Here is a 144,179-nt window from a genome sequence, read left to right on the forward strand (position 1 = left end):
ATTTGGCTCCATTCACATCATAACATTTGATCTTTTTGAATCAATACATCTCATTTTAAGATCGATGCCTGAAATTTTTAATATTTCAATATGATGAGCAAGCCTTTGGCTTTTGGGGCATCATACACTTTCATAAAAGTTGCTTTCGCTTTTTCCTAGTCAAATACTAGTATGTGCGATGGCTTTTGCAGCTCATTATCTCTTTTCATTTGGAGATTTACATTTGTTGAGCTCTTTAAGCAAAAACAATAAAATAAAAGTGTGGGAAGATATATAGGCACTAGTCTATGCATGTCTCAAGATCAACAAAACCATTGACTAATCATTCATGACAAGTTTGAAGATCTATTTACAACAATCACATAGATGTTAAGATTTCTCCCACAATGATATGAGTGCATAGGAAACAAGCTATGCTCGTAAATGCACAAGGCCATTTGTACAAAGGTACAAGGCAAAATATGCTTGTGACAAAACACAATAATGTCGATCAAACTTTTTGGATTTTCTATTTTTTTATGTGTTTTTTGGATTTTTGACACAAAAGCAAGAAAAGATTGATTAAAAACAAAAATGTGAAAACATTTAAAACAAATGCAAACAAACAAACACAAATTTCCAAATCAAGCTAGCATCACAACAAAAAGCACACAACCAAGCAAAGTCACAAAACATAGGAAGTATTAATGCATGGACATGTTGTAATGCTTATGCATGAGTACCCTTCTTCACCCACATGTCACGTGCGTTTGAGGTGATATCCCTATAGGATTGGGTACGAGTGTTATAGCTTTCAAACCTTCTGCTGAAGCTTGCCAAACAGGTGGTGAATTCATCAATCATCTTCATCACATCCATCACTCCGAAATCACCATCTCAACCTCTTGATTGCTCAACAGCCCAATTCATTTTGTCATTTCTTGGTCCTCTTGACCTCTGATCACTTGCATTCTTCAATGCTCTAAGCTTATGACAATTTCATCTGGTGTGTCCTTGAAGTCCACAATGATGGCAGAAATGTTTTGTTCTCAGATCTCTTTATGATTTTGGAAGTGATTTCCCTTTGGCTTTAGACCTGACCACTAATTGGTTACGAGGCTTATTCAACACCTCTCTCCAGTATATTCCAATTTGGTTCTGTCGGAGAAAGGATTTTGATGTGAAATTACTTCATCAAACTTCTTGGAGGAAACTTGCTCTACTTTAGCATTGGCTTGAACCACCTCAACCTTAAGAAATTTTATCTTTGAGTAGGCTTCAGTCAATTCTCCATTCAACGTCTCTATTTCACATTTGGCCTCCTTATATCGCATGAGAAAACTTCTATAATCCTCATCTACCCTCTTCGTCTTTTTAATGGTTGCCTTAGCCACTTTTGCATATTCACCGGTCTTCTCAAGGAGGTAATTGTAGGTCTCTTGTAGTCCCTCTGTTCCTTCATCTTCCTCATCATTAGATTCCTCAACTGTCCCAATTGACTCCAATTCAGTGTGCTCACCAAGCTGTTCCACTAGCACACCCAAATCATCCGAAGATTACATAAGAGCAATGGTCATGAATGCAGAGAAGTTTCCCTCTCCATCACAGCTTTCATCTGAATCTGAATTTGAGGAGTCGGTGTCACTAAGAATGGTGGCATACACTTTGCCCTTCGCTCTCAAATAATTGGGACACTCTTTCTTGAGATGTCCTTGTCCATTGCACTTAAAGCACGTTACTCCTTGATAGGATTGAGAGTCCTTCCCATCTTTCCTCTTAAAATCCTTTTTCTCCTTTCTGAAATTTGGGAATTTTCCCTTCTCAGCAAACTTTCCATTTTTAAGAACTTCAAGAACTTTAGGAAATTCTTCACAAGATATGCCACATCTTTATCGACAACATCCTCATCCGATGAGTTGTGAGCATCTATCCTCTCATTAATTGTCTTAAGAGCAAGGGATTTGTTCTTCCTTTGTGACGGCAAAGACAACTCATAAGTTTGAAGTGAGCCAATTAGTTCTTGAACTTTGATATCATCAAGGTCCTTGCTCTCTTCAATTGCTTTGACCTTTGCACGGAAGCTCTCTGGCAATGATTGAAGGATTTTCCTCACTATCTTTGAGTCCTCCGTCTTCTCACCCAAGTTAAACTTTCCAATAACCACTTCATTCAGCTTGCTATAGAATGATTCGAATGACTCATCTTCACTCATTTTCAACTCTTCAAACCGAGTGGTTAGCATCTACAACTTAGTGTCTTTCACCTTCTTTGTTCCTTCATACGTGGTCTCCAATATTTGTCATGCCTCCTTGGCAATTGTGACGTGAGATATCCTATAAAACTCATCTGGAAAAACACCACAAAAAAATTGCATTCAAAGCTTTACAATTAGCGTTAGACCCTCCAAGCCCAATCTACCCAGTGTACCTAAACCCTCCAAGCTTCTTGATCCAACGAGGTTACGCCGAACCTTTGTCTTCTCTAGCTTACCAGATTTCGCTATAGCCCATAGTATCAACCAATATCAATTGGTCCCTTCCTAACTGCTTCCCAAGCACCAAATAATCTTCTTACAGATATGGGTATGCTGAGAAAATGATTGGGCTAAATGTACCTCTCAAGGATGTAACAATGGAGAGGGTGAGAGTAGAGGAATTGGGAGAATCAAAGGATGAAAATTGTGGATAAGTCAATCTTGTTTTTCTCTAAGGTTTTTCTATCAAAATTCTCTCTAGAAGCTCTCTACAATACGTGGGTATAAGGGGTATTTATACTGGTGTGTGTTTGGAATGCGAAAGGTTAGTTTTTTCCCAAACAAAGTGGTCTGGTGACTTGACTTCGTGACTTGACTAAGTCATGAGTCTGAGTTGCAACGTAACTACCTAGCTAGACTGGAATTTTTGTCCTGTAGTGCTCCAGCTGGCGTGACTTTTCAGCTCCTCTGCATGCTTCACACGTGTGCCTCCTTTGGCGACTTGCCAGCCGTGAGCCAGTCGTGAGGCCCTGCTGAGTGCACATTCTTGAGCTTTTTTTCACACTTTCTCACACACTACCCTTACATGATTCTCACCTAAATATGGGGTTTCTAAATGCTAAATTACAAGTAAATTTGGCACAGAATAATGCCAACAAAAATGGTTGATTAAATTCAACCTTACACAACTCATTAATCAAAACATGATGAGACACAACAAATTGAACCCAAACAAATCAAATCATATTTCTAAGAATATATAACACATAAATAAAATTAAGAACGACAAGAACACAAAAATAATCCAAATCAAAGAAAAGCTATGAAGAGAGACTTACCTTGCTTATGGAATACAACTTGATTGATATTTTAACTGACTCCTTAGTGCCTACACAACAAGATCAAGTAATAATCATAGGAATCAAATTATTCAATAGTTCATAGGTAATCACAACTCAAAAGGTTTTTGCCTTAGTTTTGTGCTTAGAAAAAGGTTTTGAATCTTCTGAAAAAATGTGGTGACTACTGCCCTAGGGTTTTTAAGTAAGAAAAAATGATTTTGAAAGCAAAGAGGCACTTTCTCTAGTTAGGGTTTGAGTTTGGAGGCATAAGGTTGTATTTATATGTTTAAAATAGGGTTTTCATTATTCATTTAAAGGGTTTTGGATGCTCCAAAGGGACTAGGCGCCAGGGCCCATCAAAGGGGAGGCTTTGGGCCTTAAAAAATAAAATTTTGGGCCTCTGGAAATTGGCCTATGTACGCAAGTACGTGTATGCGTACATATGCATGCTTCATGCGTACGCATATGTCCCAGAAATTCTAATTATGACAGCTTTGATGACCCAACTTTAAACAGTCATAACTCGCTAAATTTAAGTGTTGATAGGCAAACATTGTATTCAAATTGAAGCCCAGGATGTCTACTTTCCAATGAAATAAACCACACTCAAAATTGCTTTATGGATCAAAAGTTATGGTCAAAACAGTGAGCAAAGATCATTTTTCAACATTGTTTTCAAAGTGATTTGAGCACTTTTAAGTTATGATTACTTCTAAACTATCAAAATAACTTCAATTACCTTCTGTAGACATATCAGATTCATCATTGGAACTGGGGACTAAATTTTATTAACCGAGTACAAAATGAGGTGCCTACATGAGTACCTTTAATATATTCATTACCAAAATCAAAAACACTTAAAATAGCTTGCCATCTGGCAAAAATATGTTTTGAAGCAATGTTTTCAACATCTTTTTCTATAACATACTTAGTACTTTTACAATAAATATGTAGTAAATACTTTTGGGTTAGTAAATCACATTGAAATTTAGAAATGCATAGTACCATAGGTAAAATTTCCTTTTTAATAGTACTGTAATTAATTTGTGCAGAATTCTAGACTCCAGAATGGAAGTGAACATTTTATTCGGATGAGTATGGGGAAACAAGTTGTTTCAGAATACCTCTCTAACTAATGTCAGATGCATCAGTTTCAACAATTTTAAAGGCGCTAATAGTAGGAATACCAAGACAAGGTAAAGTTTTAACATGAGACTTGATTTGTTTAACAAGAGACGTGTGGATATTAGACCAAGGAGGAGAATAGTTCTGCAACCGATCAAAGAGTGGTTTACATTATTTCCTCAAATCCTTATAAAACTTAGCAATGTGGTTCAAAGACCCAAGGAATCTTTGCAATTGTGTTTTGTCAATAATGACATCAGTGAATTTGTCAGCAAATTAGATAGCTCTATCGATGGGACGAATGTCTCTTAGAAATATCATAGCCAAGGAAACGAATCTTTGTTTGAAATAGTTTGATTTTCTTAACAGAGACAACAAGACCACTATGTTTGATGACATCAAGAACATTATGTTTGGAGTAAACAAGGACATCATCAATGTAAACAACAGTGAAATGGCTAAAGAAATTAAAGATATCCAAAGGGAGTGGTGAAACATTCACTAGGGGCATTCTTAAGGCCAAAAGGCATAACATGCTACTCATAATATCCAAAGGGAGTGGTGAAAGCAATTTTATACTTATCAGTTTCACTAATTTGGACTTGCCAAAACCCAGATTTCATGTCGAATTTAGAAAATACGACAGCATCACTTAACCTATGTATTAGGTCATTCTTATTAGGGATACACTACAACAAAATGTATTTTTAGTGACGAAAATTAGTGAGGAAATATTTTTCGTCACTAAAAATACAGCTTTAGTGACGAAATATGAATTTCGTCACTAATAATGAAAAAAATTATAACATTTAGTGACGAAAAATAAATTTCGTCACTATTGTGATCTGAAAAATGGGCGCTAGTAGAGGCAAAATTTTGGTGCGAATTTACTTAATCTATAGTGACGAAATATTTCGTCACTAAAAGTTGAAATTTTTAGTGACGAAATATTTCGTCACTGTAGGTATTACTATGGATAGTATTAGTGACAAAAATCCTTTCGTCACTATAACAAAGAATTAGTGACAAAAAATATTTGTCACTAAAAATAATAATAGTTGTGCACTTATATGTTTTTAGTGACGAAATCATAATTCGTCACTAAAAGTATAATTTAGTGACGAAATATGAATTTCGTCACTAAAAATCTTAACAAAGCCCAGTCTTTAGTGACGAAACTGGAATTCGTCACTAAAGACTTCAAAGCCCAATTTCAATACCCAGCCCATACACCAAAATTTTTTAGAGTTTTTTTTTTTCAACAGAGCCACAAACATTTCTAACTAGAGTTTTTAGAGTTTTTTTTTTCAACAGAGCCATATTTCGATCAAAAAAAAAAAAAACAAAGAGCTCCCACCATTGCTGTTGAGCTCCTACCGTCGCCGATGAAGCTCCGTTAAGAGCCAACCGTCACCGATTAAGCTCAACGGCGACCCTTTGCATTCGATTAAATGTCGCCGTTGGCAATCGACACCGATCGCAACACTTAAGCGTCGCCGTTGGCGACCGTCGATCGTCGATCGCGACGCTTGCATCGATCGCCAACGCTTTAGCGTCGCGATCGGCGTCGATCACCAACGACGACGCTCAAGCGTCGCGACCGGCATCGAGCACCGATTGTGACGCTTAAGCGTCGCCGTTGGCGCCGATCGCGACGATTAAGCGTCGCCGTTGGCTCCAATCGCGACGCTTAAGCATCGCCTTTGGCATCGATGGTGACGCTTCAATAAGCGTCACCGTTGGCACTGATGGCGACGCTTTAGTTCGCACCACCGGCGATGCTTCAGTTCGTACCATCTGGCGACGCTTCGGCGACCCTTCGTCTCAAGTTCTCTCCTTAAAGCTTCTTCCAAAATGGTCAGTCACTTCAACCCGTCTTCTTCATCATCTTCAACACTTTCATTTGTTTTTATTTCTTGCTTTCTATAATTTTCAGATCCAAAAACTTTTTTCTCTGTTTACTTTGATATTGTTTTTATTATGTTCTAGATGATAGGAATAGCTTGGATTCTCGTTTTAGTGAAATGGGTTTTTGCTTTTGTTATTAAAAACATGAAAATTTTGTGGGAGATCAGGTTCTTCAGAACGATATTGATTTGCTGAACCCTCCGGCAGACCTCAAGAAAAGGAAGCACAAGCTTAAGCGTCTTGTTCACTCTCCCTACTCATTTTTCATGGTACTAATTCCGACTCTTATAGTTTTTTTTATTTATGTGTGGTAGTATTATTGAACTAGTTACTTTAGGCTCTGATTCTGTCTCTCTTTTTCTTTTGTTTTTTTTGCTTTTGTTTTAGGATGTGAAATGCCAAGGCTGTTTCAACATGTAAGTAGTTTTGTTATTTTTCCTATTTTTGATTAATAGTTTGTTTACATTAATGTTATGCCTGGATTCCCTGTATTGGTTTGATTAGGAATCTGTTAAGATTCCCAGAAATGTGACGTACCCATGTTTGGTTTATTCTTATGAATCTTTTAGGAACGGCTTTTCCAACATGTGAATTAGCTTTTAGGAGTCCTGGGAATCCTAAAAGATTGCCATGAACTTAGGAATTTGTTATTTTGGTGTGGATTTGTATGTTAAATTGTGCAATGTTGGTTTTGTTGGATTGCAGCACAACTGTTTTTAGCCACTCCCAAACTGTGGTGGTTTGCGGTAACTGCCAGACTGTGTTATGCTAGCCAACTGGTGGACGTGCTCGCCTCACCGAGGGCTGCTCTTTCAGGAAAAAGGGTGACTTTGGTGTTGAATTGGGTGAATCTTCACAATTAGGTGAATAGTTGGTGTTGTTTCTCTAAAGAGTTGTTCAGCTGAATAGTTGATTTTTGAATCTAATTTTTCCATTATAGTACAAGTAGTGTTGTTCCTGGATTGTGGCTTTTGTTTGCTAGTTTTCATGTGGGGTAGTGATTTTGAAGAATTAGATATTTGTGCTGACATTTGGTTGTTTACAAGCTTTTCATTCCCCTGTAAATATCTTTCTTCATTGGCGGTTCTAATTATTGTCTTATCTGCTTGTTTAACTTTTCTTTAACTTTTGTACTTATAAATTTAACTTTTCTTTTGCAGACTTAATACACATTGTTTGCAGTAACTTTGGATTTTTTCTGAAAGTTGTAAACTTAGCTTGAGTAAAGTAAGTAAATTCTAGTTAAAAACTTATAAAACTCTATACTTGTGATGTTGGAAATTGGATTTGTGGTGGTATGTTATGTTGGAGCAAGCGGGTGGCTTGCATGATGTTATAAGGTGGTTTAAATTTATATTGTGAGTGTTTTTAATTTCTTGCAAATGTGAATGGACCTTGTTGAATAGATGTGATGAATATTACTTTAATTGATTTCAATACTTGTAAACGCTCTATATTTGTGATGTTTGTGATTTGTTTTGTGGTGGGTTATTGTGTTGGAGCAAGCGGGTGGCTTGCATGGTGTTATAAGGTGGGTTGTGTTGGATTTTTGGGATTGGTGAAAATTGTAAGAACCTTTTAAGGAGGGTTAAAGTGTGATGAGTAGATTAGGTACTACTTCCATTCATTTCAATTAGTTTGTATATATATGATATGGGAAGTGGATTTTTGAGATTGGTGAAAATTGTATGAACTTTTTGAGGAGGGTTAAAGTGTGATGAGTAGATTTTCACAAATGGGGTATTGGGTTTTACTTAGACTTTGATGTTTTGGCATTTGGGTGTTTGTTTCAAAGTGTGGTTCAATATTTACTTATAATTGTTTGGTTGTTGCTTTCAGGAATTAAGGTTCAAAGATTAATTAGTTGTTTTTGGGGGATTCTTTGGTTTCACATTATTTCAAGGTGATCTAATGTAAGGGCTATATACATAAAACTTGGATAGAAAATGGTAAAATGAGTAGGTAAAGAGGCGTGTTCTTGTTAAGTAATTCTTTTTCCAGGAAAAGGGTTCTCTTCATTTGTCTTTGAAATGGAAAATGTCCATTTAATGGTGTGCATGGTGTCTTGTCCTCTAAAATAAGTATTCATTCCTTGGTATAGTAAGAATAGAATATTAAATGATGTGCCACCATGTACACCTTTACATCCGAACACTGAAATGGAAAGTATAAGGGAGTCCTATAATTTGACTGTATATGTCACCAAGAGCCTTGTACTTTTAGCAGCATTGGCACATTGTCCAGTTCTCTATAGAGGCAGGAGAACTTGAGTTTGAATCTCCCTCCCCCACTTAATGTTGGCCAAAAAAAAAAAAAAACTTGAACGTGTATGTCAGAAATGTTAAACAATGTTAGTTTTGAGAATCTAGTTTCATATTTGATGGTAGATGCTAAGATTTTGTTTGTGGTAATATGTAGGTTTTTGGTCTCTCAGCTCAACAAAGAGATTTTTATGACCAAGCAGTGATTCCAATTGTACATGAAGTTTTAGAAGGCTTCAATTGTACCAAGAGGAGCGAACTAAGGACCAAGAGGCACGAGCTAAGCAAGAGGCATGAGGACATCTTCTGTTAGTTCTAATTATATTATGCTATACTTTTTGTATTGTTATAAAACAGCTTGAGTTATTGTATGTGTTGCAAAGAATTATTGTATACTTGTATGGAAGGAGTTTGAATTGGATACTTGTTTTATTTTTTACTTATGGAATATATGGATCTTTTTTTATAAATGTGTTGTTGAAATAAATGTGTTATTCAAATGTGAGGTTTTAATAATGTAATGACAGGCTACAAGTTAATATCAAAGCCATGAAAAAAATAAAAACAGAAAATAAGTTTTAGTGATGAGTTTTTTCGTCACAAATATAGCAACAAAAAATTGTTTGATGAAAATTTCGTCACTAAATATAGCAAAATTTTGTAAGAAATGGTTTTAGTGACGAAAATTTTCGTCACTATATGTGCCTGGATTTTCTTAAAAATAGTTTTAGTGACGAATTTTTTCGTCACTATATGTACCCGAACATAGTTTTAGTGACAAAATTATTCGTCACTAAATATGATTTAGTAAACTAAAGTGTTTTCAGTGACGAAATATTTTCGTCACTGAATAGTGTTTTTAGTGAGGAAAACATTTAGTGACGAAATTTTTCATCACCAGGACTTTTAGTGACGGGGCTACAGTGACGAAATGAGTTTCGTCACTAAAAGTCCAATTTCGTCACTAAAGGTCCTTAGTGACGAAAAACTGGACTTTTAGTGACGAATTTTTTCATCACTGAATATACATTTTGTTGTAGTGATAGGATACCTAATCCATTCTAATACTTCTTTTTAAAGGTCTGTAATTAATAACAAAACGAGGAGTCCCTCTTTCAATTTCAACATTTTTTTTTTTGAACATAGAAAGTAGCACATGAATAGGGAGATTTACTTTCTTGATTAGCTTCTCATCAAGCAAATCATGAATTTCTTTTTTGCAGAACTCAACAGTTTTAATATTCATTTGAATAGGATGAGCCTTAGTAGGAATGTTCCTTTCATTAAAATCCTTAACATGTGGTAACCCAACAATATGTTTTTTCCTATGCCAAAAGGCATTGGAAAGATCAGAACAAACTTCATCAATTAATTTTTTATAAAAGTTATCAATTTTTTATTGTAATAGTTTATCAAAAAGATGTTCTACAATTCTTTTATATTTGACTTCTTGTTTTAAATAATTTAAATGATTAGTTTTAGCATGGATCAAATTTAAATAGTCATCAGTGTCAATTTCAAATCTAGAAGCAAACTTAAATTTTGCTTTCTACCCAAAGGGGTCAGTAGTGATACCATCATGTTCAGAAATGAAAGGATACAAAGAATTAATGAAAGGGATTCCAAGAATTACTTTATCAATCATGGTTTTAACAAGAATAGAAGGGATCTTTAAATAGACATTCAATTCATATTTAATTTTCATTTGAATTCCATAAGTAGAAAACAGTTTCTTGGTAGATTTTTCATAGTATATACTAGGAATTATGCCTTCTTGAATGCAACTCATATTATCTCCTGAATCAATCATGGCAATAACATTGAATTCACACTCATGGCAAACAACAATTTTACCTTTGAAAACAATTTTGGAGGAATAAGCCTGTTAATCAGTCCGAGTCTATTAGTATCAATAAGAATAGTATTAGAAAGAGTAGCTTGTTGACTAGGATTGTCTTCATTATTGTACTCATCATCATACCCACTATCAGAATGTTCATTATCAAGATGTTTATCAATTTTTTATTTTTAATTCAATAATTTCCCTCTTAATATTAGTAATTTCATGTTGTAAATCATTAACAGTTATGTCTTTGGATTTCTTTTTATTAAACCTTTACAAGTTTTCATCAAGTTGCTTTGCTCTTTTATCATTTTCTTCTTTAATCATAGTTTTCTTGAACTTCTTAAGATATTCTTCTTTTAGCACAAGGTTATCAATTTGGCTTATTAAATTTACTATCAGGTTTTCTTGTTCTTCTCCTTTGGTTTAAACATTTATTGTTTTACGACCTTTGGTTAAAACATTTATTGTATTACAACAGGAATCTCGACAACGAATTTTAATATCAGGGGGATCAGAAGATTCACTTGCTAATTGATACTTAGATTCACTTGAGGTTAAAATATCAGTATCAAATGAATCAAAAGATCATGACTCAAGGATCCGAATCAAATCTTCTTTATCACTATTATCAATATTCAAAATATTAGGTTTGTTTTTTAATTTACCAAGTTTTTGCTTGCACTTTTTACTATAGTGATAATTTTTTCCACAATTAAAGCATTTTCCTTTACTAGATTTCTATTTATCATGTTTTTTGTTAACATTTTTCTTTTTAGCATAGAAATCATCAGGTTTAGTGCATCTTTGTTTTTTTTTTATATCTTTTATGTTTATAATCTCTATAGATTTTATCATGTTTCTTTTCCCCTTTTTTCCAGTAAGGGGCAATAAGGGGTAAACCAAATTGTTCACAACAATTACCCATTTCATATTTAGCTTTTTTACTGTTTTTTAATTGTTGTTTTAGCATTTTTTGATCATTACACATGTTAATACCAAGTTTTTTAACAGTGCTAAAAATATCACCATAGGTTAAGTCATCATAATTAATTGTATCAATTTTATCAGTTAATTCTTCCTTTACCTTATGAGCAAAAAGATGAGGCAGACCAGCAATAAACTTCTCTTTCCAATAGGGTTTCAAATAGTCTTCACAAAGCATTACCCTAGAAGCAAAAACATCTTTATACCATCTATAACCAAACATAGTAGGGCATCATAAGTTATTCAGATAGTCACTAATATGAGAAGTAATATTGGAAGTACCAATAAAGTGTTTAATAATAGTATAGATCAAAGTATTAACTCCATTAGGAATACCTTGACCAATTCTTTCATAAAAAATAGGTATACCATCATTATCTCTTTAACATAATTTTTGATAAATTCCCTAGAATCTTCAGTTAGGTATTTATCCCACCAATGACAAAGAGTTCCAGAAAAACCAATAGTGAGAAGATCAACAATTTCACCATGATCAAGATTATGATTGGTAACATAAGCATTAGCAACCATAGACATATGATTCATTTTGTTAAGAACTTCTTGTTCAAGTAAACCATCAATATTCCATTCATAGAGTTTGTCAATAGAAACAGAAAATTGGGTTTGAAACAACCTTCAAATTGCATATCAAGAGGAGTAGATTTTGAATACCAATTTTTTGGAAAAGTCATGGGATTGGGTTTACCAACAAACCTTTTTATTTTAGGTATGTCAAGAAAAAGTTTATCAAAACTTTCAAGTTTCTCAAAATCAGGGGGGGGGGGGGGTTGGGGTTTACACATTTGTCATTGAGATTTATGCATTTTCCAATCATTGAAAATCTAGGAGTGTCATGAGATTTATGCGTTTGTGAGTGTATTAAATTTTTTGGGTACATCTCATCACAAGTCTAGGTTTTTCAATGATTGAAAATGCATAAACCTTGAATTTAGTGTATGGAAAGTAATATTAAAAATAAATAAATAAAAAGCCTCCAAGCATACAAAATGCACATTCGAAGAAGAGAGAGAGAGAGAGAGAGAGAGAGGCAATATGTTTTGCAAAATAGCCAAATACTAGCAAATTTGGAGTAAATTGATATTTGATTCCAATTATATTGAAAATAGTGAAATCAATGATGTTAGGAATTTACTACAGTATTAGAGGGGAAAATTTTAAATTCCAAATTTTCTCTCTCTAATATTGATAACTAGACATATCTAAATAATTTATAACTAAAAAAAAAAGGAAACAAAGAAAAAATATATATTGTTTGAGACCGAAAACCCAATGAAACCAATATTCTAATTCAGAAGTCAAAAACTTAAAATCACATCAAAATACAAATTTTCACTCCCTAATATCCAAATCACAAAAAATGTATCTTTAACATTTACAAATCGAATAGAAAAAAGGATACAAAGCTTTTTAGCATCCAAGACCCTAGAAACCCACATTTCGAAATGTTTAAAAACAAAAAGAAAGAAAAAAAAAAATCAAATTCATGAATTTTATCTCTAGGAATTGTCAATTAAAGAAAAGGCAAATATGAGAATAAAAAACAAAGAAAACACAACAATTTGAAAACAAAAATAAAATAAGAACGAGAAAACTTATGGGAGATGGAATGTAATAGAAACATAGAAAAAAATAATCAAATAAACTAGTCGCTAACAGGATAGTTAAATAAAAAACAAAAGTATTTATTTTGCTTAAAGTTCTATGACTTTACTTAAAAAACGGAAAAAAAAAAAAAAAAGCATAACTTGAAAATGAATGAAAATAAGTAATTTTTTGTTCAATATAATGGTTTAGAAAAATTCATTTTCTTTCATATTATAGGTTCCACATAATACATCCCAGCGTGGGGACTTTACATAATACTCAACTGCAATCAAATCTAATATCTATTACTAATCTAATATATGTTATTTTGATAGTAGATCTACAAATTGCATTCTCATATTCTTAAAGCTTGCCACATCATTATTATTATCTATATATAATATAAAAATGAAGTTTTTGACTTTTTGCGAGACTTACCTTAGAATTAAGACTATTATTATTATTTTTTTAATTAGACCTTGTAAGGTTGAATTTTATCAACCATCTTGTTGGTTTTATTCCGTGCCAAATTTGCTTGTATTTTAACAATAAGTAACCTTGTATTTAGGTGGGAATTATGTAAGGGTAGTGAGTGAGAAAGTGTGAAGAAATGCTCAAGATTGTGCAAGGATGTAGAGACTTACGGCTGGACTCGCGACTGGCAAGCTGCCAAAGTTGGCACACGTGCAGAGCATGCAGGGGAGCTGAAGAGTCATGCCAGCTGTTGCACTACAGGACAAAAGTCCCAGGCTGGCCAGGTCGTTAGCTCGCGGCTTGAACTTGCAACTCAGCCCAGTCGAGAGGTCAAGTCGCCAAACCACCCTGTTTGGGAAAAATAGATTTTTTACATTCCTTCTCACCCTACTATATATATATACCCTTATACCCACGATATTCAGAGAGCTTCCAGAGAGAATTTTGAGAGAGAAACCCTAGAGAAAAACAAGATTGATTCATCCACAATCTTCACATAGAGACTTTTCAAATTCCTCTACTCTCTTCCTCTCCATTGTCAAATCCTTGAGAGGTACATTACCAAAACCTTTTCTCACCATACCCATATCTGTGAGAAGGCCATTTGGTGTTTGGGATACAGTTAAGAAGGGACTAATTTCATATTGGTAGATGCTATGGTCAACTAGTGGAATCCGGTAAGCTAAAGAAGAAATAGGTTCGGCGTAACCTCGTTGGAGTAGGAGCTTTGAGGGCTTAGGTACATTGGGTAGATTAGGCTTGGAGGGTCTTCTACTGTTCATGTATCCCAACTACATTCTTTAGTGGATTTTTTACCGCTTGGAGGGTGGCGGAGAGGTTTTACGCCGAGGGTTTCGGTTTCCTCTTCGATAACACATCGTGTGCTGTCCTTGTGTTTGCATCTCTCTTCCCTTAATCTTTTCCATTTAATTTCTGTTGTAGATGTGATTTTATTTGGTTTAAATTGTTTATCAATTCTGTTTTAAGCTTATGTTCATATTTCGCACATTAATTGTTTGACATTAAGCTTGAATTGTTAATTTGTAAATTGGGGTCTAAACGTTCATAGTGTTTTATACACTATTTGAACTTTCAATTGGTATCAGAACGGGTACATTTTTATTGGTTTCATTACCATATTGTGATCCTTGACCCCATATTGAGATGGACCGGTCTCAATCTTTAAATGCTCCACCATATTTTGATGGTAGCAACTATGCCTTTTGGAAGGTAAGGATGAGAGCATTTTTGTGCTCTATAGAAGAGGCTGTTTGGGATGCGGTTGAAATAGGTTAAACAAAGCCAGAGGCAGCCAAATCCACTTGGGATAAGGCAGCCTTCGCGGCGTCAAATGCTAATAGTAAAGCACTTAACGCAATTTTTTGTTGTGTGTCCCTAGATGAATTCCATCAGATTTCTTATATCACCGTTGCCCAGGAAGCATGGTAGATTTTGGAAACCACTTACGAGGGTACAAAGAAAGTTAAGGACACAAAGCTACAGATGCTAACTACCCGATTTGAGGAGCTCAGGATAAGCGAGGATGAGTCCTTTGACTCTTTCTATAGTAAGCTAAATGAAGTGGTCATTGGCAAGTTTAACTTGGGAGAGAAAATGGAGGACTCGAGAGTTGTAAGAAAAATTCTTCGTTCGTTGCCAGAGAGCTTCCGTGCAAAGGTGACTGCAATTGAGGAGAGCAAAGACCTTGATGAAATCAAAGTCCAAGAGTTGATTGGTTCTCTCCAAACATATGAAATTTCATTATCAAATCAAAGAAAGAGCAAATCACTGGCTCTTAAGACAATAAATGAAAGGGTAGAAGGTCATGGTTCATCGGATGAGGATGCAGTAGAAAAGGATGTTGCCTACCTTGCAAAAAATTTCCGAAAATTTCTAAAGTTCAAGAATAGTGAGAAATTTGGTGATAAAGGAAAATTCATGAGTTCCGGAAAGGAGAAGAAGGACTTCAAAAAGAGAGAAGGGAAGGAGTCCCAATCCACACAAGGAGTCACTTGTTTTGAGTGTAATAGATAGGGTCATTTCAAAAATGAATGTCCTAATTATCTGAGATCGAAGGGCAAGGTGTATGCCACCACTCTCAGTGACTCAGATTCCTCCACCTCTGATTCGGAGGATAGCTGTGATGAAGAAGGGAATTTCTCAGCATTCATGACTGTTGCTCATGTTGAGTCTTTGGAGGACTTGAATTTGCTTGTGGAAAAGCTTGGAGAGCATAGTGATGAGGAATTCATGGGAATTGTAGAAGAATCAGATACTAAAGAAGATGAAGATATAGCTGGTCTTAAAGAGAACTATAATTCTCTACTTGAGAAGTTAGGAGAATATGCAAGGGTGGCCAAGGCAGTTGTGAAAAAGATGAAGAAAGCTGAGAAGGACTATAAAAGTCTTCTAGTGAGATATAAGGAGGCCAAGTGTGAGATAGAGACTCTAAATGGCGAGCTAACCGAAGCTTACACCAAGGTAAAATTCCTTGAGCTTGAGGTGGTTCAAGCAAATGCCAAGGTAGAGCAAGTCCCTATAAAGAAGCTTGATGATGTCCTTTCCTCTCAAAAGATTTTTTTCGACAAAACCGAATTATGATACACCGGAGAAAGTAGTTCAGCTGTGAGCATCTCCAAAGAAGTGAAGTTTGTGAAGGCCAAAGAGCCAGTTGTAGTTGCCCCTACTGTTGAAAAGGCAAATGTTGATAAGAAGAAGAATGTAATTGACCAGCGGGTGTTGAACAAGCCCCATAATCAATCTGAGGTCAGGTTTGAAGCCAGAGTAAAATCTCTTCCACGACCGCAAAGAGGTCCTAGAACAAATCATGTGTGTCATCACTGTGGACTTCAAGGGCACACCCGACCCAATTGTCATAAGCTGAGAGCATTAAGGAATGATAGTGATCAAAGGTTAAGAAGGCCAAGAAATGACAAGAGGACTTGGGTTTTGGAGCCATCAAGAGATCGAAATGTTGATCTCGGAATGATGGACGTGATCAAGATGATTGGTGCATTCACCAACTGCTTGGAAAGCTTCACTAGAAGGTTTGAAAGTCTTAAATCTCATACCCAATCCTATAAGGATATCACTCCAAATACACGTGACGTGTGGGTGATGAAGGGTACTCATGCATAAGCATTACCACATGTTCATGCATTAATACTTCCTATCTTGTGTGACTGTTGGTTTGATTATTGATTATGAGAATTGAAAATTGTTTGCTTGTTTCATTTTTTGTTTTTACATTGTTGCTTCTAATCAATCTTTTCCTTCCTGTGTGTCAAAAATCCAAAAACCACATAAAAAGTAGAAAATCCAAAAAGATTGATCGACATTGTTGAGTTGTCTCAAAATATGTTTTACCTTGTACCTTTGTGCAAATGGCTTTGTGCATCTTCAAGCATAACTTGTTTCCTATGCACTCATATTATTGTGGAAGAAATCTTGAAATCTATGTGACTGTTGTAAATAGATCTTCAACATTGTCATGAATGATTAGTGAATGATTTTGTTGATCTTGAGACATGCATAGACTTATGTCTATATATCTTCCCACTTTTTATTTTATTGTTTTTGCTAAAAGAGCTCACCAAATGTAAATCTCAAAATGAAAAGAGATATTGAGCTGTAAAAGCCTATCGCACATACTAGTATTTGACTAGGAAAAAGGGAAAGCGACCAAAAATTAAAAATTGTATGATGCCCAAAAAGCCAAAAGCTAACTCATCAATGTGAAATATCAAAAATTTCAGGCATCAATCTCACAATGAGATATGTTGATTCAAAAAGATCAAATGTTATGTCAAACATGGAGCCAAATGAAAAGCTTCAAAGATATTGTACTCAAGCCTTTGTGGGAGGTCATATATACATATTTCTATAATTGAGATGGATCACATTATCTAGTGTTAGTTGTGTATGCCTTGATTGAATTGATCATTGAAACTTCACATTAGACTAAGGACTATCTCATTTTTGATATTCACACATAACACACATGTCTATGTTCAATGAATGCCATATTCATTCGTGTGATTGTACTTGACTAAATGTGTTTTCACATGCTCAATCTTTGTTGATCAATCACAAAAATATTTTTGAGTGTTTTAGTTGTTTTTGGAAAATATTTTGTTTTTGCAAAAATTTCAAAAATTGTATTGCCCTGTTTTGGCGACTCAGTCGTGGGTAGAACCAGTCGAATGCCCCAGTCGTGAGTCCATCACAGAGATTTTTTGCGACTCACTGGTGACTCATTGGCGGATAAATGCTTCAGTCGCGAAAAAGACTTAGAATATTTTTCAAAAATTTGGAATTTCATGTTTTTCGCAGCTCAGGTTGGCGACTTGTTCGCGGGTGGAAGGTCCAGTCACAAGAGGTACACAGAGATTTTCGCGGCTCAGTTCGCGACTCTCTTGCGAGTGGAACTTCCAGTTGCAAAAAACACTTAGAAAACTTTTTCAAAAGTTTTCTTTCAAGTGTTCTGGCAGCTGGCCCTGGCAACTTGCACCCGACTTGTTTCAGTAGCGAAAATCGCGTGTTTTGCACAAAATGGGTCAGTTTTTAAACTTTTTCAGTTTTCCCTCGAAAATTTCTAACTGTTCATCTCCTTCCTTACCTGAACACTCTCAAACTCACCGTATCACTCTCAAACAAACTTCCATTTTGAATCATTTCAGTCTCAAATCTTCAAGAAAAAGGTATGGGTTTTCTCTCTCACACTACATATTTCATGTTTTGAGCTTTGTTTTCTTGGATTTGTGATTCGTTACTGAGTTTTGTGATATCTGTGGTTTCGGCTATGGGATGGGTTCATGTTTCTTTTCACTATTAGAGTTTATTAACTGTTCTATGATGTTTGGTAAATCTCATACCCATTTTTTTTGGTCACTTTGTCATATGATATTGTTTTTGTGGTTTACTCTGTTTGTGAGTATTTCTGGTTTAATATGGTTGAGTTCTGTTTGTTGGGTTATTATGTCTTGACTTTTAGTTGCTCTAGTTCATTGCTATCATGAATGCTGCTCTTGCCTTGAGTATACTGTCTGCTCTGTGTTGGTTTGATCATATCATAATCATTTGGATTTGTCCCATAGACATTTTTTTTGGATAAATGTGGTATTCACTGCTACAATACAGCTGAGTATTGGTTGTTGAAATTTGTCCTTGGGAATATGACCTAGAATTTTTTTGTTGTTGTGTTGTTAAGTTATTCAACACCTGTCTTTAAACTGTGTCTAGATGGAGTGTTTTGGTGCAATTTCTTTGACAATAACATGTTACTAATGTTCTGAGTGTCCATCTATTGTGCTCTATATTGTGGCCTTTTCTACTTGTTCACAGATGGCCCCTTCTCCTACAAAGAAGAAGACTCCTACTAGAAAGCTGACAAAAGGTTGAAAATGGACCATAACTTATTTAGGTCGGTTCAACACTTTGATAGATATAGGGATTCTTTCTTAAGGGGAACCATCATTCAGGAAAGATATGTTGACTTAGGGGATTTGAAGGACACCTTTATTCCAAGTTGTTTTGAGGGCAGAGGATGGGATAAATTATTGAGTGACCTACCTGCTGTTTGTGAGCCTTTAATTAGAGAATTCTATGCAAATGCGGTGATAAGGGAGGATGAGTTGAGTTGTTGGGTTAGAAGAAAGGAATTCACCATAGATGCCCATGACATTGATAAGGTGCTAAGGCTTGAAGGATTAGAGGACTCTGACTTCACCAACTACAAGGATAGGATGCTCTCTATAGAAACTATCCAAACTCACATTGGTGGACAAAGAGAAGGGAGATGCCTCAACACTACAGCATTTCCAACTAACATGAGGTGCCTAACCACCATCATGATGTTCAATTTGTACCCTGTGAGGAAGTTGACTACAATCAACAATGCCAGAGCTATCTTCCTCATGGAACTTAAGGAGAAGACCTTCATTGACATCAACTCTCACATCTTTTACACTATTGTGGATGAGACTAAAACCACCTCTAGGCCCAAGCTGATCTTTCCTAGCCTTCTTATGAGGCTTTTCAGAGCAAAAGGTGTTGAAATCTCTCAAGATATTAGCCTCATGCCTACACCTTCAGCCACCAACAAGCTAACCATAATCAGGATACAAGTTCGTCTTCCAGGTGATGAAGAGGTAGGTGATCAAGCAAAAGGTGACCAAATTGAGACTGAGACTGTGACTATGACTGTGACTGCAAGACAAACTTCAGCACCCAGAAGCCGAGGCAAGAGGAGCAGAACTTCAACCTCATCAGAGGTACCTTCTGATGCATTTCAGAACATCCTGGAAAGGATTGATGGACTCAGAGAGGTCCAAAATAAGCATACTAACAGGATAACAGCACTTCAGGATCAACTTAACATACTTTCAGCCAAGTTTGACAGCTTCAGCACCCAGCAGTGACCCTTTGGCCCTTCCGATCAAAAAGGGGGAGAACTTTTGATGGACAGCTCTTGAGGGGGAGTGCCATTTTAAGGGGGAGCTTGTCACAAATAGTGTTTTTCAGTTTATGTCTTAGATTAACTTTATGTTTATTATAGTTTATGGGTTTGATATGTCAAAACACTTGGGTTATTGTTTTTGGTTTAAAACTCATGGATCTGTTTTAAAACACTTAGGATACATTGGTTTGTTTATATTTTAAAGTTGTTATTCAGTATGTTTATGGTAGTTTGTGCCCATGTTGCTTTTGTAAGCTTTTAGGGTTTGTTTCCATGTGTTTGTAGGCTTTTGTGGTTTGTACCATGCTATGTAGCCTTTATGTTTTGTTGTCTAATACTTCTAGCTAAATGTTATGCATATTCTTTAAGTATTCTCACTCCTGTGCCCTTGTAGGATTTTGTTCCTAGATGCATATACTTTATGTATTATGAATTGGTTGAGTGTTGGGCATGTAAGTGATTTGCATTGAGCTTATGTGCTTATATGTCCGTATGTTCATTCCAAGTGTGAATGAGCATTGTGGTCACTATTTATAGTGATTGCCTGTAACACCCGCCTCACTTAAATTTAATTTTATTGCTTCTAAAGTGAAATTGATGAATTATTTAATTTATTGTGAAGGTGATATTATTTTATTTTATGATATCTAAAAAGAAAATAAATAAAAGATGTAACGTGAGAGTTATTTTGTGGATTATTCATATTAAACTTTTAGTCTCCTTATCAGTTAAGGACAAGGATAAGAGACTAAAACCTAATTGGATTAGGAGTTTAAGTGCTATTGGAATTCTTTAGAGTTCTGGCCCATCTAAACAACCTTAATATGAGTTTAGTGGGAATTGAAGTCTTGGGAGGCTTATTTAAGCTTTTAGTGGGTTTTATATTTGAGCCCAAGTGAAAATAATTTTAACGTGTTAGTAGGTTAGGGTTTCCTGCTGAAAGATAGAGAGAGAGAGAGAGACGGCAAAGTTACAAGAAACAAATCCTACATCCGTATGGTCGTGTGGTCAGGTATACCTCTCTCTCAAACCCTCATGGAAATAACCTAGTTGCTAGAGCTTACGCATGGTAGTGGGGCTGGACTTTTGAATCTTGTAATCTATATTGTGGTCAAGTTCTAAACTTTTATCAATGCATGCTTCAGGTCACTAAGTCCTACGGGTAGGAATTAATTGGTGAATCTATTGTGTTCTTGCCATGGCTTACGGGTAGGATAGATCTTTGAATATTATATATATATATATATTAGATAAACTTTCTAACACTCAGTACATACTATAGTTTCTATGTCCTACGGGTAGAATTTTCTATGGATGATATATATTATTTTGGGTTAATATGATCTACAAGCATGTGATCATTTGGAAGCCAACTTGTACTGGGAGAATTTAATAATATAGAGATTTACATATTCGGCTCATTAGAATTGTTTACTAGGTATTGATTTTGGAGTACTTGATAAAGCAATTGAGTACTAGATTAGCTATAGTTTCAGAATAAGTAGTGAGATACGAATTTTAAGAGTGAAATTTATATTTTTGTTGCTGCCTTAGTGTATCCATTCTTATTGAGTCATCTTGTGTTTATTTAGGTTCTAATTGATATTGTTTCAGACCGTTGAGGTGAAGCTTGGTTTAACAACTAGAAGTAAGTGGACTACAGAACATGACGTCTCTCAGGACGTTTGTATCTATATATATTTATGGTAAAAATATATTTATATATACATAATTGCAAAAGTGAAGTTTCCAAAAACTTATACTATTATCAATGCTTTGTACACATACCTAAATTTTATTATTTCTTAAGTATTACCTTGAAACTGTATATGTTATGAATGACTCAAAACTATATTTTTTGAGAAAGTATTTGTTATATGATATATGATTGGTATTGACAATATTGTAATAAAATAAGAATGTTTTCAAATAGTTAGCTAGACAGTCTGCAACCTTTGCCAACACAGGGTTAAGTGTTGGTCTTCGGCCGATGTATTGTTATTGTGGTGTGGTGTAGTGTTATCGTTTGCTCTTTGGAGCCAGTGTTGCCTCTTTGAGGGTAGTGTTATTGTTCCCCATGGGAATCACCCACCGAGTGTTTAGCAGCTTATGTCTTTGTCTGGCTAATGTTTAATGTTTTCCACATCAAACTATTGTTTTATTGTTATTGGCTGTTACAAGTGGAAAAATTGTTTATTACTATATTAAATTGTTTCTACCTATCTAGTGTATTAAGGCCAATTAAAGTGGTTACTATTTTATTTACTGATTACAATATTATGGTAAATGTTTTGTAAAGACTATATTTTGTTAATGATACTAATGTTTTGTTTTGAAAGACATCCTCATGTTATGTAGTCTCTTATTGGGCTTCTAGCTCACCCCCCTTTCTCCACCCTTTCAGATTAGAGCAGTGGAATATCTTTTGGTGGTAGATCATTGGAGACATAGATTGAAGACTTCTTTTGGAGCTATGTTAGTTGAGGGATTGTTTTAGTATATTTTCTTAGGATAGTAATTTTGGCATTTGTGGAACTCTTTGAGATTGTATTTGGAGACTTTATTGTTAAAGTTTTTGTTTTATGGATTTCATAGGAAAGATTTTGATTATTTGAAGTTTATTTGTGGATATTTAATTACGCTCTGTTCCATTATATTATTGTTGAGTATTTCTAAGACAGGTTGTGCATCTAAATCCTTGGTATGGGTTTGGGGTGTTACATTGCCTGTTTGGTCAAGCCATGGTTTATTTCTCATTCCATTTTGCTTGATCACATTGTACTTGTCTCATATGCTATTACAAGTTTTTCTGCATACAATGATGATACTGTGTTGTTATGTTTCAGGACATTCTTATTCATTTGATTCAAGAGCTTATTAGATTCTAGAGTTAGGTGTGAGTGAGTTTTGTTCAACTGTTCCCAACTCATATGTTAAGTCTAGAGTTTGTTTTAGGGTTTTGTCACGAAATAGTCAAAGGGGGAGATTGTAAGATTGAATTTTACTAACCATCTTATTGGCTTTATTCCGTGCCAAATTTTCTTGTATTTTAGCAATTAGTAACCCTGTATTTAGGTGAGAATCATGTAAAGGTAGTGAGTGAGAAAGTGTAAAGAAATGCTCAAGATTGTGCAAGAATGCAGAGACTCGCGGCTGGACTTGCGGGTGACTTGCGACTGGCAAGCCGCCAAAGTTGGCACACGTACGGAGCATGCAGGGGAGCTAAAGAGTCATGCCAGCTGTTGCACTACAGGACAAAAGTCCCAGGCTGACCAGGCCATTAGCTCGCGGCTTAAACTCGCAACTCAGCCCAATTGCGAGGTCAAGTCGCCAGACCACCTTGTTTGGGAAAAACTGACTTTTCACATTCCTTCTCACCCTATTATATATATACCCTTATACCCACGATATTCAGAGAGCTTCCAGAGAGAATTTTGAGAGAGAAACCCTAGAGAAAAATAAGATTAATTCATCTACAATCTTCACATAGAGACTTCAAATTCCTCTAGTCTCTTCCTCTCCATTGTCAAATCCTTGAGAGGTACATTACTAAAACTTTTTCTCACCATACCCATATTTGTGAGAAGACCATTTGGTGTTTGGGAAGCAGTTAAGAAATGACCAATTTCATATTGGTAGATGTTATGGTCAAGTAGCGGAATTCGGTAAGCTAAAGAAAAAATAAGTTCGGCGTAACCTCGTTGGAGTAGGAGCTTGAAGGGCTTAGATACATTGGGTAGATTAGGCTTGGAGGGTCTTTTGCTGTTCATGTATCCCAACTACATTCTTTAGTTGATTGTTTACCGCTTGGAGGACAGTGGTAAGGTTTTACGCTGAGGGCTTCGGTTTCCTCTTCGATAATACATCGTGTGTTGTCCTTGTGTTTGCATCTCTCTTTCCTTAATCTTTTCCATTTAATTTTTGCTGTGGATGTGATTTTATTTGGTTTAAATTGTTTATCAATTCTATTTTAAGCTTATGTTCATATTCCGCATATTAATTGTTTGACATTAAGCTTGAATTTTTAATTTGTAAATTGGGGGTCTAAACGTTCATAGTGTTTTATACACTATTTGAACTTTCAGACCTCAAGTTAGAATTAAAAAAAAAAAAAAAAAAAGACTTTAGGATTAAAGAAAAAAGAGAGACTCCTGTTAGGACTCTCTCTTCCTCCTCAAATTTTCTGCAATTTGGCACTATAAAATCAAAAGAATTAAATCAAATTAAAAAATATAAATAAAAAATGCTGATGTGGAAAAATTGTGGAAAAGTCAATCAAAAGCCAAAGATTTCGATTTTATATATATATATATATATATAATACTAACCCGTGCAATGCACGGTATAATTTAATAAAAAAAATATATTTTGCTTGAAGAGATAGTGGCTTAAAAATGAATGATAATAAGTAATTCAATTTATATATTAAAGTTCATAAAAAAATATATACAAACTTCACCTCACAATACTAGTTGAGAATACACTTTGATCATCAAATATAATTATATAAGAATTACATTTAGAGAGAGATTATGATGACTACACTAAGGACAACATTTTTATAAAGGAATTAATATGCTTGGAAGAACATAATATTTACTTCAATGATGCATTCATTCTTTTGAAAATATGTAAGAGGCTCACCAAAATAGAAAGTGGCACACAAAAATAAACAACAATTTCATATCAAAAGATGCAATATAAGCACACAACAATAACTGCAAGAAATTGATCATGCAAGAATACATATATTACACTGAACTTCCACTTAAAGTTGAACTTACGACAAATCCTAGTATCAAGATTTTTAGATTCTTGTAAAGTAAGACCAATATCAATTAACCAAAAAAATATTGTAGGGAATCAAATCATAAATTTAAGGGACATAAGTTATCCTACAATTGTATTATGACTATTTGATAATTTGGTAAGAGCTAAAACAATAATATAGAAAAATTAAATAACCAAAATTTTCATCAATCAAATATTGTCAAAAGCATAAAGGGATAACAATCCAAATCTAGGTCCACCACTTCATAAGATGGGAACTAATACACACCAGCTTTTCCAACTTCAACACAAAACTATCAAAAGCATAGATTATTTTGTATGAGCAATACACACATAAGTAGTAGTTATTATTCTATAATGTAAATGCAACAAACTAACTAAATAAATTATGAGATATGTAAAAGCAGACCAAAATTTTTTGTTTAGTAGGTTGCTTTATCTCTTGAGATAAAGAATATACTTATATATATAACAATTAGAGTTAACTTGCACAATTGCTGATTTTTTTTTTTTTTAGGGAGAACAATGGTTGAACTTATGCCCCAGATATTACTCAAACTTCATAAATTCGTATAAAATATAAAAATAATAGTTCTTCATATATTAATTCTTTCTTATTGTAAGGACAAGATTTGAGTTCCTAGCCCAAAGGATAAATGAACTTAGGCCCAAAAAACCCAATACAATGAATTTGTAGAAAATGGGTTGGAAAACTAGGCTTTAATGAATCAGACAACAGGCAAAGTGGATTCAGATGACAAGAAAATGAAGATTGACTAGTTTAATCTGACGAAAACTGTCCTCGGCACAGTCCGAGGAGATTAGTTCTTATATATTGATTCTCAAATTAGATTACAGGTTCAATTCTTGATTGCTACAGTGTTTCTTTTTCTATCTCTTGATCCCCCTTTCCTCAGGGGTCTTTTACATTATCCCCTTTTGAATGATCTTGGCCCTCCACTTGTCGATCGTCCATGCCACTACTTGAGTGCTTGTCCCATCGGATACCCTTACAGGCCCTCTATGAGTTGGGGCAACCAAGACAGCACTGTTCAGGGGTCTTCCGCACATAAATGCGGCCAAAGAATTAGTTGCAAAGCATTCAATGCTGTGGTAGCAACTTTTTCTTAGATATTTCTTGGTTCCCATTTGTCCTGTACGTTCACAATGCATATCTTTATCAATAGAACTTCTTGGAACGTCATTCTGGACGACAGAACGCACTTTCTGACCCCTTCTTCGTTTAGCTGAAGAGATACTCCTCTCCGGCCTACCTATCCCAGTCTTTACAATCATAGCTTGCTCGTGAAGTTCAAAGTCTTACTTCTTCCTCACTATTGATCTATTTTCAGACCATTGTGCCTCTTCAGACAATGCCCAAGGCCCAATATATATTTGGGCCTACGTCCCCACAATAGCCCCTCAAAACTCTAGTTTTCCCTTCCTATTCGAGGAGAAAAGTGGGGTTTTGATGTTTTGAAAAATAAATCCCACATGTTCCTTTGATTTCCACACATGAGAATGTCGTTTCACGTGTCCCATAAGTGATCCTGACGCTTTAGAGCCCACGAAGTCTCATTAAATGCTCTCGACGGCGCTCTGTTCCCCGTATCCTATGGTGAGATGTAGATCTTATTGCTAGCATTTCTCCTTGAAATTTGTGCGGGATAACTCCCACTCAATTCCACCTTCTATATAAAGCACCTGGGGGAATCATTCTTCCACATTTTACAAATCTTCGAGCTCTCAAGAAATTCTAAACTCTCAAACCTTCAAGGCTTCCCAAGTTTCTAAAGTCTCCATGTCTTTTTCTTCAAAAAATTTAAACCTTTAAGAAGTACTAGAAGCAATACACATGCTCATTCTCGTAAGTTTCTTCTTTTTTAGGTTTTTTTCTCCTCAGCCGGTCTCCTCGACCTTCCGTTCTCTATTTCCTTTCCCTAAAAACTTCGTCTATTTCCCTTTAGTTTAACTAGATGGGTAGATTTAAGCACCTCGTAGACTCTCCCGCTGATATGGAGGGCTTCAGGGCTAAGTACCACATTCCGTAGGGAGTAGCCCTACGGTATTGTGCTCCAGACTGGATAGTCACAGATAGGAGAGAAGGCGAGGTCGTCATTCCTATGATTGCTTTCATAGAAGAAGGAATGATGCTTCCTATGGGTAGGGTAACCCGAGATTACCTACTTAACCATAGGTTGTGTCCTCATCAGTGCGAGCCCAACCTATTTAGAGTCTTGGGTAACATCGATGCTCTCAATAAGTAGATGGGTTTGGGACTCACCTGGCACGATGTCGTCCATATGTACGAGTGTCATTCTCTTACCGGCTCAAGGTATTACCTCAAGTCTAGGCCATCCATTGTTAGGCTTACATCGTGTCTTCCCAAGTCCAACAAAGGCCTAAAGGACGACTACCTAATTGCCTCTAGGGAATGGGATGATGGTCTTCACTGGCCAACTTGAAAGGGAGAGCCAGGTGGGGTACCCTAGGGTTAGGTCCCATGAAACGGGATTTAGCTCTTTCAGTTTTGCTATTCTTCCTTCTTGCATTTTATTTTCCTTTAATGATAAATTTTATTGGTTTGACCATGCTTTTGCTCCTCGGCCATTTTTGCAGATAAATAGCACGTAGCACCTCGTCTCAGTTTGGTCAACTTCGCGAGCCTCAACAAAATCCTAAGGTCCAAGGTGTTTATAAGTAAGGATAGGTAGTTGAGAGCGGTCCACCTTATCCTCGATTTTGAGCTGCTATCAGACGCTTTTTAGGACATTGGCAACGCCATCAGGGCAGGTGACCCTCAGCTACATAGGATAGACGTCTCGATTCTCGACTTTCTGGCCCAAGTAGATCTTCCACCAGTCGAATTTCCCCTCCACCGTGCTCTTCCTGAAGCAGCAGCCCTGAAGGAAGAGACTGCTTCCTCATGTCTATCTCTTAAGGAGGAGATAGACCAATTCCGACTTGAGGAAGAAGAAGAGGTGCGAGCAGATCTCGTTGTGATCCCCAATTCTGAGGATGAGTTTGACAGATCCTCAGTAGCTCGCACCCCCTAGTTGATAATCGCCGAGATTGATAGCAGTTCCGAGGAGGAAGACCCAATGTCTTCAAATCTGAGGAAAGGCTTAAGAGACCTCATGGCTAGGTGGAATAAGGGGTCATCATCCAAGGAGGCCTCTAAGTCACAGCTTCCCCTTACTTTCCCCCATCCCCCTCCTCCTCCAACAACCACAGTTGGCCTGCTCCCCAACCCCAACATGAAAAGAAAAAAGGAAGGAGCAAGTATTGAAGGAGAGTGAGGTGGCCCATCAGAAGGAGGCCAAGTAGCAGAAAACGGCCAAGGACAAATGGGCCTCCTCCGTGGATAGTAAGGAGGAACCAAGTGCGCCAACAGCAATGCACGTGTGCACCTCAGCTAGAGCTAGATGGCACTCCCATCCCATGGAACTCCTCCGTCAAGGAGTTCTAGAGATGACACTCCGCCTACATTGTTGAAGCCCTAAAGCAGCCCCTCCTCCTACTCAAAGACATGGAGGCTTTAAGGCGTATGAGGCAACCAGACCTCTTTATGTCCCTGAAAAGGGATCTTGTCATGGTAAGTTAACCATCATTTTTTTTTTTTTTTAACATAGGATTCCTTTGTCTTTTTTATGTAGGTTGCCCAGAAATTTTTTGTAGCTGAGGAATGGGTCAAGGATGCCCGAAATTAGGCCAGGACTGAGGCCAACCTCCGCGCCGAGGTTACCAAGTCCTTGGGAGCCATGAAGCAAGAAAACCAGGAACTGGCCGCTTAACTTACTGCTGAGGAAAGGGCAAGGAGGAGCACTAAGGCTGGGCTGAAGAATGCCTAGGACCAAGTTAAAGATTAGCGCAAAAAGCTCTACCTCACTAAAATAGAGCTAGTCATATAGAAGCAGCTGGTCCTAGACCTTAAAGCCAAGCTAGAGAAGGCCAAAGCATCCGCTCGGATGGCCGAGGAAGCCGCGGAGGCCTCAAGGCTATTATCCTACGAGTAGGGGGTGTAGGAAACTAAGGTCCGACTAGCAGATAAACTGGCTGAGGTCTGTAGGGACTATTGTAAGGAAGTGTGGTTAGAAGCCCTCAACCTTGCAAAGGTTCCTGCTACTTCAGAGTGAAGGGAGGCTAGGAACATTTACTACCCTCTTGACATTCGTGAGGTTCCAACCGACCTCCCTTCTTCCCCTGCTCTTGCACCACTCTCAATAAAGCAGCCCCTTACCACCGAGGCCTTTCTTCCCCCTCCCGAGGTCCCAAAGGAGCCTAGCCAAGTTGGTGACCAAGGGTAGGGGGCAAAGAAGGCCAAGGACAAAGGGAAGGTGAAGGAAGTCTAGGCTCCACTCGAGGCCAAGGATGCTGCTAAGGCAAAAGACACCGTCAAGGCCGAAGATGTTGCCAAGGCCAAGGATGTTGCTGCCAAAGCAAAAGAAGCTGAGGACAAGTCCAAGGATGTTGCCATGGTCAAAGATGCTCTTGTTTTCAAGCCCGGCAACAAAGAAGACCCTTCTCCCAGTTCCAAGGCTTAGCTCTAGGATTTCATTTCTTATTTCATTTCTTTTTTGTAGTCTTTGTTTTGTATTGTCTTTTTTGTAATGGCAATTTGTTGTTGTCTATAATGTACTTTCCCTCTCTTTTTTTTCTTTTTTCTTTTTTTAATGAAAAGACTTCAGTTTTTACTTCATGAATCTTTCTTTTTTTTCTTTTTTCTTTTTTTAATGAAAAGACTTCAGTTTTTACTTCATGAATCTTTCTTTTTCCCGTAAAATTTATTCTATGATTGGTGTAGTTGTTGTGTTGCCTTTTGATGAGACTTAGGGTTGGTGATGTTGCTAATAGTAGTTGATTGTTGCTAATTCAGATAAATTAAACACATATAACTAGTAAAGAAAATGATCATAAATTTGTACTGAGAACCAGGCCCCCAACAGGGAAGACTAAATTCATGGAGATGGACAAAACCGTTAGTGGGAAAAAGATCTAAGGGAATAGACATAGTCCTGGTTCTGCCTAATACTTATGTAAATAATCAAGGATATTAATCTACCCAAAGCAGAAGGTCTGAGAAACCAGGCATAGCTAAGGTTCTGTTTAACACTTAGTGAAATTTACTGAAGTATTAATTTACCTAAAGTATGCGGTCCGAGAGACCAAGCATGACCAATGTTCTGTTTAATACTTAGAAAAATAAACTAAAATACTAATTTACCCAAAGTATATGGTTTAAGAGACCAGGCATGACCAATATTCTATTTAAAACTTAGACAAATAAATTAAAGTATTAATTTACCCAAACTATATGGTCCGAGAAACCAAGCATGACTAAGATTTTGTTTAATACTTAGAAAAATGAACTGAAGTATTAATTTACTCAAAGTATGTGGTCCGAGAGACCAGGCATGACCAAGGTTCTATTTAATACTTAGAAAAATGAACAGAAGTATTAATTTACCCAAAGTATGTGGTCCGAGAGATCAGGCATGGTCAAGGTTCTATTTAATACTTAGAAAAATGAACTGAAGTATTAATTTACCTAAAGTATGTGGTCTGAGAGACCAAGCATAACTAATATTTTGTTTAATACTTAGAAAAATGAACTAAAATATTAATTTACCCAAAGTATATGGTTTGAGAGACCAGACATGACTAAGGTTCTGTTTAACACTTAGAAAAATGAACTGAAGTATTAATTTATTCAAAGTATGTGGTCTGAGAGACCAAACATGACTAAGATTTTATTTAATACTTAAAAAAATTAACTAAAGTATTAATTGACCCAAAGTATGTGATTTGAGAGACTAGGCATGACTAAGGTTCTGTTTAATACTTTAAAAAATGAACTAGAATATCAATTTACCCTAGGTTTATGGTCTGAGGAGTCAAGCATGACCAATGTTCTGTTTGATATTCGAACAAGTAGTGGAACGTGTGACGCATAATGTAATAAACCAAAATATGGTAAAGGAAGCTTTCATTAATAGTAATACCTTCTCAGGTTACTTACATTTCACGGGTGTGGTACAATATTTTCATCTAGATCCTCAAGATAATATGCACCTATTCCAGCCACTGAAGTGATGCGATATGGCCCTTCCTAGTTAGGCTCTAACTTTCCCCAGGCTAGATTCTTTGTAGTGCCTAAAACCTTTCGTAACACCAAGTCCCCAAGTGCTAAAGACCTTAGCTTCAGATTGGCATCATACTCTTGCTTTAACTTATGTTGATAGTATGCCAGCTGAACCATAGCATTTTCTCTTCGCTCTTCAATTAAATCTAAACTTTTCTCCAATAGCACGTCATTGCTGCTCGGAGTAAAAGAGCTTGTTCTTAGCGTTGGAAATCCCGTCTCCAGAGGAATCACAGCCTCGACTCCATAAGTTATTGAAAAGGGCGTTTCCCCAGTAGACCTACGAGGTGTAGTTCGATATGTCCAAAGGATGTGTAGCAACTCCTCCACCCACTTTCCCTTTACGTCATCCAGCCTCTTTTTGAGCCCACCCACTATGACCTTATTGATAGCCTCGGCCTGTCCATTTCGCTGTGGATATGCCGAGGTAGAATATCTATTTATAATTCCCAAGTCATAACAATACCTCCTGAAAGCTTTGCTATCAAACTGAAGTCCCTTGTCCGAGATGAGTGTATAAGGGATCCCAAACCGAGTGACAATGTTTTTCCAAACAAATCTCTTGGCATCTACGTTTCTGATATTTGCCAATGGTTCAGCTTTAACCAACTTGGTGAAGTTATTCGTGCCGACTAGTAAATATCTCTTATTCCTTGCTGCCTTAAGAAAATGTCCAACAATATCCAAGCCCCATTGAGTAAAGGGCCAAGGGCTGGACAGAGGATTAAGGACCCCTCTTGGTTGATGGATATTTAGGGCAAATCTTTGGCACCAGTCACATTTCTTCACATATTCTTGTGCTTCCTTCTGCATATTCAGCCACCAGTATCCCTGAGTGAGGGCTCTGTAGGACAAAGATTTGCCTCCTATGTGGCTTCCACAAATCCCTTCATGTAACTCCTCTAAGAGCAACTCTGATGCTTCAGGGTGTATACATAGCAAGTATGGCCCAAAAGAAGAGCGCTTGTACAATTTTTGGTCCTCGGACAATCAAAACCGAGGAGCCTTTCTCTGTGTCTTGCCAGCTTCTAATTTCTCCTCAGGCAAAATATCTTCCTTAAAGAATAGCACTATAGGGTCCATCCAGCTAGGCCTCACCCTAATTTGATAGATGTGGACCATCTCACTCTTCACCTCAGTAGGCTTACACAAATCTTCAATAAGAATGACCTGAGGTAAACCCTGTACCGAGGAGTTTGCAAGAGTGGCCAAAGAGTCAGCATGCATGTTTCCACTCCTAGGGATATGCAGCAAGCTAAAAGACTCAAATCTTGACTGCAGGTGCCTAACCTGATTCAAATATTCTTGCATCCTCACATCCCTGGCCTCTAACTCCCCTCCCATTTGGCCTACGACCAATCTAGAATTCGAGAATATCTCCACTGCCTTTCCGCCCATTTTTTTGAACTATTGTCATCCCCACCAATAAAGCTTCATATTCAGCCTCGTTATTGGTGGCCGAGAAGCCCAATCTTAAGGATTTCTCAATAGCAATCTTCTCAGGAGATAATAGAACTAGCCCTACTCCGGATCTCCTTTGATTTGTTGCACCCTCAACGTATACCCTCAAAGATAAAGGCTCTTGCAGTGAGACCATGCCAACTAATTTTCCACCCATGTTCTGTCTCTCACCTTTTTTCTTCAAATGGGGTTTCAGCAAACTCAGCTACCAGATCAGCGAGGACTTGACCCTTAACAGAGGTGTGAGGTATATACTTAATACCAAAAGCCCCTAGGATCGTACCCTACTTAGCAATCCTCCCTGTGTAATCAACACTCCGAATGAGAGATCTAAGCAGAAGTTGGGTGAAGACAACCACTGTGTGTGATTGGAAGTAGTGGAGGAGTTTACGCGTAGCATGCACCACTACCAAAATGGCATTCTCCAGTGGTAGGTAACGAACCTCGACCTCATATAATGACTTGCTCACATAATAGACTAGCTTCTGTACGCCGCTATCAACCTGTACAAGCACTAGGCTCATTGCATGGGAAGCCATAGCAATGTAAGCAAATAAAACCTCATCTACCTCGAGCTTAGACATGATGGGTGGCCGGGAAAGGTATTCCTTTAACTGCTGGAAGGCCAGGACGCACTCCTCGGTCCATTCAAATCCCTTCTACTTAATTAACAACTAAAAGAAAGGCCTACACATATCTGCTAACTGAGAGATGAATCGGTTTAGGGTAATCATTCCTATCAATTTCTAGACCTCTTTGGGATTCTGACGTAGCTATAAGTTGTTGATTGCCCTAATTTGGTCAGGACTGACTTCAATTCTGCGGTGGATAACCATGTATCTCAAGAAGTTCCCTGATCCGACACCAAAAAAGCACTTAGAAGCATTAAGTCGCAGCTTATGCCTCCTCAGGATCTCAAAGATATTTCCAAGATCGTTAATATGCTCGAATTCCAGTTTACTCTTAACAACCATGTTATTTATATAAATCTCAATGTTCTTTCCTAACTGTGGCTCAAACATCCTGGTCATCATCCTCTGATAAGTAGACCCAATGTTTTTTAGACCAAAGGGCATTAGTTTGTAGTAGCAATTACCAACAGGGTGACAAAAACTGTCTTCTCTTGATCATCTAAAACTAAAGGTATCTGGTGGTATCCTTGAAAGGCATCTAGGAAGCTCATCCAAGGATGGTCCGCAATGGCATCCACTAACTAGTCTATTCGAGGTATGGGAAAAGGGTCTTTGGGGCAAGCTTTATTCAGATCTGTGAAGTCCACACATACCCGCCACTTCCCGTTCTTCTTTTTCACTATCACCGTATTGGCCAACTACTCAGGGTAGAAAACTTCATTAATAGCTCCAGTTTGTTTAAGCTTATTCACCTCCTCCTTGACAGCATCAGAATGCTCTTTAGATGAACGCCGAGGTGGTTGCTTCCCAAGGAGGACAGTTGGGTTGACATTCAAGTGATGGCAAATAAAGTTTGGATCCACTCTAGGAGCTTCATAAGCACACCATGCAAATACGTCAATGTTCCTCTTGAGAAACTCTATCAGCTTTTCCTTCTCTTGAGGAAGTAGCTGAGCTCCAACCTGAAAAAACTTCTCCGGATCATCACCTACAACGATTTTCTCTAAGTCCTCACATTTCACCCCCTCAACAGTCTCCTCTATGGGTAACACCGGAATCATTGATTGCTATAAGCTCTTTTCAGCAGAGGCCGAGGGCTCCGCTCGCGGCTGATGCGTTATCGCAGCGATCAAGCACTGCCTTACCACGGATTGGCTCCCAACCAGCTCCTAAAGGGGGCCGATTCTCCCTGGGGCCGCGAAGATGACATTGATGATGCCTAAGAAGGCCTTGAAGAAGCATTCCTCTAAGCCTCTGACTCTTCTTGGTCTCCTTGTCCATTGGGCCGAAACAAGACCCTGTTGCATGTAATGAAACGAGACCCAAAGGCCTGAGTGAGTTCCTTAAAGAAATCAATAGAACTTGCTCCTAAGCTATCAAACCATCGCATTGTCATAGACTAAAAACTGGATGGGAATACTTTGCACATCAGAGCTTCGTTCTTAGAATGTACTGTCATTCTCTAGTTGAAATGGCTTACGTATTCCACAAGATTTGTTCAACCATTGTACGTGGTGAACGTGGGTTGGGTGAACCGCCGAGGAAGTCTCCCTCCCTCAATTTTATGCGTGAAGGGTAATCTGAAAATTTGGTTGAGCGCTCTGCTCATCGCATCATTTCCCAAGCCTTTGGAAGATAAATTCCTGTTTTTGTGCTTATGGTAGTAGTCCTCTTCATATGAGAAAGACTTATTGGAAGGAGTTCTTAATATGCGCCTATAACTACCATCCTCTTCATCGTTAGAAGAGAAGTCAGAATTAGAGGGAGTTCGCCTTCGCCGTTCACGACGTAGCTTTCTCTTCAAATGATCAATCTCTAGTTGCAGAGCTCTAGTATCCTCCTCATAAGAAAGGTGGTTCTTATTTCGAGACTAACTTTTGCTAGTGTGGGTAGTATGCACACTCTCTTCTTCGTTCAGGGTTGACAAAATGGTCTTCACGTTGGGACCCCATAGATTCTACTTAGTTTGAACCTGAACCTACCATGGTTGGACGTTAGACTCACTACAACACCAGAATTTCTCATAGACAGCGCCAATTATAAGGACCAGATTTGAGTTCCTAACCCAAAGGATAAATGAAATCAGACCTAAAAAGGCCAATACAATGAATTTGTAGAGTAGGTTGGAAAATTGGGCTTTAATGAATCAGACAATAGGCAAAGTGGATTCAGATGACAAGAAAATGAAGATTGACAAGTTTAATATAAAGAAAACTACCCTCAGCACAGTCCAAGGAGATCAGTTCTTATATATTGATTCTCAAATTGGATTACAGGTTCAGTTCTTGATTGCTACAGTGTTTATTTTTCTATCTCTCGATCCCTCTTTCCTCAAGGGTCTCTTACATTATATATTCCCTTTTGAATGATCTTGGCCCTCCACTTGTTGATCGTCCAAGTCACTGCTAGAGTGCTTGTCCTATCGGACACCCTTACAGGCCCTCTGTGAGTTGAGGCGACTAAGACAGCACTGTTCATGAGTCTTTTCCACATAAATGCGGTCAGAGGGTTAGTAGTAGAGCATTCAATGCAGTGGTAACAACTTTTTCTTAGATATTTCTTGGCTCTCATTTGTCCTATACGTTCGCAGTGCATATCGTTATCAATATAACTTCTTGGAATGTCATTCTGGACGACAAAACGCACTTTCTGACCCTTTCTTCGTTTAGCTGGGGAGATACTCCTTCTCAGCCTACCTCTCCTAGTCTTTACAGTCATAGCTTGCTCGTAAAGTTCAAAGTCTTACTTCTTTCTCACTATTGATCTATTCTCAGACCACTATGCCTCATCGGACAAGGCTCAAGGCTCAATATATATTTAGACCTGCGTCCCCACACTTATAATACCTTTATAACCCCTGCACTATTAGTGCTCTTCATAAGGATGAGCCCTCAAAAAAAAAAAAAAAAAAAAGAAAGCTTACCTCGAAGAACACTATCAAAATCATTACATTGGAAAGCAAAGGTCGACAATGGTGGAAGCTACAGCCAGTCAGGGTTTCTTGGTCGTTGAGATAGAGACTAGAGTAGAGGAAATCACGCACTAAAAACCAAAGATTTATACATGTGGGTATTCTAAGTTTTGAGGTTTTTTTTTTTTTTAAGAATCAAGACCGTGATATTATTGAATCAAAACTTTGTCACATATTACAAAAAGATATATGTCCTCAGGATTAATACCATTGCGTCTAACACTAGAAAAAGAGATAAAATTAATATCTTTAATTTACTTCAACCTAAGTCTTTAATCACATGAACACAGCCCGCAAGGCAGCAACCTTCAGAGTTAAGGAAATTGATAACAACTGCAGAATCTCCTTCAACCTCAATCACATTGGTATCAATCTTCAAAGCAAAGACAATGGCTCCCTTTAGGGTTTTGAGTTTAGGGTTATAAAAGAGAGTCGAGAGTTTCACCGTTTTAGTATGAATTATTTTTTTTATTTAAATAATAAATTTATAAGATATAAATTCTAAAATAAAAGAAAAAGAAAAATAATGATGACGTGGAAAATTGTGGGATCTCCAAAGGTTTAGGTTGTATATATATATATATATATATATATATGAAAATACAAAACACAAATCTATTTTAAACCCAAAAGTAAGAAAATTAGGACTGAAAACCAAAACTGGAAAAAAAAAATAAAAAAAATAACAAATTTTTTGAAGAACCGAATTCCCCCGCCCCCCTCCCCCTCCTAAAATGAAAAGATTCCTCCCTAATATTCAAATTTCAAAGCACATAATATGTATTTGAAATTGTAATTAAATTAATGAAAGAGATAAAATGAACAGAAGCTTTTAGGACCCAAAACGTATGAAAGTCATCTTCCAAAAGCATAAACGAAGAGATTTAAATTGTTACAAATTTTGCCTGCCAAAATACAAGCATGCAAAGAAATGGAGTTGGTCATTAAGATCATCAATCCTCTTGTCCTTGTGGAAATATTAAATTACTTTTAACATGTGAAATGCGTTCAACTAACTTGGAGATGTACAAATTAGTAAACCGACTATGGCAGAATTAAGCTTTCAAAATTGAAATAGAGCACTTCTCCAATAAATAAATTTTAAAAAGTGATGTTATGATAAATATGATTATGGAATTCATTACTTTTGATTTAATTATTCCAAATTACAATAAATCACTTTTGTGAAACCAACCTAAAATTAAATATTCTTATAAACTAAACTAATATACCAAATGACATAATAATTATATATCATGTTTAATGCGTGGGTCTACGACTAGTTTATACTAAAATTCTAAAAACACAAAATATGATTGAAATAATGTTTCATTAAACATTTAGCAACTGTAGCCAAAATATTGGCAGCTGAGGAAACGTTGCAAAGTGATTATGTGAAACTAGTTCATTTTCCTATTGAGAATTTCTGGCCTGAATGTGGAATTGAAAATTTCAGCAAAGAGTGGAAGGTGTAATGGTACAAATATAATGACTGGAATGCTAGAAAACACGATAGCCACAGTCACTATGTGCAACTCTCCTTGTACCACAATAGAAAGGGCAGCACAAAAGGAAATCATCATCGTCACAACAGAGAAGAAAAGGGTGGAAAGACCTATAAGCAGCTTAGTGGGCAAGACATTGAGAAAATCTTCTTCAGCATAGCGTGATGTGAGAATTCCTAGAAACATCAACACTGAAGTTGACGAAGCACAAAGAGACATTGCATCAGATATTATGAAAACGGTAAATATCATGTGATTTAAGTAGAATGGGGTGCCCGTATTCTGATCACTACCACCAGGAACTGTGAAAGCTGCAGAGAACATAATGGTAATTATGAGAGTTCCCACAATTGTAAAAGAACTTGCTGTCTCCTTTGCCCATTTCTCCCCCTCCTTCCTTAAGTCCTCATGGTTTTGACTGAACAATTCACGAGGCTTTTTGCCATCTATGTTTAAAGCTTCCTTACACTTACGAGGCACAATGCTCTCCACTGCCTGCAATGGTTTTTTTAATAGCTAATAAGAATGCTACTAAAACTACATTGTGAAGACTAGGTTCAACCTACGTTCTTCTTCAAGAATAATTTAATGTACAGGGAAACAATAAATCGACAGGCAAAAATATTTTTTTAAGTTGTGGCCAATGTTATCCAAAAAAAAAAAACTGTGGCCAAATGTACACTTCAAATTTGGTTTATAATCTAGCCTTTCTCATCATGTTAGTTTTGGTAATATGAATGTGGTATAAATGCTGTGTACAAAAATAAAAATGAAAAATATAACTTTTGGGACAAAACTACATGCATTAGGACAAAGGGAAAACTGTATGCATTACATTCTCCATTTTGTAATTTCACGTTTGAGGGTTGTGTCAATTCATGGATTTTTTACAAGATTATTGATTTCTTTTTTTCTTTTTTCATTCTTCTACTTCTTTTTTGCTTACATCTGGGGGAAGAGGGATTTGAATCTAGGTTCTCCCACTGGGCAAGACCAGACTATGCCACTGAATCACATGCTCCTGGCAGGACAATAAATTGGTGCTTCCTTCATCCCCAAATAATTGGAACTTTTTGAAATGACAAGATAATTGATGAAAAGTACAATTATAGTGATCTTCCTCAGATATCATTTACTTTGTATTAACAGTAGCACAATTCTTTATTTTTTATTTCTTATTTTTTGAAAAGAAAAAGTAGAGGCTAAAAAGGAGGAGGCTATTCACTAAAAAGTTTCATATATTTTGGAAAACCTTAAAGGGAGAGGCTATTAACTATTGTGGGACGGAGGGGGCATTATTTAGGAGATCTTGAGAATGGCTTTGATGCTTGAGTCGATGGGGAACAATGAGTGTAAGGCAAGATGATGGGTCTTAACTATTGTATCCCCAAGTTGCAAGTGTTCTTGTAAATTACAAAAATCATTTTGCCTGTATGGGTTGTGCAGAAAAACTGTTTAGTCATCTCACCTTTGGAGTTAGGCTAATTAATTTAGCAAACTGCAACTTAAGCTCTTTTTTAGCTAATATAATTGACTTGTAAGAGGGGAAAAAAAAATAAAACAATAATCTTGAAAGAAAAAACACCCAAGTGAGTATTCAAATTGATAACTTGTCCCTAAAAAGAAAGCTCCCCAATTGATTGACGCTTTTAAGCTGCCAATTTCCATCCACACATTTTAGAAGTCATTGAGTTTCTAAGCAACTAAAATGTTTTGGAAGTAATCTGTGCACTGATGTTGTATAGAAGTGTTTATTTATATGATATTCAGACCATGATTCTGGAAACAGCATGAGAACTAGTAATATATCACTAATTAACCAAAATAGTTTAGATAAAGTGAGCAAGAGGAATGAAGACCTTAAACCATTGAAGTTCCCTTTGCATCTGAAGAGCTGCACCAGGTCTGAGATCAAGCTCAGAGGAAGGCGCTAACATTCCTGCCAAATGCAACATGTTATTATCAAACGCATCTATGTGAGATGTAACTAACTGCCTGCTTCCTTTAAGTTGAAATATGTAGTTGAAAATTTTTTCTCGGCGACATAGAATTGCATGAGAAAATATGCCTCTTAAATCCTCATCAACAACCCATAGAAGATCAGGACAAACTCGAGTCATCTCAATTATAAACTCAACAATTCCATGCTTGGCAGCTTCCAACATAGCTTCGTAAGCAGAAGCCTTCTGGAGTTGTGATTCATCAAAACCAGATATTTTTCTACAAAAGCAAAGAAGTATTTCAAGGGCTTGGGCATGGGTCTGCTTTTGACTATATATTTTCTTGATTCCTGGGACAAAATTAACACACAAATAAGATAAGATGGTATCAGCAGAAGGAAAAGAACATTACCTTAAACATGACTGAAAATATTAAAAAATATCGAGTAAACCACTCAGTGTGAGAGAGCAGCGCGTATACACACACTAAGAGCATTCGCATAAATTCGTGCAAAAATTCATGTCTATTTTAGCATAAGAACCTACTTTTTTTTTTTTAGAAAAACTCCTAAACACCCACATTAGATTCTTTAATTTTCTCTACATTTCATTTAAATATTATTTCTTTATCAATTTTTATTGCTCTCTCTCTCTCTCTCTCTCTCTCTCTCTCTCTCTCTCTCTCTCTGAGTAAAGAGAATATTTTTTTTAAAAATTGCATATGAATAGTAACCATGTATTTGCACAATTACTGTAGCTAGAATCATATTTTGCACAAATTTGCATGAGCTGATGTGGGTGTTTTTTGGGGTTGGTTATAAGATATATCCACTGGGGAGTGGAGCAATTTGAATCTATCAGTTCATTACAAGGTTAGACAAACATTTTTCACAAAATTTTGGATACAGTCCGTGGCAAAATACAAAAAATTGATTCTTTATGGGATATGGCCAAGGGCAGAGTTAGGACTGTAGGATTGTTGGGGCCAAATAAGTGCTAGCAATGACAAGTTTATTAAGAGAAAGTGAAAATATGTTTATTTTTATTTACCCTTTCGTGTTTTTCTAGATAATGTCAAAATTATAAGTAACTAATTTTATTGGGTTCAAGAAAACTCAACCTGAAGTCTCCAGACACTTGGTGTGCATCCAGACACTTGGTGTACCATGGGGTCTTTGTTTGCATCTTATCAATTGAAAATCCATTGAAGATACAAAAATGAGCAAACCTGACCACCAGGCCCTCCCCATCCTGTCCTCTACCAGGAACCTTGCCTACAGCACTCTTGCCCCTACAAAAAGCATTGCCTCCACCACTAACCCTGTCCCCCCAAGCAACTGACCCATGCCTTGCCACAAATGTTGCCCCCACAACGCAACACACAATTACATCCTCAGGCAGTCTCTGGAGATGTTTGGTATCACCCAAAGGGCCCCAACTCCCTCCGCCCGCAGCCAAGAATTTTACTTTGGGGGGCTGAGGCAAAACTATTGTATTAGCTTTTATTAGTTCTCTTTAAAGCCCATGCCCACTACTTAGACCACTTTTTTTTTTTTTTTTTTAATACCTAAAATTAACTTTTTTTGATAAATAATACCTAAAAGTAACTATTAGCCACATGCACTAGTTTTCAAAAAAAGAAAAAGAAAAGTGTTTCAATTAACTTGAAGTACATATAATAGTGCAAAAATTTTGTTAGAAATTTTTAATCAATGTAATTCTTATTAGTACCCAAAATACTAATAAAACTAAATGACCAATTGATCATTTTAAGGTCTTTTTTTTTCCCTTGAGCTTCTCCTATGCCTTAAACAATTATAGGCCCATAACATTCATAGAAATAAAATACAAGTATATAATAAAGCTAGACTAAATGTCAAGAGCAAATAATATTAATAGAAATCAAATATAACAAAATAACGGTTAGCAAGCATAAAATAAATTGAATCTAAATTCAACCGAATTAGATTATTATAGTGAAAACAATAAATTCAAGATTACTTTTGTACCTCTCAAATATATAGAAATTTTACTTAATTAGAACACCATAAACCATAATCATAAGATCAGTAATTAAAGATTGAACTATAATAGAAATGAAAAGGCAAAACAAGAATTGTGTACCTCTCAAAATTCACATAGCTTGGTATTATTGTTAGAAGATATATTTTTTTCTTAGGATATGCTTTGTTAAGGAAGAGTTTTAATGAAGTGAAATTGAAGAGAATGTGAGAGTACTGAGGGATTAAAATTTTTTGGGGGGCACACACAGCTCCGCCCCTGCCTCTGCCACCAATCCACAAGAAAGATTTTCTCCTCTCAACCAACATAGCATACACGTATACAGCTCCAGGTTACCCATCCATGCCAAACACACCCACAACCAATCCACAACCTAGCCGTCTTCCCCAACACAAAACAACCAACCATTGCCCAATTTTTGTGTCAACAAGCGAAAATTACTAATAACCAAAAACAATTTGAATGCTATTTTGAAGGAAACCAGAGCAATCAGCAAAATTTGCTGAATAGCCCTTTTTTTTTAAAAAAAAAAATGCTGAATAGCATGCAGCTGAACTTATTTAGTTAAGTGGACTATTTCTAGAACTCGAGTTTGTCAAACTCAAGTTCCAACCCAAAATCGAGTTTAGCAAACTCGAATTCCAATTGGTATAGTCGCTTGAGGTGGATTTTAAAAAAAATAAAAAAAAGTAAAAAAAAGCATAGGGAACTCAAGTTTAGCAAACTCGAATTCCAGGCAATTAAAAAACTTCCATTTCAAACTCTCATGTTTTCTCCAGTTTTAATATAGATGAAAGACACTTGGCAGACCAACAATCCAAAGGCTAAAAAAACCCACGTCATTCTCTCTCAATTTTGTCTCTCTTTCTCTCACTCTTTCTCAATTACTCAAAATCTTCACCACCCAAGCAAAACCACTATCATACATACACCCAAAACCATTGGCAAAGGATGGCAAGGAGTTGTCGAAAATAATGCCAAAGACGCCATCTGAGACGCATGGCCAGCACATCAAGATCGCTGCCACAAACACTTAGAAGCTCAAAAAAATATTTCTTTGATTTTATATTCCTAATTTCCAACGTCTATGTCTCTCCTTCTTGCTACTGATTTCATCACTGCTGCATGGTTACTCTTCTCTCTTTTCGTTTCTAGCACTTCATTTTGTGACATATTTGATGGATGGCTGATTGATTATGGGTACTGGTATGTGGCTTAAATTTCTTTGGTTTTATTGTTATGGGTTTTGGAAGGTTATTCTTGGGGTTTCTTTTTGAGGAAGACAGAGAGACAAATTTTGTTAGGGGAGGCACTGATTGATAAAACAACAGAGTAACCACCAAGAAAGAAGAAAGCCACTGCACCAGGGCTAGGGGACAACCTGCTGCACTAAATCATTGGTCTCAAATGCTGATCCCAATAAGGAACTAAGGAAGCTTCTAGGAAGAGAGAAGTTGACCCAAGAATGACAGAATCAAAAAAGCAGTTCTAGGATCACACCATTTGCTAGGACTTGCTGAAGTGGTTCTTCTAGGACCATGCCATTTGCCACAACTTGCTGAAGTGGTTGACGGTGAGTGGTGGACAATCATTTTCACATGAACCCATCTCTTTTTCTTCACCACTCATAGTCGACCATATCAAAGTTGTGGTAAAAGTTGTGCCTGTAGACTTTCTCAAAAAAAATTCTTCTAGGACCACACCATTTGACACAACTTTCGTCACAGCTTGCTGAAGTGGCTGACTATAAGTGTTGGATAATTACTTTCATTTTCACATGAACCCATCATTTTTTCTCCACCACTCATAGTTGATTATATCAGAATTATAGCAAAAGTTGTGACGCACAAAAGTCCCCAATTCCCACATTTTGTGCCATATTTAAGGACTTCACAATATCTAGATGTCTAGATGTTTAAAATGTGAATGTTATGAATAGAGGCCAATTAGATGGGGTTGTGTTGGGCCTATTGGGCCAGCCCATTAGAGAAATGAAATGAAGTGGTAAAGGTAGGTGGGCTGAGCAACAAGGCCAAAATCTCCATCGACTGAAGCTCAAGGCCTCAAGTCTTTTAAAAGACGAAGCCCATCACTTTGGTTCAGTAGGCTTGTGTGGACTCAACAAGTTGGTGGATGGCCTACATCAGCCCACAAAGGATAAGCCCACTTGGGAGGAGCTTTAGGCATGCAACCTATCAAAAGAAAAGGGGCCAGAGCATAGTTTTAGTGACTTTTTCAAGAAGACAGGGGCTTTGAAGGGGAGGACACAACTGTTGAAAAGGAGGCCACTGATGAGGAGATTGATGGCTTTCTGATATTGGTGTACCACAGGGACATAAGGGAGGACTGATTGAAGCACACTCCAACATCAGTTTCTGGGCTTGTGGTTGGACCATGAGCCCTCCCTGGTTATAGTGGTATCGTGTGGGCTTCCTACAAACACAGCTATGGGGTAGGACAATGAAGAAGACAAGCCTGGCTTGGCAGATGGTGTCTCAAGAGCTAGGAAAGGGATGGAGGAAACTTAGGGGCAGACTCTGCTAGGATGAAATGGCAACTAAGTGGGAATGAAATGTTCTATGTAAAGTCTTATTATGGTCTGTTGCATACCCATACAGTGAGTAATTTCCCTTGGAGGGGTATTTGGTGTGCTGCAGCATCAAGGAGGGCTGCTTTCTTTGTGTAGGACGGCCTGTTGGGGAGAGATCTTGACCAATGAAAATCTTCAAAAAAGAGGTATCATATTGGTAGATTGGGGCTGTTTATGTAGAAAAGGGGCAAAAACAGTGGATCATATGCTACTTCATTGTAGGTTTGCTTCTAAGATGGGGGAAGCTATATGGACTTCAATGGATAATGCAAAAAACTTTGTGGGAACTCCTAGTTGGCTGGCGGAAGCAGCAGAACTGGTTTGGTAAATGTTTATTGGTGGTGTAAAATTTAGCTCCATTTTGTTTGATGTGGATAAATGGAGGAAACAGAACAATCATACTTGTGAGAATGTGGAAGTTTCAAAATTCTAGCTGAGAACCTCCTTTCTTAGATAGCAAAGAGTGGTCAAATGTCTTGGGTTAAGTGATAGTAGTACTGTCACAGAATTTAGTGCTTCATTTTTGTTTTATTGTAATTCTTGACATTCTTTTAGATTACCTTGTCCTTTTTCACACATGAAGTAGCTTTTATGCAATAAAATACATTACTTATAAAAATGAGAGAGAGAGAGAGAGAGAGAAGGGTGGGGAGGGGGGGAGGGAATAGAAGTCCAATGGAAGTGGCACATAACTATTTTTTTGAAAGATGTCCTTTAAAATTAATATAAAAATGCTTCCCCTAACCTCCTCACCTCCACACACACATCCCCCCCCCCCACCCCAAAAAAAAAAAAAAAAAAAAAAAAAAAAAAAAAAACTTGAAGCTAAAATTAAAACAAACAAAAAAAAGTGCAAGAAAATCGTCAAGCTACAAAAGCAAATGAAAAAAAAAAATTAATCTCAAAATTTTCAAGCCATGGAAGAGAAATCAATCAACACCAAAGTAAGAAATAAGATGAATCATGGGATTAAATGACCAAGGACAGTGTCATTTTATTTTATATTTATTGTTATTTTTCTTTTATTAATTATTTACTGAATGTTAAATTGTACCTTGAAATAAACATAAATTTAAAGTATATAAAATAATTTAACATTGGCTAAATAATTTTATACACCTGAAATAAACATAAATTATACCCTAAAATATACTTAAAATAAATATTAATTTATTTATTATCATATTCCTGCTGTGTCATGTCACCATGTCTCATGGCGCGTTGTGTTCCATATTGTGTCCTTGTCTATGCTGCCTTGATGCAAGTGTTTATTTTTGGAACTATAAAAAAAATAAAAAATAAAAAATAAAAAGTGTTTATTTTTGGGTTTATGGTGTTAATTGTATTAGTTGTTAATTCAGTGATGTTGGAGAAGAAAGAAAGAAAGGGAGATGAAGGACAGAGAAGAAGGAAACAAAATTTTGAAATTTTAGGATGAAAATTAAAATTTGCTAAACTTAGGTATAATTTGTTATAGAGACTATTTTTGAATATATCCAAGTCAAGGTTGAGGCAACAGAGCCAATCTTGGCCTGACCCTGTTGCAAGTGGAGTAAAATAGACCCAACTATACCCCCTGAACCTTCAAGCAGGCAGGTGTAACCTATCCCATTCAGGAGCAAGTAGAAATGGGCCTATTAAATTACTGATTCTCCCAAAAGTAGTGAATTTAATCACTTAACCATAATTCTAACGTTCTCCCTCACATGTTGGCGGGCCTAATCTTCCCCTTAATAAGTAGAGGCCCAACAAGTGGAATTTAACATATTAGAAAATGGTGAATTTAATCACTTAACAATAATTCTAACAGGCCAACGTAGGCCAGACCCATATTGCCATCCCTGACTACAAGGTATATATAGTATATTACATGGTTTAATATATTGGTAAAAATACCCACGTTAGTCTTTCTTTACATAGGAATTGATAAATTGTATATATATATATATATAACATAATGCACTAAAAATCCTATTTTCATGGGGATATGATTTGCAATCAAAGATGTTTCTCTACATAAGAGATTGTATCCACACACATTCCCATTTGTGTAAGGTTTGGGAGACGATGTTGGTAGGCAACTTTATACCCAATCTTGGAGCTGCTGATTGTCAAACTCAAACCCACAATACATCTCTTGGGTGGATGATACTTGTCATTGCACCACGATCCGACCTCTTTAACATATTCTACACATGTTATATAAAAGTCAACTTCTTTTTTTTTTTTTTTTTTTTTGCTCAAGTATACAAAAGTCGACTTAAGAAATAAAGAAAGTCAATTGAGCAAGAGGATTTGATTGTATCCTTTAATGCTCAGCTTCATGTTGCTGCATAGACATCCACCCCCAACCTGCTAATATCGCAACCCAAGGGTTTATTAAAATCTGATGAGGTATTTCTATTAGGAAGAGGAAATTTTCACTGTTTGACTGATGGCTCCATTCCTTCTAAGAATCCTAAATATGCTGATTTGAGAACTGAGGATGCAGAGGTTAGGAGTTATTATTGGAACAGTAAGGGTTCTAAGATAATTTGTAAATTTTTTTATACGCCAACTACAAAACTTATTGTAGAGTATTTTAATTATATCTGCAGACTGCAGCTTTGGTCAATCTAGGTAAATCTTATTATCTTATGGATAGTAATTTATAACTATATCTGCATATGATGTGGCAAAAATTCTAAGGCACAACAAATATTACAACATTTTTAATAACTATTTTGTGATTAATGTACAGTAAAACTGATGTCAATGGTGGTTCCTTGTGAAAAAGATGTTGCACTAATCACAATTTGCCAACTCAACAAGTTGTGAAAATGGTGTGAAATGTTTTGATTGTAGAAATGTTGATGATGTGGGGAAGGACAATAAGGATGTATATGGCAAGGAGATCCACTTTGATATTAAAGCAAGGAGGTAATATTTAGGTCAAGCCACCTAAAGATTTGGCCGAGGGGGAAATAGGATGGAAAAATTGTTTAATTCCATATCTTCTTGTGTTCGAATCCAGGTCAAATTAATTGACCAAGACTTGCATGGCATCCATATGGGCCATTTAAAAAAGAATGGAGCTTCAATTAACAGTTGATTAGGTGGTTAATTATAGAGATTCCTCAATCATGCAAAGATCTAGGATAGTTCCCTAATATATCTGAAAGTCTCCTCAATCAAAGAGTAAAGAATTCAAAGTAAAAAAAAAAAAAAAAAAAAAAGAAGTACCTCAATTTTCTAACTGTCACTATTGTATAACAAATAATATATGCTAGAAAGTAACATTAAGTATTAGGTATTATTAGAAATAATCCAAAACATATAGGTATTCTAATTTGTAACTTTTGACTCAAATCCTGATAAAGATGTATTTGTTTTTTAAGTTCTTTTAAGGAAAAACCAAGTGATGCAAACATGTCTTATGTAGGGATTGCAATGGTGAAGTTTTGGGAAAGGAAGATTAAAGATTAAAAAAGAAGGATTAAATATACGGGCTAATTATGATCTGGGGCCTACTGAGCACTACCCATAGGTTACAGTAGCTACTTTTAGGTCTTACTTTTATGTTTATTTGCATTTGAAAGTTGCTGGTTCAGATTTCTTTTAGTTTTATTTGTTTTTAAGTGTCAGGGATCTTTTCGTAATCTTTAGATTCCTCTAATGGTCCGTAGTTTGGTCAATCCCTTCTTATTTTTGGTTTTATCATGTTGTGATGTTATTACTAGGTATTTCATGGAAATTTTTAGGTTTTAAGTAATCATTTAGTTTGGGCTTAGTTGTCAAAGCCCATTAATTCCAAATCCCATCAAGATTAGGTTTAATAGTCTATTTATATGGATATAATTGTTTCCATTCAATGGACAACAAGTTTATTGAGATTTATTGAGGTCTGTGATATGCAACCCTACTCTAAGGAGTGATGCTGAAAAAACCCAAGGTACAATGCTTAGGAAAGCTAGGTGTGATGCGTTGATCCATCTTCTGCCTCATCATTTTTAAACAATACCAATCAAATGCCAAAAAGAAAGAAAAAAAGGAAATGGGGCTAGAGGTGTAAGATCAATAGTGATCACATGAGGAACAACTTTGAGCTTAGAGCTGTGCTGATAAACATAAGAATTTTGGATGGAGAAAATATGATTACATGGTTGCACTTTTGATGCAACTGTCTGTCACACACACAAACGTATAGGGGGCATTGATGGCACTATAACACTTTTTGGCTAGTATTTATATTTTAGGTAGTTTAATATGAAGGATATGTTGGTAATATTATGAAAATGATGACTTTGTAATAAATGACATCTATTCAAGGCAAAAAAAAATTTGAGATTGAAAAGATTTAAATTGCTTTATACCTGGTAATTTTTCATAATTGACACTAGTTGAGGCATGAGCTGCTCGTATGTGTAGACCTATGATCAAAGAGAGCCTGAATTAGTATTTGGTGAAGAACTATATTAAGACACTCAGAAATTTATCATTAATTCAAGATAAGCTAAAAGATAAGATCACAAGTTTGAATCATTTTCAGTTGAACTTAAATTGTTTTGGTGGGTAGATAATCATTTCTTTGAAAATAGGAGAACAGAGAACACTAGAAATACAACAAATTTAAAAGATTAATGAATTCTATAAAATACATGGAATGAAAACTACCTAAGCATACATCCAATCATACGGGGTTCTCAAGACTAAGTATTTGATCAAAATAAAAGAAAGTTTAACCATGATATAATTGCAGATTGTATTACTCAATTTTTCATAGATTTATATTCCGAGCAGCAAGTTGAAAGACCTTTTCCAAATGTGTTGGAATTTCCAACAATATCCAGAGATAAATAGGATTGGTTAGAAAGACCTTTTGAGGAGACAGAGATATTTTAAGTCATTAAGGATTTCAATGGTGACAAATCACCTCGGCCAGATGGTTTTCCCATAGCATTTTTCCAATCTTGCTAAGAGATTCTCAAACCAGATCTTATGGTTGTGTTTCACCATTTTTTTGCTAAAGGATAGTTTGAAAAGAGCTTGAATGCAACCTTCATTACTCTCATTCCAAAAAAATCTGTTGCAGTAGAATTCAGGGACTTTCACCCTATTAGTCTTGTTGGGGGGTTTATAAAATTATTGCTAAAGATTTAGCTACTTGACCACGCACGATCATGGGAGATATAATTTTAGCTTCACAAAATGCTTTTATTCTGAACAGGCAAATTCTTGACCCAGTCTTATTGCTAATGAATGCCTTGATAGTAGATTGAAGTCTAGTCCGTTGATCATGTGAATTTGGGCTTTCTTATGAATTTGCTAGAGCATGGTGGTTTTCCTAATAAGTGGAGGAGATGGATTTTCTTTTGTCTATCTATTGTTCATTTTCCTATTCTTACTAATGGTTCTCCCTGTGGTTTTTTTAGAGCTCCAGAGGTTTGAGACAAGGTGATTCTTTTTTTTTTTGGATAGGTAAGAAAGAAAATATTATTGAAAAAGGAATAGAAGGAAAGATACATAGAGTTCACGATAGTGAACAAAGAGCAAACAGAAACAAATAGGAACAAACAGTCATTAAACCATTCTAAGAGACAAAAGAAAATCCATAACAGTAGAACAACCCAGACCCCAATACTAAGACCAATCAAAGAGAGTCCGTTGGAATAAATCTAACAATTGGGCTAGAAATTTCTCAGTATCCTCAAAGAAACACCGAATACATTTAGTCCAAATAGTCCACATCAGACAACCTGAAACCAAATTCCAAATATCGGAATTATGTTTCCAAAGCCAATGATACCAACAAAATAATAAGTCTACAACTAAGTCTGGCATGACCCAATCAATCCCAAACAAATGAAGCATATACATCCACATAAAATGAGCTACCAGATAGAAAATCAACAGGAGATCCACAGACTACTCATTACAATAGCACCTACAACAACGATTTGCCAAAGGGCGACCACGAAGCATAAGATTATCCAAAGTTAGAATCTAGTCATGAGCTGTTATCCACGTAAAGAATGCCACCCTTTTAGGAACCTTTACTTTCCAAATGCCTTTCCAAGGGAAAGTAGAATGAATAACATCTCAAATCATATTATAAAAATACCGAATGTCAAACTTCCCACTTCCATTGAGGCACCAACAAAGATTATCACAACCACCACCCCTAGGAATCTGAGATTCAATGAAGTGAAGAAAGGAGAAAGAAGCCGTTAACTCCCAATCATTGAATTTCCGATAAAATCTTAAGTTCCACACTCTATCATTCTCACCCACTGGAGGACTTAACACATCAAAAATACAAGCTTCCTTATTGACTGAACACAAATAACTGAGGATAAAGAGTTTTAAGAAAATTATCCCCAATCCACTTATCATGCCAAAAACGAATACAAAAACCATCCCCCACCACAAAAGAGAAGTGCTTAGAAAAGCTCTCCCATCCTTCACTAATGCTTCGCCATAAACCACACCCATGAGCCCTTCTACAGACTCCAGTAGTACACCCCCCTTTCCCCTCCCCATATTTCATGGCAATAACCCTCTGTCATAGATGAGTAGTTTCATGGTCATACCTTCAAAGCCATTTCCCTATAAAGCCTAATTAAAGGACACCAATTTCCAAATTCCCAAACCACCCAACTCACGCAGTAAGCATACCTTTTTCCCAAGCCATCAAGGGGTATTTGAAACACTCCTCAAAGGAACCCCACCAAAAATTCCTCTAAATACATTCTAATCTAATAGCCACAGTTTTAGTAGTAAAAAGGGAAAGATAATAAGTCGGAAGGTTTGAAAAGGTAGTTTTCAACAAAGTGAGCCTACCACCCTTTGAAAAATAAAGATGCTTCCAAGCCGAAAGCTTCTTCTCCATCCTCTCCAGAATAGGGTTCCAGATAGAGGCTGTCTTGTACGAAGTACCCAATGGCATTCCTAAATAAATCATAGGCAAACTACTCACCCTACATTGAAGAATGTTAGCTAATGTTTGAGTGTTACTCACCTCCCTAACAGGGACAATCTCACTTTTCTCCACATTCACCTTCGAACTGGTAAAAACTTAAAAACAAGTCAAAGCCAGCCTAATGGAATGCTACTCCCTAGAAGCATCGCAGAAAAGAATAGTATCATCAGCAAATAATAGATGGGAAATACGAATAATGGTAGTAAAAAAAAAAAAAAATGTAAAGATTGTCTCCTTTGTTATTTGTCCTTTATCTCCTTTTTTATTTGTTTTGGTCATGGAAGCTCTTGGAAGAATGTTGGATAAAGCTATCCATGAGGTTTTCATGTGGGTAGTTTACAAGGTAGATCTTTGGTGGTGTCTCATCTCCTCTTCGCTAATGACACGTTTTCTGTGATGCTAACCTTGATCAGATTTTGATTCTCCGTATGGAGCTTATTTAGTTTGAGGTTGTTTCTGGTCTAAAAATAAATCTGGGTAAGTTAGAATTGGTACTTGTGGGAATGGTTCATAATATTGAGATATTGTTGAAAGTCCTCGGCTGTAAGGTACTCTTCCAATGAAATATTTGGGTATTCCTTTGAGTGCAAATTTAAAGATAAGACAATATGAAACCCGATTTTGGAAAAGGTGGAAAGGAAATTAGCAGGATGGAAATGTTTGTACTTATCTAGGAGAGGTAAAGTCACTCTAATTAAAAGTACTCTATTAACTTTGCCTACTTATTTCCTCTCCCTACTTCTATGGTTATGGCAAACCGTATTGCAAAACTTCAACGATATTTCTTTTAAGGTGGTTTAGAGAATGAGCCCAAATTTCACCTAGTTAAATGGGTCACTATTTGTAATCCTCTTTCTTTCAGTGGTTTGGGGATAAGGAATTTGAGGATTTTCAATGAAGCTTTACTTGGGAAGTGGTTGTGGAGATTTGGGCTTGAAAAGGATGCTTTTTGGCAGTAAGTGGTAGAGGAGAAATATGGATGTCTATGGGGTGGCTGGTGTATAGGTTCAATTGCTGGTCCTTATGGTGTTAGTTTGTTGAAAAATATTAGTTGGGGATGACCTTCTTTGTCTCCTTATATTGTGTATAAAATAGGTAATAGGTCGAGGGTGAAGTTTTGGCAAGAATGATGGTGTGGGGAGACACCTCTTGTTGTAAGCTATCCTGAATTATTTAGATTTTGTTGAGATAAGGAGGCAAGTGTGGCTGAGCTTATGAAATTTACTAATGGAATCATTCATTGGGTTGAGAGTGAAGTTTTGGGCTTCATGGATACCATAGATGGCACTTCTGCAAAGGGGATTGGGGAGGATAAAATGAGCTGGAAACTAGATAAAACTAAGGGGTTAATGGTTAATGCTTATTATTGTCTGCTAGTGGGCTATAGTGAAATATGTTTCCCTTGGAAAAGCATGTGGAAGTATAAGATCCCCTCTCGAGTGGCTTTCATTGTTTGGACTGTAGCTTGGGGGAAATGTCTGACGATTAACAATTTAAGAAAAATGAAGGTTTGGATATTGGATTGGTATTATATGTGCAAGTATAATGGTGAATCGGTTGACCATCTTTTCCTTCATTGTTTGGTTGTCATGGATTTGTGATCTATGGTTTTGGGCTTAATTGGAGTAAGTTAGGTTATGTCAAAATCAGCTGTGGGGCTCCTAGCATAGGCAAGGGTGGTTTGGTCGTTATTGAAACGGTCATATGTGGATAATTGTTCCCCATTGTCTAATGTGGTGTCTTTGGAGGGAAATAAATAGTATGTGTTTTGAAGATAATGTGACATCCATATCAAACCTCAAGTTATTTTTCTTTAGAACCTTAGTAGAATGGCTGTCAGCTTTGCGAAACCAATCATTCTCTTTCTTGAATTTCTTGATTTTTGTAATTTTTGTACTTGATTTGTTTGACCCCTATACACTTCCTCTGTACTAGGACGTCCCCTTTTTTATATCAATAAATTTTATTACTTATCAAAATAAATGAAAGTTCAACCCCTTTAAAAGCTTGATTATTCCTCTCCAAATTATCCACATAAGAGACAATGGAATAGACTTCCAAATTTTACTACACTCAAGAAGGATACAATTGTCTTGTCAACAAGTCAAAAACGAAAAAACGACAAGTGTTGCCCTTGTTGGCCTTAGCGTTGCCAATATCAAAAGCTTAACAATTGCCCATGTTCTGTGACCGTAGTGTTTCCCGTGTAATGGGACTATATTTTTCTCCAAGAAAGAAAAAAGGTGGGGAAAAGGCTCTTAAAGCAATCTGGCCACATCAAAATTTCAAGGACGGCCCGTGGCCCATTAGTATATGTCCACTAAACGTATGTTTGATAAATCATTTTGCCTTTTCTTATTAGCATATTTCTGATACACTATCTTTCTTATCTGATTTACATCCTATTAAACACTAAATCATTTTAATTGATAGTTTCTCTTACTCCATCCTTGGGAAAGGTGTTTTTTTTTTATAAGTAACAAAGATTTATTCATATCAACGAAAGAGACATCAAAGTACACCAGGGAGTATACAGAGATATACAATCAGTTACAGAAATTATATAAATCAAGAATTGAAAAGAAAGATTGCTTTCTCAATGTTGAGGGTGTTTTTCATCCCACTATATCATTATCTTTACCATCCAGTGATAAGAACCCCCTGGTTCCTGATATTAACGACTTGGGATATACGCTAACTTCGAGGGAAGCCTGACCACCTAAGAGAGAGAGAGAGAGAGAGAGAGAGAGATTTGAGAGATTAAAAGTCTAAGAACTAAGAAATGACTTATTAACCAATTTGTAACAAACTACTAACTGTTTTGACAGCTCACTAACATCTAAGCAATCACATGCTTAATTGTATTAAGGCATGTGCATATTACAAGTATACACAAGTTGTCACTATTGTTACAATTGAAATACGCAATTAACACTAGCAGCAACACAGTAGCTTCAAGCTCCAGCATTTGAGCACTAGTTGGGCAGGATCCTGAGTTCCTAACATCCAGTCTCTATGTCCCTGATTTTATTTTTTAATTTGCTTTTTGCTAGTCAATTGACTGAACCTTACACTAGACTATAATCTTTGATCCACATATTATATCTTTTAGGACCTCAACACCAAGAAGTGGTTGATTGGGGACACGAGAAGCACAGGTTGTATTATTTGGATCCTGATGGTTTTTTCTCCCTCAATTTCTCAGCCTTGAGTGTCTCCTCTTCAGTGGAATTTTCATTTGGGTCACCTGTCTTTTGCCTAACTCTAAGCCTGCCATTCCTATATTGCGTCATGTGTATAGTCTAGAATGCGAAGCATGCCAATCAATGAAGTATCACAATAATTCCTTGTCAAGTAGTAGTCATAGTCAACTATCTAAGTCATTCAATGTAGTCCACAAGTAAATATGGTGTCCATCCTGCACTTGTACTTTGAATGGATTTCTTTAAATTGCTATTAAATATTCTTGATTGACAAGATTAAGTTTATGAAAAAAGATTTGAGTTACCTGTTCAGAGAGCTCATTGGTGTTGTTTTTGGAAAAGCATTACGATAGGGTTGGATATGTTCTTACTGTACACTTCATTTGATGTTGGTGATGGTATTCGATTCCGTCATGACAGCTGGTGTGGCAATCAGCCGTTGAGAGTGGCTTTTCCAGTCTTGTATGACTATTCCTTAGCTAAGGGAGGGTTTTTTTTTGGGGGGGGGGAGAGGGGGAGAGGAGAGGATTGGGGATTTTAATGACAAGGAGTAAGATTTGGTAGCGGCCGTTCTCAATTTTCTTGATTCCAACATCCCACTTAGGAAAGGAGATGACAAAAAACATTGATGGTTCAAGAGGAATGGAATTTGACATTCGTTCAATCTATAATGCCTTAAGGGGTCCATGCAAACTAGTTTTTCCCTGGAGGATCATTTGGAGTGTTAAGACCTAATGCCGGGGGTATCTTTCTTTGTCTAGAGTGCGGTGTGTGGGAAAGTTATTACGTGTGATAATCTTGTTAAGCGCAGTTATATGTTAGTACAATGGTGTTGTATGTGTTAGTTTTGTGGGAACACAGTGGATTATCTATTGTTACACTGCACTATTGCATTCGATTTCTGGAGTTTTTCCTATAGATCTTTTAGGATTCAGTGGGTGTTAACCAGAGAAGGTCATTGACCTCTTGTTTGGTTAGAGAAATCAGGCACACATTCATCGGAAATTTGGAAATTAGTTCCGCTACATTTGAGGTGGACAATTTGGCAGGAACAAAACTAGCATACGTTTGAGGATGCAGAATGTACAGGGACTCAAATGTTGCCATGTTTAGTGGTTGTTTGTTTGATTGGTGTTGCACATGAACTTCACTAATAGCATCTCTCTTCCGGAATTCATAGAGTCGTTGTATTTATGTACATAACTTTTTTTCTTTTGTAATTATTTAGACTTCTCTTGTCCCTTGAACATGTAGTCTCTTTGCATTAAAAAATAGCTTACTTATAAAAAATAACCCCCTCTTGATGTATCAAGTATATTTTTCATGAATTAAAGATTTTGACATGGAACTAAGGCCTTGAATTGAACATTAACTTTTTTTTGGATGAGTAATAAGGTTTAATTTTTTTTTTTTCTTTTTTTTTGATAAGTAATAAAAATATATTAAAAAGAAGAAAGGTGTTACCTGAGTATACAAGAAGTATACATTAGGGACAAAAACAAATCAAGTGCATAAAGTATAGAAGTCCATGAGAACATAGACGGAAGAAAAAGAACGAAAGCCTAACACTACAACCCAATCCAAAAAAGTCTTAAGGAAGAAGAGTTTAAGATCTGAAACAGATCTCTCTTAATTCTCAAAATGCTGGTTATTCTTCTCCCGCCAAATGCACCACATCAAACAATGGGGCACAGCCATCCAAATAGTAGCATTCCGATGCCTTCCAAACTTTCCTTGCCAACATTCCAACAGCTCCACCACTATTTTTGGCATAACCCAATGAATACCAAACAAAGTAAACACCATAGACCACAAATCAAAAGCAAGAGGATAATGGATAAGGAGGTGGTCTACTGATTCCCCATTTCTTTTACACATACAACACCAATCCAAAAACAAAATCTTCCGTTTCCTAAGATTATCAATAGTCAAAATATTCCCCAAAGCTACAGTCCAAACAAAAAAAGCAACTCTAGAAGGGACTTTAGGCTTCCAAACAATCTTCCAAGGGAAAGACTAATTGAAACTTTTTGTCAAAACTTGGTAATATGAACGAACTGCAAAACCTCTTCCCATAACAAGTTTCCAACACATCTTATCAACCCCAACTCCTCTCAAAGAAGCTCCATAAGAGTAACTTTATGGAGCTTTACCTCCTTTTGAGAGATATAGTTGTTTCCAACTTGCTAACCTCCTCTCCATCTTCTCAATAATTAGATTCCAAATAGAACTATCTTTGACATTAGCACCCAGCGGAAGTCCTAAATATTTCATCGGGAAGGAGCCTTGCTTGCACCCTAGCACATCCACCATATCTGCTATATTTGGAACCACACCCACAGGGACCAATTCAGACTTACCCATATTAATTTTCAGCTCAGAAACAACTTCAAACCAAAACAGCACCAGCCAGAGAAACAGAATCTGACCAAGATTAGCATCACATAAGACCAAGGTATTATCAACGAAAAGAAGATGGGTCACCTGCAATGAGTTACCTGTCCACCCTAATACCAGACATGAGCCCATCCCTCACCGCCTTATCCAACATTTTACTAAAAGCATCCATAACAATGACAAACAATAAAGGGGATAATAGATCACCTTATCTTATACCTTTGGAGCTTTCAAAGAAAGCACATGGAGTTCCATTAATGAAAATGGAGAATTTAACAATAGAGATGCAAAAGAAAACCCTTCTCTATTTTTTAGGAAAACCACAACTATCCAACAAATAAATGAGGAAGTCCCAATTCACATGATCATATGCCTTCTCTACATCCAACTTACACAACACCCAGGAACTCCTGATTTCAACCTACTATCCAAGCATTCATTGGCAATAAGAATGGAATCTAAAATCTATCTTTCTTTGGCAAAAGCATTTTGAGATTCATAAACAATATTCCCAAGAACCATTTTCAACCTGGTAGCTAAAACTTTAGCAATAATTTTGTACACCCGTATTAAACTAATAGGCCAAAAATCTCTTACCTCCATTGCATCAGATTTTTTAGGAATTAAGGAGATGAAAGTAGCATTCAAACTTTTCTCAAACTGAGCATTACCAAAAATATACTGAAAAACCTCCAAAAGATCAATTTTGATAATGGCCCAACAAGTCCGAAAAAAAGCCATAGGGAATCCATCAAGTTCAAGAGTTTTATCACCATCAAAATCCATGACCACCCCAAAAATCTCAACTTCCTCAAAGAGTCTTTCCAACCAGCCAGCCTTCTCCCCAGAAATCCTAGAAAAATTCAGCTCATCCAGATGAGGACAAATGTGCTTATCTTCCAAGTAAAGACTTTTATAGAACCGAACAATACCCTCTTCAATAATTTCTTAATCTGATGTCAACACTCCATCAATATTTTTTTTTTTTTTTTGGATAGATAATAAGAATTTTATTGATGGAAAAGAACAATGTGTTTACGATTGTAAACTCACTGCCCTTGAAACAAATACAAACAAATCATAAGGAAAGACTAATAGAGATAAGGAAATCAGACAAGGAACTACAATGCGTAAGCTCCCAAATACTAGACCACTCAAACAAAGTCCTAGCAAGCAAGGTCTTCAACATATCTATAGGCCTCTCAACGTCCTCAAAAGTTCGGGCATTGCGTTCCTTCCATACTAACCACATAAGGCATCCTGGTACCAAATTCCAAACCTTTGAAGAGTAAGTTCCCAACCAATTTCTCCATGCAAAAAGAAGAGAAACAATAGTGTCCGGCATCACCCACTGAACCCCAAACATAGTAAGGACCTCATTCCACAAAGCAGATGCAAACCTACAATGTATCAAAAGGTGATCCACAGTCTCCTCATCACACTTACATAAACAACACCAATTAACAAGGGGCAATTTCTTCTTGACAAGGTTATCTCTTGTGAGAATCCCACCCCTAGTAGCAGTCCATAGAAAGAAAGATACCCTTTTAGGTACCTTTACACACCAAATGCTCTGCCAAGGGAAAGAAACAGAAGGGGCTTTCAATAAAGCAATATAAAAGGATCGCACATCAAAGACATCACAACGATTCAACTGCCACAACAAAATATCCTCACCCTCCCCACTAGGAATCCTAGCAGAGACATGCTCATAGAAAGAATAAAATCTCCTCAACTCCCATTCATTAAAATTGCGTCGGAAATGGAAATTCCAACTCCTACCTCCCCCGTCTGGTGCTAAAATAATCATGTCAGAAATCAGAGCTTCCTGAATCACAGCACATGCAAACAATTCTGGGTATAATTCCTTCAAAGGAGTAGGACCACTCCAAGGGTCGTGCCAAAACCGAATACGATTGCCCTCTCCTGCTGCAAACACCACGTGACTGAAAAAGTTGTCTGCACCTTTCCTAATATTTTTCCATAACCCACAACCATGAGTCCCTCTCACTACTCTAGTGCACCAACCTCCACTATCCTCTCCATATTTGGTGGCTATAACCTGACACCATAAATGAGTAGCTTCCTTCCCAAATCGCCAAAGCCACTTCCCAAGTAGAGCTTGGTTAAAAAGCCCAATCTTCCGAATCCCCAAACCCCCTATCTCCACCGGCCAAACAACCTTTTCCCAAGCAATAAGCGGATATCTGAAAACATCATTAGAACTCCCCCACAGGAAATTCCTCTGAATCCTCTCAAGTCTATCTGCTATGTGTTGTGGAATAGTAAACAGCGAGAGATAATAAGTTGGGAGACTCAACAAAGTACTCTTCAATAAAGTAAGCCTACCTCCATTTGACAAATACAACCGCTTCCAACCAGCAAGCTTCTTCTCCATCCTCTCTAAAATAGGATTCCAGATCGAAGCATCCTTAAAATGAGCCCCAAGAGGCATTCCCAAATAAGACATGGGCAAACGCCCAACCTAACAACATAGAATGCGAGCCAAAGCACCCAAATCCCCAACCTCACCAACTGGCACAATTTCACTCTTGCCAACATTTACTTTTAAGCCTGTAATAGCTTCAAAAAAGATCAACACCATCCTTATATATAATAATTGTTCCCTAGAGGCATCACAGAAAAGAATAGTATCATCAGCAAACAGAAGATGAGAAATATGCAAACCTCCTCTAGCATTGGGGCTTGCCTGGAACCCTCTAAGAAAGCCACCCTCTTCTATCCTCCTCAATAACCTGCTTAACACCTCCATCACCAACAAGAACGAAAGAGGAGATAAAGGATCTCCTTGACGAAGACCACGTGAGCTACCAAAGAAGCCAGCCGGAGACCCATTAATAAGCACTGAGAAACGAACAGTAGTGATACAAGCCTTCATCCACCTCCCCCACTTCTCCCCAAACCCCATCCTCTCCATTAAGTAAAACAAAGCATTCCAATTTACATGATCATAAGCCTTCTCTATATCCAACTTAATGATCACACCCGAAACACCACTCTTCAATCTATTATCCAAACATTCATTTGCTATAAGAACAGAATCAAGAATCTATCTACCCCCTACAAAGGCATTCTGAGAGTTGGATATAAGTTTGTCCAAAACACTTCGAAGCCTAGAAGCCAACACGTTTGACAGAAGTTTGTACAAACTTCCCACAAGGCTAATGGGCCGAAAATCTTTAATATTAATAGCTTTAATCTTCTTAGGTATCAAACATAGAAAAGTAGCATTCAGAGATTTCTCAAAGATGCATTGGCTATGAAAGTCTGCAAAAAAAGCCATAACATCCTCTTCTATCACACCCCAACACTTTTGGAAGAAAGCTATAGTAAAGCCATCAGGACCAGGAGCCTTATCACCCTCAGCCTCCCGAAGAGCAGCAATGATCTCCTCCCTATCAAACTTCCTTTCAAGAGAAAGCCTATCAGACTCATCCAAACTAGCAAAATCTAACCCATCAACAGTGGGCCTCCAATCCTTAGTTTCCTGATAAAGACTCTTATAAAACCCCACCACCTGATCCTAAATATCTGATTCAGCTTCATACATAATGCCATCAACCTCCACACCCCTCATGGTATTAGCTCGTCTATGTGAATTAGCAAGCTTGTGGAAAAACCTAGTGTTATTGTCCCCCTCCTTTAAGAACAAAGCCCTTGACTTTTGCCTCCAAGAGATCTCCTCCAAAGAAGCTAAAGATTCAATCTCCGCCTTAATCTCAATTTTTCTTACTTTTTCTGCCATAGTCAGCACTTGCAGCCCTTCTCTCATATCCAGATCCAACAACTCAGACAACAAACATTTTTTTCTAAAATGCACATCCCCAAAAACATGTTTATTCCAATGCTTCAAGTCTTTTTTAAGAGCCTTGAATTTACACGCGAGAACATAACTAGGGGATCCTACAAAATGATAACTACTCCACCAACCCCTAACTCGATCCACAAAACCCTCCACTTTTAGCCACATGTTTTCAAATTTAAAGGGACTTTTCCCCCTCACCATGCCTCCTGCCTCCACTAGAATAAGACAATGATCAGAAACCACCCAAGGGAGAGGCCTTTGAATTACATCCAAGAAGTGTTCCTCCCAATCAGCTGAAACCAAAACTCTATCAATGTGAGACATAGCAGGGTTCGCTGAATCTCTAAACCACGTATACTCACCCCCGACCAAAGGAAGATCAACCAAAAAATTCCTCTCAATAAAGTCCGAAAAATTGAACATTGCTGGACTAAACGAATTACAACCAAGACGCTCTGCTGGGTATCTAATAATGTTGAAATCACCCAAAACACACCAAGCTGAACTCCATCTCACTCTCACACTATCAAGCTCTACCCATAAAGCATCCCTCAAACCGGCATCATTTGGGCCATAAACTCCTGTGCATATCCAAACAAAACCATCTGCCACCCCTTTCAACAAGACCGAAACAGAAAAGCTACCCACCACACAATCAATTTTCTCATACACCCTTGTGTCCCAGACCACAAGAATACCTCCCGCAGTGTGAATGGCATCTAAAGCCACCCAATCCACAAAAGAGCTGCCCCAAAGACTTTTCACAGCAGCAGAATTGGTACGGTCCAATTTGGTTTCCTGAAAACACACAACCTCACACTTCCATTCCTTAAGTAAGTTCTTCACAGTATCCCTTTTATGAGGATTGTTAAATCCTCTCACATTCCAAGATAGAAGTCTCAAATTCATGGACAACCATCAGAGCCCAACCCACTGAATTTCACAATCTCCCTAGTTTGTTTACCAGCTTGACCATCATAATTAACAGTAGAAATTAAATTCCGTAATTCCCTCATACCTTTTGTAGAGGAAGAAGCAGTACGACGAAGGCTGCCTGCCGCAGCTTGTTTCTCCCACACTTTCTCAAGTCGTTGAAAAAAATCAACACACTGCCTCTCATAGGAATCTATGGGGAAGCCCACCCACTTACCAAAGCCCTTAACCTTCTTACTTACCCAAGCCGAAGGTTCCAAATCATCCTCCACAGAGATGTCAACTGGGTCAACTTCCTCAGTCATCAACACCAAACCCCCATTAGGATCCCATTGAGCCAAAGGAACATATTCCATCAACTGCCGCTCCTCCTCTTCCCTATCCAACTCTGTGGGATTGACCCAATTCAACAACAGCGTCTCTTCTTCGAGAGAATCCGTAACAATCTCAGAAATAGGAGAAAACCTGTTTTGTTCTAGTAGAAGCTGATGGCAAGACTCCTCGGCCCGCTTTTCTGGTGTCGTTGAGCACTCCGCCATAGCACCGGAACTCGACCCATGCAGAGACTCCATAGCCCCACTTATCGGACACCCCGTAGCTGGATCGCCGGCAACTAAGACAGTGGAAGGAGCCCCCACCACGGCGCCGCTACCTGTACAACCCATCGGAGCAAAATCCTCCTGCACCTCCCTGCCGGGTTCTTCGCCGGAATTTAAAAAAAACCCCTCCCATCTCGCCGGTACCACCCATCTGAGCTAAACCCAACTGCACCGCCGTGTCGGAACTTCCATCGGAAGTTGGAAGCTCCCCTCCCATCTCGCCGGTACCCATCAATGACTTCTCTACACTAACTTGTAATCCTGATCCCTCACCACACTCACAAGATCGTGACAAGTCTTGTAATTTCAGGTGGGTTAAGTCACCAATAAGATCCTCTTGGGCCTGTTTAATAGGCCCACCATCTGCTAGCTTAACAGGCCTAAATTCAGAAGGTGTTATATCTTCTTTAACAGACTTGGGCTGAACAAAATTGGCCCACTTCACCACACGTTGGCCCCTTCCCTCAAGATCAACTAAAATGTTTAAAGAAAAATGGGCTTTGGTCCACTTCAAAGTAGACACACGCACTGGCCTACCAGAGACAAGATGAGTTGAGATATTTGATTTTGGAATAAAATCAAATCCCCCAAATCCCTCCTTCTGGTTTAACGTGCCAGCTAGCTTAGGAAACTGATTCTCCATATCTGAATCACTTCCTAATTTCACGTGACCATTAATGTCTTTCCAAACTTGGTTCCTTGGATTACCGGTGGGTTTTGCAAGCCTACCGCCACCAGCAACCACCTCCTTCCCCAGCCTAGAAACATATTTTCCAAGGAAAAAATCACATAACTTCCTTTCTAGAAAAGCCCAACCGCCCTTATGAAAACCTTCTGGAACACGCAAACAACCACGTCGAGCCCCATTATGATACTCAGATATTTCCACAAAACAGCCACCCTTATTCAACCTACTAGTGCACTCCAAAATTTTATAATTCTCATGAAACCGTTTGAAAAAATGTTGCTTGCGAAAATCCCAACTACGTAACTCACCCAAACATGCAATGATCCAGTCCAAGCCCGATCTACCTACCCGGATAGAACCATGGTACCTTCCCCGTCTTTCTGTAATGGAATAAGAATCCATCGTCCTCCGTCAAAAGCTAAAAAGAAGGCCTTTGTGTCAATGCGAAAAAAAGCAGGTTTCCACCGTTCCCCATGTGACGGCACAGGCTTGAAAGGTGTAGAAGGTGGCGGCTTAGGAGGATTGGGGTTCGAAGGGGTTAAGGATGGTTGGGTCGGCGTGTGGGATGGTATGTATTGACCAAACTGACTAGGCCAATAACAAGACTGTTGGAAAGGGATTTGAGGAGGATGGAAGAAAAAGGGAAGGTTTGGGAAGTTGACAAAAGGTGGATTGGCTTGTGCATGTATAAGGGGTGGAGGTGGAGGAAGTTGATGTGGTCTAGAGGGGAGGTGGGGCGGAGGGGGGAGGGTGGGAGCACTCATTCACACAACGACACTCCATCAATATTTAAACTGCCATTATTGTTACTCCTATTAGAATTAGCCATCTGGTGAAAGAATTTCGTATTGCTGTCCCCTTCCCTTAACCATAGCACCCTCGATTTTTGTCTCCAACTAATCTCCTCCAACAATGCTGTCTTCTCAATTTCTAAGCAAATTCTCTCTTTTCACACTTCTCATCAATAGAAAGAGACACCCTCTCCTCTTTAGAATCCAGGGCATTCAAATCATTCTATAGTTTAATTCTCTTAATGGTTACATTTCCAAACTTGGTTTCATTCTACTTTTTTAAGTCTCCCTTTAAAACTTTCAATTTCATGGCTAACTTGTAACATTCCATAAAAATGATAAGAGTCCCACCAAATTTTCACCTTCTCCACAAAATCATCCACCTGAAACCACATGTTCTCAAAACAAAAAGGCTTACATCCCTTACAAATATCACTACCCTCCAAAGAAATGGGGAAGTGGTCTGATAAAACTCTAACCAACCTTTTTTGATGAATGTTTGGATAATGTTCCTCCCATTCTAAAGAAAAGAGGAAGCGATCTATCCTAAAGCCAGATAGAGAGTTTGACCAAGTGTAACTACCACCCTCCAAAGGGATATCCATTAATCCATTAATAGAGACAAAATCAGAAAAATTATACACACCCTGAGTGAAGTTTTCTGCCCCCCAAACCTTCAAAAGGAAAACGAATAGCATTGAAATCACCACCCAAACACCATGGCAAATTCCACCAACTATAAAGACCCGCCAACTCCTCCCACGTCAGCCTTTTCTCCCTATCCACATTAGGACCATACACACCAGTGAATGCCCATTCAAAATTGTCTCCCACATTCCTAAATCTACAAGACACCAAAAAATCACCCACAGCTTCTTCCAACTTCTCCACCACCCTCCTAGCATCATTTTGGTTAGAATTTGATAAATTCTTAGGTAATTTCGGCAATTTATTTTGAATGCATTTGGAGATTTTAGATTTCTAGCTTTGTTTGACAAAGTTGAATGTATTTGGGTTTGAACTATGTTGCAATTCTTTGGTATGAGAGTTGGTGAATCATAGTTTGTTTAATATTGTTGATGCCTAGGACTAGATCAGATTGTGTCTTGAAGTTTGCAAATCAAATGCCTCTCATGTTATGTATCTTTAAAATGTAAACCAAAATAATATATTATTATCACTCTTCAAACTAGTGGGAAAAAATCTTCAAGAGTATCACTTTCCAAATATAAACAAGTGAAATGGAGAGAGAGAATTCTAACATGAATAGATCCATTGCTGCCAAAATGCAAGCCAACTTCCACTTTGGAATGCAGAAGGTGTTTGCGCCAATGCACACAAAGGACGAAGCCCATCAAAGTCTAAAGTAATTTGCAAGTCTTTGCAATCCTGGAGCAAATCCAAAGCAACATCTATCATGTAAAAGAAACAAACAAAGAGAATAGGTTAAGGTACATATTTTAAAATTTTGTTCAGCTATAAATAATTGTTAAACTACTTGTTAGGTTTAGATAATAATACCAAATATTTCATTGCTGATACATTGACTGAGAAGCAAAGCACCATTGCGGCTATTGTCCTGATATAATATCGGCGATGGTGTGACAGTGTAAAGATAGCGAGTCATCTCTTTATAGCCATTCCCAGAAGCCAATACAATTGGAATTGAGCCATCCATGGCCTTGATACTAACCAAGGTGTCATTCAATCTTACCATGCACCTTGCCATCTTTGTGATTCCAGTTAAATTAGCAGCAAGAGCAAGAGCTGTGTAACCACCTACATCCCGCACTTCCAGTGCTTGTTTTGGCATTAACCGCACCAGTTCCTCCACAATAGCCTCATGTCTAGCAATGACTGCAATATGAAGAGCCGTCCTGCCTGAAGATGAGGTCAAACAAACTGCTTCGGGGTTCTTATAAATTATCTTTTTCGCTTCATACCAATCACCACTTTCCACGTATTTGTGTAAGTGCATATACTGAAGGCGGCTATCTGCCATCCCTGCAAAGCTTTAATTCTTTTAACTATAAAGTGAATGAGATGAACTAAGTATCTAAAAGCACCTACTGGATTAAAACTGCCAATTTGTTTTTCATTTACAGTATTAATATGGACCATCAGTCATCCAAAACGAATGCCTAGTCCATAACTCAAATACCTGTTATTCCAATAGATGTTCTCAAAATGAAGGAAGGATGAGTCGTGGACATTTCACAAATTGAAAATAATATAAGAGCACCATTGCTTCAAAGAATGCTTCTTTGAAATAGAGATGAGCAGTAAATTACTAAATTTACATTTCACAAATGCAACATTGCTGGCAGAGAAATGCTTCAGGCTTGGAATTTTTAAGACTTCAAGACCATGGAGATGTTTGACTCATTCATGAGGCCTGCTCCATGCAGGAATCTGTCTACAAAAGCCTCATATCATAGTTAAGAACAACAAAACTTATCTTCTATTTTGAAAGTTCTTTTGCTTTCCTTATTTTACCACGTTTACCTATCAAATAACTTTTCTATCTCCTCCAAAAATAAAGAAAAATATATTTCTGGCCAAGCTCTCACTAAATCAAATAACTGTCTTCCCTCCACTTTCCCATTACGTACTCCTAAGTCCTACAACACAAACTTTTTTTTTGCTTTTTTTATTTTACAACTTTTAGTGCTTCAACTATCCTAGGACAAGAGCTTGCTCAATTTTCTATTTCTTCTGCTAAAAGTCCATCCAGTAAAGTTTGGAGATGCATAACTTGAAACTTCTCCATTTTTTTCCCTTAAAGAAAAATCCTCTAAACACACATGGAGCACTTGTAATGAGGTCAGTTGTATTAAGAATTAAAATTAAATAATACAAGCTTTAGGCTGGTCATTGATACCAATAACAAATCCATACAAACACACACACACACTTATATATATAAAGAGAGAACAAGAGACAGAGAGATGAGATGATGGCTGATCGAGACCAATATCAAACTATTTAGGCTATTCAAATTGAGAAAGATTCAACTTAACAGTGTCTAGATTGATTTTTTTTTTTTTTGATAAGTAATAAGATATATTGATAAAAAAGGAACACCCTAGTCCATAGGGAGTGAACAAGGGAAAAGAAATCAAATACAGAAATTGCAAGAGTCTAAGAAATCAATAAAAGAAGGGAATGATTTATTTTGCAAAGCAAACAACCAATCTCTTAAAGTTCTAAAAAAGAGAAGCTTGAGGTCCAGAATAGATCTCTCAATATCTTCAAAACATCTACTATTCCCCTCTCTCAAAAGACACCACAATAAGCAATGAGGAATGATGGACCAAATATAACCATTTCGATGACGACCAAAGCTGCCTTGCCAACACCGTAACAACTCCAAAACAGTGTGCGGCATAACCCAAGTTACTCCAAAAAGACCCAAAACCATAGACCATAGATCCATAGCAAAAGGACAATGAAGGAATAGATGGTCAACCGATTCACTATTTCTCTTAGACATGTAGCACCAATCCAAAATCCACACCTTCCTTTTACGTAAATTATCAATCGTCAAGTATTTCCCTAAGGCAGCAGCCCAAACAAAGAAAGCTACTGTAGAGGGAATCTTCTGCTTCCAAATACTTTTCCAAAGAAAACCATAGAAAGTGGTGTTAGCTAAAATTCTAAAATAATCACTAACCAAGAAACCCTTATCTTTGCTAGGAATCCAACACATTTTATCCTCACCTAGCCCCCTTATAGGAGAACCATATATGGTTTCCATGAAGTCAAACATAGCCTCAAGATCCCGAGCATGCACACCCCTAACGAATCTCACATCCCAAAAGAGGACACCATTGGTGGACATCATAAGCTTAGCCACACCGGCATCCTTATTCCTGCAAAATCTGAACAAGTCTGGATATCTAACAGCAAGAGAAGTCTCTCCACACCACCGGTCTTGCCAAAACTTCACTCTAGACCCATCACCAATATCATAAAGACTATGGCGAGAGAAAGAAGGCCATCCCTGACTGATATTTTTCCATAAACCAACACCATAAGGGCCAATCACAGCTCTGGTACACCAGCCCCCCCACACACATCCATATTTCATCTCTATCACTTGTCTCCAAAGGGCATCTTCCTCAATCCCAAATCTCCAAAGCCACTTTCCAAGTAAAGCTTCATTGAAAAGTCTTATCTTCCTTATCCCTAAGCCACCCGAAGAAATAGGAGAACAAACAGTAGCCCATTAAACCAAATGAATTTTAGGATCATCTCCAAAATTACCCCATAAGAAATTCCGCTGGAACCTCTCAATTCAATTAGCCACACTAACAGGAATAGGAAATAAAGATAGAAAATAAGTGGGTAAATTAGATAAGGTGCTTTTGATTAGGGTGACTCTACCTCCCTTGGATAAATATAAGCGTTTCCAACCCGTCAATCTCCTCTCCATTTTCTCCAGAATTGGATTCCATATAGTCTTATCCTTGAATTTAGCACCCAAAGGAAGACCTAGATATTTCATTGGGAGAGAGCCCTGCTTGCAGCCAAGAACAACCAAGAAAAGGTCAATATTATTGACTACCCCAACCAGAACCAATTCTGACTTGCCCAGGTTAATCTTTAGACCTGACACCGCCTCAAACCAGATAAGAATCATACGAAGAAATATAATCTATTCTAAATCAGCCTCACAAAAAATTAGTGTGTCATCCGCAAAAAGGAGATGAGACACCGCCATGGATCTTCCCTCCAAATTACCCACACTAAATCCCGACAGTGTCTAGATTGGTTTTAAGTGATGTGTATCAATAACTTTGTTTATTATCAATTGATGTGAGAAGTGAAACTCTACTGTTCTTTAGGTAGTTTCCCTATCAATTTTTCACTTACATACATACAAAATAGAGGGACACACATGTGTGCATAAAAACAAAAATATATAGCATTGTAAATTTTGGAACACTTTTTTTGAGAGTGGTGCATGGATTACTAGATTGGTTACCTTGTTCAGTGACTAGGTTGACTCTCAATTTTTCCCCATACATCATGGCCAAGGCATTCCAGGCACTTTTAGCTGTATCAAATTTCCTAACCTGAGAAAGTATTTCTGGCCCACATGAAATTTGAATTGCATGTAAAGCTGTAGCATTGCTTTTTCTCCACCTCTTAAATCCGTCTTTGTCATCTTTTTCTTTCGGAGGTTCAGTGGTTTCTTCAACAATGTCCCAAAGATCTTGTGACAACAAATAGTTTTTTACACAGACGCTCCAATTCGCATAATTATCTTTTCTAAGAACTTCAAGAACGATTGCTCTAGAGGAAAAATTCCTTGCCATGCTCAATCTGTCATAATAACAATAGATGTTAAATCACAGTTTAAAACTCCTTTGGTCAACTAAAAACTTATCTTCAATCATTATGAAGGATTACCATGTAAACTTGTTTTAAACTCCAAGATGTGGCAAGTCACAGAATACAAGTGCTGACTAAAAGTTCACATTAAGTCAAAAGTCTAAGAATTTGTATAAAGAAGAATTCTCTCTAAGTCTTTAAAATAAAATTTATAAGGTCCCCTGCAGGATAATTGTGGCTAACACGGCTGATGAGAAAAACATGGTTACCCAAAAAGCTTTTGTTAAAAGAACCATTACAAAGAAGTTTTTACATTTTAGCTACTAAATATTTGAACTGTTGTTACCAGAAGTTTGGTTTAGAAGTTTAAGTTCTTTTCTTGCCAGCAAAGTGACCTTTTGGAGCTCTATTTAAGAACCCATGGGTTCAGTTTTGTAAGACAAGGTTTGACTGATTCTTCCTACAGCCAAGCTTGCATAACAATTGTTCTGTCAATAGGTCTACAGGCATTTGTCCATTTGAGGTCGTGCATGGCTATAAACCTAGAAAGCCTTTAGATCTTTTGTCCATGTCCCCACATGTTAGAATTCCTGAGTCTACCAAGGTATTTGCACAACATATTTATGATTTGCATCATGGGATTCACAAGCATATTTAAGCAAGTAATCTTCAATATAAAGTTACTAACACCCGTCAACATTATATTGAGTTTAAAGTAGGGGATTATGTCATAATTCGAATTAGGCTTAATGTTTTCCCTCTGGGACCATTAAGAAATTGCAAGCTTGTAGTGTTGGACTGTTCAAGATATTGAATGGGTTGGTTCAAATGCATATGTCACTGACCTCTCACCTAATTTTAATATAATGGATCCGGTTGCCAATAAAGGTTTGATAGTTATCTCTAACACCCCTTTTGATGACATGACCTTATTGACATCCCTATCCCTAATCCGCACCCCTAAATATTGATGCAATATAGATGAGCATATTGTTTCTACCAAGGATGGATGAGTTCAACACTTTCTAGTCTGTTGGCAGGGACGACCATATCCTGATTGTACATGGAGTACTCGAGAAGAGCTACAACAGCCAGATCGAAACTTGCTTGAGTACAACCAGAGTTGCCAAAATTTACAATCAACAAGGTCAAGTTCTTCCCACCCCTAGGGGAGTTTTTGGCAGACACAAGATATAGGCCTTTAATTGTGCAGACCTATGGACATAGACGCAATATGAAAACCCTTATAGATAGAGATTTCTAATAATTGGGCCTAAAGGCCTACCAAGCCTAATCATTTAAAAATAAGAATTTCTTTTACATAATTTGTTATATTCTTTTCCTATTTGGTTTAGGAGAAATTCTTTTCTTGCAAAGCAAAGTAAAGTTTTGGAACTCTATTTAAGAACACATAGGTTCATTTTTGTAAGACAAGGATTGATTGATAAATATGTCTCCTAGAATTTTTCCAATGGTTTGTTGCTGACTCCAATCAACCCTTGGTACTGACTCCTAAGTTACTTATCCTTAATTTTCCCGTTCTTCAATTTATTTTTGCACAATTTTAGTTTTGTCCTATGTCACATGGGCTTCATTTATTTACCATATCCCCACTCATACTTTGTGCTTACACTAATGCGGATTAGGCAGGAATCAAACATAGCCACTCCACTACAGCTTTTGCTTCTTACTTGTCAACTCATGCATCTCATTGCATAGCGAAAGCAAACTCTGGTTTTATCTTCCAGCACAGAAGTTAAATATACAGCAATGGTTGATATTACCTTTGAGGTTGTTCAAAAAATTGGGGGCTTCCTCATCTTCTACAACTCCAGTTTACTATGATAATTTGAGTGCGATGCAGATTTCTCACAATGATATCTTCCATGAACAAACCAAACACATAAAAATAGATTGCCATTTTATTCAGAACCACCTCCTCCAGGGTACCTTACATTTGCGCCATATTTCCACCCATGATCAGCTGGTAGACATCTTCACCAAATTCATCTAACAGGTGAATTTCATGATTTTTGTATCCAAAATCAAGAGGGCATCCTGTAATCCATCTCGAGTTTGGGGAGCTCTTACAACATACTTTATTAGATAATAGGACAGTATAGGTCCAGAGTCATTGTACTTTATTTTGCCTTTACTCACATCACTTGTATAACACTCATTTTAGTTGTACTACACTCATATCATCATGAGCCTATATGCCACTCTTGTATAGTGTTACGTACTGCAAGATTTTCATAATCAAAAAACTACTCCTAGCTATTAAAATCATTGATTCATTAATCGAGCGGCAAAAAGAAAAAAAATCATACAAAACAACTTCTAGATTTGATATGAAGTGCTTGGCACCAAATAATAAAAAGAATAAAAATACTTGACTAAAGTTCCAATTTCCAGAGACCATATATCATTTAAAAAAAAAAACCCGAATTGAACCTGGAGAAATATATATATATATATATATATTACATTAAAAATAATAGGAAAGAAATTAAGCAAACGTACCTGAAATCAATGGGAATCAAGCACTGATGGCATCCAATTTGTGGATATGCAAATATATATATATATATATATATATATATATATATATAAGGAGAGAGAGACGGGGTTGATGAAATGGAGTTTGTAAATCGAGTTTTGGAGCGAAGATGCTTGAAATTTGAATAATAAAAGACTAGATTGAGATTCTTTTAACAGCTTTTGAGAGAGAAGATGTTTGGAATTCTCCAACAGCAAAAGGAACACTGGGTCGAAAAGCAATAGACCACGTTATCTTTGGAACCTCGCTTTTTGTCTTGTTTATGTCTTTTCCGTAAAGCGTTTTTAATTTTTAATTTTTTTTTTAATGTATAGTTATTTTAAAAAATCACTTTCACCCACTTTTTAAATAATACACTAAGGCTAAAATGACCAAATCCTACGAACACCTTTCTAAATAACAATAAATATCAAAAAATTTAGTTAGTTGTTACATTTCAAAACAATGCTGAAAACTAGCATCTCAAGTGTCTAAAACTCAAATTCCAAGATAAAACTCGAGTTTTTAAGTCTCGATTTGTAAGCGGATGGGTATGATGTAGAAAAAAATCCACGTGGAAATCGAGTTTTAAAGACTCGATTACTATAAATTGCAGAAAAACGCCGCTATAGGGCTTTAAAACGTCACTATAGGGCTTAAAAACGCCACTTAGGGCTCCCAGAACGTGGTATGGGATAATCACACTTATAAAAAAAAAAAAAAATTGCAAGAAAACGCCGCTATAGAATTTTAAAACGTCACTATAAGGCTTAAAAACGCCACTATAGGGCTCCCTGAACCTGATATGGGGTGATCACACTTATAAAAAAATTTTGCAAGAAAACACCGCTATAGGGCTTTAAAACGTCACTATAGGACTTAAAAACGCCACTATAGGGGAAAATTTTTTTGCATGGAACTCAAGTCTTAAAGACTCGAGATCTATGTGGCATTTTTAGTCCAAATCGTCCAACCAAACACTCGCAAAGCAAGTTTATAAAACTCGGGTTTTAATATGGATCTCGAGTTTCTAAAACTCGAAATGCTATTTTTCTTAAAACTTTGAAACGTTGCCTAACTTACTACTTTGAATCCCTATTAACAGCTATTCTGCACATTCCCTCCAAATACTAGTCTTTAACAAAATATATATGAATCTACAATTATTTGCGAAATAATTAGGAATTTATCACTTTTTTAAAACTTGAGATTACCGTATAACTCGAGTTTCACAAACTTAAGTTCCATAAAATATAACCACCATTTTTTTATGAAACTTGAGTTCCATAAAAAATAACACAGCAAACTTGAAGGTTATTTTTTCAAAGAACTTGGATTTCTGGAACTCGAGTTACACAACAAACTTGAGTTTCAAAAATGTGATAAATTGCTAAATATTTCATAAACTATGGTATATTACTAAATATTTTGCTAAATAGTAGTATATGGCCATTTTGGCCATATTCGCCTACTTCAAAAAAATAAAAAATAAAAAACTAATGCTATACTGCAAACAAACACTAAATTGAATGCCAACCGATAATGAGGAGTGAGGACTGAGAATAAGGATTTGGGAAAGAAGCTCTGTTGGAACAAGTTTACAAGACCCACTAGGCATTTGATTCGTGGCCTGTTTGGGAAAAATGCTAGCATTGCTAGCAACTTACACTTTAGACTAGGAGTATTTTTTTCTACTTTTAACTAGGGATGTCTTATTAAGGACAATAACTTAGGTCCCGTGCTAATGTAGAAGACACCTTTTACACCAACTAATCCTGAAACAACACGTCAATCATTAAATTTAAATTTAATATACCTTATTATATACAATTAAAACCCATATAAAATCCCACCACTAGGCTTTGTAGCCCAAGTGGTACCCGGTTCACCACGTAACCGTTAGCGCGGGGGTTCTATCCCCCGCAATAAACAATTACCCAGCAAAAAAAAAAAAAACCATATAAAATCCCAAATTTCCTCAAACATGTTGAGAGTCTAGTGTCACAATTTCAAGGTTTGTTTTCTCATGATTTGGTAGTTTTCCTCTATTTTAATTTGAAATATTAATGGGTTTAGGTTTTTTTGGACATCAATTACTTGATTTAGTATGGGTTTTGATTAAATTCTCAATTGCTAGGGTTCAACACCTAAACTGAATCTAGGTCTTGATTTGAACTTGGACCAAATTTTAGGAATGAAAATTGTATTTCACCTCTCCTTTGATCTTTCAATGTATTTGTTATTGAGTATTTATTGGAATTCATAACTAATTGTAAATTCAGAGCTAAATAGTTTTTTTTTTTCCCTATTTTTCCTTAAAAAAGCAAAATTAATGTACATATTCTTGCTAATATCCATTCATTTTCTTTGATGTTGTTGTTTATGTTTGCCAATGAGTTTCTTTGTTCAAATTGATAGGCTTTGTCCATAAGATTGACATCTTGAAAGATTTGCCTTTAAGTTGTTTGTGAATATGCTTATTTGCTTGACATTTTTCTGTTGCTGAAGAGACTAGATTTTGTTTTCTTTAATAAGTCTATATAGTATATATATTACTACTAAAATTTTAAAAACTTGGATTTTGACTATAACATTTATGATCAATCAAACAAACTTGAATGCAGGGGATTTGAGTAAATTATCAACATACTAAAAAAAGTATAAAAATTGTGTAATTTTGTTTGAGGTTAAAAATGAAGAAGTTGACTTAGAGGTCCTACACTACTATATGTGCTATATTTCTAGTAACTATGCATAAGAACTTGACTATGATTTGTGTCTATAAGACAATTACAAAGTTTGTGTGTGTGTGTGTGTTGGGCCGGGGGGGGGGGGGGGGGGGGGGGGGGGCCGCTTTGATACATGATCCTCCCTTATAGTTTCTTGTCTCTCGTGTCTTGTTGAGAGCCTAACTTCTTTTTTTTTGCCCCTGCTTTTGTCTTTTATAGCCAAATATTACACTCAATGTGTTATAACTTTTGAGAATGGATCTAGGCAGTACTCAAAAAGAGAATGGATCTAGGTTAAAATCTATGAAAAAACCAGTGATGAGGCATGTTTTTTTAAACTTATTTTTGTATGCAATTCAGTATATGTTGTCATATTTGTTGTGTATGGCTCTTCCATGGCAAGTTGATGCTTAAGTCCATGGCATAAGGTATTGGAGATGACTGTCATTTAACATAGATTATGCACAATTTTCTGCTTGTATAAATTGAACCTGAATTTGTTTTTCTGCATAAATTATGCACAATTTAAAAGCAACTAGATTTGGAACCTTTCCTCACCTACCATTGTCAGTTTCTATTCCTTTTCTCCCTAGAAAAATAGTTGATGGTAATGCTAGTTCACCTAGTTATCCTTTCATTTTTAAGATATTTACTTCTTTAATAAAAGTAAGTTTGTGCTTAAAATTTGCAAATGGAAGCAAGAAATCTCACAAATGGGCCATCATTTTATAGTAGCTTTATTGGCATAGCTAAAAGATTGGAGTATCTCCATACAGTATTTCAAAAGCTCATAATCCATGCAAATTTGAAGAAAAAAAATGTACTTTTGGGTAGTAATTACCAACCATGTCTTAGATTTTGGCCCATATCTTTTGTTGAATGCTACTACTGGCCATATTTATATGTTTGAAGGTGGGAATGACTTGTCTGAAGGGGGGGGGGGGGGGGGGGGGAGTGGATCACCCAAGGAGACTACATGAGTCTATGAGGATAGTTGTTGCATTTGAATATCCATATTTAAATTGTTGAAGATTAGATATAGTTTTATTTGAATTTCCTTTGTATTTGAATTTCTTTAAGATTATTTTTATTTAAGCATTAGAGGATTAATAAGTAGCAAAAAAATTGTCCTAAACTCTCTTCTATCTTTCCCATTATTGATTATCAAAAATCATCTTTATCTTTAGGAAAATCCTAGCCAAATCATATTTTGACTTGAGCTTATATTATTTGAACAGTGTACGGACTAGCCAAAATAAATGATGTTATTACATGAACTTTGGGATTTTGTAGAAAATAAAACTTGATTTTGCTAGTAGGTCAATGTGACAATTGATTTTTGGATACTTATTCATATATCAATTCTCCAAAATCAACATGGTTGATGACAATTGTAGACACCGTATTTTGTCCACCATCGATTTGCATGCCGGACCCCAAAAATACCAAAAACATTATCTTTTCTCCATGGGGCCGCGGAAACACCTAGATTGACGTGTTGCAGCCCATTCGGGCATCAGAGCACTCAAAGTGCCATTTTAGGTCAAATTGACCAAAATGCCCCTTGTCAACCTTGGGTAAACCAAGAGTCAAAGTTGGTCAAAATTATCCCAAAATGACATTTTTCATGTTTCTACATCAAACTTGAGCTACTTAGTGATTTTTGTCAAGTTTGACCAAGTTTAACCCGAAATTGACCCCCAAAGGCACTAGAAACCCTAATTTTGATATGACCGTTACAACGGGTTGGGACCAGTGCCATTATGAAGATTATCAAATTTTCTTTCCAAATACTATTAATGGGTCGAAATCAAAGTTAAAACGGTTGAGATATCTAGAAAATCGTAAAAAGAGCATCAATACGCTTCCAGAGGCCATAACTTTTGATCCGACCATTGGATTTTCAATTTCTTTTGTTTTCTGGAAACTAGACATCCAGAGCTTTCTAGGGGCACCAAGATTAGTTCAATCCAAGTCCGGGAAGGCCTTCAAAGACGTGTCCGAAGTTGAATTGGGAAAAGGCCAAACTGCTTACATCAGTAGGGTGGCCGGCGGCCCTTCAAGGTGCGCCGAAAGCTGAAGGGGCATTTTTCTAGTATAAATGCCCCCAAACCCCTCATTTTGCAAAAATAAATAAATAAATAAATAAATAAATAATTCTAGGCATTTTTGGGCAAATTCTCTCTCTATCCCAAACACCCTCAACACACCTTAGATTCTCATATTTTTTATTCAATCTTCAAGGTAGTGTTCTTACACCCAATCTTCCTCTCCTTGGTTCCATACCTTGGATTTAAGGTTTAAGGGTGTGGATTTAGCTAACCTTTCTCTTTATTGCTTTTCTTGCTTTCCCTAGCATGTTTTTGTAGTTATTCTAGCATGTTTCCTCGCTTATGCCATGATTTATCGCTTTAATGTGGTTAGCCTAGCCTTCTTAGGCTAGGATATGTCTAAATTTAATGTTTGTGCTTAGATCCACATGTTTTTAGGCTCCTTGCCATGTTTATGCTTAAATCTACATGCTTTTGTGTTCTTTGCCATGTTTTTGCTTAGATTTGCATGTTAGTGATTAGATCTATGTCCCTATGCTTAGATCTATGTGTTTATGTGCTCCGTGCCTTGCTTGTGTGCTTAGATCTATGTTGATTGCTATGCCATGTGTTACTTTAGCCCTTTTTGTCCCTTGATATTTCTCTTTCTTGTGTTTTGGCCTTTATTGGTGGGGTATGGATCTAGATCCTGTGGTCTAGGCCTACATCAGCATGCCTAGGCCTATATTAAAAGGTTTGGATAATTTCCTTTGCATGTCTATGTTTGCTTGCTATGAGAGACCTCAACGAAAGCGTCCCTCAAAAAAGAGATTCAGGTACCTTTTAGGGCACCTCTTTTTTTGGGTAAGTGATATGGAGTTGCCACTTATTTTTTATACAAAACATAAGAAAAACTAAATATATACAAATACATGACTGAATTGTTCTCTTCATTGATTGAATAAATATCACATATTTGGAAAATTGAAAAGTTACATAGCTTTGGGTCCTAGTTACAATCTACCAAATATTTACGTGGCTTGTTGTCCTACATTCTACCCAAAACAAACAAAGACAAGGCTAGATCTACTTAACCAATGACCTAAATCCGGAGGCTAGGTTACGGAATGAGAAGGTGTTAGGCACCCATTCCGCCTAGACAGAGTCTGATCTTTTAGACTCTTATGACCAATGTACTTTTTATGCATGTCATAAATGATATGTTGAACATGTGAAATAAAAATTAAGTCACACAAATTTATTTATGAATGAAGTCTCTTCTTTTGAAAATAATCAGATCTGCTTTGATTGGTAAAAAAAATGGATTTTGATTTGTCAAATTACTAGATCTGTTTTGTGGTATGTGGAGAAAAAAGTGGTTTTTGGAGATACAAATTCAAATCTGTGTTGTGATGATTAAAAAAAAATGATTTTAATGACTGAAAAATCAGATATGTTTTTATTGTTAAAAAAGAATGAAAAAGATTTTTTTTAAGAAGAGAGTTTCACTCACAATATGAATTTATGCAATCATGAATTAAAACAAACACAAACATAGTAGTACATGATCTCTTTCTTTATTTCAACAACTTGCATGTGTTGAAAAAATCAGATTTGTATCTTAAGAAAGATACAAATCAGTTTTGATTTGAGAAAAATTTAGATCTACATCTCTCTATTTGTTTGAGAAAAATTTAGATCTACATCTAAGAAAGATGCAGATCTGTTTTTGTATTGAGAAAAATTTAGATCTACATCTAGAAAAGATGCAAATCTTTTTTTATGTTGAGAAAAATCCAGATCTACATCTAGAAAAGATGCAAATCTTTTTTTATGTTGAGAAAAATCCAGATCTACATCTAGAAAAGATTCAAATATGTTTTTATGTTGAGAAAAATCTAGATCTACATCTAGAAAAGATGCAAATCTATTTTTATGTTGAGAAAATTCTAGATCTACATCTAGAAAAGATGCAGATCTATTTTTATGTTAAGAAAAATCTAGACCTACATCTAGAAAAGATGCAGGTTTGTTTTTATATTGAGAAAAATCCAGATCTACATCTAAGATAGATGTAGATCTGTTTTATTTTAATAATAATAAAAAAAAGTCATTCACATGCAGATTATTGACATTCAAGAAAGATATTATAACAATCACATAAAAAAAATTAAAAAAAAAAAAACAATCATGCTATAAACAAAACAATAATTAACAATTCATGTTATGGACATTTGAAAAAGAAAAAGATATAACATGCATCATCACATCATAAGAAAAAGGGTTAAGAAACAACCTCTTGCATGAGCACTCTTTGTTCTTGAAAGGATGTTTTAGGATTCAAAGAAATTTATGCAATTCTCTTTAAAACCTAAAAACCCTAATTTAAAGGGCAATACTCAGAGAAGGGATAAAAAAATATGGGCAATTTGAGAGCCTAAAACATATGCCTCCCAAAGCATGGAAAAAAGGTGTTTCTCTCTAGAGGGTGAAAAGTGTGCTGAATTATGAGATGCCTCCTCTAATTATAGAGGTTGGAATGCTGGAAAAAATAATCAAAAAACGATGGGGGAAAATCCTAAAAAAAAAGAGATTTGGATAAGAGTAAGCTGATTTTTCAGATCAGAACCAGTTTCATATTTTGATCATATCTCTTTTGATAGCTGAAGTGAAATTAGATTCTATACAACTTTACCAGAAATAGCCTAGTCCGAATTTTGAGTTCTACTATGCCAAAAGTGCCTCAGAATGTGAATTTGAAATTTGTTACTTGATTAGCACGTTTTTGAGGTGTTTACCAACTCTAAGACTGTATTTAGACGAATTTCAGAATTATTTTCATGATAAACCTCATTCCAAAAGTGATAATTATGACTTTTAAAATAATTATTTTGAATATAATTATCCCAAAAGCCTAATTATCCACAATCTTTAAATATTATCAGCTTATTTGTTTTAATCCCATGCAACAAATCTCACTTTAAGAAAAATACTTCACCAATCACATAAATTCATTTAATTAATTTTAATCATTAACCAATCAAAATTAATTTCAATTAATCACACATGATCGGCTTCACCCCATACAATGCATGTAAACTGTGCAAACTTGATCATGCGACATCTTTCAATCCAACGGTCCGATTTGGAAACCGGACACACCGTTGCGATCATTAGAACCTCAAGATCATTTTTATGATATGTAATGAATGAATTGATGCATGCAATGCAAGAACAGATTGATGCATGTGATGCAAGAGCAAAATGATGCATGTGATGCAAGAATGATTTTTTGGGTACATGGATGGTCACTCTAGTCATCTTCCTTCATTAAATCATGGGTGCAAAATTGAGTTTCTATACTTACTAATTTATATGCTTTATCTCCATGTTAGCCTCTCTAGATCTAGACTTTGCCATGCTTTGTGCCCTTTGTGGGCTTGTGCTCATGTAGTTACATCCATCCCTCCTAGAGTTTTTTTGGATGTAACCACCTATGAGATACACCTCTGTGGTGTCAGTGTGCTTGATTCACACCTTTCTCCATTCCATGCGATGTTGATATGCTTGCCTTGCTTGTTTTGTGCCACTTGTTTGGCTTTCTTTGCTTCTTTGCTTCTTTGCATCTTTACACACTTGCCTACATGTTCATGCATGAATCTGTGTGTCGTCCATACTCCAATCCAATGGAACTATGGACACTTGATCCAAACCTACATTTGTCCTCCTAAGACACCCTCTTTTGTTTGATCATATGTTTGTTTTCCCTTTCGTGTGCTTAGCATGTTTGTATGCCCTTGTTTGGCATCTTTTCCTTGCTTGTCTTTAGCATGATTTTTCCTCCCTTTTGTTTCTTTGCTTGTTTGTTGGCTTATTTCTTTTTTCTTTGCATGTACACACATGGATTGAGGACACTTAAAGCAAGGGTGCAACCTCCTAGACGCAAGCAAAAAGGGTAAGGATGCAAGCTCACAAAAGGCAATGTTCAGTAGATTAGGGGGCCTAGCCCCTCCAAAGCGGTCTTCTCTTTCTCTCTCTCTCTAAGCCTTTTCTCTAGAGCATGTATTAGGGTCCCTCTCCATGTACCCCTTTTTATTTTTCTGCTCCTTTCCTGGGTCATGTTCCCTAAGTATGGCAATGTCTGTTTTAAATATCCTGTACCTTGCTAGGCTATACCCTTGGAACATTGGTAATGTCTGATTTACTTTCTCGTTCTGTGTGATAGCATTGTGCTTGATGTGTGTGTATATATATATGCCTACATGTGTGTGGGTGATTGTGCACTTTGTATGATGGACTCTCGAGCTACATGAGCGACCGTCTCTAGTTATGAGAGCTTTTGACCTTGTAGTATGGGTATGCGCTTAAGGCGATTGCCGTAGGTGCATATTTATGCCATATTGTGTGCACAATCATCGCGATGTGATTGTCTTAATCCATGTCACCAAGTGACATTGGTGTCATCTTGCAAACTATCATCTTTTTAGCGTTAGGCCATAGAGTACGGTCTCATTGCTCAGGGGACTTTGATGGACTTGAAGAGTGTCACCTCAATTTGGGCCCACCTTGACAGGCTCTATCCTGATGATATACGTTAGGAATATATTGCTTCCCACTGTTCGCATGCTTCTTAGGATTCTCTTTTTGACCCCATGTGTTGTCACAGATTATGTGGAGTCCCTAGGCCGGTGCTGATCTTATGGCAAACCCGAATTTAGAGGAAGCTACTATTGTTGCTTATAAGCTCTCCCAGCCTCTTAAGGGTGGTGGGTTGAGGGTGATCTATTTGGTAGAGAGGGTGTGTTAATAGATGGCCGGTGAGGATGCGCCTTAGGTTCTGATGGACTCTCCAGTGTTCATGCTTACCCCTCACTCCATGACAAATACGGAGTACGACCTATGGGGGCCAAGTGTCCCTTTCACTGAGTGAGTCACAACTGAGCTAGACTATGACAAGTTTAGTGGGACTCATCTCATGCCTTTTCTTATTTCTACAGTATGTGTTCTTGCTTCTTTCATTTCTCTTCAATCAGTCATCATTTGCATTCTTTGTACATTAGTAACATTCAAACGAAATACTTGTGTCAGGCTGGCCCTATTGCTAGTGCTCTCATTGATCCTCCCCGTCTGTCCTAGTTGGTCTATGCTTATGGCCCAAAAGGCTTTGCTTGGGAGCGTCCCATTGGCCGCAATATGAATGTCACAAACTACCCTTTTCTTGATGGCACACGATCGGTGAGTTCTCTTTCATTCTTGTTCTCTTTCCTTTCTATTCTTACATCCCAACACCTGTTCTAACAACATTTCTTTCAAAATTCAGCCCACTGTTTAGGAGTATGAGGAGCTCATTTAGCTTGTGGGGAACCTTAAGCTAGAGGTGACAAAGTACTCCCGACAGTTGTACGGTGGTGAGGATGTTGGTGATGATGATGATAATGATGATGATGATGGTGGTGGTGATAGTGGTGGAGGTTCAAAGTTGACTCCAAGCCATCAGCCTAGGAAGAGGCATTTTCGGTGATCCTACAGATAGACACAAACACAGACACAGCATAAAGCATACCTCCTTTTTTGTTGCTTTTATTATTTTTCTCTTTTTAGCATACATTCCTGTACTTTGGATTTGGTTTGAGACATTGGGTTGTATTTTAAGAACATCTTTCACATTTATGCTTTTATTTGGGATATGTACTTAAATTACAAACTTATGGAAACTTTGTGCAATTCTGCTATTCTTGGTCTTTGACATTTGGAAATTATGTGCTTGAATCATGCCTTGAGTAGCCTTTTAGGTTGTAAGACTTACGGGAGAAGCTTGTGGGAGAAAACATACTCAAAACAGGGGAAAACTTGGTTCTACTTGCCTTCCTTTGTCTTTCCTAATTCCAAAGAGACTCTCACTCCTTTTGATCTCCTTCTTGCACCTTCCCATACCATCAAGTTGAAATGGATGATCCTCTCTTTCAATCCTTAATTTTTGCCTAGGTCCTCGACCTAGTGAGATTCCTCTAGCTTTTGCATGGATTGCCTTTCGGTTTTCAACCCATCAAAGCTCCTTATATCATTTTTGAACTTTTTTTATTTTTATTTTTTATTCTCTCTTTCTTTTCCATTCTCTCACGCCTTTTATCCTTCTCTGTTTCCTTTTCCAGACATGGCCATACGAAAGGCTCCAATCGTTTCATCCAACTTTAGGATATAAGAAATGAGTTAAGGCTATTATGAAGTGGGTTCGCATAGCTGAGAAAGCTTACAAAAAGTCCAATCAAAAGGAAGAAAGACTAACCGACCACCTTGATATGCCCCAAATTTTACTTTTTTGCACTTTATGATTCTTATGTCTTTTCTTATGAATTTAATAAAGGATTGGAATGTTCCAAATCCCCTATAGACACAGTTTATCATCTTTTGATTTAAGCAATGAAAGAACCACCCATTTATTATCTTTTCTTATTGTCATCATTTTTTCTTTTTCTTTTCTTTTTTTCATGCCATGTAACTTTTGCCTATGACATCCTTTGAGGAATTTTCACCATGCCCATGATCTTTACCCCTATCTTTTGCCTAGATTTCCTTTTCGAGTTTTCAACCTAGCGGGGTCCTTTTGCCTAGGCCCCATTTCTGGTTTTCAACCTAGCAGCCTTCTCCATTTTTTCTTTCAAATGTGTATCTTCGAAGTCTATCTATTTTGATTGGGCGAAGCATCTCTTCTCCATCCAAATATGTAATTCTCATAGCACGTCCTAACATAATCTTCTTGATAATAAAAGGCCTAGCCATCTTAGCTTCATCTTCCCTCTTGGATCAAAAGTTTCATCTCTAATCACTTTTAGGACCAAGTCCCCTTCTTTAAGGATTCTAGATCTTACCTTTTAGTTATATGCTTTAACAAGGCTCTTTTGGTATCCTTGTGCATGGTATTATGCCCTAGCTCTTTTCTCATCTATCAGAGCCAATTGCTCATATCTTTGTTTCACCCAATCTTCCTCTAGGACCTTGGTTTCCGCTAGTACTCTCAAAGATTGTATCTCCACCTCAATGGGAAGCATTGCTTCACTACCATAGACCAAAGAGTAAGGGGTTGCCAATGCACGGATAGAAGTTTTGTAACCCCATAAGGCAAATGGTAGCTTCTCAGCCCAATCCTTGTATGTCACTACCATCTTGGCTAGGATGTTCCTGATGTTTTTGTTAGTTGCTTCTATGGCCCCATTGGTCTGTGGTCGATATGGTGAAGACTTGTGATACTTAATATTGTACTGTTTGTTCTAACCTCTCCCTCAAAGTGGGAACCGATAATCTCTTGGGGTACCCCATACCGACAAATGATGTTATTCTCTATGAATCAAGCCACATACTTGGCTTTTAATATGGAATAAGAGGCTGCTTCCACCCACTTGGTGAAGTAGTCAATTGCCAATTAAAAGGTCCTTTTAGATTTTTAGATGTTCTTAGAAAGTCTTTAAGTCCATTTTAATGAAGGCTTAATTACAAAATCACTCCATTTCCTGTCATGAACCTTGCCTCTTGTTTCATTGGGCTTTGGCCCATTTACAATAATGCTCTCTCATCTTACTCTCATGGGCTTTCATTAGAATGTACTTAGAGATTTTCAATCCTTTGTCTCAAACATGGGCTTACAATGTACTCATCACCTTTGGGCTCTTCTCTTTTCATTTCATTATTCATTTTTTGTTATTTTTTTGAAGTAGCCCTTTAGCTAGAATATATTGTAGCCTTCCTATCAAGGTCCATGAAGTTCTCATCATTTTGGGCCTAGGCATACAACAAGGAGGACCAAGATTAGGGAAATTCATATTGTTTTTATAGGATTTTGGATGCTAAGTCCATAGCTTACTTGTTATCTTAGGCCCAAAGTCCTCTTTTCCAAAAGTACTTTTTAATTTGGGTTTATGATAGCAATTAGGCTATGGTCTTATTAACCTTTCAAGTTAAGATATACCATTGGAATTAGGGACAAGCAAGAACATGTGAGAGAACTTCTTTCCTTTTATTCCAATTGTCTTAGGTATGCCATAACTTTAGGGTCACCCTTCCATTATTTTATATTTTTTTATTTGTCCTTTAGAATTAGGTGATCACAAGATATATGGTTGAACAAACAAGAGATATATAAATGGTACCCTCTTTTGATAGGATCTAGGATCTCTCTAAGTATGGGTAGGCTCCCTAGAGCTAAGAGAATAGATAAGCAGGTCACTCACAACTAGATGGGCCATGATTCCAACCGAGGGCCTAAGTGGACCTTTGTGGATTGGTGGTAAACCTTTAACGTACTCAAAGCCCATCATAGGTAATGGCACCAATTGTGAGTTGGTGGGATGAACTTCAAAAGACTTGGGCTTAAATGGAGCCTTCCATCTTCCCACTCATCACCAACTGAGATAAAGGGACAATAGAACCAAGTGATGTGTGTGCAAACAAGTATTGAATAAGTCTTTATTAAGATTAAGACATAGAACACTTAATAATTAAACTCACAATCCCTAGTGGAGTTTCTACTGTGGACACAACTTGGAGTTGCCACCTATTTTTTGCAATGGTCTAGGACTTTTGAGTCACATTTGGAGAGAATGGGAGTTAGATTAGTGAACAATAGTCTTTAGGGCAAGTGGGAGATTGTTAGGATTAGTGCCCTAAAATCCTATTGTATGCCATGTATGACATTATGTTCTATGTAATAAGGTTGTTTTATTATTTTCTAAAATAAAACATATAAACTAAGATGATTTGTCTTTATCATGGAAGTAAAAACTTCTAGTTGATATGTTGATATGTTTTAAGTGTTAAGACATATTGAATTGGACTATTGTGAAATTTATTATTTTACTAATGACTGTCAAATGAATAATATATTTTATGACTTCTATTTACATTAACTCTCAATTCTAAGAGAATAGTGAACTTGATCATGAAGTGTAGGTTATTTTGATATATCAGGAGTGAGATCTAAAGTCAAAATCAAAATCTTAGTATGTTGGGCAGCCACATTTAATGTTAAAGGAATACATATTCTCAAAATGGAATTCATAATCTCTTAACGGAGATATAAAATATTCCCTTAAGATAAGTTTAATGGGTTTGGTTATTTAGAGTGTTAGACCTAACCACTTTAGTAAGAAATTACTAAAGTATATTTTTATGAAATTGGATTTCATAAATATATGATGAATAACTTAAAGGATTAAACCGGGTACTCAAAAATTAAGATGTAGTAATCATCAAATTGGTAGTCAACATTCATGACTTTGTATTACTACGAATATTTTAATGAAGGGGTTGAATGTATAATAAAGTTTTGGGATATAATTTATTAATAAGGCCTAAAGTGCAATTATTTTTATATAGTGGTATTAAATATAATTAATGGTAATTTTGGGCTTGTCAAGAGTTGATAGAAATACCCAAAACCCATTGGAGCTAGTGTCTTATTTGTCCTTTTTGGTCCCACTCCAAGCCACATACTAAAACCCAATTGGAATAACCTAAAAGGCTAGCCCAATTAGATAATCAGTTATATATAAGGAGAGAAACATACAGAATTTTGTAAGGTATGAAAAATGGCGTGTATGTGAGTGTAAGCCACTCTCTTATTCTCCCTTGAACACATACGTATAAACTGATTGAGAGACCACACTTCTTGGGCATAAGTGGAATTGGAGTGAAGATTAAAAGTGTTCTCAAGTACTTCTAATCTTTGGTTTTGAATTTCACCGTACCAAGGCATGCTCTCTTGTTCTTAAATTCTGAAATTTACATAGTACATGTTATCAATTGTGAATGAAATAGATTCGTTAATTTTCCGCTGTGTATGTTTTGTATGCGATACAAACTATGTTTCTCCTATAATTGGTATCAGAGCGATCTTCAATTTCGAATTTGTATAACATGTTTTGTGAGTTTTGGAATCAAAGATGGTAATTTCATGATGTTAGAAGATTCTAGAATCAATTTTCTGCATGGTTGTTGAAATTATTTTCTGATAAAAACTGATATTGATGTTATGTTGTTGTTTAAGTTTGATATTAAGTATGTTAGATTGAACTTTAAGACTATAGCATCAATGGAATTCAATTTTGATCTCAATCTCATTCTAATGTGATCAAGAAACTATGTTTTGTTCAAGTGAAACATCAAAAACAGTCACCAGAAAAATTTGAAAAAATTTCAGTTTCACGAGTTTCGACCGATCAAGAATTCCCTTCGATCGATCGAACAGGAATCAAGAATCGATTGAGTCAACCCGAGACTTTGTGATAAATTTCTTCAATTTTTCGACCGATTGAGAATTCCTTTTGATCAATCGGATTTGCCTTTCGATTGATCGAATAAAGAATTGAGAGTCGATCGAGTCATCCAAAAACTTTGAAATGAATTTGTTGAACATTTCGATCGATCGAGAAATACCTTCGACTGATCGAATGAACTATTTTTTGAAATTTCACTTAGTGTTAAAACATAGATAAAGTGCAAGGCTATGTGTGATGAGATTACACATGATTTCTAAGTAAAAACCTTTCTTTTAAAATATCTAGTGGGAGAGAGATACAAGGATTGGATCTCATAGTCTCCATTATCGGTTCAAAGTAATGTGGGTAAGCACCTCGTCTTGGCGTATATGCCTCGCGATCCCAAAGGAGGCTGTTCACTTCATAGTACTACAAGATTGAACTTACTCATTTAAAGTAGTGTGAATAAGCACCTCGTCTTGGCATATATGCCTTGTGATCCCAAATGAGGGTATTTACTTCATAGTACTACAAGATTGAACTTACTAGTTTAAAGTAGTGTGAACAAGCATCTCGTCTTGGCATATAGATCCCAAAGGAGGGTGTTTTGTTTCATGGTATTACAAGTTTAAACATTATAAGGGAGATGAAATGTGGCTACACATGATTCTAGATAATGGTGTACACTAGACTAAGTGTAATGTTAACCTCTAAAAGGAGCTATGTCATTATTTACTTAGAGGCTAAAGTTAATACGACATAGTATTAGTGTTTGATAAGAGTTATCATGATAACACTAGTAATGAGAATAGTTCTCAATCAATCATGATGTTTATAATATACTTGCTACCAAGGAATTATAGACATGGATTGGGTTGTTATTGCATATTTTATGTTATGGTTTTATTAAGGTTCCATACTTACATATCCTCTTAGCTCAAGGGTATAAATCATGACATCTTTTAACCCACTTGTTGCTATTCTTAATCAAAACAAATTGACTGGATCCAACTATGTTGACTGGAAAAGAAACTTGGACATTGTTCTCAACGCCAAAGAGCACAAATTCATGCTTTATGAACCTTGTCCTAACTTCCCATCATTAGATGCCCCTTCTGAGGAAAAACAACGATATGATTGTTGGCAGAAATCTAATGAGATAGCCAAGTGCTATATCTTAGCATCTAGCTCAAATGTTCTACAGCATTAAATGTAGGATGTAGAACTAGCTTCAAACATAATGCTAAGTCTGAAGGAGATGCTTGGTTATAAGGGTATGAAAAGTTCATTCCTTCTTGAAACATGTTTAGTACAAAATCTCACGGATTCCTGGTGTGTGGATTTAGGTTGTACTAATCATATCTGCAATTCTTTGCAGGGGTTCCAGGAAACCAGAAAGCTGAATGAAGGGGAAATGTTTTTTACTTTGGCTAAAGGAAGCAGAATTCCAGTTGTAGCTATTGGAGTGTTTAATTTGTGCTTTAGTTCTAGAGTTTTAATATTGAAAGACTGTTTGTATGTACCTAATGTTCATAGGAATTTAATTTCTACAACTTATTTAGGTAGACATGGATATTATGTTATCTTGAAAGACAATGTTGTAATAAAGAAGGATAAAGTGTTTATCTATTATGGCAATATTGTTGATGGTCTTTATATTTTAACTCCTTATAAGCATGAATTATATAATTCTGAATTAGATAATAATTCTCATGTAAAATCATTAAAGAGAAAATTTTCTTCTAATAATGATGCATATCTTTGGCACTTTTGTTTGGGTCATATTAATTCAAACAAAAGTCAAAGACTGATCAAAGATGGACTCTTAGAGCCATTGGACTTTGATGGATTTCCTGTTTGTGAATCTTGTTTGGAGGGAAAAATGACCAAAAGACCTTTTAATGCAAAAAGTAGAAGAGCCTAAGAGTTACTTGAATTAGTTCATACGGATATATGTGGTCCTATGTCTACCCAAGCAAAAGGAGGTTATGAGTACTTCATTACTTTTATGGATGATTACTCAAGATATGGTTATATGTACCTAATGAGATGAAAGTCTGAAACCTTTGAAAAGTTCAAAGAGTTTAGGGCTGAAGTTGAGAATCAATTGGGTAAACACATAAAGGCCATTCGAACTGATCGAGGTGGCAAATACCTTCTTGGGGGTTTCAAGGATTACGTAACTCAAAATGAGATTGTATCCCAATTGACTGCACCTGGAACTTCTCAACAAAATGGTGTAGCAGAGAGAAGGATTAGGACTCTTTTAGAAATGATTAGGTCCATGATGAGTTATTCAACTTTACCAATTTCCTTTTAGGGATATATGTACTAAAAACTGCAATGCATATTTTAAATTTAGTTCCATCAAAATCAGTTCCCAACACACTTAAGGAATTGTGGAGTGGGCACGAACCTAGTATGAAATACCTCCACATTTTGGGATATCCAGCACATGTGTTGGAAGGAAAGTCTGCTAGGAGTGGGTGCAAGCCTAGTATGAAATACCTCCACATTTAGGGATGTCCAGCACATGTGTTGAAAGGGAACTCTGATAAGTTGGAAGCAAAAACAGAAGTATGCATGTTTTTAGGGTATTCAAAGGAAACTAAGGGTTATTTATTATATAATCATAAAGATAACAAAGTGTTTGTTAGCACCAATACCAAATTTTTGGAAGATGATTATGTGAATAATTTTAATCCTAGAAGTAAAGTTGTCTTGGCTAAAATAGATGAACTTGTAATTGAACAACTAATGGATGAAACTAGGGATGATGTGGCTGTATTAGATACACCACAAGATTCTACTCATGAGATGACCAGTACACAAGAGCCTGTCGTAGTGGGAGAATTGTTCGGCCACCTATAAGATTTATAGGTCTGGGAGAAACTTATGAAGCTATCTCAAAAGAGGCTGAATCTAATCCTTACACTTATGAAAAGGCAATGAAAGATATAGATGCACATCATTGGGTCAAAGTTATGAAATCTGAATTGGATTCTATGTATTCCAATCAAGTTTCCGATCTTGTAAAGGTGCCTAACTGCATTAAACATGTTGGTTGCAGATGGGTTTACAAGAGGAAGAGAGGGATAGATGGAAAGGTTGAAACCTTTAAAGCAAGGCTAGTAGTGAAAGGGTATATACAAAAAGAAATTGTTGATTATGAAGAAACCATTTCACCAGTAGCAATGCTTAAATCTATCAAAATTCTCTTATCCATTGCTGCTCATTATGATTATGAGATTTGGCAAATGGATATCAAGACTGCATTTCTTAATGACAATCTTGAAGAAAAAATCTATATGAAGCAACAACAAGGTTTTGTAGTAAAGAGCCAAAAGCATATGGTATACAAGTTGAAGAGGTCCATTTATGAACTTAAGCAAGCATCTAGATCATGGAACATCAGATTTGATCAAGCAATCAAGTCATTTGGTTTTGAACAAAATCTAGATGAACCATGTGTGTACAAAAGACACCGAGATAAAGTAGTAGTGTTCCTAGTGCTTTATGTTGACGATATTCTACTCATTGGAAATGATGTAGGGGTAATGTCATCAGTAAAGATTTGGTTGTCAAGCTAATTTGATATGAAGGACTTAGGCGAAGCTAACTATATTCTAGGGATCAAGCTTTGGCGAGATCGAATGAATAAAATGTTAAGCTTATCACAAGCTAAATATATAGATAAGATTCTAGCAAGGTTTATCATGCAAAACTCCAAGAAAGGATTACTTCCTTTTAGACATGGAGTTCCTCTGTCTGATGACCAAAGGCATAAGACTCTTGAAAAGGAAAAGACAATGAGACAAGTTCCTTATGCTTCTATAGTGGGAAGTCTCATGTATACCATGCTATGTACTAAGCCAAATATCTATTATTCAATTGGCATAGTCGGCTGATATCAATCAAATCCAGGACCAAAACATTGGAGGCTGTAAAGCATATTCTCCAGTATCTAAGGAGAACGAGAGACTATATGCTAGTTTATCGATGTGAGGATTTGATACCTATTGGTTATATAGATTTTGATTTTCATTCAGATCTTGATTTCAGAAAGTCCATTTCAGGTTATGTGTTCACCTTAGGAGGTGGAGCCATAAGTTGGAAGAGTATTAAGCAATCTTGTATTGCCGACTCCACTATAGAAGCTAAATATGTTGCTACTTGTGAAGGGGCAAAGGAAGCTGTTTGGCTCAAGAAATTCCTTTCTGATCTTGGTGTTGTGAGAATGAAGCAAGTTCCTATCACATTGTTCTGCGACAATAGTTAAGTGGTTGCACAATTTAAGGATTCAAGAATGTTAGGACATATGTGATTCATGTTAGGAACATATGTCAATATTTATGTAGTTGTCTAATTCTTTGACAAAACGCACTTTACTTGTAATTAAGTAAATCTAGGATATGTTTAATACTTCAAGAAACATGTTGTTCAAGTCTAGTATTAAAACCATGAAGATTGGATCAAGAAACAAGTGAAGAAGGGTTATTCATTAAAGCTGGACAGATAGCTCGACAACTGCTCGACAGATAGCTATTGAGGTATCTATCAAGATTTAATGAATGAAGCTCGGCAGATTCTCGATCGATCAAGGTATCTATCGAGGTTACGAGAATTTAGATTTCCAGATTTGATTTTTGGCCCAAGCTTTTGTATTTGTGTAGGGTTTCTTTTTTCACAACCCTAAACATATATAAGACTTGTTTTAGAGGCCGTCACATAAGAGAATACAAGGAGAACATATGCAAAAGGTGACCGATGCCTTATTCTCTTTGAAAGAAACTACTGCGTCTTTGCACCTTAGGGTTTTGTAACCAAGTGCTTCTTGATTTTCATTATTGATGAAGTGAAAAACTTTGTAGCCACCAATCTTTTTCTAGTTGGTGATTAAGTCGCGTACTGGGATCCGCGCAATTAGTTAGTCACATATTGGAATTTGTGCATCAAAGGGTGGCGTTCATATATTGAAGAGTTCAGAGGTTTTGAAGCGGTAGAAGGTTTCTGCTGTAAGTTCATCTATAAGGATTATAGAGTCTAGCGACAAAGGTTTTGTACTAGATTTGAAACTTCTCTTTTCTATAGTGGATTGCTTTTCGGGAAAGTTTCCCCCCAAGTTTTTTTTTTTTTTTTTACTATGAAACTAGTTTGTTTCATTAGTTTTCCTGGGTTATCATATCTTGTCTTATTTATTTTCTTCTGCATGATTTTGACATGATATTGATGTTTGTTTGTTTTAACAAGTTTTATTCATAATAAATCTAATTAACAACTTGGGTTTAAAACTTATTAATTCTATCAACCGGGATCTAAATTTCCTAACAAGTTGTATCAGAGTGGGTACACTCTGATTTGATTAATTTCTTGAGTGTGATCCTTGACCCTTGTTGTCATGGATCGTGGACAATCTCTTTTGATTCCTCCTTTATTTGATGGAACTAATTATGCGTACTGAAAAGTTCGTATGAAATTTTTTTTACAGGCTCTAGGCGAACAGGTATGGCAAGCTGTTGAAGTTGGCTGGATTAAGTCAAAGGAAGTGCTAGTGGATTGGAATGATGTAACAATCATAGCGGCAAATTTCAACAGTAGGGCCTTGAATGCTTTGTTTTGTGGGGTGACCAAAGAGGAATTCAAGAAAATATCATCCACAGAAGTTGCCAAGGAGGCATGGACCATTCTTGAGACCACCTATGAAGGTACCAAGGCAGTAAAGACTGAGAAGCTTCAAAGACTTACTAGTAGTTTTGAAGAAATAAGGATGGAGGAAGATGAAACCTTTGATGAGTTTTATGCTAAACTCATGGATATTGTGAATTCTGCCTTCAATCTTGGAGAATCTATTGCGGAATCCAAAATTGTTAGGAAAATCCTTAGGTCCCTTCTTGAAAGATTCTATGCCAAGATTATTGCCATTGAAGAAGTGATGGATATTGATCAAATTCCTTTGACTGAGCTTGTAAGGAACCTTCAAACCTATGAGATGGGATTAAGCTCAATGGGAAAAGGTGGAAAGAGTAAAAACTTGGCTCTTAAGGGTATAGAGGAAAAGATTGAGGACTCTGAAGATGAAGATGAAAGTGAAGATGAAGATGAAGATGATGATAAGGATGAGGATCTAACCTTCATAATTGATGAGATTATCAAGCTTCTTCAATTTAGGAAAAAGGATAAGGGCAAACCTCCTAGGAAATCTAAATCCTCAAGGAAGGGCAAGAATGAGAAACCCCTCATCCAATGCCATAAGTGCAAAGGTTTTGGTCACATGAGGATAGATTGCCCAAACTACCTTATGAAGGAAAAGACCAAGGAGTCAAAAGATAAAGGGTTGGTTGCTACTTGGAGTGATACTGAGAATGACTCTTCTAATGAGTATGTGGATGAATGTAGTCACGTTATAACATTTCCTGCCACAACCGATAAGGTGATTGTGGAGAGTGCTAGTGATAGTGAGGATTCTTCTGATGATAAAGTACCCCAGAAGTTAACCCTTCAAGAAGCCTATGATAAGCTGTGCACTGGATTCATAAAATCTAAAAAGACTTCTCATCTTTGTAGAAAAGAGCTTAATGAGGTAAAAACTGAAAATGCTGATCTGTTAGTCAAACTAGATGAAACTACAAGGTTAGTTGAGACTCTTGTTGTGGAGAACACCTTATTAGAAGAGAAGGTCAAAAATCTTGAAGTTGAGCTTAGTCAAGCTAGAACTCAAATAGAAAGGATGTCTAGTGCAAAGCTTGATGAGGTATTGAGTGCTCAAAAGCCTAGTTCTGACAAGATTGGCTTAGGATATGCTGTTTCCTCCGGCCCCTTCTCTTCCACGGCTTCTGGATCAAGGACTGTCTTTGTGCCACAATCTGAGAAAGGTAATAAAGGTATGAAATCCATAACTGATTTGACTAATTCTAAATCCTTTGTTAGACTAAATGTTTGTCATCATTGTGGTGTTTCTGGACACATTCGTCCTAATTGCTTTAAGTTATATCCTCATAAGCAATTGTCCAAATGGTTACAGGTTTCCTCTCAAGGACCTACACCTTTGTTTAGAGAGTTATTAAAAGTCTTGAGCTTTTTAACTCAATTTCAGGAGAATTTTAATTCTTTTATGTCCTTTAGTAGACATACTAGGACACATGCATTTTCATCTTCACAGCCAAAGACTCATGCTGTGTGGGTGAGAAATGAGCCTAAGACTTAATTGACTTTTCTATTTGTCCCCTGCTTTAATTCTTTCTATCTAAAGTAGGACACTTTTTTCTTGATTTCTTATTTGCTTTTGAAATCATGCTTTCATGCATTTGCATCCTTCTATCATGCCTTCATGCACATGCATCTTTCTTTCATGCTTTCATGTTGTTTGTCTGTTTTTGTTTGATTGTTTAGTCTTTATTTTGTTTGTTTTTCAAAATAATATAAAAAAAAATCAGAAAAATACAAAAACAGTGTGTGTACATTGGTACTTGTGTACTTTGGATGGCCATTGAAACAAAATTTTCTAAACTTTGTATCTTTTGTAGCTTAAATGAGCATCTCTATGCACAACTGAGCAAGTGAGCTTTGTGGCTCCTGTTTGTGATGAGTAAGATTAAGTGATCTCTTGTACTTAACACTCGTATCACACTTTTTGACGGGAAGGACTAGAAAATTCTAAGAGAAAGACATAAATAACCATCTCACCGCTATTGTCTGCCAATCATAATATGACACCTGTATGCTTCGGCATAGCAAAAGTGCAATGTCAATGACATTTGTGTGCTTCGGCATAGCAAAATTGGAATGTCAAATGCTTACCATCATTGGGTATTTCTTTTCTCTCTCTTATATGCCCATGCATGATTTGCTTAAATAAAATATGCAAAAAAATAAAAAGCTAAAAGATCAAAATGCTTTAAATATGATTGCAAGCGTGTATTCTAGGAGATGTGGGAGTTATAGGATGTACCTCGAAGGTGATAGTCCCCATCAAACATTTATGATTGTGTGTGAGTTAGAGTGATTTTCTCATATCTCAAATCGTTATAATATGTATACACTTATGCAATCTTGTGATGTTTTTCACACACAACACGCAACATTTTTTGATACTTTTAATACTTGTGCATGTACAATGTGATTTGGCTATCACAAGGTTTTACATGTGTTAATGTATACTCACTAAACTGTCTTGACTTGTTTTTGAAATATAAAATTGGTTAGACTTGTTTAGTGTGTGTGTGTGTTTTTGGGATCCATGTGCTTAGAAATTTTGTTGAGAGATGATTTTGAGAGCTTAAATTGTTGATTGGATCCTTGGTTGAGTTGCATGCTTGATTACATTCATATTTGTGTTTTTCCCTTCTTGAAAAACTATTTTTAAGCAATCTTGACAGCTTCTCGACACCTCCTCGACACCTAGCTTATCTATCGAGCTCTTCAGTTGCTTCTTATCGCAATCTCGATAGCTTTTCAATAGCTATGTGGATCGATCGAGATTTCTTCTGGATCCTCGATAGCTTCTTGATAGCTATTCAATCCATCGAGGTCTACTCGATAGCTTCTCCACACCTCTCAATTGATCGAGATCCTCTTGCATGCATTGTTTTTCACATGTTTTGCATTTTTATATCTTGTCATTCATAGCATCTTGTTTCATTACATTCATGCATTTTTTATGGATTCTTTGTACCCCCCTTGATCATCCTTGATCATTTTTATGTTTCTCAGGTGAAGTTTTCTAGTTTCTTGTACCCTTTGTCAATCATGACAAAAAGGGGGAGAAATATCTTTATGTGGTTTCTTTTTAAAGATTCTACATGTTAGGAGGAGAAATACATGCCTCTGTAAAGGGGAGATGTGTTTCATCTTGTTAGGGGGAGTGCTTACCTCCTCCTTCGTGTACACCGGTCTTGTGACCATATTTACATACATTGTGCTTATCTTTGATATATTTATGATGATGTATGTCTTTTTCACCTACCTTTACATGTGTTGTTTCTTTTCTATCTTTATACACATGTTTCTTATTACTTGTATGCAATCTTTTATTTCTGTCTCACACTGAGATGCCTTAATGAGTTTTGTTTAAAGTGTTTCAGAAATACAGGTTGTCAAAGTCTACTTGCCATAAACTCTTTTCTTGCAAAGTTTTTCAAGAGTTTGTGTTAGGATAGATTTTATTGTATTCAACAAGTGAATATGAGTTGACTGATTTATGATTTCTCTCATATTTCATTTGTTTGTTGTGGTTTTGTCACGGATTGCCAAAGGGGGAGATTGTTAGGACATATGTGATTCATGTTAGGAACAGATGTCAATATTTATGTATCTGGCTAATCTTTTGACAAAACGCACTTTACTTGTAATTGGGTAGATCTAGAATGTGTTTAATACTTCAAGAAACATGTTGTTCAAGTCTAGTATTAAAGCCATAAAGATTGGACCAAGAAACAAGTAGAGAAGGGCTATTTATTAAAGCTAGACAAATAACTCGACACCTGCGGACAGATAGCTCGACAGCTGCTCGACAGATAGCTATCGAGGTATCTATCGAGATTTAATGAACGAAGCTCGATAGATTCTCGATCGATCAAGGTATCTATCGAGGTTACGGGAATTCAGATTTCCAGATCTGATTTTCGGCCCAAGGTTTTGTATTTGTATAGGGTTTCTTTTCTCACAACCCTAGACATATATAAGGCTTGTTTTAGAGGCCGTCACATAAGAGAATACAAGGAGAACATATGCAAAAGGTGACCGATGCCTTATTCTCTCTGAAAGAAGCTACTGCGTCTTTACGCATTAGGGTTTTGTAATCAAGTGTTTCTTGATCTTCATTGTTGATGAAGTGAAGAACTTTACAGCCACCAATCTTTTTCTAGTTGGTGATTAAGTCATGCACTGGGATCCACGCAATGATTAGTCACGTACTGGGATTCGTGCATCAAAGGGTGGCGTTCATATATTGAAGAGTTCAGAGATTCTGAAACGGTAGAAGGTTTCTGCTGTAAGTTCATTTATGGGGATTGTAGAGTCTAAGGACAAAAGTTTTATACTAGATCTGAAACTTCTCTTTTCTTTAATGGATTGCTTTTCGGGAAGGTTTCCCCCTAGGTTTTTTTTTACTGTGAAACTAGTTTGTTTCATTGGTTTTCCTAGGTCATCATATCTTGTCTTATTTATTTTTCTGCTGCATGATTTTGACATGATATTGATGTTTGTTTGTTTTAACAAGTTTTATTCATAATAAATCTAATTAACAACTTGGGTTTAAAACTTGTTAATTCTATCAATCGAGGTCTAAATTTCCCAACGAAGAAATCATAAGAAAGGAAAGCATATTGAAAGAAAGTACCATATCATTTGAGACATTGTTGCTCGAGGAGATGTAGTAGCAAAGATTGATAGTGCAAATAATCTAGCAGATTCCTTTACCAAAGTCTTGCCCCAAAGGACTTTTAAGTCACATTTGGAGGGAATGGGAGTTAGAATAGTGCACAATAGTCTTTAGGGCAAATGGGAGATTGTTGGGATTAGTGCCTAAAATCCTATCGTATGCCATGTATGATATTATGTTCTATGTAATAAGGTTGTTTTATTATTATCTAAAATAATGGTAGCATGAATATTTGGACATTATCATAGAGTCCATGAGATGCATAGTATGTGATTTAGTCACAAAAGATATAAATCACAAGTTCTTTGTTAACTCAGAATTTTAGTTCGTAGTCGATGATGAAATTGGGTATTTCATCTGCGAAGACTACAACATATCAATTAAGATGATTTGTCTTGATCATGGAAGTTGAGACTTCTAATTGATATGTTGATATGTTCTAAGTGTTAAGACATATTGAACTGAACCGTTGTGAGATTTATTATTTTACTAATGACTATCGAATGAATAATAAATCTTAATACTTTTATTTACATTAACTCTCAATCCTGAGAGAATAATGAACCTGATCAGGAAGTATAGGTTGCTTTGATATATCAGGAGTGAGATCTAAAGTTACGATCAAAACCTCAGTATGTTGGGTAGCCACATTTAATGTTGAAGGAACATATATTCTCAAGATGGAATTCATAATCTCTTAACAGAGATATAAAATATTCTCTTGAATAAGTTTAATGAGTTTGGTTATTCAGAGTGTTAGACCTAACCACTTTAGTAAGAAATTACTAAAGTATATATTTATGAAATTCAATTTCATAAATATATGATGAATAACTTAAATGATTAAACCAAGTACTCAAGGATTAAGAATTAGTAATCTTCAAAGTGGCAGTATATATTCACGACTTTGTATTACTACGAATATTTTAATGAAGGGGTTGAATGTATATTAAAATCTTGGGATATAATTTATTAATAAAGCCTAGAGTGCAATTATATTTATATAGTAGTATTAAATATAATTAATGGTAATTACATTAACTCTCAATCCTGAGATAATAATGAACCTGATCATGAAGTGTAGGTTGCTTTGATATATCAGGAGTGAGATCTAAAGTCACGATCAAAACCTCAGTATGTTGGGTAGTCACATTTAATGTTGAAGGAACATATATTCTCAAGATGGAATTTATAATCTCTTAACGGAAATATAAAATATTCTCTTGAATAAGTTTAATGGGTTCAGTTATTCAGAGTGTTAGACATAACCACTTTAGTAAGAAATTACTAAAGTATATATTTATGAAATTCGATTCCATAAATATATGATGAATAACTTAAAAGATTAAACTGAGTATTGAAGGATTAAGAAGTAGTAATCTTCAAAGTGGCAGTATATATTCACGACTTTGTATTACTATGAATATTTTAATGAAGGGGTTGAATGTATAATAAAATCTTGGGATATAATTTATTAATAAGGCCTAGAGTGCAATTATATTTATATAGTGGTATTAAATATAATTAATGGTAATTTTGGGCTTGTTAAGAGTTGATAGAAAGGCTCAAAACCCATTGGAGCTAGTGTCTTATTTGTCCCTTTTGGTCACACTCCAAGCCACATAATAAAGCCCAATTGGAATTGCCCAAAAGGCTAGCCCAATTAGATAATTAGTTATATATAAGGAGAGAAACATACATAATTTTGTAAGGTATGAAAAATGGTGTGTATGTGAGTATAAGCCACTCTCTTGTTCTTCCTTGAACATATACGTATAAACTGATTGAGTGACCACACTTCTTAGGCATAAATGGAATTGGAGTAAAGATTAAAAGTGTTCCTTAGTACTTTTAATCATTGGTTTTGAAATTCATCGCACCAAGGTACGCTCTCTTGTTCTTGAATTCTAAAATTTACATAGTACATGTTATCAATTGTGAATGAAGTATATTTGTTAATTTCCTGCTGCGTATGTTTTTTATGCAATACAAACTATGTTTTTCTTACAAGTGTTGGACACACAAAACCACTGAACCCTAAGGTTGTTTTCCTCACATTGTGTCTTATGTCTTAACCCTATTAAAAGCATACTCAACATTGTATTCTAACTCATACACACACTAGCATACATCTAAGCAAACAACATGGCATTAATCATCCCAAAAAAGACCTAATCATTCATCTATCATGGCATACCTTAACATTCATCTAACATGACCTCTTCTAACATTCATCTAGCATACATGTCATATCAACCTAGCATTCATCTAGCATAGCATAACACAAACCCTAGCTTGTTACTATCATACATGTCATCACATCACACCCAATGCAAAATCATGTAACATTAATTCAAGGCAGAAACACAAGCATAATAAAAGATCTAAGCAAACATGTGATTAAGCATAACTCATCCAAGCAAGCACGTTTATCTCTATCATCAAAGCAAAATTATATTTAAAGATGCATGCTCACGTGAGTGCATAACTTACTCACTTACCTTGCAGCAACTTAGCACCTATGACATTCATGCATGAACATGTGAATGCGTGTTAATGGAATCAAAACAAGAAAACAAAAGATAAATCCTAATTTAAGCATGTGAAAAAAAAAAAAAAAAAAAAAAACAACAACAATGTGAATTAGAAGCTCAAAAGCATGAATATACAAAAAAAAAGGGAACTAAAACAGAAACATATTGTGCAAGGAAACAAGAAATAGAATCGAATAAATGAGGGTTAGGTTTTCTAGGCAGGATCATGTGCACGCATGAACAAGCTTACATGCACATAATAAAGCCTGCGTACGCAGCCAAGATCATGCGAACGTAGGTTTTTGTCCAAAATCCCTAGCAACACAAAAAATTGAGTAGAACTTCTGAACAAGAATTCTAACAATGTAACATGCTTTAAAACATAACAACTATATAAGCCTAAGCTATATAAACATATTAAAACACAAAAAGAGAGAAAAGAGTTTAGAACTCAATACCTCAAAACAAAAGCTCCTAGGCTTGATTTTTGATCGTTTTCCTCAGTTAAATCTATTCACAATTAATAAAAATGTGATTAGTAATCTTAAACTCAAAGATCAAGGCCAAAAAAGGCCCTAATCAAAAGAAAATTGACTTGAGGATGTTTGTGAAAAACTCCCTCTTTAATATAGTATTTCTAGTGAATCTTAGTGTCTTCCCTTAGGATTTCTGTTTGTTTTGAAAATGTATCATGTATGGCTATTTATATTGAGAAAATAGGGCTTTAGAAAGATTCCCAGATGATGTGGGATTCGTTCCAAAACCTAGTTTTAATGCAGAAAACTTATATAACTTCTAGAATCCGCCATGCGTGCACATGCATCATGGCTATGCATGCAGGCCGATTCCTACATCCACATGCCAAGAGTTTCCTTGGCTTCTTTTTCAAAAAAAAGATTCATTTGCTCATTAAAAGTTATATTTTTCATTTCAACATTTCTTAAGTCAACTTAACTTCTGATTAGGCTCTAAAATAACCTTGGGTCTTAGAATTTCTGCATCATTAGGGAACGGGGGCTTAAGTCGTAAGAGGTACAAAATGCATTGTCTACACCATGAAAGTCTAAGGAATATGGGATGAAGAAGATGAGATTTTAAAGAATGCGGTGGCTGTATAAGGGATACTTCCCAAAGGAATGGCCGAGCTAAAGAGAAGTCATGAAGGACAATGTGGCCAACATTACTAGGAGTGGGAAACACTATAAACCATCCTTTTTAGAAAAGGATCATCCTGGTAGGGATATAGGGAAGTGTCTAAGCCCATGGAACCTAAAGGGAAAGGAGAGAAAGAGGAAGAAGATCAAGTTTTGACTTAATTGAAGAAAACTTAAGCTTATGTATTGGTATGGGGCTTGCTTATGTCTTCTCACAGGCATTGTAGTGCTCTCTTAGATGCTTTGAATTGGAAAGAGGTACCCATAGAAACTACACCACAAGAAGTAATATCTCTCATAGGAGTTGAGGCCCCATCTCATCCTTTTCTTGCTTTTTCCGACGAGGAGCTAGCTCTTGAACGAGCAACTCACACTAGGCCTTTACAAATCACCATTGAATGCGTGGGCACTAAGGTTCCCGTGGTGTTGATTGGTAATGGGTCCACATTGAATGTATGCCCTTTTAGGACTGCTCTTACCATTGGCCTAGATGTGGAGACAATCATACCCTCTCATTTGACCGTTAGGGCATATGACAATACTTCAAGGAAATTTATAGGGACTTTTAAAGCTCCTTGCAAGATTGGTCCATTGGAGACAATTGTGGAATTCCACGTCATGGATATCACTCCTAACTACAACCTTCTCTTAGGAAGGCCATGGCTTTATCCTATTGGGGCTATTCCCTCTTCTCTACACCAAAAGATGAAGATCCCATGGAAGGGAAGGATTGCTATAGTGCTTGGCGATGGTGAAATCCTAGCACCGGTTTGTGGACTTGAGGAAGGAGGAAGTGATCTCCAAATGAGTGGCTTCAAATTTGTGAACATGACTGATTATGGATTGAAGGATGAAAGGTAAACTATAGATTTGCTCCCATATTTTAGCCATGAGGTGATTGGAATGATGAAGAACATGGGGTACATGCTTGGTATGGGCCCTGGAAAATGAGGAAAAGGAGTGGCTGAGTTCCCTGAATTCAAGACTCATCTAACCAAGGAAGGTTTAAGATTCTTTGAAAGCTGCGATGGAATCAAGAAGAACCTTGGTACCCTTAATGGAAACTTTGTGAAAGAAGGGGGAGTGTGAGAGACTGGGGTAAAACCTAAGGGTGCTCTTAGAAAAGGGGTGAGGCATCGGCACCTTCCCCTTTTCAGGATTATGTGAGGATTCGCCACTTATTTTTTGTTACAAAAAATAAGAAAAAAGAAAAAAAAAATGCATGTGATACATATTTGAATAATACAACTTCTCATTTATTTAAATGAATTACAATTTAATAAAATGAAATATATATGGCTTTGTTTCCTAGATTACAATCTATTAAAAAATTACAAAGCTTTGTTTCCTAAATTACAATCTAAAAAATTGAAAGGATAATGCACTATCTACGAACCAAAATCTAGATTTGGGGGCTACGTTACAGAATGGGAAGGTGTTAGGCACCCATTCTGCCTAGACTCTGGTCTTCTAGACTTTGAATGACCATTTATATACCCATTCAAATGATGCATGACATTACTATGACGTATTGAAATTCCTAAATTTAAGGTTAGTTCATTCTTTAAGAATTCAAAATCTGCAATTTTTATTTAAGAAGTAACAAAAAAATTGGTGATATTTTACATTGAAGAAAACATTTTTTATTTATTAAAAAAAAAGTCCAAGTCTATATTTAATGAAAATACAAATCAATTTTTATTTAGAAAAAATTTTAAATCTATATTTAATGAAAATACAGATAAGTTTTAATTTAGAAAAAATTTCAAATCTGTAATTAATGAAAATACAAATCAATTTTTATTTAAAAAAAATTTCAGTTTTGTATGAAAATACAGATAAGTTTTTTATTTAGAAAAAAATTTCAGATCTGTATTTAATGAAAATACAGTTCGGTTTTTATTTAGTAAAAATTTTCAAATTTATATTTAATGAAAATACATATAAGTTTTTATTTAGAAAAATTTCAATATGTATTTTATTTTTAAAAAAAATGGAGAAAAATTGCAAATTTGATTTTAGTTTAAAAAAAAAGAGAAAAATTGTAGATCTAATTTTAATTTAAGTGAAGCATAAAGAAAAATTACAGATCTAAAATCTTAAAGAAAGATCCAACCCTAGATCTAGACATGCTCATCAATTAATCATGTGAATTTTTTTTTTTGAAAACACAAGAAAACATGTGATAACATATGAGAAGCATGATTATTTAAACATAAAAGAAAACATCATATCTATGGAAACTAAAACACATATTGCATGTTATGGAAACAAAGTTAAGTCATACTTGCATGAACTTAACCCTTAAGGAAAGAGTTTTTCAAAGAGAAACAAATTTTTTTTTTTTAAAGGATTTAGGTGAAGCCTCTTAAGAAAAAAGAAGTTCCTAAAGCAGAGCTTCTAGAACTTCTTTAACGTAAGGGGAGAGAGAAGTCAAAAAAAAGGGGTCTTGATGTCTAATTTTTTCCCTTATTTATAGAGCTTGGATGCTTGAAAAATAAGCTGAATAAGATCAAATACAAATTGGGTTGCGTCCTTATCCCTAAAATTCGAAATAGATGTGTATTATCTTAATTAAAAGGTTTTTGGGTTGGGCCTCAAGTCTGTGCCAATTGGCACTTGGGAAGTGCCGATCGGCACTCCAAGAGTGTCGATTGGCCCTCTCGTGTGCCGAGCCCAATTCCCAATTTTGGTTTAATTTGGACTCTTTTTTAGGGATTTTTTGAGTTGGGAATTGCACTTGGATGTGTTTTTAACTCGTATTCTAAAATTAATCCCTTTGATTTTAATAATCAGGTCTTTAAAACAATAATTTTCTGATAGATAAATATTCTTTAAGACTTAATTATCAACAATTCCCTTGTTATATGATTATCCATTTTATTCCCATGCAAGCAGGCTTATTACTAACAAAAACCAACAACTAATCACAAAATTATTTAATTAATTTCAATTGTTTAACCAATCAGAATCAATTTTAATTATTCACACGTGATCAGTTTCACCTAAACAAAATGCATGTAGACTGTGAACATTTGTTCTTGTGATATCTTTCAATCCGACGGTCCGATTTGGGAATCAGGCATACCATCGCGGCCATTAGAATCTCAAGATCATTTTTATGATATGCAATGAATGAATTAATGCATGTAATGTGACTATGATTTTTGGGTATATGAAATGGTCATTTTAGCCATCTTCCAAAATTAAATTATGGGTGCAAAATCGAGTGTCTACAGAATGCCCCTTATTGATAGATATTGCAAAGCGAATGTCAAGGTAAAACAAAGACATTGATTTTAGCAACTATGATTTAATTGAGGTTGACTTTTCAAAGATTTCGTAGCTCCTGAACCTAGAACCTTTGGACATAGAACTAGCGTTTTACTGTTTTGAAAAATAAAAACTATGGACATCTAATCTACTTGATAATTGATGAACCTGGATAAAATCTAGAATACTGATGCGGTAATCAAGAACTATATTCACTCAATTTGGAATGAGATGACCAGGAATTGTATTCGCCCGATCTAGAAGTAGACTAAGAACTATATTCAGCTCAATCTGAAATAAGGTTACTAGGAACTGTATTTGCCCGATCTAGATGTAGACTGAGAACTATATTCAGCTCAATCTGAAGTGAGGTAACCAGGAACTGTATTTGCTCGATCTGGAAGTAGAATGAGAATTATATTCAGCTTAATCTGAGGTGAGGCAACTAGGAACTGTATTCGCCCGATCTGGAAGTAGACTAAGAACTATATTGGCCTCAATCTAAAGTGAGGTAACTAGGAACTGTATTCACTTGATCTGGAAGTAAACTGAGAACTATATTCGACTCAATCTGAAGTGAGGTAACCAGGAATTGTATTCACCTGATCTGGAAGTTGATTGAGAACTATATTTGGCTCAATCTAAAATTCTGAAGGTGACCAGGAATTGTATTCACTTGATCTGGAAGCAAATTGAGAACTATATTTGGCTCGGTCTTAAATTCTGGAGGCGACTAAGAACTATGTTCGGCTCGGTCTGATATTCTGATTGAGAACTATATTTGGCTTGGTCTGATCTTTTGGAGGCAATTGAGAATTATATTCGGCTCAATCTGAAATTTTGGAGGTGACTGAGAACTATATTCGACTCGGTCTGATCTTTTGGAGGAAATTGAGAACTATATTCAGCTCAATCTGAAATTATGGAGGTAACTGAGAACTATATTCAGCTCGGTTTGATCTTCTGATTGAGAACTATATTCGGTTAAATTTGAAATTTTGAAGGTGACTAGGAACTATATTCGGCTTAGTCTGATCTTTTGGAGGCAATTGAGAACTATATTCGACTCAATATGAAATTCTGGAGGAGACTGAGAACTATATTCTGCTTGATCTAATCTTCTAGAGGCAATTGAGAACTAAATTCGGCTTAATCTGAAATTCTAGAGGCGACCTAGAACTATATTTGGCTCGGTTTGATCTTTTGATTGAGAACTATATTTGACTCCATCAAAAATTCTAATGGTGACTGAGAACTATATTTAACTCCATCAAAAATTCTAATGGTGACTGAGAACTATATTCAGCTTGGTCTGATCTTCTGGAGGCAATTGAGAACTATATTTGGCTTAATCTGAAATTTTGGAGGCGACTGAGAACTATATTCGACTCAATCTGATCTTCTGATTGAGAACTATAGTTAGCTTAATCTAAAAATCTGAGGTTGACTGAGAACTATATCTAGCTCAATCTGAAATTCTGAGCTTTGCCTGCAAAAGAGCAAAGTCTTGCATTAGAATTTGAATGATTGGTGCTTTATCGCTCCACTATTTGAGATGGACAAATTATCTTTTCCTTCATTTTTCTTTAAGACCTAAATTTCTCTTTAAAAGAAAAAACATTGATTTTCAGGGTCCTTTGAAAAAAAATTTCTTCATCATCATTTTTTATTTTTTATTTTGAAATTTGAAATTTTCTTTTAAAATTGGAAACCTTTATTTCTGGAAACCTTTATTTCTGGAAATCTTTGAAAAATTTCTTCATTTTATTTTATTTTTGAAATTGAAAACATCTATTTTTGGAAATTTTTGAAAAGTTTTTTTTTTAGTTGACTGAGTCAACTCTGGTCAAACATGAGTTGACTTAGGAACTCACGTGACCTCTTGAAGAGGGGGAGGGGGAGGGGGGGGGCGAATTTTGGCCCCCTTTATTGTCTTAATCTCTTCTTCTTCTTTTTTTTTTTTTTTTTTTTTTTTTTTTTTTTTTTTTTCTTCTTCATCACTCTCTCTTCTTCCTCCTTTCTGGGCTTCTAACCTTGATTTCTACCATCCCTTAAAATATCTCTTCAGATCCTTAAGTTTTTGAGCATCCATGCAAAACCCATTTTTTGAAACCCATTTCCAAACCTTCATCTTTGCATTTCCATGGCATCTCTTCATGGACAAACTCACTTTCTTACTTTCAATGGGTAGAAGTATCATCCATCCCTAGAATGGGAGGATGAAGAGGGGCTCCTTCAAGACCCAATCCACCATGCTCCATACTCATCTAAGAGAGATTTTGAGGTGAGTTTTTTTATTTTATTTTTTGGTAAATTTGTTGATTCTATGTTTTGTGGAGAACTTTATGGTGGGGCATAGTCATTTTATTGTTGTTTGCTCTTATAGGAATTTTGGACATTGTATGATTTGGTGGAGAATTATTGTGTGATCATGTTGATTTTTTTGGGGACATTTTTGAATTGTTGAGTTGTTTGATATTGTGAAATTTGGACAATGTTGACGGTTTATGAAACTTTGCATCGTATGTAGCCCGTGGTATTGTTGGATGAATTTTGACTTGATTTTTTTTTTTTTTTTTTGGGTATGAAATTATGAGAATTTGATGTGTAGGCAATATTTTCATGGGAATGGGAATTTTTGTGGGTATTATTTTCATGGGTATGGAAGTTTTATGGGTATTATTTTCATGGGTATGGAAATTTTTGTGTCAGACATATGTTTGAGTCATTGTTGAATGAATTCATGGAGATGAGGGATTTTTGGGTTGATTAGGATATTGTTTGGATGTCTTGGAATTTTGAATTTGTGAAACAGCATTTGTGGTGTGGCTAATTTTTTGAGGGGCATTATTTTATTAGTTGGAATTTTGGAGTGAGCATTTTGGAACAGGGCATTATGTGAATATCATAATGATTGACTAAACTTTGTTTTGTAAAATCTCAAGAGTCGAGGTAGTCTCCAAATGTTGAAGTGCAGGTGGGAGGCATTGTCCCTAGACATTAAAAATGTCATTAATGAAGCTGGATTTCAAACCTTTTTCCAAGTTTTGTTGGATTATGATACCAATGAGTATAAATACCTTCAATTACTTTTCGCATTGTTAACGCGATTTTGGGATACCACTTGCACTTTTCATTTTCTAGGTATTGGCGAGGTGATGTTGACACCCAATGACTTCTCAGCCATTATTGGCTTAAAATTGGGTGGTGAGAGAATTGAAGTTAATGATTCCATCTCATTAGTGGAAATTAGAGGTCTTCTGGATGTGACACCTCCAAAAGTCAGGAGTAAGAATGTACCCTTGATGTGGCTGTACTCCAATGTTGATAAATGCGAGACTATAGCAATTGTCACTCATATGTTAACGCTTCTCTTCATTGGATCTCTTTTATGTCCGGACTTGGGGAGCACTATGAGTTTATGTTACTTGTGGAGTTTGAGGGATATTAGCCAGATCAAAAATTATGATTGGGGAAGCATGGCTTATGTGACCCTTTTGCACTTCATGACTCATCTTTCTCGGCACAATCTTTCAAGCTTAGGAGGTGCACCATTTGTTTGGCAGGTGAGGTTTAAATTCTCGATCACATGTATTTTGTAGGATTATTTGTATTGTTTTACTGTTGATGATGTACATTGATTTTTATTTTTTTATTTTTAGGTTTGGATGTATGAATATTTTGGGGTCGGTCCACAACTTTTAGAAGATGTGGATGATATGTTTCCAAAGTTTCTTCGTTGGCTACCAAAGTATCGTTTGTCAACACCTCCCAAGCGTTCTTTTCAGACTTGGCGCATGGTGGTTGATAACTTAACTGCTAATGATGTGAGGTTTTTGTTGTTGTTGTTGTTGTTGTTGTTTGTTTTTGGTGATTTTGTGTTCTTGTGTTGTGTTGTTTGGCTTCTTTTTATTCTGGGTTCTTTGTGATTTTCAGATGTCTTTAACTCCTTGGCTTCGATGTGAGGAGCATGTAGAGTGTGAGTGGGCTCAAGAGTTGAATGGTCGTCAAGTGTGTTTGAGTGTTGCCATGGGAGATATTGGTATTTTGGTGACAAGGTATTGGCTCAGGTTCAACATGTGTACCCTCCTAAGACGATTCCTGCCCTTCCTTGTCCTTCCATCTGGTTGGCAGACTTTTTAGCTAATGAAGAAATTGCTTGTGCTTGAGTCGGCCACGTTGTTTAGAGGCTATCAGGAGACTATCTTGAATTTTTCCAGGCTCAATTGTAGGGTTGCTTAGTTGACATCTTTGGAACGTTGGTAACTTTCTTTTTTTCCCAAATCAATTTGCATCATGGCTTGCATCATCATCTTCTATCTTTTTTATTTTGCCTTTTGTGAAATATTTGCATGTTGCACTTTAAGGCTTCATCCTCTGAAGATGAGAGTCCTCCTCCTAGCAATGCTGGTGGTTTTTCTATTTCCTTCATGGAGACATATCCTTATTTCCCAACATGGCAATATGAAGTAATGAACCCTGATGGATCTTTCAGCTCTATGAATCTAAACTGGCCAGAGTATACCCCAAATGTCCCTTGGAATAACTTGGTATATTCTTAAATCCTTTAGCCATCTGTCCTCATTTTTGTTCTTTGAGTTATCTCTGAAACTTGTGAATTTGTGCTTCAGGTTGGTGTTGATCTTGTGGAAGAAAGCACAAGGATGATTGGAGGTTTGCAACTGGTGGCATGCACTCAATCTTCTCAATATGTGCTCAATGAAGTGAATTGGGTAAAAGATGATGCTTCCTTAATGATTTTTGCTTGAAATCCATAGTAACGAATTTAACACCTGTCTCTGGTGATTTTTCTGAACAACCGTATGGCAATTATTGAGGCCAACACATGATTCTTGGAGGATAGAATCAGAAATCTTGAATTTCAGAACCGGCAACAAGAATCTCTGTTTTATGCAAGTCAAGAAGGAGACACAGAGGGTGGCTCCTTTAGGGGTGGGTCTAGAAGGTCTTCCCGTAGGTGGACTCAAAGTCCAAATGAAGCTTGACTTATATTTTATTTTCTTGCAAAGACAAAAATGTTCCTTAGTCGGATAATTTGTACTAACTTCCTCTTTTAGCTCTTTGTCCTTGGATTGCTTTTAGCCTTACTGAAACTTAGATGAGGCAAGTTTAGAATTCACCTGTTGAAGCTCTATAGTAAACAATTTGAACTTATTTGACCACTTCTAATGTGATTTGTACTCACTTGAATGAGGCAGAGTTGAATGCCCCTAGTCTGAAAACTTATGCATGATGATTTTCTATTTAAAAAAAGAAAGATTCTCTCTTCCTTTTTTTGAAAAGGGCTGATTGACAAGATTTGTTTTAGAAAAAGGGGACAAGGCATAGTTGAATGCCCCTAGTTTAGAAAATAGATGCATGATTTTGAAAAATCTTTATTTGGTTAATTTTCTCTTCTCTTTTTTGAAACAAATGATGCCGGTGATGATTTTTTTTTTTAAATGGACAAGGCATGGCTAAATGCCCCAGTTTGACAATCCATTTGATTTTTTTGACAAAATTTATAGAACAACCATTTTTTGGAGTGAAAAATAGAGCTAAAACAGACCCACGAAGTGCCTGAAAACACAAAACAAGTCAATTTGGTCATGGCTGGGCTGGGTGCCAATTAGCATTCTTTGAGTGCTAATTGGCACTTGAGGAGTGCCGATCGGCACTCTCAGAGTGCTGATTAGCACCTTAGGGTGCTGACAAGCATACCCAATTTTTGCCCTGACTCCTCGCATTTTTTTTTTTGGTCACATTTTTTGTGTTTTTCGAGTTTTTTGAGAAATATTTTCTTCGTTTGGGACTATGAAACACTTTCCTAGTTAGCTGCGAACTCTTTTGAGCTTATTTAAACTTGGTTAGGGACTGGGAGAGCCTATTTTAGCATTAAACCTGCAAAAAAAATATCTACATCAAAGCTATCAAGAAATAGCAATCACATACAAGAATTATTCATGGCCAGCAAACAAAATTTTCCTCATTCAATCACACATGATATCAGCTGATGGGTTCGTAGCTTTGATTTTGTCACCAAGACCAATTTCACAGCCTACAAGTTAGAAGGTATCAAGGCTTTAAGGAATGTCAAGATCAAGTAGGATTTTCTCTGTGCTGTAGTGAAGTTCTAGGATATCGAATACCATGTATTCTGGTTTAAAACTGCTGAACTTTGTCCCACGATCGAAGAATTTTTAGCTATTCTTGGTTATGAACCTAGCCAAAAATCCATAGCATTTTCTTGTGATCCCAAACGTAGGGAGATCTTATCTGATGCTCTAGGGCTTCCTACCTCAATTACTAGTAGCACGATTAAAGGCCACATGGTGAATCTTCATGCAGTTGTTACAAGGCTTATTACTAAGCGTACTTATGGTGTGTCTGACAACATGTAGAAAACTTTTGGTTTAGCTTTTTGCTTCATGGGAGAATTCTTGTTTTGCTTTAGAAGGCCTGGCTTTGTGGATGCTCGACCTATAGGTATTGTAAGTTAAGTTAAGTATGGTGATAATCCTGCTTCTCTGATCTTGACAAAAACTCTTTTAAGGTTGGACTCTGTATTTCTTGGTAGAGAGTCGCAACAATTTCTTGGGAGTCCTTTGACTTTGTAGATATGGTTGATGGAAAGACTGGACATGATCGCTGTACCCATTGTTGCTAATTATGGCCCTATTAATTTCCTTAGTAGGGCTATTCTTAAGACTGAGTGTCAGATTAAAAGTAATAGGGTGAAATTCCTGAACAAGAAAGCCAATATCTTAATTCGATGGGATTTTATTGGTGGAAGTGTCTACCTCCTTTGTTGCCGTCTCCTGGATCAGATCACATCTTCTTGGTTGGATTAAGGAGGGCAACTTTCTATAAGGCTGATTGATAGGCCAAAAATGTATTGACCCCTTGTGATTAAATTAATTAATTAATTAACCAAGTTTATTAATTAATCAAATTAACATGCAAAGCGCATGGTAGCACAAAAAAAATCACCAATTAGACTAAGTGTAGCAGAAATTAAATTGACACGGTGATTTGTTTACGAATGGGGAAAACCAACATGACAAAAAAACCCACTGGGTGATTTTAAGGTCACCACTCCTAAAATTCCACTATTATCATAACAAGCGGTTATAAGTAAAGGAATCCCAGTACCTTATACCAACCTACAGTTGAACCCTTACCTTAATACCCAATTGGACTTGCTTGAACAGACTTTTCTCAAAGCTTGTGCAACTTGTGAACTCTTTGATGGCCCTTAAAATAATTCTTTTATATGTCTAGGGTTAGGAGAAAAGAAGTCCTAAAGACACATTCACGAATTCCAAGAAAACATATCAGAATTTCTGACTCTTTCTTAAACCTCGACAGATAGGAGGTGTCGAGCAACTGTTGAGCAGGTGTCAAGCACACAGGCTGAACAACTTCTTAAATCTCGACACATGCTAGCTGTCGAGCTTTAATGAACTTGCACTTTTCAACTTGTTTCTTGGACAGACTTGATGACTTCAACACTTGATCTTGAAACACAGTTTCTTGAAGTATTAAAAATAGCTAGATCTACCCAATTACAAGTAAAGTGCGTTTTGTCAAAGGATTAGCCAATTACATAAAATAGTGACATATGTTCCTAACAAGTGAATCACATATGTCCTAACACTAATAGACTCTTGAGACAATTTCAGTATGAGCAGGGAATGCCTAGTGGTAGAAGGAGAAAACCTTTCACTCTTGTGGACACAACTCCTACTTTTGTAAGGAATATGCTACAGGGCTTGGACATGGCTGATCGAGTGGATCGATCTTTTGTTAAGGTTCACTTTCATAGGATGATCGTGGAATATTCTAATTAGCTGGTGAACAACATTGTTGATAAGGAAGCTGACATGGCTTTTATAAGGAAACAATTTCTTAAAGATAATCAAGACAAGCACGAGGACAACAACTATGAGTTCAAAAGGAGAGACAAAGATGACAAAGTACCTACTATGGATGGAACCAACGGACAACCAAAGGAGAAAAGATTGAAGAAAAAATGATTCTCTTATTGTTGGCTTTGAACATGTTTATTTTAAAAGTTAGTGTGAAACTCTTAGGTTTAGGAATTATTTAGGACTTTTAGGTTTAAGGTTTTGTATAGGGTTTGATTTGTTTAGGGTTTGAGATTTTAGGGTTTGGTTTAAGGTTTTGGTTTTTTAAAGTTTGTATAATGGCATGGTTTAATGAAATGGTTAAATTTTGGCAACAATTTTCTCTTCTCTCTCTTTCTCTATTTTGTTTTTTTGTTTTTTTTTTTGCTTGATGGGTAAATGGTGGGTTTGGGTAAGTTGTGACCAGACCAATATATGGTTGCCTATGTAACTCCTTGGTAGAAGGATTAGGTCATCACGTAGTTCATTTTATTCCTTAACTTTTGCCTAGGCCGCCCCTTCGGGTTTTCAACCTAGTAGGCTCTCTCATTTTTTTTTTTTTTTTTTTGCTGAACCTAGGAAAGAAAATAATATAATTTACAACCACTTTAGGGGTGGTTTTTTCAGCCTACCCCCTCAGACGTGGCATTTCTTCAATTGATCCATATTGGTCGGCTTAGTGAAAGGGTTTGCATCTAAGTCCATCAACCTTATCGCTTCTCCAGAGTATATCTGTTTGATAATATATGGACCTACCCAATTTTACTTGAATTTCCAATTTGTTTCCTAAATCGGGGCTTGAATCTCCTTTAGCAGTGAATCTCCCTAATTCAAATCTCTAGCTCTTACTTTCTTGTCAAAAGCTTTTCTGAGTCTTCTTTGGTAACCTTGAATGTGGTACAAGGCCTTGAGTCTGTTCTCATCCATCATGCATAATTGTTCATATCTACTTTACAACCAATCCACTTCAGGGATTTCACTCTCCAATATTGTTCTCAGTGAATGAACACCCATTTCAATGGGAAGGACCGCCTCCATCCCATGCACCAATGAATAAGGAGTGGCTCTTGTGGATGACCGAATTGATGTCCTATACCCCAGAGTGCATAGGGTAACTGTGGATGCCAATCCTTATAGTTCTTCATGCTCTTCTTCAAAATTCACCCATGTTCTTGTTTGTAGCCTCAACTGCTCCATTGGTTTGAGGGAAATAGGGTGAGGATTTATGGTGCTGAATATTGAACTATTGAAGTAGCTTCTTCATTTCTCCCTAGAAATGCAGCCCATTGTCTGAAATAATTGCATACGGTACCCTATATCTACAAATGATATTAGTCTAAATAAACTGAGTAACTTTCTTCGAGTTCAAAACCTTATATGAGGTAGCTTTCACCTATTTAGTGAAGTAGTAAATAGCAACAAGTATAAACTCATGGCCATTTGATGCCATTGGGTAAATCTTCCCAATAATATCTATCCCCCATGTAGAGAATGGCCAGGGTGAAGCCATGGTATGTAATGGCAAAGGTGGCATGTGCTTCAAATCTCCATGGACTTGGCATTGATGGCATTTTCGAACATGAACTGCGCATTCTGCTTCCATAGTAGTCCAGTAATAACCCTGTCTTGTTAACTTTTGTGATAGCATATGTGCATTCATATTTGGCCCATAACTTGACTTATGGACCTCCTCAATTATTTGTTGTGCCTCTTTAGTAGTCACGCAAATGAGATGAATTCCATCATACGGTCTTCTATATAGCCTTTCACGACAAATAATGTAATTAGTGGACAACTTCTGATGGTTAATTGGTCATTCTTGTTTGCAGACTTCGAGTATGTCCCATCCTTAAGGTATTGTAAGATGTTTGAATACCGTTCACCTTCCCCATTCATTCCCTCATCTCCTTCTATTATCATACAATAAGCCGGTTCTTCTTTTTGTTCCACTATTATCGATCGAGCTTCATCTTCCTTAGGTCCATCCATCATGGATGCCATTGTTGCTAAAGCATCTACAATCTAATTCTACATTCTCGGCACATACTGATACTAAATCTTGTCGAATTTTGATGCTAACTTCTGAAGACATTCATGATAAGGCATTAGCTTTTCTTCCTTAATCTTCCATCTGTTTTGAATCTAAGAAATTATCAGGGCTAAATCACCATATACTTCCAACTCTTTCACCCCAAGACCTAGGGTTGCTTGTAACCTCATAATACAAGCTTCATATTTAGTGGCATTATTAGTGGTAGGAAAGTTGAGCCTACCATAGAATATGATATGTATCCCTTTTGGAGAAATTAGGAGAACTCCAATGCCACTTCCATTCTGATTAGTTGCCCCATCAAAATACAACTTCCATGCTCTATCCCTATGATATCCTTATCCGAAAAGTCCCCTTGGATTTCTTCAACCTCTTCAGGTGAACAATGGGCTAAGTGATCAACAATTGCTCTTCCTTTTACAGACTTCTGAGTCACATATTTAATATCAAATTCTGACAAGAGCAAAAACCATTTAGCAGTTTTCCCATCTTGCACCGGATTCTCCATCAGATATTTCAAAGGGTCCATTCTTGCAATCAACAAGACCTTGAAAGCAAGCATGTAATGTCTGAGTTTTCGAGTTGCCCATACAAGCGCTACACATGTTTTCTCAAGTGGTGAATACTTCTCTTCCTAAGCGAACATCTTATTACTAATATAATAAATTGCATTCTCTTTTCTAGACTTCTTTAGGTACTGAGCAAGCAAAGCCCGTGGTTATGAGATATAACAATAATGGCTTTTCAGGTACCGGTGTAACTAGTATTGGTGGCTTCATCAGATAACTCTTAATCTTCTCAAAGGCTTCTTGGCATTGCTCATTCCACACTGTGGGAACTTCTTTCTTAAGTAGTCAAAAAAGTGGCTCACATGTCATGGTGAGCTAGGCTATGAATCTACTTATGTATTGTATCCTTCCTAAAAACCCTTGGATCTCCTTCTCAGTCCTTGGAGGCTTCATCTCCATAATTACCTTGATCTTGTCAGGATCTACTCCAATTCCCTTTGACTTACCATGAATCCCAATAGTTTCTTGGATGCCATGCCGAAAGTACACTTTTTTGGATTCAACCAAAACTTATAGAATTGGATTCTTTCAAAGAACTTTTGTAAAGCCGGTATGTACCCTTCACGGTCTTTGGACTTCACTATCATGTCATCTACATAAACTTCTACTTCTTTGTGCATTAAATCATGCAATAGAGTAGTGGCTACACGCTGGTAAGTGGCACCAGCATTCTTAAGGCCAAATGGTATGACCTTGTAGCAATATGGCCCTATGGAGTAATGAAGGCGGTCTTCTCTATATCTTCTATAGCCATTGTTAAGGACATATTTTATGTAATTGGTTAATCTTTTGACAAAATGCACTTTACTTGTAATTAGGTAGATCTAGGATGGGTTTAGTACTTCAAGAAACAAGAGTTCAAGTCAATCGTTAAAGCCATGAAGATTTGACTAAGAAACAAGTGAAGAAAGAGTTGTTCACTAAAGCTCGACAGAAGCTCGATAGAAGCTGTTTCTATTGAGAATTACAAAATCAGACTTTTCAGATCTGATTGCATGCAGATTCTTGTATATTTGTGTAGGGTTTATTTTCTCACAACCCTAGAAATATATAAGGATTATTTTAAAGGCTGTCGCACATGCAATTGAGTGATTTAGTGCCTTATTCTCTCTAAAAAAAGTAACTGCATTTTTACACCAAAGGGTTTTGTAACCAAGGAGCTTCCTGATTTTCATTGTGCATGAAGTGAAGAAATTTGCAGCCAACAACCTTTTTCAAGTTACTGGAGTTAGTCACGTACTAGATTCGTGCATCATTGGTTAGTCATGTACTAGGATTTGTGCATTAAACGGAAAGAGTGTCATTACAAGATTAAGTCCAATTGGGTATTGGAGTGAAGATTCAACTGTAGGTTGGTAATTTGGGATAGGCCAAGGGTAGTTGGTAAGATTCATTTTTACTTATAATCATTTGATTATTGATTAGTGGATTCTTAGGGATGGTGACCTTAAAATCACCCGGTGGGGTTTTTGCCTTGGGGGTTTTCCCCATTTGTAAACAAATCACCATGTAAAATTTAATTTTCGCTGCATTTAGTTTAGTTGGTGATTTGTTTATGCTACCACGCCATTGCATGTAATTGAACCTAATTAATTAACTTGGGTAATTAATTAATTTGCAAGGGGTCAATACATTTTTTCCCTCTCAAGTGGTATTAGGGCAAGCACACTCTGATTAGGTTTTAATCATTGTTGTGTGATCCATTGATCCCTGTTGTCAAGGATAAAGGATAGTCTTTAATTATTCCACCTTTATTTGATGGCACTAACTATTCATACTGGAAAGTACACATGAGAGCTTTCTTGCAGTCTTTAGATGAGAAAGTATGGCAAGTTGTAGAGATTGGCTGGACTAAGCTAAAGGAAGCACCGGCTGATTGGGATGATGCAAAGATCAAAGCGGCAAACTTCAACAGTAGAGCATTGAACGCTATTTTCAGTGTAGTCACGAATGAGGAGTTTAAGAAAATATCCTCAACTAAAACTGCAAAGGAAGCATGGACCATTCTCTAGACGACCTATGAAGGAACTAAGGCCGTTAAAGATTCCAAGCTTTAAAGGCTTGCTACAAGCATTGAGGAGATCAAGATGGAGGAGGATGAGTTATTTGATAAGAATTATGCCAAACTCAAGGACATAGTCAACTTAGCCTTTAATCTTGGGGAAACTATTCCTGAACCTAAGGTCGTAAGAAAGGTGCTAAGGTCTCTGCTTGAAAGATTCCATGCGAAGATCACTAACATTGAATAATCAAAGGATATTGACTCTATTCCTTTGATAGAGTTGATTAAAAACTTGCAAACCTATGAACTAGGGTTGATAAGACTCGAGAAAGCAAGAAAAGGAAAGAATGTGGCACTAAAGGCCAAAATTAATGAGAATGATGAATCATCTAAAGATAAGGATTTAAAGATGAAATCCTACATCACTAGGCAATTCAAGACGTTCATCAAGAATGCCAATGTGAAGGGATTAGATAAGGACCGATGGCAAGGAAATACGTCTCAGACCAAGGGTCAGAACAAAGGGAAGAAAGACTTTAAAGATGGTGGTCAATACACCGTTCCCTCTGGTCCTAAGTGTTTTGGCTGTCATAGTTTTGGGCATATGAAATAGAAATGCCCAACATATCTTAAGGCTATTGGAAAAAGCAAGGCATTTGCCGCAACCTTGAGTGACACTGAAGTTGAAATTGAGTCTAATGACAATGATAATAAGGGAATTCTAAATGCCTTCACCGCTATAGTCAATCCTCATAAAGGGATTACGGAAGTTGCTGATGAAGAAGAAGACTTGGTGGAGTCAAAATTTGAAAAGATGGATGAGCAGGATGACATCTATACAGCCTATGTAAAATTATACAAGGTTTCGGAAAAGCATGAGAAACTGTATAGGTTGGCCACCAAGAAGCTGAGTGATGTGGAACTTGATTGAGAAGAGCTCTCCACAAAGTTTGATGAAGCAAATTAGACCATTGGAGCTTTGCGGTTTAAGAACAACTTCCTTGCTGAAAGGACAAAGAAGCTTGAAGTGGAGCTATTCCAAGTCAGAGCTCAACTAGAGAGGACTTCTAGTGCAAAGCTAGATGAGATGTTGAGCTTTCAAAAATCTGTTTCTAACAAGACTGGATTGGGGTATGAATTCTCTATATCTCCTAATATTGCCTCTTCTAGTAAAACCATGTTTGTCTCACTTGCTAATGATGATATTTCTGAGAATGTTGACACTAAAACTGAAATAGCTAGTGAGAACATAGACAAGGGCAAATCTATTCTAGAAGCACCCCCTAAGGTTGAAAAGAAAGAGACTAGGAGCTCTAGGACTAAGAAAGACAATAATAAAAAGTCTCAACAAAAGAAGCCGCATTTCTATTGTAGAGCTTCAGGGCATATCGTCCAAATTGCTATAAGTGGTTAGCCACTCAAGAAAGCAATAGTATGCTCTCATCTGGAAACTAGAATTAGTTTCCATCCTCTCTTGCTCCTCTGGGAGATTCTTTTAAGGCCATTATGTTCCTTTAAACCTTAATGGATTCAATTCTTCCCCCTCACCTCAGGATCAAAGGTTTGCAAAAAGGAAAGGTCCTTCCTCCAATTCCAAAGTGTGGAAGGAAAAAAGCTCCAAGTGATTAAGTCACTTCCTCTCTCTCTTTTCTTCTTGCATGTCCTGTTTGTTTGTTTTTAAGCTTTTGAGTCAGTCTAGTTTTATGCTTTGTGTGTTTTCTTTCATGTTTTTGCTTTGGTTGTTTCCAGTTTTGCTTTATTTGTTTTTCATAAAAAAAAATTGAAAAATCAGAAAAATACAAAAACAATGTGTGTTGTGTATATTGGTACTTGTGTACCTTGGATTGCCTTTGAAACAAAGTTTCTTAACTTTGTATCTCTTGTAGCTTAGATGAGCATCTCAATGCACAACTAATCAAGTGAGCTTTGTGGCTCGTGTTTGTGATGAGTACGATTAAGATGGTCTCTTATATCTCATGCTCATATCACTCTTTTTGATGGAAATGACTAGAAAATTCTAAGAGAAAGGCATAAATAACCATCTCACCACTAAAACCCGCCAATCATGAATATCATCTATGTGCTTAGGCACAACAAAAATGGGATGTTTTAGCTTATATAAATGGGTATTTCTTCTCTCCCTTATATGCCCATGCATGCTATGCTTTAAAAAATAACATTACAAAGAAAAAAAATAAAAGCAAAAAGATTAAAAATGCTTTTAATATGATTGTGAGCGTGTTTCTAGGAGATGTGAGAGTTATAGGATGTACCTTGAAGGTGATAGTCCCCATCAACCAGTTATGATTGTGTGTGAGTGTATTTGATTTTCTCATATCTCAAATCTTCATAATATGAGACACTTATGCACTCTTGCTATGTTTCACACACAATATGCAAATTCTTTGCTACTCTTGATACACGTGCAGGTATAATGTGATTTGGCCATCACAAGAAATACATGTATTGATAAATTTTCACTAAACTGTCTTAACTTGTTTTTGAAATATAAAATTGGTTAGACTTGTTTATTGTGTGTGTGTTGGATGTATGAATTCCCTTTTTCTTAGCCTAGGATTGGTAATAAAATCAACTAGAAACAGGTGACCAATCACACCTTAGAAAAAACCCAATGATTGGTAGCGACTCCACTTACCTTTGGTAATCCCTTAAAATTTGAGCCAGATTCTTGCCACAACGCAAAAAGTAGACCTACCTTTCCACACTAAGAGAGAGAGAAAGAGCACCATATGCCTTGTGCGAACCGCGCCACACACTGTTACACATGCGCACACTGCACCAATCATTCAAGAGGGGCCTTTAACGAGCCCCGCATGCGCAGGAGCGTTGCCACGACTGGTGGTCAAACAAAGGCCCCAACGGTTCTCCATTTTTGGCCTAGGCGTCGACAGACTGGAGACTCTGCTGAGGATCGATGAAAGTTTAGCCTTTAGAGCTTTTCATAAAACCATAATCTATGCACATTGGCTTTCAAAAACACAAAAATTGGCATTGGCCTCCGGGGCTTTCCTTTTGAAAAAGGCTTTCTACTATATCCTAGTAGACTATTTTCAAAAGTACAAAAAATATTTTTCCAAAAAATCCTTTTACGAAAAGGAGGCTTTGAAGTATTTTTACATCGGGCTTTACCGCTTTCCTCACATGCTTTACAGCTTTCCTTCATGTGCAAACATAGGGTAGCAAAATTTAATTTCCGCTACACCTTTATCTGCTTTCATATATATATATATATATATATATATATTTGCTGTGCTTTATAAAAGTCTTTCCCTTTCATTAAGGATTGCATGACATCTACACCCTTTTTGAGCTGAACCCAGGGTCTACATTGTTGGTGTAGTCACATCTCATTGGTGATTTCATCTCCCTATTTGCAAATGCCCATACATAAACATTGGCAGTGTCACCTATAGTTAGATCTAAGGCTGACTTTGTAGGCAGTTTTGGGTCCATAGGTGGACAGAAGTAGCTAAAAAGGCCCCCTCGATCCTTCTTGCCACACAATTTCCGTGGAGGGAGGGGTATGGTGATTGAGTCCTCCTAGGATAGGAACAACCTACCAGTTAAGCCTTTGCATGCAGTTGGCCTAGTTATGTCAAACCTGTGAGGACTAGATCAAGCCCTGAGCCCATGAGGACTAGGTGAAGCCCAAAAAGTGAACAAACAAGCCTAGGAAAAGATACCCTTCTAGGACTAGAGGTCAGGGGAAAGTGTTTTGTAATAGGTGCGCTCTTTTTGCTTGCGCTGAAGAAATTGTGCTCTACTCTAGGTTCTTTCTAACCTGTTCACACAGTATCCATGATTAAATCCCTAGGAAAAACAACCTCGTTGTTTATACATGCTAGATCATACCCTATCCCTAAGGGTTTACACCCTATAAGGGCATTCATGCATACACTAAATGGTCCTGTCACCTAATTGTGCAAAGATAAAATTTGTGGCAAGTAGCCAAAACTCCGTTTAGGAGGAAACGCTGTCGAAAAGCTGTCAAGAATCCCAAAGCATCAAGAGTTCAAAAGTTTTCCTAGAAGCTTTAATCATGTTGTCTAAGATACCAAGAGATCCATGTTGTCCAAGAGCTTCCCCGAGAAGTCCACATTCTCAGAAGTCGAGCTTTTCCTCACAATTGCATTTCCCTATAGTGTAAAAGGTCCACTGTTGGAGCCTATGAGCCCAGTGTTGTAAAAGCAAATTTGGTACAAGCATTAATAAAAAAAAAGGTCCTTCCTGCATTGTTGAGCATGTCATGAAAGTTTCTCTTACTTGCTAATCTAGTGCATTAATCTTGCATCATAGTAGAAACTCGCCATGATAAATACCCGATCAAGGGTGCAAAGCTGAATTTTTCTGAAAATGGTAGGTGCATGTCAAATAACAAGGGCATAAAATAACTTGATTTGGGTGTTGTGTTTCCCCATTTTCAAATGCACCATGTTTATTTCACCTCTTATTCTTTTTAATGGTCAAAAGATTGCTAAAAAGAAACAAGCTAAGCTACCACCACGCTATGATCCCATTGTCACTAGGTCTCGCGTAAGAGAGATGTCTACTAGTGGTACTTCTCCCCATGAGGAAAATGCTCAGGGAATTACTCTTCTAAAGGAGCAAGTGTCAAAATTGATGCGTATGGTGCAACAACTAGTTGTAGGAGGAGGACAGAACTCCTCTAGCCATAGTCAAGGAGGTCCCTAAACTGAGAATGAAAATTAGCCTCCACTAGTATAGAACAGGGCCATAATATATCGCCTAAGGGCAATGACCAAGAAACAGATCCTTCTAAGGACAAGAACCTCGAATCTAGGTATGGCCAAGTCAAGAGCCAAGTGGAAACTCTAGTCGAAAAGCTTTGAATCATAGAAGGCTCTAGTGCCCATGGAAACATTGATCTAGATAGTCTGACCAACTTCCCATAGGTCGTTATGCCTCCCAAGTTCAAGGCACCAGAGTTCGTCAAGTATGATGATATTGGAGACCCTTGCGTGCACTTGTGCATGTTTTGTAGGAGGATGGCTCCCTATAGGGATAATCACCCTCTGCTTTGCCAAATTTTCCTTGATAGTTTGATTGGCCCCACAGCCACATGGTATGCGATATTGGAAAAGACCTCTAGTTGGAGGGAAATGGCCAACTCTTTCCTGGAATATTACAGGTTCAACACCGAGATAGCTCCCGACCGCACAGTCCTTATGAGAACAGAAAAGAAGAGTGGGGAGTCTTTTCGAGAATATGCCTAGAGGTGGCATGAGCTAGCCGCATAAGTGCAACCCCCCATGATGGAAAATGAGATGATCAAATTGTTAGGATTAGTGCCCTTAAATCCTATTGTATGATGTTATGTATAACATTATGTATGACCTTAATGTTGTGATTAATAAAGTTATTTTATTATTATCTAAAATAATGGTAACATGAATATTTGGACATTATTATATAATCCATGAGATGCATAGTATGTGATTTAGTTATAGACGATATAAATCACAAGTTCTTTGTAAACTTAGAATTTTAGTTCGTAGTTGGTAATGAAATTGGGCATTTCATCTGCGAAGACTAAAACATATCAACCGAGACGATTTGTCTTAATTATGGAAATGGAGACTTCTAGTTGATATGTTGATATGTTTTAAGAGTTAAGACATATTGAACTGGACTGCCGTAAGATTTATTATTCTCCTAACGACTGTCAAATGAATAATAAATTTCATGAATCTATTTACATGAACTCTTAATCCTGAGAGACTAATGGACTGGATTATGAAGTGTAGGTTGCTTTGATATATTAGGAGTGAGATCTAAAGTCACGAACAAAACCTCAGTATGTTGGGTAGCCACATTTAGTGTTAATGGAACATATATTTTCAAGTGGAATTCATAATCTCTTAACGGAGATATTAAATATTCCATTGAGATAAGTTTAATGGGTTTGGTTATTCAGAATGTTAGGCCTAACTACTTTAGTAAGGAGTTACTAAAGTATATATTTATGAAATTGGATTTCATAAATATTTGATGATAACTTAAACGATTAAACTGGGTACTCAAGGATTAAGATATAGTAATCTTTAAAGTGGCAGTCTACATTCATGACATTGTATTACAACAAATATTTTATGAAGGGATTGTATGTATAATAAAGTCTTGGGATATAATTTATTAATAAGGCCTAGCGTGCAATTATATATATATAGTGGTATTAAATATAATTAATGGAAATTTTGGGCTTGTCAAGAGTTGATAGAAAAGCCCAAAACCCATTGGAGCTAGTGTCTTATTTGTTCCCTTTTTGTCCCACTCCAAGCCACATACTAAAGCCCAATTGGAATGGCCTAAAAGGTTAGCCCAACTAGATAATCAGTTATAAGGAGAGGAACATATAGAATTTTGTAAGAGAATGAAATGGTTTGTATGTGAGTGTAGGACACTCTCTTATTCTCCATTGAACACACACATATAAACTGATTGAGAGACCACATTTCTTGGGCAAAAGTAGAATTGGAGTGAAGATTAAAAGTGTTCCCAAGTACTTCTAATCTTTTGTTTTGAATTTCACCACACCAAGTTACACTCTCTTGCTCTGATATTCTGAAATTTACACAGTACATGTTATCAATTGCGAATGAAGTAGATCCGTTAATTTTCTGTTGCGTATGTCTTGTATGTGATACAAACATATATTTTTCCAACAATTGGTATATGAGCTAGGTTTTCAATTTTGAATCTATATAACATGTTTTGTGAGTTTTGGAATTAGAGATAGTAATTTCATGATGTTAGAAAATTATACATTTATTTTTCTACAAGGTTGTTGAAATTACAATTTTTTAAAAACTGATATTGATGTTATGATGTTGTTTAAGTTTGATATTAAGTATGTTAAATTGAACTTTAAGGCTATAGCATAAATGGTATTTAGTTTTGATCTCAAACTTAATCTATTATGTTCATATGATGGTACTTTGTTCATGAAAAACCGTTGAAAACTATTTGGTGAAAATTCTAGAAAATTTAGTTTCACAAGTTTTGACCGATCGAGAATTCACTTCGATCGATTGAATGATCCTTTTCGATCAATTGAACAGGAATCGAGAATTGATCGAGTCAAGCAGATTGTTTATGTTGAATTTATTAAAATTTCAACTGATCGAGAATTCCTTTCGATTGATCGAATTCGCCTTTTCGATTGATTGAATAGGAATCGAGAATCGATCGAGTCATCCAGATTGTTTATTAAAATTATCTTCATGATTTCGATCGATCGAGAGATACATTCGATCGATCGAAAATTGAGAATTTTGAATTTTCACTAAGTGTTTCCACATTTAAAAGTGCAAGGCTATGTGTAATGAGATTATGCATGTTTTCTAATTAAAAACCTTTCTTTTTAAATATCTAGTGGGAGAGAGATACAAGGGTTGGATCTCACGGCCTCCATTATTGGTTCATAGTAGTGTGGTTAAGCACCTCGTTTTGGCGTATATGCCTCACAATCCCAAAGGAGGGTGTTTACTTCATTGTACTACAAGATTGAACTACCCATTTAAAGAAGTGTGGACAAGCCCCTCATCTTTGCGTATATCCCAAAGGAGGGTGTTTTGTTTCATGGTACTACAAGTTTAAACACTACAAGGGAGATGAAATGTGGCTGCACATGATTCTAGATAATAGTGTACACTAGACTAAGTGTAATGTTAACCTCCTAAAGGAGGTATGTCATTATTACTTAGAGGCTAAAGTTAATATGACATATTATTAGTGTTTGATAAGAGTTATAGCGCTAATAATGAGAATAGTTTTCAATCAATCATGATGTTTATAATATACTTGCTACCAAGGAATTATAGACATGGATTGGGTTGTTGTTGCATATTTTATATTATGGTTTTATTAAGGTTCCATACTATATGTTTATATGCTAAATTGATAATGTCTAGTTTACTTATTATATTCATGTTTATTGTTTTCAGATATAATCATGGCATCATTTAGCCCACCTGTTGCTATTCTTAATCAAAACAAACTGACTAAATCTAACTATGTTGACTGGAAAAGAAATTTGGACATTGTTCTTACTGCTGAAGAGCACAAATATGTGCTTGCTCAACCATGTCCTAACTATCCATCATTAGATGATCATTCTGAGGAAAAACAGCAATATGATCGTTGGCAGAAATCTAATGAGATGGCCAAGTGCTATATCCTAGCATCTATCTCAAATGTTCTATAGCATCAAATGCAGGATGTAGGACTAGCTTCGGAAATAATGTTAAGTTTGAAGGAGATGTTTGGTGAGCAAGGCTGTTCTGCTAGGCAAGAAACTATAAGGCAAATTTATAATACTAAAATGGCTGAAGGTACTTCAGTGAGGGAGCATTGTCTTAGAGTGATCTCTAATATGAACACACTGAAAGTTTTAGGTGCCGATATTGATGGAGAATCCCAAGTGGATATGATACTCCAGTCACTACCAGAATCATTCAAGAAATTCAGACTTAATTATAATATGAACAAAAAGATTTATTCATTGTCTGAATTAATGAATGAATTGGTAGCGGCGGAAGGCATTCTTGGTACATCCAGTGTTGACGCTAATATGGCTGAAGCTTCTACTTCTCAACCTAAGCCGAAAGGCAAGGGTAAAAAGAAGAAGAAGAAGGACTTTACCAAGCAAGATGGTAAACAAATTGCCTTAGGAGTTGCCAATAAGGGAAAGAAAAAGGACTACACCAAAGGAAAGTGTTTCCATTGTGGCGAGAAAGGTCATTGGAAGAGGAATTGTCCAAAATTTAGAGTTACCAATAATAAGGGCATGAAAAGTTCATTCCTTCTTGAAATATGTTTAGTACGAAATCCCACGGATTCCTGGTGTGTGGATTTAGGTTGAACTAACCATATCTGCAATTCTTAGTAGGGGTTCTAGGAGACTAGAAAATTGAGTGAAGGGGAATTATTTCTTACTTTGGCTGATGGGAGCAGTATTTCAGTTGTAGTTGTTGGAGTGTTTAATTTATGCTTTGATTCTAGGGTTTTAATATTAGAAGACTGTCTATATGTACCTAATGTTCATAGGAATTTAATTTTTGCAATTTATTTAGGTAAACATGGATATTGTGTTATCTTGAATGATAATGTTGTAATAAAGAAGGATAAAATGTTTATCTGTTCTGGCAGTATTGTTGATGGTCTTTATATTTTAACTCCTGATAAGCATGAATTATACAATTCTGAATTAGATAATAACTCTCATGTAAAATCATTAAAGGGAAAGTTTCCTTCTACTATTGATGCATATCTTTTGCACTTGCGTTTGAGTCATATTAATTCAAACAGAATTCAAAGACTTGATAGGCCAAAAATGAATTGACCATTTGTGATAAATTAACCAATTAATTTAGTAAAGTGAATTAATTAAATTAATTAACATGCAAATATATGGTAGTACAAACAAATTACCAATTAAACTAAGTATGCAGCTGAAAATAAATTGACACAGTGATTTGTTTACGAATGGGGAAAACCAACACGGTAAAAATCCCACCGAGTGATTTTAAGGTCATCACTCCCGAAATTCCACTATTATCACAACAAACGGTTACAAGTAAAGGAATCCCAATACCTTATACCAACCTACAATTGAACCTTTACCCTAATACTCAATTGGACTTATTCTGTAGTGACAATTTCTCCTTTTGATGCACGACTCCTAGTACGTGACTAATTAATTGCGCGGATCCCAATATACGACTTCAATCACCAACTAGAAAAGGTTGTTGGCTGCAAAGTTCTTCAGCTCATCCCAACGATGAAGATCAAGAAGATGCTTGGTCACAAAACTCTACAGTGCACAAACACAGCAACTTCTTCACAAGAATAATGAACTAGGGCAAAACTATGTCTCCGGTCACAAATTGCTTGAACAAACTTTGCTCAACACTTGTGTAACTTGTGAACTCTTTGACGGCCCTTAAAATAATCCTTTTATATGTCTAGGATTGTGAGAAAAAAAGCCCAAACACAAACACAAATTGGAGTTAAAACAGAATTGAAAATCTGTTTTTCATAAACCTCGACAGATACCCTATCTGTCGAGCTACTGTCGAGCCACGAGGTTGAACAGCTCTTCAAGCTCAATAGATGGCTAGCTGTCAGGCTTTAATGACAGACACTTTTCAGCTTGAATCTTGGACAGACTTTCATGGTTTCAACACTTGATCTTGAAATAAGATTTCTTGAAGTATTAAACACATCCTAGATCTACCCAAATACAGGAAAAATGCATTTTGTCAAGGGATTAGCCAATTACATAAAATAATGACATATGTTCCTAACAAGTGAATCACATATGTCCTAACAATCTCCCCCTTTGGCAATCCGTGACAAAACCACAACAAACAAATGAGATATGAGAGAAGTCATAAATCACTTAACCCATATTCACTTGTTGAATATAATAAAATCTATCCTAACACAAACTCTTGAAAAACTTTGTAAGAAGAGAGTTTATGACAAGTAGACTTTGACAACTTGTATTTCTGAAACACTTTAAACAAAACTCATCAAGGCATCTTTGTGTGTAAAAAAAATAATAGATTGTATACAAGTAATAAGAACCATGTGTATAAAGAAAGAAAAGAAACAATACATGCAAGGATAGGTGAAATAAACATACATCAACATATAAAGAAAATAAGTATAATGTATGTCAATAACAGTCACAAGACCCATGTACAAGAATAAATGTATCTAAAATAGAGAAAAGAAAAAGATACAAGTAATCCTCACTACATCCTTCAAAATGCACTCTCCCCCTAACAAAGATCTCCTATGCTAACCCTTCCCCTAAGTATGACTACTCTTATAACCAAAACTACTTCCCCTTTTTGTCACGAGTGACAAAGGGTAAGAGTGTCAAGTAGACATCTTGTCATCGCTGGGTGAGCTAGCATCGCCATCATCCTTATCATCAAAATTAGCATCATCATCATCATCATCAGCATCACTCTCATCCGCAGGGGCCACAGGAGTGGAAGGCATAGTATAACCACCCATTTCAGCCTGACTTCGAGCAATGCATCCAACACGGGTGTTCACCTGACATAACTTATCACTGAGAGTGTCGAGGCGAGCATTTTTGTGTTGAAGTTGCACCATGATGTCCTTTAGAGTCACTCCGCTCATAGAAGAGGAGGGAGTGGATGTGGATGAAGTAGAAGAAGTGGGAGGAGCTGTCGTACCGGATTGCCTCAATCGAAACTGCGCCTCGCTCTGTTTAACGGTAGCGTAGTCAATGGCACACATAACGGAAAAGTGGTCGGAAGAGGGAAAAGGAACAAAAAAATGGCATAAAATCTGCGTGATTGCTGAAGGGAAAATGAGCTTATCATGGGTAGCCATATCCCTATACATATCTATAAGAGAAAGAAAAAAATATGAAGGAAAATCTATAGTGAGTTGCTCTAACAAAGAAAGCAAAAATCGAGCATGAGGCTCTGTGATAGAGTTATAGTGAGAGAGTGGGTGCAAAACAAAAGTCATCACTATGTTCATGAATCTAGGACCTTTAACAAAGGCCTTACATAGTGTAAACTGACGATCACCCCAATCAGAAAGGCACTCACAAAAAGCAGAGATCATCTTGTCTTTGGACACAGTCCTCAAATGCTCACAACCAGGGTAGTCAGGATGCTCTACCCTTGGGACGCGAAGCACATCAGATACCAACTCCGGTGTGACAACAATGCGCGTATCTCGAACACGAGTATGAAAGAGAGGTATTAAAGAATCAATTCCATGCATGTTGGAGTAAAACTCCTGAATCAACACGGAAGGACATGTGACCAGGACGTCACATAGTGACTCCCAACCTCGACTATGAATGACATTAGGTAGGTCAGTGTCAGTGAAGTCCGCCAAAATGACTCAGTGTTCCGAATGAACACCTCGTCGAGAAAAGTTCTTTGAGAAGTCCTTTCAGGCATCCTCATCATGGAACCGAATAGAAGAAGGGGTAGGATCAGAAGATGAAGTGGAGGCCCTAGAACGCAAAGGGTTCTAGGACGAAGCAGACTTACATTTTGGTGCCATTGACGCACTAATGTAAACTAGAGAGTGAGGGGGAAGAAAGAAACACTCAAAAAAGCTCCAAACAGTTCAAATATACACAAATATATTGAATGTAAGGTACGTATGCATGAAAATGCATGAGCATGTGACGTGCAAAGTAAAAAGGATCATGGGCTCAGCCCAATCCAAACCTACTAGCACACAGATAGTTTAACATATATAACACACATCTAAATGCATGAAAATATAGTTATAATGCATGTGTGATGCAATGCATGAGGTTTAAAGATCATTTAAACAAAAACCCATCCTAAAATTTCAATAAACACTCAACAATTTTGAAAAACCCCAAATGTTTTCAAAAACCCCAAAACATAGGTCTAAATGCATGAAATGCACGAATAATGAGAGAAAAAAAGATCATACCAATTGATTTGAAGCAAGGAAAGGCGGAAAATCACGTGGGTTGAAGGTTTTAAGAGAGAAGAGAGTGTTTGGGAGGTGAATAGGTGCGGATAGATTGAGAGAGATCGAGAAAATGAGGATCGGATCGCGTTGAAACCTATTTATAGGTGTTTAGTAATTCTCGACAGATAGAGATGTCAAGAGGTATCAAGATAAGTGTCGAGACAAGTGTCGAGGAAAAAAAGCGTCAATAGATAAAGCTATCGAGGGGCAATTCAACAAAAGCTAAAAAGAAGCTCGATCGATCCACCAACTGTCGAAATAGCTATTGAGATTGCAATAAGAACAGCTTAAGATCTCAACAGAAAGGCTAGGTGTCAAGAGGTGTCGAGGAGGTGTCAAGGTTGCTTAAAAATAGTTTTTCAAGAAGGAAAAACATAGATATGAATGCAATCAAGCATGCAACTCAACCAAGGATCTAAACAACATTTTAAACTCTTAGAATCATCTCTCAAAAACAATTTTAAGCACAGAGATTCCAAAATACACACACACACACACACTAAACAAGTCTAACCAATTTTATATTTCAAAAACAAGTTAAGACAGTTTAGTGAGCATACATTAACACATGTAAACTTTGTGATGGCCAAATCATATTGTACCTACACATGTATCAAGAGTAGCAAAGAATATTGTGTGTTGTGAGTGAAAAACATCGCAAGATTGCATAAGTGTATACATGTTATAATGATTTGAGATATGAGAAAATCACTTTTAACTCACACACAGTCATAATTGTTTGATGGGGACTATCACCTTCAAGGTATATCCTATAACTCCCACATTTCCAAGAATACACGCTTGTAATCATATTTAAAGCATTTTGATCTTTTTGCTTTTTATTTTTCTTTGCATATTTTTCTTTTTAAGCAAATCATACATGGGCATATAAGAGAGAGAAAAGAAATACCCAGTTATGTTAAGCATTTGACATTCTAATTTTGCTATGCTGAAGCACACAAATGTCATTCATGATTGGTGGGCAACAGTGGTGAGATGGTTATTTATGCCTTTCTCTTAGGATTTTCTAGTCATTCCCGTCAAAAAGAGTGATACGAGTGTTAAGTATAAGAGATCACTTAACCTTACTCATCACAAATACGAGCCACAAAGCTCACTTGCTTAGTTGTGCATAGAGATGCTCATCTAAGCTACAAGAGATACAAAGTTTAGAAAACTTTGTTTTAATAGCCATCCAAGGTACACAAGTACTAATGTACACAAAACACATACTGTTTTTGTATTTTTCTGATTTTTCAATTTTTTTTATATGAAAAACAAAATTAAAAAAAAAAACTGAAAATAAGCAAACAAAAAAATGTTAAGCGAAGCAAAGCGTAAAAACTAGACTGACTTAAAAAGGAAGCAAAAACACACAAGTTATGCAAACACAAATAAGAAGGGAGAGAGAAAAAAAGTGATAGAATCACTTGGAGCCCTTTTCCTTCCACGCCTTGGAAGAACCTTTCCTTTGAGTGAACCCTTGAACCAGCGATGAGGGGGAAGAATTGAAATCGTTCAAGTTCGAAAGGAACAGGAGGGCTTTGAGAAGATCTCCAAGGGGAGCAAGAGAGGATTGAACCTGATTCAGGCTTCTAGATGCTATCATGCCATTGCTCTGTTGAGTGACTAACCACTTATAACAATTTGGTCGAGTATGATTGGCAACTCCACAATGATGACAGAGATGCTGCTTCTTCTGTTTAGGCTTTTGAGAGTTAGCCTTCTTAGACCTAGGGTTTTTAACTTCTTTCTTATCCTTCTTAGGGGGTGCTCCTAGGATAGATTTACCCTTGTCTATGTTCTCACTAGCTAAATCAGTTTTAATATTAGTGTTCTCAATTTCAACATTATTAGCAGGAGGAACAAAAACAGTAGTACTAATAGAAGCAATATTAGAAGAAGAGAGACCATACCCTAAACCTGTTCGATCAGAATCAGATTTTTGAAGACTGAGCATCTCATCAAGCTTTGCAATTGAAGTCCTCTCTAATTAAGCTTTGACTTGAAATAGCTTCGCTTCAAGCTTTTTGGTCTTCTTAGCCAAGAAATTATTCTCAAATCTCAGTGCTCTAATAGTCTGATTGGCTTCATCAAAATTTGTGGAAAGTTCTTCACGATCAAGTTCCACATCACTAAGCTTCTTGGTAGTCAGCCTATAATGTTTCCCGTGTTTCTCAGAAAGCTTGTATAGTTTCTCATAGGTTGTACGGATATCATCTTGATCATCCATCTTCTCAAACTTGGACTCCACCAATTCCTTTTCTTCATCCACATCTTCAACAATCCCCTTAGTAGAATTGACAGTGGTAGTGAAGGCATTCAAGATTCCATCATCCTCATTGTCGGAATCATCCTCAGGCTCAGTGTCGCTCAAAGTAGCAGCAAGTGCCTTGCTCTTCCCAGTACTCTTGAGATATGTAGGACACTCCTGTTTCATGTGACCGAAACCTTGAAAAGAGAAGGAAAGAGATTGGCAAGGGTACAGCTGAACTCATTAGGAATAGGGTTTCAACCGAAGAAGCCGAGGAGTTTTTGAAAATTATCAGAAACTTAGAGTATAGTGTGATTCAGTAGCTAAACAAGTCGCCAGCTCACATCTCCATCTTGATGTTATTGCTATCCTCTGATGTCCACCGCAAGGCTCTCTTGAAATTCTTGAAAAAGACATGTGTCCCTATAGGTGTCATAGAATCTTCCTTTAGGGGTATGGTCTCAACGATGTTGGCCACCAACTAGATTTCCTTTATAAATGATGGGCTACCACCAGAAGGTAGAAAGCATACTTTACCCATGCACATTATGGTAAAGTGTGAAGATATGATCACCTCTAGAGTACTAATTGACAATGGATCAGCCCTGAATGTTTGCTCGATGTCTACTATAGAGCGTTTGAATGTGGATACCTCTCTTATTTGCGCTACCACCATGATCATTAGAGCCTTTGATGGCATTCTCCAGAAGGTGCAAGGTGAGATCAAATTAGCAATTGGAATTGGCCCCATGTCTTTCATGGTCAACTTCCAAGTCATCAAGGTGGATTCCCCATATAATATGCTCTTAGGGAGGCCCTGGCTACACACCGCAGGCGCAATTGCTTCTACCCTTCACCGGAGGCTCAAGTTCCCATCCGAGGATCTGTTGATCACTATTATGGCTGAAGAACCCCTGACTATCTTGAAGGAGACTTTTGTTCCCTACATTAGTGCTAATGCCTTTTTGGAGGCAACCTTCCATAGTTTTGAGCTAGTCTCCATGATCTCCAGAGCTTCAGAACTTGAGTCAACGTGGCCTGTCGCTACTTTAATGGCTGCCAAGGAGATGCTTAAATTTAGCTATTAGTTAGGCCAAGGCCTCGGTGCTATACGACACGGGAAGGCTGCTTTGATTGAACTCTTAGACAACAAAGGAGGTTTTGGTCTGGGGTACAACCCCTCTGATGAAGAACTTTTCCAGGCTTCCAGAGGAAAGAAATGCATAAGCCAAGGGATGTCTATTTCCCACATCAAGGTCACTTTTCTAGCTTTGGTCGAGGTCATCAGATCAGAAGTAGTACAAGAATCATGCAAGGAGGAATTAGATCTAGCTTGTCTCATCCGCTTGTGTCTTGAAGAATTCTCAGTGAATGCCATCATATCCCCAGAGGATGATCTGACTTCTACTATTAAGCCCTGTGTGCCAGGCAAGACCGTAGGCCATTGGACCATCGAGCCCTACTTTGTGGTTGCACCCATTGAGTAAGGAGTATTCCTTCATCGTGTGGTTGGGTCCTCCAATTGCCCGAAAGAGTTGGAATAGCATATCTAGTTTGTTTTGCATGTTTATTTCCTATTTCCTGCATTCCTTGTTTGCATTTTCCCAGTTTATTTTCCAAATATATATATATATATATTTCCCTTTTATCATTATCAAGCATGAACTTTGTTATACCCCTATCCATAATCCATTAATGAAATTATCCAGCGTATTATTCAGGAAATTCTTACATTTATCTTTTTATTTGCTTTCCTATGAATATGTGTGTGCAAATTATCTTATGTTTCCTTGTATATGTTCCATTTTATAGGATCTATTTTGATTCCCAAGCGGGTACATCGTCCTGTTGCCATGACGAGGATATTGATGACATGAATGAGACAATAGAGTTGGAACATGATATTGAAGGATTAGAGGAAATTCCAAATTTTCCTTGTGATATTTTGGAAGCTCTAAATAGAGAGAGCGAAGGGTCCAAGCCCAACGTAGAAGAGACGGAAATGGTTAACCATGCCGACAAAAGCGAGAATGAAAAACCCGTCAAGATTGGGGTAAACTTTCCTAAGGACCTGAAACATGAGCTTATAGCACTACTCAAGGAGTTTAGAGAGATATTTTCTTGGTCCTACCAAGATATGCTAGGGTTGGATACTGAGATTGTCGTGCATAGAATTCCAGTTAAGCCTGAATGCCTCCCAATGCGGCAAGCCCTTCGAAGGATGAAATCTAAGATCATTTTAAAGATCAAAGAAGAAGTAGAAAAACAGTTTAATGCCGGTTTCCTTACCACGATAGCTTACTCAGATTGGGTTGCCAAGATTGTTCCCGTGCCTAAGAAAGATGGGAAAGTATGCATATGCATCAATTACAGGGATTTGAATTGGGCCAGCCCCAAGGATAACTTTCCATTGCTACATATCAATACCCTGATTGATAATACCTCTACCAACATGTTCTTCTCCTTCATGGATGGATTCTTAGGCTATAATCAGATCAAAATGGCCGAAGAAGACAAAGCTAAGATAACATTTACCACTTATTGGGGAACCTATGCATATGATGTAATGCAATTCGGCTTAAAGAATGCTGGTGCTACTTATCAGTGAGCCATGGTAACCTTGCTTCATGATATTATGCATAAAGAGATTGAATTACACGTGGACGACATGATTGCCAAATCCCGCACCGCCAGGGATCATTTGGTAGATTTGAGAAAGCGGTTTAAGCACATCGTCAAGTACAGGTTGAGACTAAACCCTAACAAGTGTGTCTTTGGAGCTAGTTCAAGGAAATTGCTTAGCTTCATAGTTAGCCAAAGAGGAATCGAAGTGGACCCAGCAAAAGTCCAAGCTATCCGAGACATGCCGCCACCACAAACTGAGAAACAGATTCGCAGCTTCTTAGGCAAAGTCAATTACATAGCTCGTTTCATAGTGCAGTTGACCACCATATGTGATCCACTATTCAAGCTCTTAAAGAAGGACACAAAAATAGAATGGACAGATGAGTGCTAAGTGGCTTTGACAAGATAAATCAGTATTTGTTGAACCCTCTTGTTTTGGTTCTCCTGACACTTGGATATCTGTTGATCCTTTACCTAGTGGTACAAGAAACCTCTATGGGTTGCATGTTAGGCCAAGTGGCTGAGCCCGACCAGAGAGAAAGGGCAATTTACTACTTAAGCAAGAAGTTCACCAGTTGTGAGATCAACTAAATCGCTATTAAAAGACGTGTTACGCCCTAGTGTGGGCATCAGGCAAGTGGCGGCAATAATGCTCTACTACACCACGCAACTTATTTCCCACATGGATCTCATTAAGTACATTTTTGAAAAGCTAGCTTTTACAAGGAAGATTTCCCATTCCCTGATGAGGATGTCATGGCACTAGAGCCAGAACCAGATAATGTGGAACCATGGCGTTGGAAGCTTTATTTCGATGGAGCTGCCAATTCTACTGGAAATGGAGTGGGAGAAGTCTTAGTTTCCCCCAAGGGCTAGCAAATCACTATTTCAGTCAAGATAAATTTTGATTGCACCAACAACATCACAGAATATAAAGCGTGCATAGTCGGCTTGCAAGTGGCCCTAGAATTCGGGGCCTATGACTTGAGCATCTTTGGAGATTCCCTGTTGATCATCTCCCAAATCGAAGGAAAATGGCAAGCCCAAGATACCAAGTTTATTCCTTATTAAAAATGTGTCAATCACTTGATTTCAAAGTTCTGAAACATCACATTTGCCTATATGCCCTGAGCACACAACCAGTTTGTAGATGCCTTGGCTACTCTGGCTAGCATGGTCAAGTTATCAGAAGGAGATGATATACAGCAATTGCGCATAGAAGTCCATGGTGTTCTAGCCTATTGCATGAACATCGAAGAATGCATGAGTGTCGAAGTCGAAGCTGACGGAAAGCCATGGTACCATAATATCAAGGCTTATATAAAGAATAGTGAATACCTGTCTGGTGCACCTTATTTCTATGTTTTTATGTCAAATAAAAGAAAGAAAAAAGAACAAAAAAAAAAAATTTGTAAAAAGTTAGATCAAAAACCCGAAAGGGCGGTCTACACAAAAGGAGAGCCTAAAGAAAGAGAGTGTGAGAAAATAAAAAAGGTAGATTGAAAACTTGAAAGGGTAGTCTACATAAAAGGAGAGCAAAAGAAAGAGTGTGAGAGAGCCTGCTAGATTGAAAACTTGAAAGGGCGATCTTGGCAAAAATTAAGGCAATTAGAGTCAGTTGAACTACATGATGACCTGATCCTTCCTTGTGGAGATACGTAGGTAGCCATCTTGGTTTGGTCAAGTCTCAAAAGAAAAATCAGTTAGTTGTGCCTGCTTGAATTTCTGCTCAAGATCTAAAATTTAGATGGATCTAGTGTCCAAGACAAGATATGAAGACACCTCTGAGATCGCTCTCTGTCTATAATACTGCTACGACCCGGTGGTCTGCACAAGATGTTTTGGCTCATGCCAATGGGAAATGTACCTCAATGGGAAAAGGAAAAGATCCGTCTAGAACAGGATGTATCCTTGGAAAAATGTGATATTGATATGCATGGATTTTATATTTATTTATATAATCTTGCACTTTCAAAGCATTTGCCTGCATATTCATTAACATGCTTGTATTGTGCCATTCTATTTCTTTCTTGCATTCTGGTATCCAAAACATGAAATCCCATCTCATAAATATTTTTTGAACATCATCATAAACATCTCTATCCACCATCTCTCAGTTTCTAAGCATGCCTAACAGACTAGATTATGCTTTAAGAACTCATACAAAAAGAGGAAGGCCTTAAGCAATTGCCTAGCAATTTATGAAGGACCTTTCCATACATGATAGGATACTAACTACATAGCTCATGTGCATAAACAAAATAAGCAGAAAAGAACACCAGCAAGTCAAACATGGCCCAAGCGATCAGACATGGCCTGGCACGATCTCCCAAAACTAGTACAGAGAATCAGATCATTATAAGCATGAGTTCGAAGTAACCCGACTGCATCAAAGCCTAGGTCTCTGGCAATCTCTCTAAGTTTGTCATGTGAATGTCGAAGACAGACCAGCTTCCTCTCCATCATGGAATCAGAAGTAGAGCCCTGTCTCTCAGTCTCTAGCAAGGCCCACAAGGTGCCCACCTTTGAAGTAACAACTCTCAAAGCCTCCTCCATCTCAGCTAGCTCAGTTTGAAGGTGATAGAAAACCAACTGTGGCTCACTAGGCTCATTGCTCTCTCGCCCTCGCTTGCATTAGCTCCAATGCTAAGCCATCGGCCCTACTTCTAGCCTCAGCCTTGCCAGCCTCTAGTGCTGCCCACTCCTTTCCCCAAGTATAATCCAAATCGGTAAACCTTTGAGTAAGATCCGCAAGCTCATCCTCCAAACCCGCAACTTGGGATCTTAGCCAAACACACTCCACCTCTGTGCTTAGAGAGGCTAGCCCCATCCGATCAAGCTCTACCCTAAGAGTGGCAAGCTCACTCTCATGTGCACTGCTCATCTCCTCAATATCCTCCATAAGGGTATTAGCTAGCTCCTTGCAACATTCTTTATCCCTAACGGCCTCCTTCAGGCACTCCCTCAGATCCATAAGGGCCCTTTCAACCCTAATCTTAAACGCCAGAGTATAGTCTCTTAAAACATTAGCCAAAAGTGGCAACTCAGCTGAGACTGGTAATGATTAGTCAAACACAAAGTTGGGATCTTTGGTGTCTCGCCACACTCTAAACTTAGTAGAAAACCACTCCTGGTCATCCCTAGAACAAAGGGGGAAGTCAATGCTTGACTTGCGCACTTCCCAAAACTCAGAGGCATGCCTTATCACTGCTACATTGATATCCATGAGCCTATACTCGCAAGTGACAATAGAAAGATCACAAAGTTGGGGGATATGCTAGATACCCTTGAATTGCCGCATGGCCATAACCAGAAATACCCCGTGCACCCCTAGATACCCATTAAGGGAATGCCAAGTAAACCAACGCAATGGGTCCACCCTTGCCATCTAGTGATACCCCACTTGAATCTCCAAGTCTAATAGCGGGACTCAGGCTGCACAAGTACCTCAGCTAACCCTTAGCATCCCTTGAAAAAGGAAGATCAAGGACTACAGTAGCCCAGATTCTACTCCTACTCACGAAGCTCATAGGCTGATCCCTAGCAATAACATTCAGGTGGCTACAGAACCACAGCTGTAACACATGAACACAGTAACCTAGCTTACCCCTACCAGTCTCTCGACATAAAGACAAGGACTTAATGATCTTAGAAAGTAGAAAAGGAATGAAAGAGATACCATGAGGTAGGGCACTCACCAGAAGGAGAATGGCAAAACTGACAACTCTTAATGATGAAGGAAATAGCATCGCACCAAAAAGGGCCACCAGGGAGGCCTAACGCCAGTAGGATGTCCACTGCTCCTTTAAGTCCACAAAGTCATCACGATAACCAATAGGACACTCTAATGAGTGGAACCGATCATACAGAAAATCAAAGGACATGCTCCCTCCTATCCCGCTGCCATAACAAGTCAGCACCTCCACAATGGGCCTTTTTTAGAACAACAGATCAGTGAGTCTCTTGCCGTAGCGTGGCCGCACTAGTAGAACAAAAATGGTGCTCATTGGGGTAGAAAGAGAAAGAAAACGATCATGCTAGGTGCTCATTGGGGTAGAAAGAGAAAGAAAACGATCATCCAAGGTAGGCACCAAATCAACATCTCCAATGGTGAGACATTTCAAAACAGGGTCCCAACAAGAGGTGATGACCTCTAACAAATGCCAATCTAGTGTTGTGTGAAGAAAAGTAGTAGTGTCTCCAAGAAGTCACTGGATGAATGCCCAGTCACCACAAGAAAAGGAGCTCCACCACCTCCTAAGCTTCTTCACTCATAGTAAGACTCCCTCTTAAGCTCGACCAAAGTGTCATAGGAGTGAGCAACAAGAGCATCCACGAACAGGTCCTACTGAATTTGATGATCTGATGAGAATCTACGAAAAAATGATGAAAAACAGTGTTTTCTACACGTTTTGGGTGAAGAAAAGGGTAGGAGAAGACCCCAAAAAATCGCAGATCAAGAATGAGCTGGGGCTGGGCTGAACATAGCTTTTATGCACGCAAACTGAGGCGGTGGTCCTTGAAGGGCTGTTGGCGGCCCAATAATGGCCGTTGACCCTTGGGACACATGCCAGGGCTTTTTAGCCCCCCAAGCACAAAGCCCCAAGTACTCTGAGCACTATCCTCCTATTTGGCATGTTTTTTACTATCCTGGAGTAAAGATTCCTCTGTTTTGGCACCCGCTATAGTGCGTAGTCGGCCCAATAGTGAACCAAATTGTGAAAAACTCTTTTTCGTGCATCCAAGACTGCACAAATCCTACACTGGGGCAGTTTATCTTTGTGTGTTAGCACCTCCAGATATCTTGAACCTCATTTTCTAAAGCCTGGTTCACCCAGTTCAGGGGTCGGTTCAGCCCTAGGTATCAAAGCGCACAACAGAAAAACACTGGAGCCCATTCTTAGTCATGTGGTAGATTTTTTTGCTTATTTTGAGGGCGGAGGGAGTCATTTCCCATATGGTCACCTCAAGAAACCTGTCTTTGGATTGATAGCCTGCTCAAGCAATAACGGGAGTAACTAGTGCATACCGCCTCATGGCGCGTCTAAGGAGATCTCGTTCAGAATGTCCCCATTCATTACCAGCATTTGGTATGGCCTACGAAGTCGAGGCCATTTTCAGCCAGTCTGCAGGCTTGGAACCTTGTAAAACCCTAAACTAGGGTAGTTTATTTTGCGCAGTTCCTTCCCCCTTTGTCCAATATACAAGAATGGATCCGTCCCACCAAGGATGTGTACCTCATGTCAAGAATCGTATGAAACCCTAAACTGGGGCAGTTTATTTCACGTGATCTCTCCATTCTCTCTCCCCCCAATGAGATGATCATCATTAAAATCCAACGGATAACCCGTGAAACTGCAGTGCAAAACAAGTAAGTGCGACACAAGCTGGTTCAAAACCACCATCCATGATGAAAATACTATAGTGCATACACACATCAACAGCCCTCTCAAAGGCAATTTTTCCAAAGTTATACATGTAAGTCCTAACTAGAGGCATTGTTTTTCCCACACATCAGTAGCCCTCTCAAAGGCAATTTCCTAAAATTATGCATGTGAGCCCTCCCAAAAGGCATTGTTTCTCACATACGTCTATAGTCCTCTTAAAGGCAATTTCTCTATGGTGATATGGCAGCCCTCTCAAAGGCGATTTCCTAGAGTTATGCATGTAAGTCCTAATTAGAGGCATTGTCTTTCATATACATCAGCGACCCTCTTAAAGGCCCTTTTCCTAAAGTCATACATCAGCGGCCCTCTTAAAGGCCCTTTTCCTAAAGTCATACATCAGCAGCCCTTTCAAAGGCAGTTTTCTCTATGATTATACATGTAAGTCCTAATCAGAGGCATTGTTTTACACACACATTAGCAGCTCTCTCAAAGGCATTTTTTCCAGAAGTATACATGTAAGTCTTAACAAGAGGCATTGTTTCATACATACACCATGAAGCTACAAAGAGACAATATAATACGTCAAGGGCCACTATAGGGCAATATAATACACACATGTCCAAGCCTATCCAGAGACAATGAATAATATACATACATAACTGGCCCATCGTGGGGCAATGTCTACAAGATGCATGAGGAATATATACATGCCCACTAAGGGCTACATCATGCTATAACAAAGTCTAACCCTACTAAGAATCATTAACCCTAATATACTGGTTGGTATCAGCATCATCATCATCATCCGGTAAAAGGGCCGGTAGAAGGACCCGTGCTGCCTGAAGTGCCTAGAATGTACCCTAGGTCCTAAGAAGGCCCCTAAGTCTGAGCAAAAGATTCCCAACCGCCCAACGGACTTGGAGGAGCTGGCATATACCTGAACTCGTATGAAGGAATGATGGGCCCCCAACTTGGAATATGAGGTGAAGGTAGAATAGGAATACGAGCCACTAGTAACTCTCCCATCAAAATCATGGTATAGCCATGAGACATGGCTAGCTTACTCTGAAGCTGGCTCCGCTCTCTCTTTGCCATAGTAGCTTGGACCTCCCTATCTCTCTAATAGAGCTCCTTCCCCCGAGCTAATGCCCTAGTAGTCTCCTCCTGCATGTGCACCTCCCTAGCGGCAGCAGTGGTCTCAAGCTTTATCACTTTGGCCTGCAGAGCCTCTGCATACACTCTTCACTCTGCTCCGAAGGCCACCTGAGCATGAATAATGCCTCCCAGCATTCTACTCCATTCACAGGGACATCTTTAATGATAGGTCCCGTAGAGGACTTTGCGAACCAAGTGACATAATCCTTGCTGGTTTCCATGTAGGCATCAAAAGAACCCGTCGCGTAAGCTGGGTCATCCAAGACAACAGACTCGAATGACAAGCCGATGGGAGGTGGATCTCTAGGTACCCCAAAAACTAGCATGACCTAGTGAAAGGTCCTCTCTACCAAAAGGAACTCCCAGCTTGATAGGGCCCAAAACCATCATCTATCCTCGACTGACCCATGGCAATGGTAAGCTCAGGTTTCCCCAATAATAAGCCATCATAAGGGTGAACTACCATCTCGCCCCAAGTGGCGTAGTCTAAAGCTGCGGAGGTAGCAACTGGCTACACTAGAACACCCTGGTGATCATACAAAGAGCCTAAGCATATGCTCGAGGATACACTGTCCCTGACAAACCTGTGAATCGTGGTTGCAAGGTTGGGATGTACTTTTGAAATCTCGCTGGGAGGCTCGCCTCAAGAAAGCAATGAAAAAGCCGTAAGTGACAGACCCCCAGTCATATCTCCCAATGTTGGAGACTGTTCTCATGGCCCACAGTAGCTGGTAGGATAATACCGACCAGTTGTTGCAAAAGAAGCAACTACTGAGAAAACTCATGAAGAACCACTGAAGACGAATATCGGTAGGTGCCACACCCCAAGGAATGCTACCTTGTAGCCAATCAGTGCGGATCTATGGCGACGCAGTGGGCCTAAAATATCCTCTTGTGTCTGTAGTTAATGGGAGAGGGATGCCCAAGAGCTCGTAGGCCATCTCAAATCTCATCTCATCGGTCGGAATTAGGCATCCGCCAAATCTGATACCTAAGATGACCGTCCAATCTAGAGGGAGGATTGTGTACTCCCCATAGCTCAAGTGAAAGGTGCTTGTCTCGGCATGAAACTGTTGCAACAAAGCCTCCCCGATCCCTTACCTCATGGTGTATGGGGGGATTCGTAGGAAATCCTAAAGTCCACTCTCTCAAGAACTTTACATAGTGCCGGTGGGTCCTAAGAGCAAACAACAGCCAAAGAAAAGTGTACCAAGCACCCCAACCCCGGATCTTGTTGGGCCCCTGTATTAAAAATCAGAAGCTATCTGTTAGCACATGTATATGACAAAAATATAAATGACAAAGGAAGAAATACAACATACCTCTCCTTTCCACGCTTGAGCGAAAGGATGATCCTTCAGCCTGTGCTGAAGGTGAGTGTCTTTGATACCACCATTTATAGCTCCAGTATGAGCATTGGCCCCGACCTGACGTGGCGGGAACCTCAGCCTTTATGTCAATGAGAAGGTCTTTGGCTCGCATCACTCCTCTAGAGGCCATTTTCCCTGTAGCTGGCCCGTGTCGTGAGGAAGCCTTACTAGAAATAGTGCGGGACTCAGAAGAGACGCTGGCCATCTTAACTAAACGCCGCCCTCTAGATTGGGTCTCTATAGGGATACCGCTAGCGGGCCTGCTATCATCACCCTCACTGTTGAAATGGCTCTGCAGTACTCGAGTCGCCCACTTATCAGCTGAAGTGGTCTCATCATCAGAAGAATTGTCCTGATAGTACATAGCATAAATGGAGGTCTTCCCCATGTCTCCCCTGGATATTGCCCTCCGAGACATAATCTACAAAACAACAAGAAATTTAGACATAAATGGTAAGCCCATAAGTTAAATGGCAATATAGATGAACTAACACTTTTTCCTAAACGTGTTATGCAGGTCTATGTCAAGCATATGATCTCACAAGAAAGCATATTCTTACAAACATTCTACAGTGAGTAAACCAGCACCACTTCCTGGGCTCACATTATACAGTGGGTAAACTGGCAGCTGCGCTCCGGGCTAACATTCTACAGTGGGTAAACTAGAGACTGCATCCTATGCTCACATTCTACAGCAAGTAAACTAGTAGCCGCGTCCTAGGCTCACATTCTACAGCGAGAAAACCAGTGATTGCATCCTAGGCTCACATTCTACAACGAGTAAACCAGCAACCACGTCCTAGGCTCACATTCTATAGTGAGAAAACCAGTGACCGCATCCTGGGCTCACATTCTACAGTGGGTAAACTAGCGACCGCATCCTAGGCTCACATTCTACAGCGAGTAAACTAGCGACTGCGTCCTGGGCTCATATTCTACAGTGGGTAAACTAGTGACCGCATCCTAGGCTCACATTCTACAGTGGGTAAACCGACAGCAACGCTTTGGGCACACATTTTACAATGGGTAAACTAGCAGCCGTGCTCTAGGCTCACATTCTACAGTGGGTAAACTGACGGCCGCGCTCCAGGCTCATATTCACTCAAAAGTCAAGTTCCTGATCTACAGTGGGTAAACCAGCGACTGCGTCCTAGGCTCACATTCTATAGTGGGTAAATCGACGGCCACACCTTGGGCTCACATTCACTCAAATGTTTCCAAATTCCTGATCTATAGTGGGTAAACTAGCGACCTCGTCCTAGGCTCACATTTTCCAGTGGGTAAACTGGCGGCCGCGCCCCAAGCTCATATTCACTCAAGAGTTTTCAAGATTTTCGATTTACAGTGAGTAAACTAGCAGCTGCGCACTAGACCACATTTCCACTATCCCCGACTACCTAATAAGTCCCTTTACCCGTATCCCGCATTTTATTTTCAGCATTTAAATTCCCACATATTTACGCACTCATATAACAAAAAATAAATTATATAGGTGCATTTTCCTAAGTTAGCATGGCATAAACCATGGCAAAAAATATATGCTTATGAAAATTCCAAAAAATAAAATAAGCACTAGCATGCATCCCTAGTAGTATTGCTACTAACATCTTGTAGAAAAGAGGAGAGAAGAAGAAAAAATAGACATTGATCTCAAGTGTAAAAAAGACCGAAACAGCAAGACTGAAGTTGAAAAGACGGACCAGCTAAACTCGAGACCGCTCCAGAGAATTTTTTAGAAGTTGTAAATCAATGGAAAATGAGAAATGAGGTAAAAAATGAGTAAGAAGGGGCTTTTATAGGCCTTTGGGGTGGCCTGGTTGCCCGATGCACCTTGTTGGGCCACCGGGTCAACTCGGCGCACCTTGAAAGGCCGCTGGGCAGCATTGACCCGGTCAAACTTCAAAAAAAAAAAAAAAAAAAAAAAACCTTTTCCTCTCCTAGAGTTCAGAGACGTGTCCAGAAAATATTTCAGAAGTAGCTGCAGTAGATCGGTCCAGTCAGGTAAAATTCGGTCTCGATCCATGAATAGTCTCTACACGCAAATTTGGGGGCAACAAAATTTGAAATCATGTTCTTTATCTGACACCTCTCATTGTACTCGAGATGTCAGATAAAGCAGGGGCAACTATTGATACCGTATTTTGTTTGCCTTTGATTTGCATGCCGGACCTCGAAAAATCTAAAAATATTATTTTCTCTCCATGGGGCTACGAGAACATCCAGAATGACGTGGCATAACTCGTTCGGACACAAGAGCACCCAAAGTGCCTTTTTAGCTAAAATGACCAAAATGCCTCTGGTTAACCCTAGGTTTAACCGAAGGTCAAACAAGATCAAAACACACAAAATGACACTTTTCATGGTTTTTAATCAAATCCGAGCTTCTTGGAGATTTTTGGCCACTTTGGCTAAGTTTGACCAAGTTTAACCCAAAGTTGATCCTAGATGGGCCCAAAAATCCTAATTCTAATCTGGCCATCAGAACGAGTTGAAACCAATGCCATTGCGAATATTATCAAATTCTTACTCCAATGACTATTCATGGGTCAAAATCGGAGTTAGAATGGCCTAAATATCACGAAAATCGGGATAACGCACCGTTCGATGCACCATGAACTTCCAAGAGCCATAACTTTTGATCTAGCCATTGGATTTTCAAGTTCCACACCTTTTTAGACACCAAA

General features: G+C 37.1%; 1 protein-coding gene and 1 pseudogene across 2 annotated transcripts; one reads left to right on the forward strand and one right to left on the reverse strand.

The window, feature by feature from the left end:
- Positions 1-6,265: 6,265 nt before the first annotated feature.
- On the forward strand, positions 6,266-7,198 carry LOC115954752 (annotated as a pseudogene).
- Positions 7,199-37,264: 30,066 nt separating this feature from the next.
- On the reverse strand, positions 37,265-71,541 carry LOC115990975. Of its 2 annotated transcripts, none has more exons than XM_031114738.1 (7): positions 71,264-71,541; positions 68,391-68,731; positions 64,925-65,407; positions 64,666-64,815; positions 48,361-48,417; positions 39,316-39,746; positions 37,265-37,951 (listed from the first exon to the last, which is right to left on the reverse strand). In XM_031114738.1, exons 2-7 carry the CDS (start codon positions 68,722-68,724, stop codon positions 37,352-37,354), a joined length of 2,055 nt encoding a protein of 684 aa, XP_030970598.1. In that variant the 5' UTR covers positions 68,725-68,731; positions 71,264-71,541; the 3' UTR covers positions 37,265-37,351. The 2 variants fall into 2 exon arrangements, with proteins under 2 accessions (XP_030970598.1, XP_030970603.1); XM_031114743.1 differs by lacking the exon at positions 71,264-71,541 and adding an exon at positions 70,525-70,802.
- Positions 71,542-144,179: the final 72,638 nt, after the last annotated feature.

This window comes from Quercus lobata, chromosome 1 (assembly GCF_001633185.2).
Source record: "Quercus lobata isolate SW786 chromosome 1, ValleyOak3.0 Primary Assembly, whole genome shotgun sequence".
NCBI lineage: Eukaryota > Viridiplantae > Streptophyta > Magnoliopsida > Fagales > Fagaceae > Quercus > Quercus lobata.

What these genes read in the sequence shown, in the direction of transcription:
- LOC115990975 (XM_031114738.1), bottom strand. Translation starts at nt 68,724, where the DNA reads ATGGCAAGGAATTTTTCCTCTAGAGCAATCGTTCTTGAAGTTCTTAGA. An exon ending in CAATTATGAAAAATTACCAG is followed by an intron (nt 39,747 to 48,360) that starts GTATAAAGCAAT and finishes ATTTTGTCCCAG; the next exon opens with GAATCAAGAAAATATATAGT. An exon ending in GGGAACTTCAATGGTTTAAG is followed by an intron (nt 37,952 to 39,315) that starts GTCTTCATTCCT and finishes AAACCATTGCAG; the next exon opens with GCAGTGGAGAGCATTGTGCC.